The sequence below is a fragment of the Carettochelys insculpta genome, chromosome 16 (genome assembly GCF_033958435.1).
Source record: "Carettochelys insculpta isolate YL-2023 chromosome 16, ASM3395843v1, whole genome shotgun sequence".
NCBI lineage: Eukaryota > Metazoa > Chordata > Testudines > Carettochelyidae > Carettochelys > Carettochelys insculpta.
This window is the reverse complement of record NC_134152.1, coordinates 31,187,757-31,326,942: the sequence shown is the minus strand read 5'-3', so window position 1 is coordinate 31,326,942 and position 139,186 is coordinate 31,187,757. Positions and strand designations below refer to the sequence as shown.

The following is a 139,186-nucleotide window of genomic DNA, read 5'->3' as shown; positions in this document are numbered from 1 at the left end:
CATATTCTATTTCCTTGCACTTCACATGTGTGTTTGTACCACTGTCTGCCTGACTGTCACTCCCGAACCTTCTCTCTTTCTGGAGGACGTTAGGGGGATTTAGTCAACGTTTTGAGATCATGTATCGTTTGCTATTTAGACAGGAGTTGTTCATTTTTGGGCTTTCAGACATTCACCGTTTATGGAAAATAATCAGAAGGGTTTTTTTTTTTACTTAGCAGTTATAGAATCAGGAGCCACAAAGGAGCCCTTAGAGAGCTGCATGTAGTTCCGGCACCACAGGTTGCAGGCCCCTGCTCCAAACCCTTCTCCAGGTGTCCTATGATACCAACCCTGGGATGAAGCAGCCTCTGTGGGCTGCTCATCCCATGCAGCTGGAGAGGTGAGGCTTCGTAAGGAGGCTCCACAAACCCAGCCATCTCCGCAACTGCCAGCGTGCTCTGGGTGCGGTAACTACTCAGTCACAGTGCAGCAGTGGCACAAGGAAAGCCTTTAAGAGAAGGGAAGAAAGAGGTTAGGGAGCTGCTGTCCTCTCAGATGCTGGACATGTAAATTACATTTGCTTTTAAGGGCACAATTAAGAATCTTTACCAGGCCTGTGTGGACTTGGGGACAATAAACCACGGCCAGGGAACAACTGCCCCTGGCAGGCAGCTTGGCGTCTTACATCTGAATGGACCATGAGCCCAGACCAGTGGTTGCCAACCTGGGGTCTGTGGGCTCATGGGGGTCTGTGAAAAAAAAAAAGGATAACTGAAAAGGATCACAGAAAATAAGTTTTAAATAAATTGCAAAGTTGCAATCACTTATTATTTTTTAAATTAAATAACTTCCAATAAGCTTAGTAATCACGGTCCCAAAATCTCTGTTGTGGCACCTTTGTGTGACAAAACTATTATTTATCGTTCCTTTTTTATTTGAGGAAGTGTATATAGCCACTGGAGTTGATTTTGTTGGGGGTCTGTGAACAGTTTGGGGAGGTGATTGAGGATCCGCACTAGTGAAAACATTGGGACCCACTGGCTTGGACCGTTTAGCAGTTCTCATTAATAAATACATCGGCTCTGGGATTCTCTTGCAGCCCTTGGAGCTGTGATGAGTGGGAGGGGGTTTAAACTTTGCCCTGTAAGAGAAAAGAAAAATCCAAGGGGGATTCTTCTTTGCAGGTTAACGAACAATCTGTCTGGGGCCAGAGAGAGGCATCTTAAGGAAGTATTGATGGGAAGAAACAAGAAGAATCAGACAGGACTGGAATGAATGAATGAATGAATGAAAGCAAGTGAGCCTGGAGGGAGGCCTGGGTTTTCCCGCACCTCACCTCAGATGTTTTATCTTTGCCCCAGTGTGTTTTGCACGAGACGTCAGAATGAAAAGGGGAATTGGATGATGACGGATGACGTTGTTCAGTGTAGCCTGTTAAAAAAAATAATGGGAGCAAATGGAAATTGCAAAGTCTTAAAAAAAAATCCCTTGCCCACTGACCATGGCTCCGGGAAGGAGAGGGGTTGCTGTGCTGAGTGAAGATCTGGCTCTTTGGAATCTGGGGTGGGGAGGGAGAGAGAAGATCTCACTTCCTGAACAGACCCAGTTAAAGAAGTGCCTACTAGGGATAGATTCCACCCTGGGACTTAAGGCTCCATCTGCTTTTATCCCGAGCTACCTGCTGAGTCTCTGAAGCCCACTGGGGATAGATGGAGTCATAATTCTAGGAGAAGTAGTAGTAGTAGTAGGCATCCTTCAGTCTGCATAGACTATGGATCGCGCCCTTTAAAGTTTCAATTGAGGACTTCATTTACAGCGTCTACTGTGACTATGAAGACCCACACGAGAGTGACAGTCCTTGCTGCATCTCTTGCAGATGTGGAGGGTGTCTGGCAAGTCCTCAGTGTGCTTTCTGTGCGCTCGCTTAGATGGAGTCGTGATTCTGGCACTGCCAGATGGGGCCCTGTCAGGGTAATTATGGGATGGGTAACAGGCAAGGCCAAGCCTCCCACTCAGTCCTCATAGCTTTTGGCTGGGCCCCTTTGTGCAGACTCTTAAAATTGTCAGGCTGGAAACAGCGTACCCTCTAATCTTTTCCATCCACATGTGGAATAAATTTTTACGTGCACTGAGGCATGTGCGAACGTGCACTCCCAGCAAAACAAAATCCCGAGCTGTGGACACTCTGCTAATCAGCTGGGTGGCATTCGAGTCTCTTCTGCTTGTCCACACAGGCACTCTGCTCATAGGGAACAAGGGCAGGAAGGGACCTTTAGATGCCAGGAAGTCCAGCACCCTGTGCTGAGGCAGGCTCAAGAAAGCCTAAGTCACTCCTGAGAGGTCTTTGCCCATCCTGCTCTTAAAAACCGCCAGCGACTGATTCCAGACTGCTCAGGTGCTTCATTACCCTTCTAGTGACGTGAGCATGGCTCCTCCAGCAGTGCCGTGCTCCCAGCCCATCAGCCATGGTTATGAGACCAGATCTCAGGGCTTGGTTCCAATCTCACCCTGGTATAGAGCAGTAGTAATTCTATCCCAATTCCCCATTAAACTGGGTGCGAATGAGATCAGAGCTAAGCTCATAGGCATGTGATTGGACTCCAGGTCTGTCAGGTATAGAAGCAAGAGTGCCATTGGCTGAACGCTGATGTAGTTGCACCGGCTTTGGAAGTAGTTGGTTTGTTGTGACTGGTTCACCTTTTTTATCTATGCTACCAGAGCATGGCCAAGTGGGCTGCCTGGCTGGAGTGAATACAGGTCAGTGGGGTGCCCATACATTGATTTGTTTGCCCACAGGCATCTAGAAATAGTTTGCTACTTTCCTGCTCAGTGGAAAGATAATTAACTTTATCAGGTCTCACATGATGACGAGAGGAGGAAGAGATGAGAATGAAGAGAGAATTCCGGGGCCAAATTCACCATCCACCTACGCAGGCACCATACCAGTGGCTTCAACTGCATGCACCTTTCTTACACCATTGTGGAGTGTAGCCCAGCAGATCTAGAGGTGGAAAGCAGCTGATGGGGACATCAGCTCTATCTCCCGCCCTGGGCAGCACTATCCTCTCTACACTTCATTTGCCAGGGTATTGTCCCGTTAGATTTAAACAGGTGAAAGTAAGCAGGTACGTCCCCGTGCACAGCTCTGGCAAGAGCTGGCCGAGCTGCATCAAAAGCCAGCAGAGAACTATATAAAGAGCTGGGAGGGACCCAGGCTGCAATAGGACAGGACTTGCAAGAAATTTAAATCACTTAATTAAGTGTCTCAAATTATGAGACTTCTACCATTTCACTTGGGAGACTGTTCCACCACCGTGAGCGCTCATGCTCAGAAAGTTTGCCATAACATCGCCCTATATTGTCTCTTCACTAAATTATTTTGCATTATTCCTGGCTATTCACCACAGCAGGCTTTCCAATGGTTCCATCTGATACGGAGCTTTTCACTTTGCCGACTGAGCTTTGCACTTCTGTTTGGACAAGTGATAGGTACTCAGTTTGGTGCCCCCCAAAGGTACTTCGAGCCACATTTCCAAAGCAGCACCTACCTAGTCTCTAAATTTGCACTCCCAGGATGGTGGCTGCCAGGGTTTGTGCACCCAAACTACAGTTCCGTGCCCAAGTTGGAGACTCAGATACTGAACTTCCCAAATGGCAATTTTGAGTGCACAAGCAGAGTTGGGGGGTACCTGTAGTTGCCTGTCCATGTAAACCCAGGTAGTATCATTTTGGGATGAACGACTTGGAGGCTAACCTGTGAGGGGTTGCTGTGTTAGTCTGTAGCTTCACAAAAAAACAAGCAGTCCTGTAGCACCTTAAAGACTAACCTGTTTATTTATTAGCTATTGAGCTTTCCTGGGTGAGACCCACTTCTTCAGATCTGGAGCAGATAGTAAGAAACCAGGGTTTAAATAGCAGGGGAGTGAGGGGGAAAGAGGACAAGGAGAAGAAGGCAAAGAAGGATGGGGAGAATGGCCTGTCATTAATAGTGGAGAAAGTAAATTAAATTGAACATCAAAGGTGGGGAAATTGCCCTGGCAATGCGTAAAATAATTGAGATCTATGTAAAGCCTGAGGTTAAGAACATAAGAACGGCCATACTGGGTCAGACCAAAGGTCCACCCAGCCCAGCATCCTGTCTTCCAACAGAGGCCAGTGCCAGATGCCCCAGAAGGAGTGAACAGAACAGGTAACCATCAAAGCGATCCCTTTCCTGTCATCATTTTCCAGCCTCAGACAAACAGAGGTTAGGGACACCGTTCCTACTCACCTTGGCTAATAACCATTGATGGACTTAACCGCCATGAATTTATCTAGTTCTTCTTTGTATCCTGTTAAAGTCCTGGTCTTCAGAATATCCTCTGACAGGGAGCTCCACAGGCCAACTGTGGAACTTACACCACCACCACCACCACCATAAATGCATCAAACTCGCAAATGAATTCCAATTCAGATGTCTCCCTCTGTCATCTTGTGATAAAATCCTTCGGTAGAAAAGCAGCTACTTTCTAATACTTCATTGAATGTCCATGGAGGTGAAAGTGTTCCCCCAAAGGTTTATGTGTATTCCAGTGCTTGCTTTTCAGAACCACCCACAAACTGGCAGGTTGCCTCTGCCAAGGCCAGCCTCAGGCGAAGCTGCTAAGATCGGATCCAAAGTACTTTGGTCAAGCTACTGTTTTCAGGAGCCAGTGTGACACCCAGCAGCACCAGGGGACTTGGAAGCTAGTAGTCAATGACATTGGTCCCATTTCACAAGCACCACAAATGTAAAAGCAAACACAACCTTCTTGTTGGTTTACGTATGAAGCCAGTTAAAACTGGCTTCCTGCTGAGGAGAAAGCCCTGCTATTTTCAGGAAACCAGTATCACACCACCACCTCCCTCCCAGATTGCTTTAAAGACTGTAACACAGCGGGCGTCCTTGTTTTGTAACAGGTTCCAATGTATCAGAGAGGTAGCCGTGTTAGTCTGTAGCTTCGAGAACAACAAGAAGTCTTGTGGCACCTTATAGACTAACAGATATTTTGGGGCATAAGCTTTCATGGGCAAAGACCCGCTTCATCAGATGTATGAGTGGGGGGGTGGTTTCAGAGGGGTATTTAAAGAGTGGGGTCCCAGTAAGAGGGAGGGCTGACAAGGTCTATTCAGCAAGGTGGAAATGGCCCAGTATTAACAGTACTTATCAAAAGAGTCAAAAACAAGTCAGGTCAGACAGAGGGATGTGAGCCTTTGTCAGAGTCTAATGGGGTTCCAATGGAGAGTAAGGTGAAGTAGCTTAGAAACTGAACAAGCTACAGAATTTCCAGCTCTGAAGAAGTGGGTGTACCCCATGAAAGCGTCTCACCTAATCAATCATTTTTTTAGTCTTTAAAGTGCTACAGGATGGCTGTTTTGTTCTGCGAAGCAACTGTGGTTAATTAAGATGGTGAAACACTGCACCTGCGTCTGCCACAGCTAGTAGTTTCATCTTCTTTTCAAATGCAGGCAGCAGACAGAAAATGAGCCCGGTGAGGCAAGTTTCTTGACTTGCACTCAGTTTACACCGTTTGTCATGAATGTAAGAATTCATCGTGGGTAGTTAAGAGGATGAATCAGATCCTGGGGTTAATATAACTCACTGGGAAATAGGTTAAAAGGGTTGACTAGGACAGCCTTTGGGAGAGGGACCTTGATGAGCTGGGCATGTCGCTAACTGACCCAAATGCCTCCTGAGCTGACTTTGGACTGTTTTTCCTCTGTTGTGTTAGCAACACCAGAGCTTGTAACCAGCGAGTCCCTTTTCTGAGGAATCCTTAGTCAGAAATCTAAGCAGTCAGCTTCCCAACATAGGGACTGAGTCTGTTATTTTCTCTTGTGGTTGTGTAACTTGAGTCTAAAAAACCTAACTGTCTCCATCGACCAATTTCCTCATTTCTCAGCCAAATCGTAGTTCCCAGCTCTTTTTGTCTTCTATCCCGTAAAATCCGTGGCGGCTAAGGATATTTAATCAAACTCTATAAAATTAAAATTCAACTGTAAAGGCCTTTTCTTTTGTTGAGCAATTGAAGTTAAAAAAGGGTGAGGTGGAGGGTCAGATATGCAGTAGCTTGATTAAGGTTTGTGTGAGGAAAGATAGGGTCTTAAACCTCACTTACACAACTGCCATTCCACAGTCATGTACACAACGGACATTTGCTATGTCACTTCGTATTCAGCCACCGCAGGGGGGGACTGGTTCAGTGAAGGAAAGGTTGGCATTGCTGCGAGATCAGCGCTAGGCTCGTCTTTTGGCTCGGGGCTGTTTCTAGTAAATATATTTCTGTTCCAGCAAATACGTTTTCTCCTCTCAGCTTCCCTCTTCAAGGACTCAGAACAGCCTTTCTTCCGCTAGCTACGCCTTGGCTTCAGCCATCCTTTGAACATGTTCCTTTGATTAAATAACTTCCACCCACAACCCACAGAGCTCGTTATTCACACTCTAGCTCAGTCCCAGCACAGCAAACTGGCTGTTGGACGCCCTGGGTTGGTTTGATGATTTCCAATCACCCTCTCAGTCTTCCTTCAAAAAAGCAAAGGGAAACCAGAATCTGCCATCAGCAGCTGAATTGGTTGCTATTGTGATTTCCAGCTTCACCCAGCCTGGGGAGCTCCGGATGAGTTCATGTCCCCTGCCCGGTCACTAGATCTAGCAGCTGGGCCAGACAAACGCAGAACTGTTGCTTGCTACGCACATGAGGTGTCCAGGCTCTGCTTGTAGAGGGGACTGGTCCAGATTCTGGTTTCCCTTTCCTTTTTTAAAGGAAAACCAGTCCCCTCTACAAGCAGAGCCTGGATGTCTCATGTGCACAGCAAGGAACAGTTCTGTGTTTGTCTGGCCCAGCTGCTAGATCTAGTGACCGGGCAGGGGACATGAACTCATCCGGAGCTCCCCAGGCTGGGTGAAACTGGAAATCACAATAGCAACCAATTCAGCTGCTGACGCTTCACAAACAACAAACAGCCCTGTGGCACCTTGGAGACTAATAAATTTATTAGCTGAATGTGTCCCTTGAGCCAGCTGCAAAGTGCCACATTCTGCCCCTTCCCACCACAGCCTGGTTGCATCAAGAGCCGGTTCTCAAGGTAATTGTGCTGCAGAGCCAGGAACCAGTCTCAGCCAGGCTGACAGCTGGTAACCAGCACGCAGTTTCTGTTTCCCTGGCATGGCACCTAGGGTGGTAGCAGCAGGGAGGCTCAGGAAAGGAGCAGGGCAAAATGCATCTTCCGTGACAGGGGCCAGACCAGGCCTGCTCCAACCTATTGTCAGAGCAGCCGGGGCCATTCCATGAAAAAATGCAAACAGCATCTGCTGGTACAAACCCACCGTAGCTGCTCAGCAATTCCCCCTGTTTTTCAGCCGCACGAAGCCAAGTTCTATCTGGAGGCGGCAGGGGGCAAACTTCAGGGTAGCACATTGGGCTCTTCCCCTCTCCCGCACCTTCCGTAGTGCACTGGGGAGAGAGAGAATCATCTCACAGGTTGAAAAACTTTTGGGGAGGGGCCAGAAGGGGGATTTATCATTGGAAATTATTTTGCATGAACAAGGAAAAAATCCACAGGTTCAGTCGGCTTAGCTGGCGAGAGTGGCCGGCAGTGGTTGGGTTTGAGTCCTGGCCAGCGTTCTCTCTAATTTTTCCCAGCTATGGGTGGAATAAATTCTATTACATGCACTGAGGCACATATGGATGTGCACCACCAAGAGAAACATATGCTGCCCGCTGTGCTAATCAGCTGGACGGCACCTGCATCTCTCTCGGGAGGCCGCCCAAGTGCTTATTTTCCAGGGAACTCGGGTCCTGGCCTCTCCGAGAAGAGCAGTCCAAAGGGTCCTGGGCAGGTGTATAAAACTGTTGACCGACTGCTGTATAAAGCCAAGTGGCCTCCCTTATGCAGCTGCTGTTAACCCGATCCCAAAGACAGACTAAAAATATTTTGCATGTATGGAATGTCGTTCAGCTCAGAGGATCCCAAAGCATTTCACAAACTAGCCACAGAATGCACCGGGGACATGCGGCCACCTGTGGCGAGGAGCATGTCAGCCTAGCAGAGCATACGCTGGGGGAAAGTTGGGACCAGGACTCGAGGGTACATCTTTCTACTTGTGCACAGAGCTGCGGGATGGTTAATGTCCTGGCTGAGCAGACTTTGGCCTCCCAAGGCTGGTCAAAGCGATGACAGTGCAGCAGGCACAGAGCTCTGTTTATTTACCTCAAAACAAACGGCAAAAACCCACCCCACCAGCAGCAGCTCGGGGCTTATGTTCTGCTTCCCCCGGCTCAGCTTCAAATAAAACGCCTTCAAATCATCTCTCCTCCTCCCTCTGCCTTGTGTCGCCTTGTGGCTGAGGCTGAGGCTGCCAGTGGGCTCTAGCTCTGCCTCCGTGGAACCAGAATGTAGGTGCCACTTATGGTCTGCCAAGGACGAGGGGGTGGTGGCAGGTGCTCTCCCTGCTGGAGCCTCACACGCTGCCTTAACGATCCTGAAATCTCTGCCGAGAGCCACACAAAGACAAGACCAACCAAATTCCCATGGAGATGACGCAGGAGGGGAGAGGTGTTCTTTGGTTGTTTCATACCACCAAGATTGCTTAAAGGGCCACTGTCACACTCACGCCAGCTTAAAATATGGCATAGCCCGTTCACAGCAGGCACCACTGAGATGTCTGCATCTTACACCAATCAGTCAAAACAACAATGGGGATAATCACTAAGGTTCTGTCTACACTAGAAGCGTCTATCGACAGAAGTTACTGGCAACAGGGGCTGGGTCTACATGAGCCCCTTCCTTTCGGAAGGGGCATGTTAATGAGCGGGTTCGAAAGATGCTAATGAGGCGCTACCATCAATATGCAGTGCCTCATTAGCATAACGGAGGCCGTGGCGATTCGAAAGTGCAGCTTTTCGAATCGCGCGCCGCCCAGGGCAGATAGGAAAAGGGACTTTTGAAAACCGGGGGGGGTCCTTTCGGAAGGTCCCCATCTCCACAGGCGGCGTGCGATTCGAAAAGCCGCACTTTCGAATCACTGCAGCCGCTGTTATGCTAATGAGGCGCTGCATATTCATAGACGCGCCTTATTAGCATCTTTCAAACCCACTCATTAACATGCCCCTTCCGAAAGGGAGGGGCTTGTGTAGACACAGGGAGGGAAATCTCGACTGAACCTCTGTCGACAGAGTGCAGCTGCGCACAACTTGCTCTGTCAACAGAGAACTGCCAGGCTGCACTGCCCTCTGGTGCCAGAAAGCAGAATGGCAACTCTGCAAAGAGGGCTACCAGGCAATCGGAAGCCCTCTCTGTCGACAGAAGTGTCTATACTTCACTTTTGTAGACAAATATCGGAGGGATAGCCATGTTAGTCTGGATCTGTAACAGCAACGAAGGGACAGGACCTTATAGACTAACAGAAAGGTTTTGAGCATGAGCTTTCGTGAGCACAGACTCACTTCATCAGATGCTGGTCTTGGAAATCTGCAGGGCCAGGTATAAATAAGCCAGAACAAGGGTGGGGATAACAAAGTTAGTTCAGTCAGCAAGGGTGAGGCTTACTACCAGCAGTTGATCTGGAGGTGTGAACACCGTGTCTACATGAGCCCCAAACTTTGAAATGGCCACACAAATGGCCCTTTAGAAGCTTACTAATGAAGTGCTGAAATGCATATTCAGCGCTTCATTAGCATGCGGGTGGCTGCGGCACTTCGAAATTGACGCGCCTCGCCGCCGCGCGTCTCGTCCAGACCGGGCTCCTTTTTGAAAGGACCCCGCCTACTTCGAAGTCCCCTTAGTCCCATCAGCTCATGGGAATAAGGGGACTTCGAAGTAGGCAGGGTCCTTTCGAAAAGGAGCCCCATCTGGACGAGACGCGTGACGGCGAGGCGTATCAATTTCGAAGTGCCGCGGACGCCCGCATGCTAATGAAGCGCTGAATATGCATTTCAGCGCTTCATTAGTAAACTTCTAAAGGGCCATTTGCGTGGCCATTTCGAAGTTTGGGGCTCGTGTAGATGTAGCCCAAGGGAGGGGAAGCTGCTTCTGTATTTAGCCAGCCATTCGCAGTCTTTCTTTAAGCCTGAGCTGAGGGTGTTGAATTTGCAGATGAATTGTAGCTCAGAAATTTCTCTTTGGAGTCAGATCCTGAAATTTCCTTGCTGTAGGATAGCTACTTTTAAGTCTGCTACTGTGTGGCCCGGGAGATTGAAGTGCTCTCCTACGGGTTTTTGTATATTGCCATTTCGGATATCTGATTTGTGTGCGTTTATTCTTTTACGTAGAGACTGTCCAGTTTGTCCGATGTATATAGCAGAGGGGCATTGCTGGCACATGATGGCATAAATTATATTGGTAGATGTAGACAGTAATCTGTCCAGAGATAAGTACTGTTGATACTGGGCCATTTCCTCCTTGGTGAATAGACCTTGTCAGCTCTGACCCTCCCTCTTACTGGGACCCCACTCTTTAAATACCCCTCTAAAGCCCGCCCCCCCATGCATCTGATGAAGCAGGTCTTTGCCCACGAAAGCTTATGCTCCAAAATATCTGTTAATCCATAAGGTGCCACAAGACTTCTTGTTGTTCTTGAAGCTACAGACTAACATGGCCATCTCTCTGATACTTGTCCAGAGATTGTTGTACCTCATTTCTTTGAGGGATAATACTGTCGAGGGAAATGCAGGGTTCTGTCGAGGCTCTGTCGACAAAATGCTTTAAGTGTGTAGACGCTCCCTGAGCTATGTGGACAGAACGCCCCTTCTGTCGACAAAAATGTGATGCTTCTGCCGATAGCATTCTGCTGCTCCCCCATGAGGCAGAATGTCTCTCTCAACAGAAAACCAGTTTGGACATTCCGGCGGGGTCCCCTGTCGACAGACGGGGCTTCCAGGAGACCAGGCAACCCTATCTGCTGTGCTTCTGCTTGGCTGTTTTGTCGAGAGAGCAGATTACTCTTTCAATCTGCTTGGCAGTTTGGCTGTGATCTGTCGACGGAAGTTTTGTTGGAAATTATCGTCTGTCAGAAACATCTGTCAACAGATCGCTCTAGTGTAGACATAGCCTAATATTATAGGGGCTTTCACTTGAAAAGCCAAACATAGTCCCCACTGATTTTTTGTCATGCATGGGTGGAATAAATTTTGTTATATGATGCAAGGAATGTGTGGATGTGCACCACCAAAAGAAAAACATGCTGCCCACTATGGCTGTGTCTACATGTGCCGCTTCTTCCAGAAGCCGCACAGTAATGCGCTATCTGGAAGATGCTAATAAGGCACGTATGCAAATTTCCCATGCCTCATTAGCATATCGGCACGTTTCACAGTCTGGAAGAAGTTCTTCCGGATTCCAAAGTACACATGCAGATGTGTGGCCCGCAGGGATCTTCCGGAAGGAAACCCTCCTTCCGGAAGCCCCTTCTTCATCAAAATTTTGGGGAAGAGGGGGCTTCCAGAAGGGGGGTTTCCTTCTGGAAGATCCCCACAGGCCATGCATCTGCACATGTACTTTGGGGTCTGCGAGAGCTTCTTCCGGACTCCGAACCATGTGTCAATATGGTAATGAGGCACAGAAAATTTGCATCCATGCCTCATTAGCATCTTCCAGATAGCTCATTACTGTGCCGCTTCTTCCGGAAGAAGCGGCCCATGTAGACACAGCCTATGAGTGCCTGTTGGTGCTCTGCTAACCAGCTGGGCAGCACCTGACTCTTGCCTGGGTGGCTGCTTATGGAACACTGGAGCCAGAGCAGTGTAGTAAGATAGGTGAATGTGGCTGCCCCGGGAGGGGGGGACTGAGAAAGAGAGAGATTCTGTGTTGCCCAAAGTCACATGGCAAGTCAGTGGCAGAGTTCAGAAAAGAACTGCAGAGAGAGGAGCATTTAACTACCGCCCTGCTGGGCACCCGAGGAGTGTCACAGGCAGAAAGAGGAGGCTGTGTGCGCTGCATCTCATGTGCCTCCCCAAGCGTACTGCAGACCCTGTGTCCAGCCACAGGGCACACCCTTCGCACCACATCTCCCTGGCACTATGCACAAACATCACTGCCAAGGCGCTGTGGAAGGGTATTGAATTCCATGGTTCTAAAGCTCCATTGTTCAGAGACCACAAGGTCAAATAGGAAGCAAGTAAACTCCCCCATTTGACCTTTTCCACTCGGCAGCTGATCCTTAGCATTGAGAGACATCTTGTTTATATTTCTGAAACCGGGTCTGAAGTGACTGGCTGTGACAGGGGAGCTCTTATTTAGAGCATGATGCTCCTAAGGCCTCTCATTCAATGTCACGTTGGTAGAAAAGTCAACAAGGAAGTAAGCAAGCCGTGGGTTCCAACCTTACATAATGGGCAGTCCTGCCAAGTCCCTAGATGGAAAGGAACATGACGATTTAACCTCGTGCTTCACAGCCCATCTCCAGACAATCGCACAAAAGTTCGTGTTGTAGTTCAACTTCCTCCCTCAACCCTCGTCCTTCAGTCGCCTGGAAACGGCATGTGCTACTGATGCATTTCAAGTATGGAAGTTAAGGGTCACCAGACTAGAGGTGCGAGAGAGCCCTTCACCTTTTGGGCAGTGATTCGAAGGCCCAGTCTGTGTTAGGAACTCTTGCCGGGACAGCGATGTAGGTTAAGGGCCGAGGTGTAAAAAAGTACCCCCAAAGTTACTTGAGTAAAAGTGCCGCTGCTTGGGTGGGGGTGTACTTAAGTGCAAGTTACCTGAGAAAAAGTATGCACGAGCACACACATCACATTTAGATTGTACTCAAGTATCCCAAAGAGAAAGCGGCTGCACTTTTACTCAAGTAACTTTGGGGGTACTTTTCCCACCCCTGGTTAAGGGTCTGATCCACTGGGTGGCTGCTTATGGAACACTGGAGCCAAAGCAGTGTAGTAAGATAGATGAATGTAGCTGCCCCGGGGGGGGTGAACTGAGTAAGAGAGAGATTCTGTGTTGCCCAAAGTCACCTGGCAAGTCATCTTTATGCCCTTTGCTGGCACCACTAATGTCATTCAGAGACCAGCATCACCTACAGAAGCAAAAGAGCTCCGCATCCCCATGGGGGAGTGTTATTGGCGTAACTACGCTGGCATAGCTATCCCAGCCAACTTTGTCTAGGGTAGACGTGGCCTAACAAAGCCTCAGCACATTTCTGAGTGGGCATGGAAATGGAGACTGGGGTTTCATTTGGGGCCTTCATCAGAGAAGCTAAGACCAGCCTGTGGAGAATGGGCTGTTGGGAGCAAAAGATTCAAGGCTATAGCCACCATTCAGCTTGTTGCAGCTCGGAGCCCATGCACCCCCCAGCCACGTTAATGGCTAGGCTGCACAGTTGCCCCATAGAGCAAGATGCTCAGATAAAAATCCTTGAAGATAGCTCCAGTGGGAGTCCAACCTACCAGCTGCTGCCCTATAGTGCTGCTGGTAGCTCCAGCGGGGGACTGTCCCCTGGAGAGCTTTGCAGGTAGCAGTGCTCGTGATATTTTCTTCCATGACTGGTTTTCCCTCCTAAGCTTAGATCCAGGCAAACACTAGGACCACTGGCTGGGATTCCTGGAAGCTGCACCAGCACCTCCAGCTGTCAGCAGTCCATCCCCAAATGGCTGCACCTACTTGCCCCACAAGGCAGCAACTAGTGGAGCTCTAGCCTGGGTCTTTATTGTCTCAACCCATCTGGGAGACAGAACTCTGCATGGCATCTCCAGCGAAAGGAAGCAAGGATGAGTCAGCACCAGTTGCCCTTTTCCCAGTGGTGCAATTGTATCAGGCCCTGACAGCGTCAGCTGGCTTTTATCGACACGCCACATCAGAGCTGTCAGTTACAAAGACAATGGAAGGTGTGTGGAGGGGGAGGAATTGAGACTCTCTGATCCACCGGCTTCCCAGAGCGATGCCAAAGCGGCGAGCAAAGCGGTTTTGATTACCAGCCTGTTGCCACGGGAGGATTAGCCGGGATGTTGCTGCTGTGGCACCAACTACATTAAAAAGAACTACTTCTCCAGAGTTTTCTGCCCCTGCTTTATGGGTCTGATGGAGGTGAGAACCCATGCATGCATGTGTCCATACATTGACCTGCTGGTCACCTCTGGACAGGTGCTCAGTCCTGCAATGCCTGCAGAATCCAGTGAGATCTGCAGGCGGCTGGTACGTCTCAGGATGTGATTTACCACATAGGCTAACGCTCAGCAATTTGATCTTTCCCAGTTTGTAACCAGTGTTCCCTGTAAGCTGGCCACATGGATGGTCACCCGGCTGAGATTCAGGTGCCGCCCGGCTGGTTAGAGAAGCACCCGCAGCCATCCACAGTGTGCAGCATGGATTTCTAATGGTGGTGCATGTCTGCAGCAGTTTGGGGTGCATAACATTTATTCTGCACACAGATGGAAAACCTTAGAGAGACCATTGTTTGTAGCCCAGTGAAACATGGTGACTTACATCACAAAATACTGAGAGCCACCACAAGAGATGAAAAAGATCATCTGACGCACACGTGTTTTTTGTGTCCCACTCAGCAGTGACTGGGAAAAACAGGGTGGGGGCAAAATCCAGTACCATTAATAAGGGGGAAGATGAGGGTAGAGCGATATTTTACCAGGCCTCTGATAACCATATCTTTTGAACGGCTTCATTGTTTGCCAGTTAAGCTTTTTTCTGATGGGCTTGAGAGTTGTACTTTTCTCCGTATCACAGGGTCCCCTGTCCTATATATGTGCTGATAACCCTACCCCATTGCTGTAGTATCTGAGCAATTGACAAGCGTTTATCCTCCAAACAGTCCTGTGAGGTAGGGAGTATTTTATCAGACCCATTTTACAGATGTAGAACAGAGCAAGGTGAGGTCACATAAGACTCTGTGCCTGAGGCACAAATAGACCCCAGATTCTTTGAGTCGTAGACCAGTGCTCTTACCACAGATCAGTCCATCCTCCCAACTATGGCTGATTCCATAAGGGTGGCTGACGCATTATGTGAAATAAATTGGTTTGGTCTCAGCTAGTCCTGGCCCAGGAGGTGTCTAAATTAAACCACTCTTGGTGGAAATGGTGTGACAGTGGTGACAGCAGATAGCTATGGCGCAACAGCCAAAGTAGAAAACAAAGTCACTGGCTGGACTTGGAAGTCCGAATGGTTCATGGAACTCTAAGATATTGCTGATTCTTGGATCTGCACAGAGGAAAGCGGTTGTGTCCCTTGGTATCCCATCCACGTCATGTCTCAGAAGCCTCAAGGACTCAACACATAAAGGTTAAGAGGCTCCAAGGTCCCAGTGGGCAGGTGAAACTGGTTGGAGGTCCTCAAACCTCAGCAAGCTCTTGGCTTGTGAGGGGCCATCCAGCACCTCAGGCAGCTACCTTAGGAGAGCTGAGTGGCATTTCAGCCGCCCGACATGACACCTGGTGGAAGTCAGACGCATCGTGTCAGGACAAACACCGCCGGGTAAGCAAAAATAGAGGAAAGTTAAAATTTAATCAGAACAGTAGCTGAATGGGCTGTCAAGACTCCCTCCTCCATCAGCCTTGGCCGTCACGGTGGATTAAAACACATGGGCTGATTGGGTCAGAGCAGGTGGTGTGGGGGGATGATGAATAGGCTCTTTTCTGGGATCCAGCCCAGGCTGAGAAAAATCCTCCAGTAGGCTGGGAAAGCCCAAGCCCCCTTTGGACAGGTATGAGGTACCATCTGCTGAGGGGTGCACTTGATGGATAGAGGGGACATTGTCCATGCTGGAGAGTCAGAATTTGCCCCCAAATCCAAGCAATCCCTGAGGCACGATATGAGACCCAGGGCATGATCCAAAGCTGGAAGGTGTCCTTCAACGTTCCCTCTCATTTTATCCCACTTGTGTGGAACAAATATTGTTATGTGCACCAAGGTGTGCGCCAACGTGCACCACTTTTACAAACACCTGCTGCTAATCATCTGGGCAGCGTGTGAATCTCTCCTGGGTGGCCTCCCTCGCGCTCAGCTTAGAGGGAAGACCAGGGTCTTTCCATGGACTTCAAAGGCCTTTGAGTCAGACCCCTCTATTCCACTGCAGTGACGCATCTGGTTGTGCTCTTCCTCATTTTTACAGCTGCCTCTCCTTCTTCTATGGGCCTGGCTGCCGTGGCTATAGGAGTTGCAGAAGTTAACACCAGGGATAACAGCCAATAGCTTGACAGTCCCATCCGGCCCAAGGCAGGGAAATGAAAGCTGACTCCCGCTTCACTTTGTTTGCCACCACAGAGCAGGTGCAATGCTAGTTTGCTAGCCAGGCCACCAGTTATTTTATTAAATCCCCCTTCTGGCCGCTCTCAATTGGTCATGCTTCATCAGACGGCAGCAGCAACAGGCATGTGTAACCAGCCCTGGAGAGAATGCCAGGCCTGTGCCAAAGCTTGTGATAAGAACATAAGAACAGCCATACTGGGTCAGACCAAAGGTTCACCCAGCCCAGTAGCCTGTCTGCCAACAGTGGCCAGTGCCAGGTGCCACAGAGGGGGTGGACCAAAGACAATGATCAAGCCATTTGTCTCCTGCCATCCATCTCCAGCCTCTGACAAACAGAGACCAGGGACACGATTCATATCCTTGGCTAACAGCCTTTTATGGACTGAACCTCCATGACTTTATCTAGCTCTTTCTTAAATTCTGTTATAGTCCTAGCCTTCACAGTCTCCTCTGGCAAGGAGTTCCACAGGTTAACTATGTGCTGAGTGAAGAAGAACTTTCTTCTGTTAGTTTTAAACCTGCTACCCATTTGGTGTCCTTTAGTTCTTGTATTATGGGCACAAGTAAATAACTTCTCCTTATTCACCCTCTCCACATCTGTCATAATTTTATGTACCTCTATCATGAAAGCCACCCCCTAGGGAAGGATACAAAGCAGAATATTTCACTGGATACACACAAAATTAGCATGGTGGTGGTAATGGGGTGAGAGCCCTGACGTGGGAAGAGAATGGTGGACCCTGATCTGTAGGGAAGGTGGAAGCGGAATATAGAACCACTAGCATCAGAGGATGGGAAGATGCAGGGACCCCCTGGCACAAGGGAGGGAATGGAGGGAAACACATAGTCTCTGTCATATGGGAGAGGGTGGGAGTAGGAGGGAGTCCCTGAAAAGGACGGAGATTGAGGGGGACATGAAGGGAGCTCATGGGAGAGGATGAGGAATGCCAGGATGCTGTGGGTTCCTGCCATGTGCTGGGAAGTTCCATCCAAGTATTCCATCAAATGTACCAGGAGTGCGTGATAACAGGGAAATACGGCGGAAGACCTGGGCCAGCTCCATGGCTGTTGGCAACCAGCATCACTCCCCCGATGATAACGGAGCGAGGCTGATTCCCACCCGACAATGACCTGTCCCTAGTCCCGCACCGGTTTGCCTGGGACCTTGCAGGGCTATTTTCTGCATCTCTGTTTTGAGTGAGGAAATAGCAGCAGAGCGCCAAACCAGGAAAAGTTCCCTGGCGTTTGGAAGCTGGCAAGCCTGGGAACTAGATCGGGGTCTGGGTGTCAGGAGGCCTATTTTTGACTCTGGCATGTGCTGTGATGTTGGGTAAGTTGCATCTATTGCCTCACTTTACCCCTCTAAAACAGGGATAGTTATTCTCGGGTGTTGTGATGCTCAGTTCATATTTGTGAAGCTCTTGATGATCCTTGGATGGAAAGAATTATACAAGTGTCGAGCATTATTATTATATCCTCCAATTCCAGGGAGAACATCCCAGCAGCTCGCAGCCTCCTCTCGAATCTGGCGGCAGGTCACTGTGATTGGTGGGTCTCGTGTGCGTGTGACTGTGAGTCACCGGGTATTACTGATCTTCATATTAATCTATTGTTACAAATGACTTGGAGCTGCCTACAGATAATCCTTCAGAATAAAGAACAATGTGCAGCCTGCAGACCTGAAGAGAGCCTCCTCTGCATGGCAGATTCATTGCCATCGTAACCAGCATAAACAAGAGCAATTAAGTCAATTTCATAGCTTCATCTCCTCCCTCTGGGGTCTTAATGAGAGCACTCTCAACCTGGGGGAATGAGCAGGAGCCTGCGAGGGATGAGAGTTAAAGTGTGTGGGCTGGGAGGGCTGAGAGAGCTTTAGACTTAGTTGATATCTTCCCTGACATGATGGAACTGTAATGGTATGGTCAGGTGAGGAAGAGAGGAAGCAAACCCCATTCATATTTATAAAACTCTCTGTAGCCCAGTATCAGATTCTACCGGTTGAACCTCTTTACTCCAGCACCCTTGGGACCTGACAGGTGCCGGATGCGGGGATATGCCGACCCACAGGAGGTCAATATTGTTTAGCACATTATCAACATTTCCGTTGTTTACTGAGCTCTTGGAAGACATTTTGAGGTAAATTACAGCTAAATAACAGTGCCGAACACTGAGAGCCAGGGCTGGTGGCTGGAAACAAACTTTATGGGACCACGGGAAACTTGGCCACACCCACAATAAGTGGTTGGCTGACTGACTAAAATCATGCCGGATTATGGAGGTTGCCAGATGAGGCTGTTCTGAATTAGAGAGGGTCAAGCTGCAGTAATGGCACAGAGATTTGGCATTTTTCTGCTGAGTCATGCTGGTTGCTAGACCAAGGGATTCCTATCAGCTCCATTCGAGTTTTGTATAAGGGGTTTTATGCCTCTCTGAGACAGACAGCAAAAGAGTGGGGTCTGGGCTGTAGGGGGAAATCTCTAGAAATGGGTGATCCAGAAAGACTCTGAGGTGTTTACGTTTAGGTACAAGGTAAGCAAAAAGGAAACTGCAGAGATGTGGCGTGAATTTGGACACTGATCCTGTGTCTGTTCTGTGTCCCAGTGGGACAGGGACTCTGCCACTGTTACCTAAGCCCCTTTCCAAGGCAATAGATCAAAGCCCCATGATGGAGCTCCTCAAATCGACAACTGAGAAGTGGCTGTTGAGTGCCCTGCACACTGAGGAAGAATCAGCCTCAGGACTGTCTCTGCTTTCTCAATGGAGAACCAGCTGGAGAGGAGTGCCTATATATACTTGAGTGATTGGCACCGTCTAAATACCACAGATGGAGAGATGAGTGGCTCCTCCAACCAGACACCCCAGTGGAAAATCTGCCAGGTGACAAATCCTGTCCTCTTGGCAGCCTGCAGGTGGGTGGGAAATAAATGGGGTGGTCTCGTGGAAGGTCATTACCATGGTTTCAATAACATGATCGCAAACTGGAATCACTATTGGCTTTTCAGTTGACTCCCTTTGGTGTGAAGGGAGAAGTCACCAAGGCAGAGACTAAGCCTTTGTACAGTCACAGGGTATAAATAGCTCAGCTGGAAGGAAAACAGGTGCTTGGTTATGCAGGAGAGCAAATAAGGATGCCATCAGTCCATAGAGTTTAAGGCCAGAAAGGACCTTAGAATAATTGTTTGCCTAACCGGCTCTTAAATACCTCCAATGACAGAGTTTCCACACCTTCCCTAGGCAATTCATTCCAGTGCTTAACCACCCTGACAGGAAGTTTTTCCTAACATCCAACCTAAAATTCCAATGCTGTAATTTAAGCCCATTGCTTCTTGCCCTATCACCAGAAGTGAAGGAGAATAATTTTTCCCTGTCCTCCTTGTAACACCCTTTTATATACTCAAAAAGTGTAATCATGTCCCCCATCAGTCTGCTCTTGTCCAAACTAAAAAAACCCCCAGTTCTTTCAGTCTTCTCTTATAGATCAAGTTTTCTAGACCTTTAATTATTTTTGTTGCTCTTCTTTGGACCTTCTCCAATTTCTCCACATCTTTCTTGAAATGTGGCAGCCAGAACTAAACACAATACTCCAGCTGAGGCCTAAGAAGCTCAAAGCAGAGAAGAATTACTTCTTGTGTCTCGCTCGCTTATGGCGCTCCTGTTAATGCATCCCAGAATGGTGTGCTTTTTTGCAACAGTATCACATTATTGAGCTTATGGTCCACTATGACCCCTAGATCCCTTTCTGTAGTACTCTTTCTTTGACAGTCACTTCTCATTTTGTATATAAGAAACTGTTCTTTCCTAAGTGGAGTACTTTGCATTTGTCCTTATTGAACTTCATCCTATTTACCTTAGACCATGTTTCTAGTTTGTCCAGATCATTTTGAACTACAATCCTATCCTCCAAAGCACTTGCAACTGTCCCAGCTTGATATCATCCACAAACTTTGTAAGTTTGTGCCATTAGCTAAAAATCATTGCTGAACAGAATTGGTCCCAAAACCGATTTCTGTGGAATTCTACTTATTATGCCCTTCCAGCATGACTGTGTACTGTTTGTAACTACTCTCTAAGAATGGTTATCTAACCATTATGCACCCAAATCAACTGATACCAATCCATGGCAGTAAAATTAATCACTCACCATCTGACCAAAGAAATCCACTATACTATAAAATAAAATTGGTTGGATATTTTTACGTGAAATGTTTTTTAGCCGAAAAGGTAGGTTTGCTGACCCTAAAATGCTTTGCAGAAAATGGTCAACAAATGTCCTGTTTTGAAAAAAAAATGTTTTGAAATTGTCAAAATGCCTGGTTCTGGCATTTTTAGAGGGGGGAAATCTCCAGATTTTTACAAAGTGACTTTCAGTTTTGAAATTTCAGTTAATTTATAGCAAAATTTGTTTAAGAAGTCTAAATTTAAACAAAACATTTTCAAATGCCCAAAGTGAAACTTTTTGATTGACTGGATCCAATTTTTTTTAATTTTAATTTTTAACTATTTTCCAGATTTTGACTTTTCACCTCATGCCAGAATGAATTTTTTTTAAAAAGCTTGAACATGAGCTGGGAATAGTGTGTCCCGCCCAGTTCTCCTCTAAAACAGAATCACCTTCTGAGTCACCCAGGACATTTTGTGTCTGATAAATGTTGTCTTTTTGTTTAGAAAAGGGCAGCGACCATTGAACGACAGGGTGAATGTCACCCTGGGTGTTAAGTAACACCACTGTGCTTGAGTCATTGTCTTCTCCTTCCTCTGCTTCCAGGGTCTAACATTCACGTGCACACACTTACACACACACACAAAGCAACAAGCTAGGCAGATGCCAGCCTCCAGGAACCAAGCAATATTCATATTGTTTCTGTCCATCAATTTATGATGAAGCATTAAGCAAAGGATTGGAGTTGGGCTAAACAAAATTATTGTGTTTAAGGGGGCAACAGATAGTTTCTTCTTCCATCCATCCATCCATCATCCATCCATTCCTAACCACTATAGTATCTAAGTGCAGAGCTTTTGGTACCAGAATAGCAGCTCATTCTAAATGCTTTAAGATCTTCAGATTCATCCAGGAAAATTCACCTTCCAGTTCATCTGGGAAAACAAAAGGACCAAGCAAGGGGGAGGGATGAAATCCACTCATCTGATTGGCTGGAAGGGACTGTAAGATGCTTTCTTCATGTCCAGGTGAAATTTCTAAATATTATCAAAGGAGCTGAAAACAAATCATCCAGCAGAGTCCATCAAGCTGTCGCATGGAACCCGCAAGGAAAACGCAAAAGAGGAAGACCTTGGACAATGTGGAGAAGGTCTACTGAGATTGACGGACAACAACTGGGGTACTCCTGGAGCCAGCTAGAAGTTTTGTCCTAAGCCAGAGTGAAGTGGAGGGAACTTGGAGATGACCTATGCTCCACGCAGTGTACAAAGGTTAAGTAGTAGTACTAGCAGCTGAAAACAAGTGGGAGAGGGGATAGCACTGTGACACCCTCTCCTTGTCAGACTTTTAAAGGCATTCCCAATCCACCCTCCTGCTGTCCTCTATGAGGCAATGAGTTGTTAGCTGGAAACTGTACCTTACCTCCCAGTGTACTGTCCAATCACTTCCCTCTTGCCCTGGGAGTGGAACTGCACCCATGTTGATGTCACACCTGCTGGTAATGAATATCCCTGGGTGACCTTGGAAAGGACAGATAAAGCAGGGAATTTCTCCATGGATAGCTGTGCACAGGGGCATGCAGGGGTAGAGGGAAAGGGAACGGGTAAGGGCCTCACAATGCTGAAAGGCGATTAAAATAGCTCCTGCCCTGGCTGTTGTGGAACATTAGACTCCAGCAATGATGTAGTGGATGTTGAAAACAGATTGAAATGTCTCACTCACAGGGGAGGTGGAACACAATGTTATCAAATCCCTTCTGCCTTCCTAGTCAACCTGCTCCCTGCGCCCAATTCACTGAGTGATGTCAGTGATTGCAATAAAAGGCCAGAAGCAGAGACCAGTGTGTTAAAGGGGACCATTTCCAGGAGAGAATACCTCCCCGAGAGGCAGAAACTGGGGTAAGAAATACAGAAAACTATGACCGTTGAACCGGGGGGATCTTTGATCAGTTAATGTGTCTTGTGGCCTGAGCCTTCCCTCCTTTAGTCAGTGAAACTCATCATACTGCACTCGAGGGGAGGCACTCAGATGCCCCGGTGAAGGACACAGTCCAGAATACAATACAACCCCATTGACTTCAGTGGTGTCAATAGTGATTTACAACCGATGTGAGCCAAGCACAGATATTCAACTAGCAGAGTCTTGAGGCCAGCATGAAACACATGACTAGCTAGACCCAGTCCATGTTAGAATGACAGCATTGTGTGCACACTGATTATTAAAAGAGATTTATGGGGCTGGATTCTCTGCTGGCGTAATAACACTGAAGTTAATAAAGTCCACAGCCAGCAGCGTGTGGCTGTGTGTGTGTGACTCTCCCCTGTGGACAAAAGTCATACCACTGTGCTCTATGACCTTGGTGTCAATGGGAGAATGGTCCTGCTGCTGAGGGGAGTTCTCCTGGCTTCTCCACTACCCTGGTGGAATAGGCCAGCCAAAGGCTCCAAGTCCCTTCTCCCACTTCCTTTACCCAGAGGCCTTTCTGACTGTGAGGGCTCCCCTTCCACTCTCCTGTGTGGCAGAGTCCGGGTAACCCCAACATGGCTGGGCCCAGGACTCCTAGGAGCTCAACCTCCAACCTTGTTGTAGTCACCCAGGGCAGGGGCTGGGCTGTCCCCGTTCTGGGGTCCTCTCCTCATATTGAACGCTTCCCTGACCCACCGATGAGTACAGAGAGTTAAAAGCAAACACAATTTATTGAAAAATTACTTTAAAATGAGAACGGAGGGAAAATGGAAAAAGTTAAAGGGAAAACACATTACTCCACTCTTCGACACAGAGACCTCGCACTGTCTCTGGGATATAAGGTTGGGTCACAGCCTGTTCCTTCTCAGGCTCTGGCTGTGCTGCAGGGATGCTGCAGGTCAGACACTTGCTCTGGGTGACAGGACCTTTCTCCCCAGCGTCAGCCTCTCCCCAGTCTGGCCTACAAGGCCTCTTGGCTGTTGGAGTCCCCTGGGATGGGCCTCTACTCAGGGTCTCCCCTACTCTCCCTTGCTGCTCACAGCACCCAGCTGCAGCTCCAGTCTCTTGCTGGACTGCTTCCAGCTTGTGAGCTGTTTCTCTGGCCCCTCTGGCTCTGTGGATTCAGCAAAACTCCCACCATGGATCTGCTCTCTGCGCTGTACCTCAGGATCTCTGGCTGAGGCTCTCCCCACCCCCACCGCCAGCATGGCTCTGCTGCAAGGCTGCGTCTCAGGATCTCGCTGACTGGCTCCCAGGCTCTGCTCCCAGCTCAGTTCAAGCACATGTCTCCTTAACTCAGCTCCACGCAGGCTCACTCAGGTAGCTCCAACTCACATGGGCTACGTCTACACGTGAAGTCTACATTGAAATAGCTTATTTCAATGTAGCGACATCGAAATAGGCTATTTTGATGAATAACATCTACACGTCCTCCAGGGCTGGCAACGTCGATGTTCAACTTCGACGTTGCGCGGCACCACATCGAAATAGGCGCTGCGAGGGAACGTCTACACGCCAAAGTAGCACACATCGAAATCAGGGTGCCAGGCACAGCTGCAGACAGGGTCACAGGGCGGACTCAACAGCAAGCCGCTCCCTTAAAGGGCCCCTCCCAGACACAGTTGCACTAAACAACACAAAATACACAGAGCTGACAACTGGTTGCAGACCCTGTGCCTGCAGCATGCATCCCCAGCTGCCGCAGCAGCAGCCAGAAGCCCTGGGCTAAGGGCTGCTGCCCACGGTGACCATAGAGCCCCGCAGGGGCTCAAGAGAGAGCGTCTCTCAACCCCTCAGCTGATGGTCGCCATGGCGGACCCCGCTATTTCGAAGTTGCGGGACGCGCAACGACTACACGGTCCCTACTTCAACGTTGAACGTCGAAGTAGGGCGCTATTCCTATCCCCTCATGGGGTTAGCGACTTCGACGTCTCGCCACCTAATGTCAAAGTTAACTTCGAAATAGCGCCCGGTGCGTGTAGCCGTGATGGGCGCTATTTCGAAGTTAGTGCCGCTACTTCGAAGTAGCGTGCATGTGTAGACACGGCTATGAAGGGCAGGACTCACCTGGCCTCCTGACTCCCTCACTCACCTGCCCACCTGTCAATCAGGCTGACCTGGGGCATTTGCCTCATCCCATTGTTCCTGGGCACTGTCAGTCCCATGAGAAATCAGGACCCTTCCCTTCCTTTTGGTATTGGGGCTAGCCAGTCAAAAAAATGACTGAGTTCTAGTAAGGGACTAACAGTCACCTTGCATTGGCAGAACAGTCTGGCCAGCACTTGGATGGGGAAACCAAAATCTTCTGGACTCAAATCCTAGCTCAGACACTGATTCCTCTCTGGCCTTGGACCATTCTCCCAACCTTTCCATGCTCTAGTTTCCCCAGTTAGAGAATGAGGCTAATACCACATGCTCCCAGGGGCAATAAATGATTCAGCTGAGCCATTTCTCATCTGGCCCCTCCAGCGCAAAAGCAATCTCTGATGTTTCATGCAGCAGGAGTCATCAAGCAGGAAGCTGCTGTCTCTTGATGGTACTGAACTCATCGGGTGGGTAGCTGGGCTTCCCTGGGAGGTGCTGGGTCTCTGGAACTTGCTCTAGTAAGTCAGGCAAAGCGGGAGTTGGTTTATGGCAAAATCAGCTTACCTACTGGACACCAAAAGTATGTGATTAAAGTTTTTTTATGTAACAATGGAGGCTAGACACCGAGGCAACAAGCCTTCTTTGTGGTAAGTAGCATCAGCTGCTGTCCCGCCCCAGAGAAATGAATGACTGAAATTTGAATTTGGAAGCTGTCCAAAATATGCAAAGATCATTGTTATCTAACTCGCATAACCAAATGGATAATTTCTATATATGGCTCAGGTATCCCAGCTTTCCAGAGGATGCAGCCTTGCAAGCAAATACATTTTCTTTCAAACACTTCACTGCATTAAAAGACAACCACATACGCATGTAACTTTCTGCAGAACCAAACAGATCCGTTGCAAGGAACACAAGGTGAAGAGGCATTCAAAAGAAACTCCAGCTCTGGTTTGCTGGTATCTATTTTCTTATAACATTGTAAAGGGCAAGCCTGAGCCCTTGAGAATGTCACCCGTTCCAGAAAGTGAGGGTGGTGGGGATGCTTGGGCATCATGTCTATTTCCTGCAATAACAAGAAGCAAGAACTGGCTCACACCACAAAAGGGGATTTAACTTGGCCTCTGTATTGAGTTTCCCCTGATTTTGGTGCCCAGTGCATTAGTCGAAGGCATATTTACATTCCTGTAAACTTGTACTTACTCGGGAAAATTGGATCGCTTGAGAGCACAACACCAGTTTTATGCCACCAGTGTGCAAATGTAGCTACTGCTTATGAAAATGTGGCTTTAAATGCATTCAACTCAAGGAAGGGAAGTTTCAAGTCATTGTACATTTCCTCTTTGTTTTTTCTTTGTTTTCCTTCCTACTACCTCCTTTCCATTTGGAGAGTTTCCTTCACACTTCAGTCTGACTCTAATAGCTGTGATGGGACAGTTACTTCCAGCCCATACCAGGCTAACTGGCATGTTTCCAAAAGTGGAGAACTAATCTCTCTCTATAGATATATTTTAGCATGTCTGTCTGTCTCTGTTTCTGTAAGTCTGTTTGTTCAAGAACACCTCCTACACCACAAGAGCAAGGGCCTTCCTCTTACCCTAACTTAAAGCAAGTTAAAGTTCCGGTTGTGCCTGGAAAATTGGAAGTGCTGGAAATGAGGCTGTTTTCCAGAACATGACAAGGGAGGGGGCAGGTAAAAGGGAGGGACACAGAGAGAAGATACTGAGAGTGACCCTGGGGACAGCTACAGCACCAAGAGACAGGCCAGCAGGGCTGGGGCACCGCCATTTTTTATGACCTAATGGGATCCTGTGAGTAAGGGTCTAAAAAGCACCTCATTTCCTCTATTTAATTCACTTTCTTGTCTAAGGATTCACGTCATGCTGAGTGTCCTCACTGGAATACTTGCTTTGGAATTCAGTTAACATTGTACCTCACTAGCTGGTGAGAGAGTGACTCAGGATATATGCTCCCTTTCTCCCTCTGCCAGAAGGACATGGCTCCAAAGGCTGCGGGACTGTAGTCTGGGACTTGGGCATTATTTTCTCTCTTTCTTTGCAGCACAAATATGTGGCTATGTTCATAAAACTGGCTGTTTTCTCCTTCAGTCTCTAACTTTTTGTTGCTTTTGGCCCCGAATGAAGCCTCCTTTCGTGCGTAACATTCCTGGTGCAGGTCTCCAAGGGCACATTATCGGGCCTGTAATCACAACAAAAATGCAGCCCAACTGCAGTTCCCATCCAAAAATAGGAGTCAGCAATTTCTAGTGCTTTGCCCATGAAGGGCCTGTGAGCAGCCACATGTCATTGTCTGTGTTCGGGGACACACTTAAAATTTGTGTGGCCTTTATCTTTTGGCCACGACACTCCCAAAGACATTTGCCTTGTTTCATGCAACTGATTGCATGACATGGTATGTGCAAAACATCAATGACAAAAGCCCCCTGTTACAAATACCCTGGAAACGTCTGGCCATGCTGCCTTGGGCTCTACTGGGCACATGTCACACAAGCTAGGAAGAGCTTTGTTTGAATGTGGGTGAACGACCAACAGAGAAAACACTGGAGGCTACAGAAAGTGGTGTCAATCAGTCAATAAGAGGCACTGTTTGTCTGTATCCACTCAATGCAAGCTTTATATCCCACATAATACCAGTTTGATATCGCATCACAAAAAAGTCATGTGCCCACTAAGGTGGCCATTAAAGCACTGGTGGCCATTAAGCAGTCTATGGCTCTTGCCATAACAGCGTAGTCTCTCTTCTGGCCTAATTCCAGAAAAAAGTAATTATTAGATCCTGCCTATTTGAAATTCCTCCCGAGGTTTCACAGGGAGAAAATGTTGTTTGCATAGCTGTTGTGCACTGCTGAAATCTCCACCTCAGAGGTGGCTGCATCATGGCATTATTTCAATGGAGGAGGAAGATGTGTATCTATCTCTAATGAGGTCCAGCCCCTGCCAATGTCAAGTCCTTGCTCCAAAGCACTGGGGCACTAGAGCTTTTCAAGAAAAAGCCACCCAGATTTTTAATCGGGGCAAGACCAAAGACCCCTTCCTAGCCTCATTTATGGAAGTAGCAGAGTGATTTTGGCTGAGATGTGGCAGAAACATTGAGGTTGAGGCAGATCCCCCCCCCACGGCTACACAGAACAAATGGCTATAAACGGGCCATCCAGCAGTTTAGGCTTGCAATTAGGTGAAGGTTTCTAAACTTAAGACATATATATATATATATATATATTGCTTTTCCTCCTGAAGGAACCCAAAGTGATCATATATGTTTTGTACTATAGTTGGGGCTGGAAGCACCCCCTATTGCTGAGACTGCCTGACACTTCCTGTTACCAGACCCTTTTACAATTGCTTATAACTTTGCCAAACTTCAACCACTTGGGGTAAAATATTCCATAGATTCATAGACTTCAGAGAAGAGTGAAGCACTGCGGACTGGGGGAGGGGGCAGGGCAAAACAAAACAAAACAAAACAAAAAGAACCCTAACTGGCTTCAAGATGGAGCTTGAAAAGTTATGGAGGGGACAGCATGATTGGACTGCCTATGATGGCATGTAGCCCATTGGCCACTGCCAAAAGCCAAAATCCCCAATGACCAGAGATGGGACACTCCATGTGGAGGGTTCTGAGTTAGTAGAAAGGAAGCCCATCGATGGTGGGGGAGTCGGGGGACAAAGGGAGCAAGTGCACGAGGGCCTGGTGTTTCAAAGGGGCTCAGAGGTCCCAACTGCCGCAGTAACAGCACTGGTGGCCAGGAGCTCCAGACCTCTTGGAAACACTTCAGGAGTGTCACTTTGCCACTCTGCATGGTTCTGATGGCTGGTGAAGGGGACCAGTGCCCTGCTCCAGGTGGCGCTAAGGGCTGGCTGACCTTGGTCCAGCCCCTGTCGCATGAGGCTCCGCCCCCTCCAGGGGCATGATGCCAGGGCCCCCCTAACTCATTACGCCCTGGCCCATGGTGGCTGTTGGCCCTGCTGCTACAGAGAATTCTTTCCTCAGTTTCTGCCTGGTGCATCTTACCCGCATGCTCAAGGTTGAGCTGATTAGCATATTTGGTACTAGGGAGGAATTTTCCCCTTGGTCAGATTGACAGAAGCCCTGCAGGTTTTTCTCTTCCTCTGGAACAGGGGGCTTGGCAGGTTTAAACGAGCATAAATGGTGAATTCTCTGTAACTTGACATTTTTAAGCCATGATATGAGGACTTCAGTAACTCAGGTTTGGTTTACACTGGGAGGTAAAATCAACTTTAGATACGCAAATCCACCTGCAAGGATCGAGGGAGATGACTTATCTAAAATCGATTTTTGCCACCATCTACACAGCAGGAGGTCAACAGGAGAAGCTGTCCAGTCAACCTCCACTACTCCTCGCGACAACCCGGAGCACCATGCTTGATGACGGCACCATGACAGATTGGTTTAGCATGTCCCTACTAGGTGCACTAATTTGAACTCCATAAGCATAGACGTATCCTCATGCTGAGGTTAGGAATCTATTTCAGGAGTGGGTGACGTTCTGTGGCTTGCAACGTGCAGGAGGTCAAATTCGATGACCATGATGGTCCCTGCTGACCTTGATGTCTATGGATCTATGGAATATTTTACCCCATATGGTTAAAGTTTGGCAAAGTTATAAGCAATTGCAAATGGGTCTGGTAATAGGAAGTGCCAGGCAGTCTCAGCAATAGGGGGTGCTTCCAGCCCCAACTATAGTACAATACAAACATGATCACTTTGGGTTCCTTCAAGAGGAAAGGCAATATATACATTATGTCACATACGACACAATAACAGATATGCTGGTCAGGGAAAGCTGACTTCATCAAAGACACAGTTCCTATGCCTGAAGTCTCTACTCCACTCTACAATATTGCTGCTTTCCATTTGACCAGGAACACTCAGTGAAGGGACCTGGCATCAAAACGATGATGCAAAATGCTGCATGATGTTCAGACCTCTCTCCCCACTCTGGTTATTCCCATCCAGCATCAGTAAACCTACCCTTAAAATCACCTAGCACATCCTCACCCTTTGTGCACATGCCCAGGACAACACGCAAGCCTGCTGCAGAGGCTCACCACACACAGGTCACTGCTGTGCATAATGACACATCACTCAGCACAAACGCTACAGGAATACTGCCGTCAAATTATTTCCACTGATCAGAATAGGGGAAAAAAGGAATAGTAAAGCCCCAGATACCAAATTAATAAGAATAAAAGCACGTAGGTGAGAATTAAGAAGGCATTAAAATTCAGATGGCATCTGCTGACTAAATTAAACTAGAGAAAAAAAGATGAGTTCAGCTGAAGCTTGGGATCAGGACAAATAGTTCTCAGAAGGAAATCTCAGTATTTTTAAAAAATATGCTCAAAAAGGAACACATTTGCAGGCATTTCTGTGTGAAGCTCTTTTTCCAGGTAGGGTTCTTAGGCTAGGTGGTACAGGCTGACACGTGGTTTGGTAACACGAGAAATACGAGTTTGTCCCCGTCTGCACCAGAAAAACCAAGGTGGCTGATAGCAGGATCCAAAAGGACTATTGGACCATAATGTAATTTCACAATAGACTTCAAAGGGAGTCATAAGGAGGAAGGAGACAACTTGCTCTTCTTGGCCTCTGAGGATAGAGCAAGAGGCAATGGGCTTAAACTGCAGCAAGGGAGGTTTAGGTTGGATATTAGGAAAAAGGTCCTAACTGTCAGGGTGGTCAGACAGTGGAATAAATTGCCATGGGAGGTTGTGGGATCTCCATTGCTGGAGATATTTATGAACAGGTTAGATAGATGTCTATCAGGGATGGTTTAGACAGTACTTGGTCCTGCTATCGGGAGCAGGACTTGATGGCCTCTTGAGGTCTCTGCCAGTCCTAGTGGCCTATGATTCTATGATATGCCTTTATGGTGTCATATTTGAAAACTATTAGAGTCATGGTGACAACAAGGATGAGCCAAAGAAAAAAGGACAAGTATTAGGAATTGAATTAGGTCCAGATTTTCAAAGATGTTAGATGTGCAATCGTGAATAATTGCACACATAATTTACAAGCAGTTGCTGTGACCTGTACCAGTGGCTGTAAGTGGTCATCTAAGCATGTAATTTCCTGCTTTGAATACCTATTCGTGTCTAATTTGCTCAAAAATAGGTACACAATTGCATATATATTTTGCATCCCTCATTGGGCTCTTACCATCATGAAAAAGTCGATCCTTAATCTACCAGCAGATCTGACCTCAGAAGCAGAGCACAGGCAATGAATTTGTGATACAGAAAAGTTGGCATGTGCTCTGCAGCATAGTGCTGAGTGGACCCTTGGACAGCTAATTACTTTGATCTGTTCATTTATGAGCTGCAAATTATCCTTCACTTCCCAGAGTTCAGTCCCATCTCTTTCCTCCTTTCTGCAGCAAACCAGTAGGAGGAAGTGCAAAATAATGAGCTCCTGTTCTGATAGCAGCAGCAGGGAATCATTCATACTTCATACACTGTCCTTTGTCTGTGTCCAGAAAATAAGGGTGGTCAGTACTTAGAAAGACTGCCCAGTGAGTCCTGGCTTTTCCTGGGCTTAGGGAATTCTTACTTTGTAAAAACAAACAATCCACATTGCTCCGGTCACAGGTGAGAACTTCTTTATACAAAGCTTAAAACCATGACCAAAAAGTCTTTAGTACCATTCAGGTCTATCAATGCAGTAGACAGCAACTGGCCCAGGACTGATGTATGCAGTGGTTGGGAGGACCAGGCTACGAGTTTTCATACAGTCTTGGATTCCAGAACCGGCCACTGTGTTCACCTAGTCTGACCAAATGGACAACACAGGTCAAAGAACTTCCCTACATGTTAGCTGAGCTGATGAGACCTGACATGCTGAGACTGAGAGGGGACATGGTAGTGGTTTTCAATGACCTAAAAGGGTGTTACAAAGAGGAAGGAGAAAAATTGTTCTCCTTGACCTCTGATGATAGGACAAGAAGCAATGGGCTTAAATTGCAGCAAGAAAGGTTTAGGTTGGACATTAGGAAAACCTTCCTAACTGTCAGGGTGGTTAAATGCTGGAATAAATTGCTTAGGAAGGTTGTGGAATCTCCACCCTTGGAGATATTTGAGAACAGGCTAGATAGACATCTATCAGGGATGATCTAGATAGGCATCTATCAGGGATGATCTAGATGGCTCCTGGTCCTGTTTTGAGGGCAGGGGACCAGATTTGGTGAACTCTTGATGTCCCTTCCAGTTCTAGTATTCTGTGATTCTGTGTCTCATCCATTATAGTCAGGAAACATGCACCTTTCTCCACCTTTCCCCTTCAAGAAATCTCTTCTGTCCATCACATCTTGTGGTCAGTAGAGACAGCTCTGAGGAAACATTATGGCAGAACGGTGACATCTTTGCATCAAGTACAGCTGAGGCAAGAGTCGAAAGCTACCCGCTTCTCTTGCTGCATTTAAATTGTAAAATCCTGCAAAGGGAAATCTAGTGATGTCTGTGTCTTTATTTAGAAGGCTCCTCTGGAGGGGTTTCAAGGATCAAAGCTAAGAGATAAATGTGCTCTCCCTTTTATTGGCTTACAAGCCCATTGAGATCCAGGAAATTTGCATTGATCTCTTACACATCTCAAACATCACTTGCAGCAATTATGTCCTCCAATGTCTCCTTTGCCTCCCATTGCCGTGGTTTTCTGCACCACATACAATGAGTTTCCCTCTCCACCCTGTTTTCTCTTTAAACATCTAGACTGCCAGCCTGTCCTACTGCTGGCTTCCCTGGCTGCTGGAGGACACCCCCCTTGCAGGCCAATCTGCAGGGGATGCAGAGCTGCTAGAGAGGCTTTTACACCAAATCCATTCCTGTTGAGCACATGGATTCTCTGCCTATAAATAAATAAATAAATAAGACTGCTGATATCCAGCTGCCAGAACTGCTTGTGAATCAGACTAGCCTTTAATTTGTAACAAAGATCAGACAGCACCTGGATGACCAAAGAGTCATTACTGCAGCTCCTTGGGGTATTTTTGTATGTGGTGCTAGAGCCTTACCTGCTAAATAGCCTCTAGTATATATAACACAGTAGCCACACAGGAAAAAAATGTTCACATGGGTCAGGGGCAGGGTTCCCTGTAAGATGTGCACGTGATTAGCAGAACTCCCTCTGCTAGGTTTGCATTTCTACTGGTGGTGTCATCAGCACATGCCTCAGTAAAAATTATTCTGCACACAGATGGAAAAGTTTTGGTGGATCATGGGTCAGAGGAACTGTGCTGGCGATAAGCATGCTTAACCCCAGATGCGACATGCACAGCACCAACCATAATGCAGCATACGACTGCTAACCCGCAGAGTCACAACACAAAACATTTTTGTCAGAGGCTGGAGATGGATGGCAGGAGGCAAGGCGCTTGATCATCGCCTTCGGTCCACCCCCTCTGGGGCTCCTGGCACTGGCCACTGTTGGCAGACGGGATGCAGGGCTAGATGGACCTTTGGTCTGACCCCCGTAACGGCCATTCTTAGGGCCTGATGTTCTAACATGCTGCACTGAAGCCTGAAGGAGAATCGGGGCCTGATGGAGCCTAACTGAAGGTGAAGCCCCACTGGACAGAGCCAGGCTGTGTTTATATAAAGTCAGGAAGTTGAGAACAAGGGGGGCTAGCAAAGAGGAGCTTTATGAGTGGGGAAAGAAGCTGGCTAGGAATAAGGAGGAGTTTTAGGAGGTGTGTAAGCCCTGGAATCCTGCCCAGGACTACTGCATCTGGCAAGAAGTTAAGGAAATGAAGTAACCACTGGGAGTGGAGAGAACTTGAGCACGCTTTGGCTTTGGGGAAGTGGGCAGTGCTGAGCCCACTGCTAAGGCCCCTCCCCCAATCTAGTGGGAGGGGCTACTGGACCCAGGGGCCAACCAAGTGCTTGGGCCAACTATTGAGAAAACAGGGGCAGGGGTGCAGGTCACAGGTTTAATATGAGGGAAGCAGAGGGGGACACTGAGCAGAGAACCCCAGAGAGTGCCCACTGCTCCTCAGGAGGGAGCTTGAGCAAGGAAACCCACAAGCAGTGTAGGAGATAGAGAAGGGAGGTAGGAAGGAAGCCACAAAACAGCAACAAGGTTGGAGAATGAGTTGGCCATAGTTGCTAGATATAGAGTTACTGGGCTGGAGCAGTGGGTGGGGCCCAGGTTCCCCCACCAGCCACTGGGGAGGAGACACTAGACCCGCACTTGGGCCAGAAAACTGCCAGACACAGCGTACGGACAGCTTGTCTAGTAGGACTTCAATGCACTGGAAGGGAGGACCAAACAGTGACCTGCCTGGATGGCAAAGGTGCAAAGAAGGAGCATCCTGAGTCAAGCGGAACAGGGTGAGCAAACTTATGGTAAGGGTTCCAGTGGGGGCGAGACCTAATTCCCAGACCCAGCCATGAGGGGGCACCCAGCTGTGAGTGAGACCCATCATGCATGCCCAGCACATATGCATCACAGCTACGGACTAATTCAGAAAAAATCTGAAGCCGAGCATTAATCATTACTCTTGGGATGTTGAAACCAAACAGCAGATCGTACTTCCAAATTAGGCTTCCAAAAGTCCTACATTTGCCAGGAGGGGATTCTTGCATTTCCCTGGTAGTAGATATAGAATCAGAGGGTACATGTGCAAAGACCAACTCCCACAAGTCCTTTGTCTGCCTAGTTAGCCCTTGCTTGGATTGTTGCTTTGTGTAAGGGCTGGAAAGCCACTTTCCCTGAGCTACTGAGATGTAAAGAGAAAAGGTTCATTGCAAAATGTGAGACAGCCAGAGCCAGTGGGTCTGGGCCATGGTTTAGAGATAAGGAATGGCTTTTTATCCCCCTCAGAATAGAAGTCACTAAAAATAGCAGCTCCTCAGAAACAGGGTGGCCCGAAAATAGCCGTTTCACAGGAGCAAGGCTGGATGCTTCTGAAAGAAGTAGCTATTAATGTATAATTGTCCCTCAGGCTGGCATCTGAGAAAATGCTGTGTATACAGAAATCTGAAATGAGATGTATTCACAAGCAAGGAACGTGGGCACCATCTTAGTTGTCAACTGTCCTGTGAACTCCTGTAGATCACACAAGCTCAGTCAGTTCACTGGGAAGCGGTCTGCTGTCATACATATCTAGATCCAGCCCCGCAGTCATTTTTCTGCATGTTAGTTAAACACAGCCTTAAGAGTGGCCACACTAAGGCAGATCAATGGTCCAGCTAGTGTGATGTCCTGTTTTCCAACAGTGGCCAGAAAAGGCAAATTATCAAGTGATCCATCCACTGTTGTCCAGTCCCAGCATCTGTCAGTAAAAGGCCTGGGAATGCCCAGACAATGGGGTTGCATCCCTGACCATGGATCATCCCTAGGTCCATAGATAGACCTGTTTTCCATTAATTTATCTAATTTTTAACTTAGTTTTGGCCTTTACAACATCCCCTGGCAGTGAGTTCCGCAGGCTGACTGTATGTTGTGTGAAGAAGCATTTCCTTTCATTTGTTTTTAAACTTTCTGCCTATTAATTTGATTGGATGAACGCCAGTTCTTGTGTTATGCGAAGGGATAAAATAACACTTCCCTTTTCAATTGCTCCACACCAGTTTATAGATTTCTATCATATCCCCTCTTTGTAATCTTGCTTCCAAACAGAACAATCCAGTTTCTTCAGTCTCTCCTCATGGAAGCTCTTCTAGCCCCTTAAGCATTTTTCTTGCCCTTTTCTGTACTTTTACCATTTCTAATATCTTTGTGGAGATGGAGAAAGCAGAACTGCATGCAGCATTCATGGTAGGGGAATACCATGGCTTCATATCCTGGCATTATGAAATGTACTGTCTTATTATCAATCCCTTTCCTAGTTGGTCATGACGTTGTTCGACTTCTTTTCACCCACTACACGCTGAGCAGATGTTTTCAGAGATGTGCTCTGGTAGTGGATGTGAATGCGTGTGGTCACCTGATGCTAGGGTGGGAAGAAATGGGCCCGGGGAACCGATATCCTGCAGAATGGGTCCACTGGGAGGGAACAGGCAGAAGGGAATAGCAAAGCTCCTTATGAACAAAAGTAACACAATCAGCACAGTGATGGTGTATCTCCCCGCAACGCATAAGAATAACCCCAGATAAAAGAGCGTTCCCCAGAGTCACGGGCAAATCTGGAAACATATGCATTACTTTGCATTTATCAACATTGAATTTCCTCTAGCATTTGTTGCCTGGTCATCAGGGCTAGATACTGTAATAGTCTAGGCTGGTAAATAGCAAAGCTAAAATAATTATATTGCAATCTGTTCTAAGCTAGTCTACCTAGATTCTGATACCAAGACCAACATTGGCATCTGAGCACCTTGCAAATTCAAACCCATCTTGGAAACTTCAGAGCTCTGTTTGCATCAGCTTTAGATTCTGCATCTGCACGCCAGCTTGTGAAACCGAGTAGCACTTTTCAGCTGTGCTCAACCATTTACATTCTCATGACCCAAAAGCATCACCCACCAGCCCCAGGTCTTCAGATGAAAGGGCTTGCACTATGCACACCACTGACCATTGAGCCAATGAAGAAGCAGCAAGTGCTTACGAGATAGGAGACTGCTTGGAATCTTTCTTTAAACTGCCTGAACCTCCCTTCTTGCCTCATCTCTGTCTTACCAGGTCATGTCTCAGGCCTCCTCTTTCCCTTTCCACCCCAAAGAGACAATATATCTGCAGCTGCCATTTTCCTCCTCTTCCTTTTCATCTTAGGGAAAACCTAGGGTGACCATATCTCCCCGTCCCAAATATGGGACAACAAACTCTAAGGAAACAATGATGGTGACGTGCAGATTGTGCTGGGTGCTGCTATGTTTTGCATGCCTTGTGTGTTCCAGACTTAACACTACATCTACAGCCAAGCTATCATCTGCTGTCATTCCCCTGAAAGTGCAAAGTAAAATTGGGTTGCATAACAACTTGACTGGGAGACCTGCAGGTAACATCTTCCTATGTTAGGGAGTTACTCCAGCAATTCATGAAGCGGTACCCTACCTTCTAGTAATTGGCAAACCAGTACTCCATTAAGGTGTTAACGTGGGGCCAGTCTTCTGGATGTGATATAAAACTGAAGCTCACCACGGGCACTGAAGGTCCTAGAATCATATTTGTTGGCATAGTTCATTAATCCTTATGTCATGACCAAATTCCGATATAGATAATTGCAATAAGCCATCTTGAATTCTTACTGCAGTTTCAATTAGCCGTGGTGGCCTTCTTTACTTCCTGTCCATATTGCTGAGTAGTGCTGTTATCTGTTGCTTAACTGCTGTATTAGAGCAGTGGATGGAGGGATCCTCATATATGCGTTAATGTCTGTAAAGTGCTTTGAAGACCTCAGATGCAAGAAGCTAGAGGAATGCACAGTATCATTATTGCATGATAAAAGCTAAGTGTGGGCCTTTTGACATTTGGATTAACATGATACATGCAAACATTCTGCTACGCTGGTAATACTGTAATATTATCATGTAATAATTTGTGCTTCTGTAATGCCCTTCATTCAAGAATCTCAAAATGTTTTATGAGGCACAAGGCAGTCACTTTTATTATTTGTTAGTGTTATCACAGCATGTAGGACCAGGACTCTGGGGTGCTAGACACTGTACAAACAACTTCTCATTTGTCCAGCCATAAAACCTTTCTCCACCCTTCACTTTACAACTGGGTTTCCCAGTTAAACATACCATGCCTCCAGGATGCTACATCAAGCAAGAAAAAATGTTCATAGTGTTCATTGAATTCTTTTGCAAACCACTCTGTGCTCAAAAGATGAAACCTCGGGTGTTTGCATGTGCTTACTTGTCAAGTACCATCTCAACATTTTCTAGAGGACCCCAGAGAAATGAGTGAAAGCCTCCTGGCAGCACTTCACTGGGTTACTTTGTGTCACATATTTATATTGGCCAAATAGTGTGTTCTGCTCAGGGGTGAGGCTGTAAAAAGACTAAAACTCAGCTCCTGAAAGCCTATGGAGGCACCTACCTCCCAGTGAGTTCCATGTAAGATAGGAACCTGAGTACCTTTGAGGCTACCTCTAAGGGTGTTTGTAAAGGAGGAGAAAGAAAAGATATTCTCCCTAGCATCTGAAAATAGGACAAGAAGCAATGGGCTTAAATTGCAGCCAGGAAGGTTTAGATTGGATATTAAGAAAACTTTCCAAACAATCAGGGTGATTAATGACTGGAATAAATGGTGTAGGGTGGTTGTAGCATCTCCATCATTGGCGATATTTAAGAACAGGTTAGATAAATATCTAACAAGATTGGTGTACATGCTGTTTGGTCCTGCCACGAGGGCAGGGAACTGGCCTTATTGACCTCTTGAGTTCCTTCCCAGTTCTAGTCATCTACGATTCTGCCCTTACTCTAAAAGAGGGTAACACTGTTGGTGTGAGGAGCTAGGTCACTGCTGTCCAGTTGAACCTAGCTTGGCAGTTTAAGAAAGTCTGCTTTCAATTCCACCCCTAACTTTCACCAGCCTATCATTATCTTCTTTGCACAGCAGTGGGCGTTTCTCCACTGGGAAGGAGCAGCTTGAGAACAGGGACCTGATCCTAAACTTTTTCCCCCAAGCTAATTTTCCTTGCTCACGTGAACAATCCCATTTCAGACATCAGGGTGACATGCTTCAGGAAGGGAAGCAGGACTGAGCCTATAGAATCGAAGAACACAAGAAAAAGGCCAAATTTAGAATTAATCGGGGGGGCCACTTTTGCAATAAAAGAAGCATTACCGGTAAGTGCAATAATAAAATAAAAACTTAATTTAATAGAAGGATTTTTAATTCATTTACCAGAGAGTGGGTAGGAATAATTCCTTTAACTGACTGAGTACATTGCATTTTTCCTAATAGTGGTCCCTACTAATAACTAGAAACAAATAACTGACATTAATCTATTCCATCCTTTTTTTTTCACTGATGGAAGAGAGTGTTCTTAAGAAAATGATTAAGGCAAAATAGGAGTTGAACATCTAGCACACCTGAGGTTAAAGGCTATAAAACCATAGAAAAGTATTATCAGAAAAAGTGGTAGCAAAGCTTGGGCCTTCTCTGACAGTGCAGGATCACCACTGGCTGGCTAGTTTCTTGCTGTATCATTTCCAGAGCCGAGCCAGCACTTAGCTCATGAGTTTGAATTAGGACTTTGAAAAACCCCTAGAGGTCAGGCTAATGTAGAGATTTATTTCTAGATACACAGTTCTGCTAAGCAAGCCTGACATCTGCTGGGGTTTTCTACTTGTTAAAATGATCATTCGTTTAATCCTATCTAGAATCCTTCCCTCCCCTCTGCAAAAAGAGATTTTTTTGACTCCCAGCCCACATATGCCCAGAGACCCTAACAGTGACTCCTGGGCAAGGAAAATTAAACATGAAACAAATCAGGATGCTCTGTTAATATGTATGGAAATGAGGAAATGGGACTCATCAGAGAAAGGCGCAGTTCCTGCAGGTCACATGCTAACCAACCTTACATTCTTCTTCCTATGCAACAGCATAGCAGTTCTTCGTTACAGCTCGGACTGTACTAGTCCTTGGCCTCTTTTGAGCTGCCTACTGTACTCGAGGATGGGATAGGTATGACGTGAAAAATACCCAACAGGGACTAAGGTAGGACCACATGATTCATTTTTCATATGACGCATAATCCCTGATATATGAAAAGCTAGTGCCCTAACTCACTCCATTCATCCTTTAAGTAACCTAACAGCGGAACATACAATGCACTGGAGACAACACTGCAGGAAACAATCCTGAGACAGAAGAGGGATGTGTTGAGAGCACAGACGTGGGGAACAGAAACAAGAGGAACAGGGGGATAGATGCCAAAGCTAATTACCAAAGTTCTCAAACCAGAGTACATGAGTCCAAAGAGCCCAGAAAGAGTCTGGGGGCTCTGCTGTGACAGTCTTGTTCCATCAATGAAATTAACATGTTTTAGATAGACGGTGTTGGGTGAGGAGTGAGGTTGAGGGCCCTCAGCTTTCAGAAAAATTAAGAAACACAAAATAGAGCTCAATGTCTCTAATTCTCTACCCTCTTTCAGATGGTAAAATCGAAAGAACTTTCTGGGTGTTTCACTCTCCAGCCTGGCTGCCATCTGAGCTTACAGTGCCAGGGTCACCCTCTTTTTGTTGTACTGACATCACATCCTGGAAGTTATATTAGCGAACCCAACTAACTTTTGGGAGGGTTGTGAAACATTAAGAACATAAGAACGGCCATACTGGGTCAGACCAAAGGTCCATCCAGCCCAGTATCCTGTCTGCCGACAGTGGCCAGTGCCAGGTGCCCCAGAGGAGGTGAACTGAAGACAATGATCAAGCGATTTGTCTCCTGCCATCTGTCTCCAGTCTTTGACTAAAGGCTAGCGGCACCATACTTTACCCTTGGCTAATAGCCATTTATGGACCTAACCTCCAAAAATTTATCAAGCTCTATTTTAAACTCTGTTAGAATGCTGCCCTTCACAGCCTCCTCCAGCAAGGAGTTCCACAGGTTGACTGTGCGCTGTGTGAAGAAAAATTTTCTTTTATTAGTTTTGAACCTACTACCCATTAATTTCATTTGGTGTCCTCTAGTTCTTATATTATGGGAACAAGTAAATAACTTTTCTGTATTCACTTTCCCCACACCATTCATGATTTTATATACCTCTATTGTATCGCCCCTCAATCTCCTCTTTTCTAGACCGAAAAGTCCTAGTCTCTCTAGCCTCTCCTCATATGGGACCCTTTCCAAACCCTTAATCATTTTAGTTGCCCTTTTCTGAACTTTTTCTAATGCCAGTATATCTTTTTTGAGGTGAGGAGACCACATCTGCACGCAGTACTCAAGATGTGGGCATACCATAGTTTTATATCGGGAAAGTAAGATATTTTTTGTCGTATTGTCTGTCCCTTTTTTATTTATTCCTAACATCCTATTTGCTTTACTGACTGCCGCTGCACACTGCGTGGATGTTTTCAGAGAGCTATCCACTATAATTCCAAGATCCCTTTCCTGATCTGTTGTATCTAAATTTGCCCCCATCACATTGTATGTGTAATTGGGGTTATTTTTCCCAATGTGCATTACCTTACACTTACCCACATTAAATTTCATTTGCCATTTTTCTGCCCAATCACTCAGTTTGCTGAGATCTTTTTGAAGTTCTTCACAATCTACTTTGGTTTTGACTATCCTGAACGGCTTGGTATCATCTGCAAACTTTGCCACCTCACTGCTTACCCCTTTCTCTAGATCACTGATGAACAAGTTGAACAGGATTGGTCCCAGGACTGACCCTTGGGGAATACCACTAGTTACCCCCCTCCATTGTGAAAATTTACCATTTATTCCAACCCTTTGTTTCCTGTCTTTTAACCAGTTTCCAATGCATGAAAGGATCTTTCCTCCTATCTCATGACCACCTAATTTACATAAGAGCCTTTGGTGAGGGACCTTGTCAAAGCCTTTCTGGAAATCTAAGTATATTATGTCCACTGGATCCCCCCTGTCTGCATGTTTGTTAACCCTTTCAAAGAACTCTAACAGGTTAGTAAGACACGACTTCCCTCTACAGAAACCATGCTGACTTTGCCCAACAAATCATGTTCTTCTATGTGTCTGACAATTTTATTCTTTACTATTTTTTCTACTAATTTGCCTGGTACTGACGTTAGACTTACACATTATTACACTGCAATATGCTGATGCGATGTGGGGACAATATCATATGACATATGACACTGCCATGTGGACACCATGTAACATTCTCATGTGATGAGACAATGGTCTAACCCAATGGTTCTCAAACCATGTGCTGCTTGCAGCCCATTAGCACACAGCTGCAGCCCATGTAACATCCCCAGGGCCTTACATGTAGCATATATGTTGTATGGATGTGGCCCTCATAACACAGAGAGCTGCAAATGTGTCCCAAAATGGTAATTAGGTTGAGAACCACTGGTCTAACACACATGATTTTTCCACATGACATGTCATTCAGATTCAGTGCCCTCTTTGTGAAAACTCAAACATGACTTGGTGACTGGATGTGAAGTGATGACCGTGCATTGCAACATGATATTTTTATGAACAATGATGTTCCACTATACTGGAGTTCTGTAACTATGCAAGAACCAATTCTGGGTTCTGTGCACTTCCAAAATTCCTACTAAATTCAGAAGTACATTTTTTTGTAAACAAACTCCCTGAGAGTTTCAGCTCTCGAAAGCCAAGCAGATTTACATTTAGTAATTGGGTGGGAAGCTTCTCAGAAAAAGTGAAGTGCTGCAAGGTAATGTGAGACCCTCCCATTACAATAATAAACCAGTGCAGCATAAAATGCACTTTGCTCCTGGATCCTTTGGTTTTATGAAAAGACTTTCACTTCAGCAGGCTTGGGCAGAACTGGTTGTTTTGGGGGTAACTCCACTATCTTGATAGGGTGCAAGTCCCACAGCAGAAGGAGGCAGTGTGAACCTGTAGCAGAGCTGCTGCTCAGGGATGAAAACATCCTGGTGCCCCAGTCTCCAAATTTGGTTTGCACTCTCTGCATGACTGTGTGGTAGCAGAGGGGTGCATGGGAACTGGGGACCCCAGCTCCAGATGATGGTATCTCAGGTACTTAAAGTCATGGCCTACAGCAGGCGTGAGCATAGTGCTGGGGGGCGGGAAGTGGTGGTAACCAGGTACTAGGCTGGCATGTAGCTGGGCATACAAGAAAGGGAAGTGACTTCAGGTTCCCAGGCTATAAGTGCTCACTTTGGGGACATGGTGTGTGGAGGCGGCTTGCTGTGCTGCAAGGTCAGGAGCTGCAGGGGAGATTTGTCAGAACTGATCAGGTAACTGAACGATACTGACAAAACAAAGCAGCAGAAATGTAGCACTTTAAAGACCAAGGACATGATTAATTGGGTGATGAGCTTTCGTGGGACAGACCCACTTCATCAGATCAATTTCATTTCCAATACAGACTGTCATTGATGAGTACAGAGGACCAAAACCAGCACCCCACACAGTGCCTGGTGTGCTAGGGGGCCTGGCGATGGGGCTAGGGAATGGCCCCCCAGGCCCGCGCTCGGAAGGGCCCATGACAACTACATGGGGGCAGCACAGATAGGTTTGGTGCCACGCCCATAATATGTTAATCAGCCCTGTGGGCGTGTCCTCCCGTGTGTGTAACACGAGCAGCGCTCTGTTCACACGGGGGGTGTGGAGGAGGTGGGGGGAATTCTCCTGGCACGTGACACTCGGGGAGGCTCCGCCCTCGGGCTCAGCCAGGCAGCCTGCGCATGCTCCGCCCTCCCCATCATGGCGCCTCGCCCTCGCCGGCAACGGCTGCCCACTTCCGGCTTGGGGAGTCCTTCCTCCCGGGAGTCTCAGCGCCACGGCCCGCTAGTTCTTTCCCTTGCGCGCTGACGTCTAGCATCGCTGCAAGATGGCGGACCGGCCCGGTGAGTGCCGCCCTGCGGGCTCCAAGGTGACCGGAGGCTGGTGCCGCCCGGACCCCCAGCGACTGGGCGCCTCTGGCGGGGAGGAGGCCTGGGCCGGTTCCAGGCCTTAGAGACGGGGATCCCCCAGAGGAGTCCTGCTCGCCCAGCCCGCCCCCCTCCCCCAGTAGCCGGCCCTACCCCCATTGCCTTCTGTGCCAAGCCCCCCTGGGGGCCTTGATCGCCCCTCCCCCCAGGATCCCCCGCCCATCTTCCCGGGGGCCTTAATTACCCCTCCCCCCAGGACCCCCCCTCCCCGCTCTCGGTGCCTGTCCTCGGGGGAAAGGGGGGGGGGGCACTCCGGGTCACTGTCCTGCAGCGACTCCCAGGCAAACGGGCACTGACTGGGCTTTGTCTGTCTCTCAGTTCCCCTCAAAGACACCAGGTTCCTGGACGTGAAGCTGGGCCAGGTGCCCAGCTGGATTGCAATGCGGGATTTCACCCCCTCGGGGCTGATGGGGGCAGTGCGAAGAGGTGAGTCTGCCCTGTGGGCCAGCAAGTGTTATCACTCTTTGCCAAGGTGCCGAGCACTAGTGAGAGCAGAGACTGATGCAGAGCTGACCTGCTCTCTGTATCCCTGCTGCATGCTTTCAACTTGTGCACATTTGCCAGGTCAGCTGCAGGATCTGGGCCGAAAGCACTAGATCTGGTTTTCCTGTGGAGGGCTGGGTGATAGTATCTGCTTCCCCCATCTCCCACTGCTTTCATATTTACAGGCTATGTCTACACTAGCCAAAAACTTCGAAATTGCCATGCACATGGCCATTTCAAAGCTTACTAATGAAGCGCTGAAATACATATTCAGCGCCTCATTAGCATGTGGGCGGCCATGGCACTTCGAAATTGACACGGCTCGTCCGGATGGGGCTCCTTTTCAAAAGGACCCCAGCTACTTCGAAGTCCCTTTATTCCCATCTGCTCATAGGAATAAGGGGACTTCGAAGTAGCCGGAATGCTTTCGAAAAGGAGCCATCTGGACGAGCTGCACGGTGGCAAGCTGCGTCAATTTCGAAGTGCCACGGCTGCCTGCATGCTAATGAGGTGCTCAATATGTATTTCAGTGCTTCATTAGCAAGCTTCGAAATGGCCACTTGTGTGGCCATTTCAAAGTTTTTGGCTAGTGTAGACACGGCCACACTGTCTACCCATCTGTAAAAAGCAGGATGCATCCACACTCATTGCAATGAAACTGGCTTTCTCTCTGTTACTCATTGCAATGTGTAGTTACCTATGGCAGTGAAAGGTTCGGGCAAGGGGAAGGCAGATGAGGAAGGACTCTGGCAGCTCCTCCCTTTCCTTGGTGCTGGAGTCAAACTGCTAAAAGTAACCATAGAAACAGGGTGCACTGTTTGAACTTTTGGAGAGCTCTGGAGGACAGGTACCCTAGAGTTCTGGCATGTAGAACACTCGACCCTACTTGTGAAAGCTGTGCCTCATCTATGTTGCTGTTTGTACCTGTGCTAGCTGCGGGTGCAGTGTCTGTACCTGTGGTCGGCAGTGTGGGGCTCCACCTGTGACCTGCAAGGCCTCTTCCCTGCCCCACATACCTACATGCAGGGGGTCTATGGGCTGGGCCACAGGTAAAACTCCAGTGGGCTGTGTGCTACTGCAGTCCACTGGGATGGAGAGCCACTCATACAGCCTGCTCACTGTTCATGGCTGCCCATTGCTGGTCTGTACCCTCTAGGCCAGTGGTTCCCAAACTTTTTGGTATCGTGCCCCCCACATTTTGATTTTTGAGAAACCCTCATAACCCCCTCCTTTTTTTTTTTTTTTTTTTTTAAAACTGTGGGCCTGCCAACCCAGCCACCCATCTGAGCCCCTCCCCTCCCCCGAAGCCAGGCACCACCAGCCCCTCATTTAAACACATCCTCCTCACCCCCACAACCCACACTCACTCACCTTTGCAGGAGGCAGCTAGCTCCACATGGGCCTTCGCTGGCTGCCTGCTTTTTTAAAGTGTCTGTGCTGGGTCACCCACGTAAAACAGCAAGGGCTGGCTCTTTCTTAGGGTGGAGGGAGTGATGGGGGGACTGGGTTGGCTCCCCCCACCCCCAAGAATTTCTTCATGCCCCCACAGGGGGCATGCCTCCCAGTTTGGGAAACCGTGCTCTCGGCCAACACAAACATAGCCTTACCTTCTGTAGCAGCATTTCCTTCAGGAAGTGGAAGTCTGTCTTCTAGTGAGGCTGACTTGCGCCATACATATGTTTAAATATACTGTCACTAAACTTTGGAAACTTTGGGGGGTAAGACAGCCTCTGATTCGGTCAGCAACCTTTCCGAGATGGAATGCCATAATTTGACCTTTTGACGATGTACAGCCCGAGTGCTGGTGATGTTTTTTTTTTTTTAAAGGTACTAATAATCCTATTTACAACCGCTTCATTAATTAATAAATAAATAGATGCAGAGCTTTACCATTTAGTAGTGGTTGATAGCATTAGCTGGTCTTAACGTTAATCTGCAATCATCCAGCTGCATGTGGGGTTCAGGGCTGACCTCCCGGCTCATGTGCCACTCTGACACCTGTGTCAGGGGTTGCTGACCCCTCCTCTTAACTATTGCAGGGACAAGGTGGAAATTTTCTTTGGGGACAAGTTACCCCATAATTACTTGATGGTACTTCTGAACCAGCTGGAATTGGCCACTGATGCAGACAGGATACTAAACTAGATAGCCCACTGATCCAATTCAGTACAGCCATTTGTACATGCCTTAAACAGGCAAAAAAGGCTACCTTTTGTCATTTGTTCTTAAGAATCTATGTGTAAATGAGGGTTGCTTTGTAAGCCTGTTCAGAGGTTTAATATGCTTTCAGATAATCTATAGAGAAATAGATGTATTAGACATTTGAAGTCAGTCAGCTGGCCTGCTAATTCCTTGAGGTGATGTGCAGCTTGAATTTTTTGTTTAAAAGAAACAATCGGTACTTTTTCTTAGCACTGTTGCAAGAGGGAAGTAAAATGAGTAATTGTAAGTTGGTAAATTGAAGGACAAAACTTGTCTCGTGAAAGTCACAGTAGTATTCAGCTTGAGACAAGATACTATTTCACTTCTTGTGTTCATTTGCATGCGTGAGTCTAAAGCTAATACTGATTCTATTTTTCTTAACGTGAGTTGTTTTCTGGTAGACTTATTTATGCTCCAAAATATCTGTTAGTCTATAAGGTGCCACAAGACTTCTTGTTTCTTGAGTGTGTGCAAAAAATACAATCTCCAGAATTTTTTTCTCAGCTGGATTTCTGTAGAAAGGAGTGCAGTATGTGGCTGTACAAAATGACTTTTAAATACAACTGTATACAGAGCATCGTTGACCCTGAACCTAAGAAAATAACTCTCCCTCCTCTTTTAGGTTATGACAGCTACTACAATAAATACATCAATGTGAGGAAAGGGGGCATTGGTGGTATTTCTATGGTGCTTTTTGGTTATGTTGTTATCAGCTACATTTGGAACTATGAGCATTTGAGTAAGTAAAACCTTACTTTGTACACACTCATAATCTGTTTGTGAAATTTTATTTCAAAAGCTTACTGAAAGGAAGCAAAGTGAGTGTGCTTATGTATCTCTTTTTATGAGCAAGACAGACAATATACATACTAGCAGATTGCTCATGGAACTAGGAATTGGTAGTATCTGCTGGTTTTTGACCTTCACTTAACTTTATACCTATTTTGACACAGATTAGTGTTTACCAGTTAGAAACTGAAGATAAATTAGCTGTTAAATTGTTTAATTGCTGAATATTACTAGTTTGCTAGAAGTGAACAAAGATTACCTCATGGCTCTTACTGTCCAACGGTACACAAGAATTGCTTGCTGTGTAGTTCAGTCTTTGCTTTGAATGCCTACATGACTTCAGCAAACTGACCTTTTTTAATTTAAATGATGCAGAGCATGATCGTTGGAGGAAGTATCATTGAAGTACTAATCTCACCAATGCAAGTTGCAGCCTTGGACCTGGACTCTGCTGTTGGAACAACGTTCCCTGATAAAGGCATACGAGCCATTCATACTGAATCCTGTACTGTTTTAATTCCAGGCACATTCTGTGACCAATAAAGTATGTACATCGAAGGCTGGTTTGTGCAGCTAATCTTAATATTGGGAGACTTGCCCTTTCTGGGGCTGACACACTTGTGGGTGTCTTCCCCGTCCTGCCCCCATATGGTAGGTAGAATGAGGATGGTTAGAAAGCTTTTTGCCTTTTGTAATAAAATTGGTCTGATGTGCACTGCAAATGATTAAGGATAATCACTCTTGAACTGATCAGTGTTTATTTTTATGGAGATGTATTACTACTATCTAGGGTACCTTTAATGTCCCTTCACTTCAACCAAACTGGAGCAAATAATGTTGAAAAAAATTGTCAGAACTTGTTTTAACTGGATTCTCACTGTTGTCACTGGAACAAAGGAGAAATCAGTTGGTTAAGATGCCGGTAGGCATAGTAATTACAGATGCTTAACACTTGTAATCACAGTTGCCTCATACAGAACAAAGTTTCTATGCTAGAAACCAATACCATCCACTTTATTCTGCACTGACTTACTGAGATCTCTGCTAGTCTTTGTCTTGTAGTATATTGCCAGACAGCTCCTGTTACTGGTCCTAAAAGACTTTAATAAACCTGTTAAACTGTACTTGCCAAAGTGGTGGTAAAGGCAAAATGAAAGCAAGTAAGTAGCCTGTTCGAAAGATTATTCTAAGGGGAAAAGGAGGGCAAGCACCTATGTTAAAAGTAATGTTGCCTTTATAGCAACAAAGCCATGTTTGTGAACTGAATTCCAGCCACGGGTGGGTAGTAATTTTTAATATGTGGGGGACTCCATAATTGTGATAAATGGACAATGGCTGCAGTTTTCCAAGAGGTTGGGCAAGAAGGGAGCTTGGAGTGTGGGAGTTAGGGTGAAGGATGGGGTTGTGACCTGAGGCAGGGGATGGAGTACAGAACTGAGACAGATGTGTGCCCTGTCTGTTCAGAGTCCGGCTCTGGCCAGGAGGCAGTTACCTAGGTGGTTCCCTACTTGCTGTAGCCCCAGGCTGGCTGCTCCATGTACCTCTGTGCTGGGGAGAGAGGGTGGCAAGGGGAGCTCAGTGTTCTGAGGGTGGGAACAGCACATGAAGTCTCTCCCTCTTTTCCCTGTTGGCATGTGGCACAACCAGCTTGGGGTTGCAGTAGGGAGGGTCCTGGCAGGGCAGGCTGGATTGGGCTGGCATGCTGTATCTTGTCTGCCCCTGTCCAAACATCATGCTGAGACAGTCTAAATAATCAATGGAGGGTACACAGTTGTCACTTAAATACATCTTCAATATACTCAGGGCCAGTTACATGAACAAAACATCAGTAAGTAATGGCACTGTTTAGAAGGATGCATGTGCAAGTGCATCATGGTTTAATTATAGGAGGTTGTTGGCGTGATAATGGCTATTATGAACATGGTTAGAATAATGGTCTTACGGCAGGAGGGCAGTGGGAACACTTCTATGTTTAGTATTATAAAGATAATTACCATCTGGCTTGAAAAAATTTCCTTATGGTAGCTAACCCTACACCTAATTAGACAGGCTTTCGTTCATTAAGTGTAGACTGGGTACTACAGGACTGGTGTTGGAACTACAGTTTTGGTGGCTGTTTTAAAGACGGACATAAGTCTGTAGATATGGCTTCTGAAAATATGCAGAATGAGCAGCAGCCTAGCCAGCTAACTTATGCTTGTGGATATAATTTTAAATGCAGATATTATGTACTATTAGAGGAAGTTAATAACTACAGCTTCATTTACAAAATAACTTTTTTAAATTAATTCCACCAGTCCAGCATAGTTGTTGAAACCAGCCCAGAGACCCCTCTCTTCCTAGGCATACATTACTCTTTTTCCTGAAAAAAATCACAACCCACTTTAAAATGGTAAAGTAAAAAATACATAAAGGCAGAAAAGCAAATGTAGCTAGATGCTTTAGAATTGAAAGACTCGTGAACGCCAGCTACAGCAGCTGAACTTTTTTTTTATAGAAGTCTCAAAGGGTTTTTGGCTTGTAAAAATGCTTCTGAAAGGATACTCTTACACTCAGTCTGATTTTAAAAGCAACATCAGGAAAATAGTTCCACTTATGTTCTGATAGTTTGAGAATATTTGAGCAATTTGACTGCTTAGGGGAATTCCAAGCTACAATACAGAGTTAACCCTAGCTTCCTCTGTTGGTATCCATGCACTTAAACGTTTCAAAGTTACTTCAGAGTTGAGTTCAAGGTTGCTGAGGTGAGAACAGACCTGCCTCTCTTCTACAGCTGAAGCTTTTGTCATTTCAGCTAAAATCATAAATGTAATTTTTCACCTACAATTGGTTTTCACGCACAAGGATAAGCTTCTTAACCTGCAGAACAGCCAGTGGAATGTGCTACCAGCCAAAGCATACAAACTTTTATTGCAGGTGGACAAATACTGTACATCTTGGTACATATGACATGTTATGTGAGCCATCAGATTAGATAAGAGATTATGGGGCTTCCTGTCAAAAGTTGCATGACAAGCTCCCTCACTGAAGCTTTCAAGTACTGGTTCTTCTCATTTGTCTTCATCCTTGAACAAGGATTGCTGAAAGGTTGGAGGCTTCTCAAAGGCCATCCTTTATAAAAACACACTGGAGCGAGATGTGCATTATGCCGACTGTTGCATTGATGAAGGCTTGCACATTATTTGCCTTTAGATCTACCTCCCAGATAGGCTTGGTTGAAGGAGGCAGAGGCCAAGCTCTACTTTAAACAGTTACAACATAAAAAAATCAGACAGTTACAAAAATGTTTATCAGCCAGCCAGCCTCTGGCCACAGTTCCTTCACTAATGGCAAGTTAAAAAAAATCTGATCAATAGTTCAAAAAATAGTGCTAGGTGGAAACCTTTCCCCAGTGTAAAGAACCTCCTTGCACTCTCCTCCTCCTCGGCTGTCATCTCACTGTCCACTGAGAAAGGCCAGATGTCCTTTGGTGCACCTGTTGGCATAATGTCCTTTTTCACCACACTAGAAGGGAAAAAGTGGGAGAAGTTAATGGCTTTCCCCAAAACTGCCTTTAACACATCAGATCATTGAAGACACTAGCTATAAAGATCCTTTGCTACCTACAGTAACAAGTGGGGATTTTTTCCTGCAAAATGTTCATGGAAATTGATGTTGCAATTTCACTGAGGAGCTGCCTGCACCATTTAAGAAATATGGGTTTGATGTCTTGGTTCCTCAGCTGGGCAGGCACAATGGTGTGGCAAAACCATCTCCAACCTTTCGGGATTTGACTGCATTATGTAGTCACTTTCTCCTGGGCTTTTTGCATAGCAACAGGGGAGAAACCTTAAAAATAGACAATGCAAGGAGGAAAAGTAGGGGCAGCACCTGAAACTATTTTAATGGGGTTTTTGAAACTGCCTACTTAAGGTTGACTGTTTTTTTAACTCCTGTGAGTGGGCTTTTCTGTCATTAGGAAGTAGATCAAGTCTATATCCCACACTGAAAAGCCATCTGATGGTCACTACCAACCCACAGACTAAGTAACTCCCTGATCCCCACTGCACCCACTATCCAAAATACACATCTAATGACCACTGCACACATTGTAATATTTTTCTTTACAATCTCAATGCTTCTCCACAGGCTCTGCTGCCCCACCAACCAACTACAATCTGCACCAAAATTAAAAGTGATATGACAGGTGACTGACAGCACCAAGGCTGCACTAGTCAGAGTAGATGAATTTTGCCTTGCATTTTCCAAATGCAAACACCCTCAGAATTACCTTGTAACAAGTGACCTGCTCCAAGGGACGGGGACCTCTGTTCCCTACATTGTTGCTTTGAGACTGCATAACGCCGATCACTTGTGGGGTCCTCTGCTGGTTGGGAGAAGAGTTCTGACTCGTTAACTGGATCAAGGATGATGACCTTTGTAATGGCGGATTGTTATTTTGCTGGGAGGGAAGAGAACACCCCACATATTGAATGATAACCTTCTAAATAAATTCAGAGGTAACTTTATCTGCCAGCCCAAACACCGAGATTAAAGTTTGGGAACACTAGGGCATACAAGGCTTGGACTCTAGCAGCCAAGCCTTTTCTCAACAAACAGGTCTACAGACCTCGGCTAGGCTGCCAGGTCTCTCCATTATAGCTCCATGATGGGTGTCAAGCAGATTTTCTTTTAATCTGGCAGATGATTGCTTGGAATAAAAAAACCCAGATGTATCTTATGTCATACAGTACTGTTCTGTCACCAAGGGCTTACCCTGCAATATATGAGTGATCTTGGGGCTTGTGTTAGTGTAGCAGAGCTCAGAAGCACTGCTTAATGTTAATGCAGTGCCCACCTCCCAGACGGCCCCTGTAATACAACTGTCCCTACAGGCCGTGCAGTTGCGCTCTCAGCTGAAGGAAGGTTGAAGAAGCAGCATGGTGACTTTTGGGAGGTGAGGGAAATCCTGAGCTTAATTATGAGGAAAAAAAATACAACCCCAAATGAAGGAGGCAGCAATTGTGTTCAGATGCCAGGAGTTAGAGGAGAGAGGGGAACAATAATACTTAGCATTTTTACAGTGGATTTCCTCCACTGATTTCAAAGTTCTTTACAAACCTTTAGAAATGGGAAAGGATTATCCCCATTTTACAGATGTTTATCCACGGCTACACAATGAGCAGAATAAGAGTCCTGATGGCTTGTTCCTGTTCTAATCACTACCTCATGGGCCCCCTTCAAAAACAAAGTCAAGTTTCTTTGAAATCTAATCAAGCTGTGCTTCGAATGCGTTGTCTGTGGGAGAGGCACAGAAGCTGTGTACCTTTTGCTGGGGTTGTGTTGGCTGAGGCAGCGGTGGTTGCTCTGTGGTTCCCATAGGCAGTTCAAATCGAGGACTGGATTACACACACACACACACAAAGAGAAAGAGAAACAGAGAATTGATACTCAAACCAGAAATTGGGCTATACCACCAGCACAACACTTAACTAGCTCCTTAAGAGACCAATAACTGTCCAGGGAAGAAAGTAAACCTTTAGTTATTTAAACTGTGCTTCACAAAAAGTGGAGCTTCTTTGCAGTGTTCTGCTGCTTAGCCGTTATAAACTAAAGTGGTTGGGAAGATACTGAGATGCTAAAGAGTATTTCTATATGCAGCTGTGAAGCATTCTGGGATAGATACTTACCAAATCTGCCACTGTCCACAACCTTTGACTGATATCCTGGAGTCTTGTCTGTGAAAATCTAAATAGCCATGTGCCTCCTTATTCTAATATTCAGAAAATGCAGTGCAATATAATAAATATCGGTGCCAATTTTGGCCACCAAATGAATTGACTCCTACTCAAGGATTTAAAAAAACAAACAAACTATGAAACCAAACAGCTGTGTAGCTTAAAGCTTAAGAGTTGGAACAATATGTCTAGAATTACAAAGGACCACGTCAACGGTCATTAAACAAACTGCTTCGTACAAGTTATATTGACCATGTGAGCACTGACATTTTCAACAGCTTCTTAGGAACACTAGTGTGATTTGTCCAATCCCTTTTGGTCATTCTAACTGCAAACTGACTTCACTTTTAAGGGGCAAACTCAAATATGAACAAAACTTCAGCTGTGCAGTAGAGTACAATTATTACATCAGTGCTACAAATGTTCTATTATGATGGGAGCAATATAGGTAAGACAGACCTGATATGTAACTGATCAGGGAGGAAAGTAAAGATGACAGAACAGATGATAGAACATACTCACTGCATGAATTTACAAGCAGGCCCTTCCGGACAGAATCCCACCAGGTAATTCACACAAATGACTCTTCGAGTGTGTCTATGTCTGCAGAGGGGACCTACAACATAAAACTTCACAGATTACATATGTTACATGCATACCTCAATACTCACCACTTGCAAATAGGGGAGATGAATTACATTAAGAGATCATCATACAATCGTAAGAGCTTTGACTCACTGTTATAGACACACAAGCAGCAGCTATGTGCCATACGTACCGTGTTTACAGAAGCCTCTGTCATACCAGGGGCAATCTTTGATCTTAGACTCCGGGTCAATGTGCAAGAATGGACATTCTTTGTTACTGCACTCCCCTGTACCAAAGCCAAACACACTCTTCAGGAAACAGAGCATGCATGAGTTAGAATCCCCTCCCAAAACAATACCTATGTCCTCTAGTCCCAGCAAAGCTGTCGCAAATGTTTTTAAGTCCAAGAGCAAAACCTATTTGCCTTCTCTTTACAAAGAACAACAAATATTCACTGCATGTGAGCAAGGTTCTGCCAGACTGGGTTACATAGATGCACATTTCAAAACGAAGTGTACTGGAAAGGTAAGCCCTTGCAACAAAATCAAACACTGAATGTAGCAAAAGTGCGGTGAAACTGCAAAGTATATGCAAACCTTGATCCAAGGAAACCTAATGGGACTGTAATTTTTGAGCAAAAAGCTGCCTCAGTATGTTAATTTAATTTAGCCCACCTCCCCAGAACTGGAAGGCTACTGTATTACATTTTTGAACCTTTGAGCCCCATATCACTCATCATCTGCTGAAAATTTAATACCACCTATTCATCCAAATCAACTCTGATCCAAGTCAGCATAATAGGTAAAAAAAAAAAAAAATCTATTGAAGTCATGGGGTGAACAGTTCAAGATAGGTACAAGCTCTGAGAGACAAAACATTTTAAATGTGTGAAGAGTGAAGCGGGTAAAATATAATTTAGGACACAACAGATCTGATCAGAGCTCATAAATTACAATCTAATAAATATCAGTAGCCGACACAGAAGGTTTTAGATGGCAACTGAAGCAGGGGTGACAGGGGTATACTAGGGTCTTCCTTCCTGGTCATACTTCTATACTAGGAAGGGAAGTCGATGAAGAGGCACAATGGACCTTACCAAATTTGGAGTAGAAATAACACTCAGGCATCTTTGTCATGTCATACTCATGCAGGAACTCGCACTGGTCTCCTTTCTTGCACAGCCCTCGGAGCCAGTGTTTGCAAACAACCGTCTTTTCTCCACTGATGTGTCGAAAAGGACACATGCCTCCTGTGGGTGGACAGGGGAGAAGCAGGAATGAACAGTTGGAACTCTGAGTGCAAGATGCTTTCTGCAGGGCAGTGGTGGTCCTTTGTTTGAATCCTAGAGGAGGAGCTTCAGAAACCTTTACATTTTCATATAAATTTACCATTTAAAACTGGTGAAAGGTCCTGAACTGACAGCCCTAGAAGGAGAGGTCCTTTGTTTATCCACACAGATAGCTATGATTTCAACAGCCAGATTCTCCTACATGGCAATCTACTTCCCAGTGCCTACCACTACCATTGCCCAAAACTCTGAAAAGGGTTTGTACGTAATCAGATGAAGCCTCATCTTGCTGGATATTACAGTTCACACACCATTTATTTTATGGAGCTCCTACCTTTGCATCTTTGCGCCCTAGTGTGTGGAACATGGTCCCTGTTGAGCTCCATCACACTGTCTCTCTCCCCCGACCATGGCAATATAAATAGGGTACCATAAATTAGGATAATATAATTAATTGATTGCCAACATCCCCATTTTTATTTCTATTTTTCTTTCTGCAGAATAAGATATTAGGGAGGTCACTTGCCTTTTCCACAGGCAGCTCTTAAAAAAAATTCACAGACGGCAGCACCCGATTCTGCGGAGAAAAAAAAATCACAATTAAGGTTTCTGAAACACTGCAGCCATATTAAAAGTGTTCCCTTCCACCTAAAGATGAGCTAATTCTGGGCATCAAAAACAGTATTTTGAATCCCACTAGCAAAGTCTTATTAGAATATATGGTATCAGCCATTTGGCTCTTCAGAGTATTTTTTGTTACTTTTAAATCAGTTTCACATGTGGGACAGATCCTGTATTGATAGACCTGACGATTGAAACTTCATATAGTGTTTCTCAACAAAATCAAGAAAGAGTGGTCAGCAACACACTGACCCTTGCTGATGCATACGGACCCTGACGCACTTCCATCCATTGTTTGTGGGAGGGGGGTGTTAAAGGGCTGAAGAAAGCATTTTCTCATTGCCTTGAAAAGAGCTTTCCCCCTAGGAAGTTCTCACACACAAAGGTGGGGTGAGGAAATGAAGGAGGGAGTTTTCCCCAGGCGATATTTCTCTCCTACAGTGGGGGTGAGATCTGCCCAGAAAGTCTGCTGGGGGGGTGTTCCCTCTGTGAGGCGGTGAGGGGGAGGTCTGCCCAGGAGAGGCAGATTCCTCCCACGGAGACGGTGAGAGGAGAGTATTCCCAGGAAATGGAGACCTCCCTAGGAGAGGGGGGTCCCTACCAAGGATAATGGGGGAGGTCTGCGCAGGAGAAGGAGGTCCCCCCGTGGCTGGTGAGCAGGGACACCCCGTGGGGGGGGGGTTACCCACAGAGACAATGAAGGGGGTCTCCCCAAGAGAGGAGGGTCTTCCCGAGGGGGGTGGGGGAGATCTGCCCAGCAGGAGGTCCCCCAGGGGCCGGTGAGCTGGGGCTGCCCAGGAGTGGGATCCCCCCCAGGGGAGGTGGGAGAGACCTGCCCAGGAGGCGGGGTTCCCCACGGGGCCGGAGAGGGGGCCCCCCGCGGGTGGCGATGTGGGGCGGGCCCCCGGCCCCTCACGCACTGTCCATGCCGGGGAAGGGCAGGGGCTGCGCGCCCAGCTGCTGCTCCACCGCGACCTCCAGGTCGAACGTGATGTGATCCACGCTGGCGATGAGCTCCTGCATGGCGGCGGCGGGGAGGGGGGCCTGAGCCGGGCGGCACACGGGGCTGGGGGGAAGAGGAGGGCGGCGGGGCACCGGCTCAGCGCCTCCGGACCGCCCTCCCGGGGGATGCTGGGAGTTCCACTCTCACCCGCCTCCACCTCTGACCCCCCTCGGCTCCCAGCATGCACCGCGCGGGGCCGCGGCCACCAATGGGAAGCGGAGCCTGTCGTGACCCCGCCCCCGAGCGCGAGCTGAGGCGAGGTTTGCGGGTGAGTGGAGGGGGTTGGGCCGCGGCCCGCGCTGCTGGGGCGTCCCCCACTTTGCTGCGCGCGCGAGGGAGCACCCCCCGCCCCCCGTTCCCATGCTCAGGGCCGTCGCTGGGACTAGCTCTGGCACCAAGTGCGGGGCCTGGACTTTCTCCACCTGCAGCCGGGAAGCCTCAGCCTCTTCCCTGAGCCCGTGAGTGACCGGCCAGGCCCGGCCTGAGCGCAGGGCGAGCAAGGCAGTTGCCTTGGGCCCCGGGCTTGTCCCTTGTCGACTTGGGCCCACGAACGTCGGGCTGGGAGAGACCTCCGGGGGTGACCAGGCCGGGACTTACAAACCTCCAGGGATCGAGATTCCACCACCCTCCCGAGATGAATCATCCCAGGGCTTCACCGCCCTCCTCGGGAAATCAATAGAGTTTCCCAACATCCAGCCTAGACCCCTCTCCCCCCCATTGCAACTTTAGACCAGGGTTCCTTGTTCTGTCGTTATTGAGAAGAGACTCATTGGGACCTCCCTTCAGGAAGTTGGAGGGTGCTATCAAATTACCCCCCACTCTTCTCTTCTGCGGGTAACGAAGCCCAAATCCCTCAGTCTCTCGTCATAGGTCATGTGCTCCAGCCCCCTAATTTTATTGCCCTCTCATGGACTGTTTCCAGTGAGGCCACTTCGTTTCTTTGGTGGGGGGGGCCAGAATTGGAATGAATATTCCAGCTGTGGCCTGACCAGTCCTGGGTCTGGTGAGTGGGTTGCATGAGTGGCCCTTCTTCTCAGTTGGCCGCAAACTTGTCAAACAAGACGGACCCCTGGAACGGGGTAGTTTTGCTATCTGCACTTGTGTACCTAGAATTTGGAGTGTGTGCCCATTGAACTGTAGCTGTGTTTTGGTTGGATTCAGTGGACGCACACGGCTCTCAGTTAATGTTGTGTGCTATCAGTATGCATCTTGCTTCATATGCCCTGGCTTTACTTGGGTATCACTTTAGTAATGCCAGCAGGGGGGAAAAAAAACGTATGTGGACAGAAACCAGCAGAATCTGGCAACCCCATGCATGAGCAACAGTAAATAAAGTGTCTTGCAGGCCACATGTAGGACTACAATGGGCTGCAGGTTGCTCAGCATTGCTTTTAGTGATGTGTCTTCTATTGTCTGTGAAGACTCTTCTGTTTGATCCTGTTCAGGCTTCTCTAACTGGATGTCTTTCCTTGTTGACTTTAGGAGATGAACATTTAACCTTGTAGTGAAGGAGAGTATCACAAGAGGCATATCATGAGGTTTCTGTATTTGGTGTCCTGCAAGTTCCCTTTAGGATTGTTCTCCCTGAAATCTTCTTATCCTGTGGTGTGTCACACTCGAATTTTACGGGCAACTATAAAGAGCTGCTCAGGGTATCCCAAAAATACACACCTGCTGAGATTGCTGGGTCAGAGACGGCAGTGCATGACGTTGAGACCTTTCAGCTCATCACTGGTTCTTTGTAAGTTACACAACAGAGACTTGAAACAGATTGACCTTGCCAGTGGTCCTGAAGATATCAGGAAACATGAAGAAGAATCAGAAGATGGTGATGCAGATGTAGGCTTTGGAACGCTATCTAATAAATTTTCTTCTAGAAAATATTTTCACAAAACAACATCACTGTTGCAGAATTTAAGATTTCAAGAGGATGAGGAAGAGGAGGAAAAAGAGACAAAATGGAAACCCAGACGTGGTCCTAAGAACACACCATACTGGTACTTCCTGCAGTGCAAGGCACTGATAAAGGAAGACAAGGTTGGTTTCTTAGTTCTTCTCATCACAAGAGCAGTTAACAGCCTTTGATGGGTGAGGGGTAATATGATCTATTAGATTGGTTGTGGGACTCGGAGGCAAAAATTCAGAAGTAGAATTAAAGCCCAAGACAGGTATATGCCTCAGTGTCCCCAGGAATAATATCAACCTACCTAAATCACAGGGGTTTTGAGAGGATTAATTCATTAAGGAGTGCAATGTGCTATATGAATGCTAAGTGTTGGTTAGTGGGCTTATGTTCCAAGTTCAGCTGATACCAAGAAAAAGAGGCTATACAATGATATAGAAGATGTAGAAAAAAGGTTACTAATTCCTCTTATATGTAGTGATACTCAAGGAGGGGTACTGATTTGCTTAGCAGTTTGGTGGGAAGAAGTCACAAAGCTACCTTTTAGCAGAGGATAAATGTTGTAACAGTAGACCACTTTTCAATTTATTAGAGTATTCATGGCTCCCATTTCGTAGCTGGTAAAACCTTCATAAAAGTTCTGAACAAAGAATTCTTCTCTGTATTAGAACATTTACTTAAGAATACAAAAATGACTGCTAGGCTGTGGCCACTCTTGGCCAAAACTTCAAAATGGCCATTTCGAAGATTAGCTTTAGGACGCTTCTGGCCACGGCACTTTGAAAGCACCGCTTTTGAAAGCGCGTGGTGCGGCGTGGCTATGCAGGGGTCCCTTTTGAAAGGACCCTGCTCCTTTCGAAATCCCCTTATTCCCCTCTGCTGAAAGGAGGAGAGGAGCGGGGTCCTTTCGAAAAGGACCCCCGTGTAGCCACGCCGTGCCGTGCACTTTTGAAAGCGGCGCTTTCGAAGTGCCGCGGCTGGAAGTGTCCTAATGCTAATGAGGCGCTGAATATTCAATTCAGCGCCTCATTAGAAATCTTCAAAATGGCCATTTTGAAGTTTTGGCCAAGTGTGGCCACAGCCCTAGTGTCTTATTGGATCTTGAAGCATCTGAAGATCACAGGGAATACAGTTTTTTCATTTCCTTCACTTCTTGAACCAAGCCACCAGTGAAGGTCAAACACACAGTCCTGCTGTATTCTCTTTTTGTTCAGATGACATGTTTAGAAATTCTTGTTTGTTGGATTTGTTGCTCCAGATCTGAAGTAGTGATTTTGACATCTGGGTCAAGGAGACATAGTAGTTGTCCTGGACAGTGAGTAGGGAGAGGAAGAAGTTAATCCAGGTACCATCACAAATGTATATAGGTGCTGTAATAGTGACATTTAAAAACTGAAGAAGAGCTCTGTATAAGCTTAAAAGCTTGTCTTTTCACTAGCAGAAGTTGGTCCAACAAAAGATATTACCTCACCCAACTTGTTTCTCTAAAAAGGCTATTTGTGATACCATCTAAAGAAATACACTACTAGAATTCAAAGTATACTAATAAAAATGTAACAGTGTAGTTCTGGGGCATGCCCTTTCTGTGTGGTTATTGTTTCCATCATCTCTGGTACAGCATAAATTTGCCTTTTGATAAGAAATACACTCTGAGCTGATGTAGTAATTTCCTGTTAACGACTCTCTGCATCAGCTTTTGTAGTTCTCCAATCCCAGACCCTGCCCCTCTCTGTCCCATCCTTGCTGTGCAAAAAAAAAGTCAATGTGTTCACATGGCATTAAGTCCTTTCTTGAAGGTGAGAAATGAGATGAACAAATGTCAATCCATGTCACGTGAAAAAAACTCATTTATTTCTGTTGTTTTTGCTAGGAATAACTGTATAGCTATTTGTAGATTGTATGTCTTTTATTTTTTTGGGTGGAGGTGGTAGGATAGAAAGAGCCTGTTACTAAACCCTCTGGGCAGAGGAATTATGATTACCTTTCTGTGGCATCATAAGGAATGGAAGGGGTAGTGGTTTCCATCCCAAGGTAAAATATTAACATGTACCCTTTGTCCCATCATAGTGTGTCTCCATATGTGCATATGTATCTGTTTTCATAAATATTAGTTAAGGAACTGGTTCTCTTAGCTCTTCACACTTCTCTCTCCTGTCTGTAGCTGGCAGAGGCTCTGGAGCTGTTTGAGGTGCAGATGCTGAAGGAGGAACGTCTGCAGCCAGAGGAGCGCAACTACACTGTTCTGATTGGTGGCTGTGGTAGGGTCGGCTATGTGAAGAAGGCATTCAGACTTTACAATGATGTAAATATTATAGCTTCTCCTTAAGGAAGGGGCCAGAGTCACTGACAAGAAGTATGGGGGTGGGGGAGAGGCGGTCTTTTGTGAATTAAAATATGCCCATCTGCATTCTGTCCCACAGAGAGAGCTCATTCTGAAGCTCCTGCTTCCAAAATGCCTTTGTATAGGTGATTCCTCTTTCCTTGGGAACTCAGCAGACTGGAGCTCAAGAATTTCCTGTACCCTTGAGTCTTATGTGTTGTGCCTGGCTTTCTTAGGTTTTCCTAGTGAGCCTGTTAATGTGGTATTTGTGCAAGGTGGAACTATTTTTATCTTAATTCTGAGCTCTTTATTTCGTATAATTACTTCTTTCTCTTTTTTCCCCTGAGAGTAGATGAAAAAGCGGGGTTTAATCCCCACAGATGCCACATACACAGCCCTATTCAATGCCTGTGCTGAGTCGCCATGGAAAGATTCAGGCTTGCAGAATGCACTCAAACTACGGCAAGAACTAAAGAGCAAAAATCAGGACTTGAATCTAATAACATATCATGCTCTGCTGAAAGCATGTGCCGTCTGTTCAGATCTTAGGACATGCTTTGATGTACTGAAGGTAATGAGGAATCTTTTCTTGTATTGTACATATGTGTCTAATCAAAGCACATGAGCATGTGGCTTTCCTTGCAGTAAAGTTGTACTTACATGTTGTTATATTAGCCTTTAAACATGGGAGGATAGACTGATTTATTTTCTCAAGGGACACCCTTGTGTTTGCTTCAAGAGTTGAGCAAACAAACTGGGTGGTTCAGTAACAGACAAAAACAGGATTTTGCAGGCTTAAACTTAGTAGTTTTGAATTTCTGCTCTTAAGTCATTCATAATCAAAGCATTACAGGCTTCTGTTGGGAGACTAGAGTCTGCCCCTGTAGGAGCAGTCTGCAGACATCCCGAGTTTCCTCTTTCCATGAGGAAGAAGGAATGTCTTGGCAGAGCGGGTTGTCCCAATATTTGGTCCTATGTGAATGGGCCAAATGCCGGGAAAGCCTCTTCTGACAGCCGTCGGCAGGAGATAGGCAAATGCGTAGCACAGTTTGCATATCTTTTGCTGATGGTTCTTAGCAAATCTAGATACAGCCTTAGTGTTACGTAAAGGTCAGTTACAGTCTGTTTTTTTTTTTTAAACGTGTATGTAATGAAATGACTCACAGAGCAGCAACTGAGAAGTTTTTCCATATCTCACCCAAATTCTCTACGCTATTCTGTAGCACCTTCAGCTTGGACAAGCTAGGATTGGAATAGCTGTCTGATACTGCACTTCTCTTTTCTGCAGTCATCATTCTGCTTAAAGAACTTAGAGTTCTTAGACATCCTATGCAGTTTGCTGCAGATGTGTTTCAAACAAGTGATTTCATTGAGCAGCAAAAGATGCTGTAATTTCAATTCAGCAATCAGATGTGGAATAAGCTGCTTTGGTAACTAAGATTCATGCTTCCTTCCCTGTCTCTAGGAAATTGTGCATAAAGGCCTTGCTGTCACCCAGGAGACATTCAGCTTCCTTCTCATGGGCTGCGTAAAGGACAAGGAGAGTGGCCTCAGATATGCCCTGCAGGTCTGGCACTATACTTTATTTGGCCATTAAAGTGTTCCTTCATTTAACTATTGTAGCTGGAACTTGGAATTTGAACCTGTAGGGAGGCCTTTTACGCTGATGAGTGGAAAGTGCTTAAACTGCATGCTCTTTAGTTACTTCCTTATTTGATGCCCATAAAGTGCCATGTGCACTACAGGATTGTACTAATAATGATTTGGATGGGTGTCCAGTCTCTGATGTGGAGGTCTTTTCCGTAGAGGATGAGTATTCATTCTCATTTATCCAGCTAAAAACCATGGTCAGTACCCAATGTTACAATAATTGGGTCGAAATATGATAATTACTGCTGCCAAAAAAAACCCCATATTTTTATGCTGTGCATATTTCACATACAAACTTCCTTTTCTCTCCCCCCCACCCCCCTTTCAAACTAGGTTTGGCAACAAATGGCTAAATTGGGAATAAAACCCGATGGTTATCTTTACAATCTGATGCTCCATGCTGCAAGGGATTGTGGAATAGGTAACCCAGTTGTAGCTTCTGACTTGTTGCTAAAAAGTGCAGAGGAAAACCAAACTCACGTAAAGGCCATATCTATTAGGCAGGGTCAAAGGGTAAAAGATCAGAAAAAGAAGAGAGCAAACAGTGGAATCACTCCCCAGTTGGATGTGGAAACCCTAGAAAAACAAATATTTCACGAAAATTCCAGAAAAGCTGAGGAACGCGTAATCAACCATGAAGACAAAGATGTGTGTGATGTTCAGGCTGAGCCAGGAACTGGACTGGTTGGTCTGGCTAACAAGACAGTAGAATGTAGTAGGACTGGAGCCTTCAGTAGCAACCAGGCTGTTTCAGACTTACTGCAAGCAAACCAAGGTCAGTTTTTTGAGCCTGCTTGTAACCTGCCCAATTTGTTGGACTTGAAAATCTCCAATAGAAACTTGGTTTCCTTGGGGACAGTTTCAACCCCCTCCGATAGGCTGGCTTTGATGGGGAACATGGAAGGCTTTTTGAATAAAATGAAAGAGGACAATGTGGCACCCGACATTAAGACTTTTACACTGTTGGCTGAGCTGGTTGAACCTCTGAGCCAGTCAGAATCCTCTCTGTTGACAGTCCTGGATGAACATAAAGTGAAAGCAGATGTGACTTTTTTTAATACTTTGTTGAGAAAGAAGAGTAAACTGGGAGACTTAGAAGGTGCAAAGGTAAGAATAAAAGCCCCTAAATGATAACTATACTAAAAGCCTTTATACAAATGTTGTGTTAGTTGTCTTTTAACCTCTGATGAAGCAACCAGCTCTCCAATCACAGCAGAAGGTAGAGAATCCTATATTCCCTCATCCCCGTTAGTGACCTTTAAAGTATTTATTAGAGGCCTGAGGCTTCAACTGCATTCTCAGATCGTAGCCTTCTCTCTAAAGAGAGCTAGGTAGTTTTCATAAGTTCTATCAGTCGTGGCCCATGACTATTCAAGTATTTGTGTATTGCAGGGCATGCTGACAGCTCTAGTAAAGAGGGGAATATCACCCAACATGCAGACCTTTTGTAACTTGGCAATTGCCTGCCGCAAAGAGAAAGATGGCCTGCAGTTGCTTTTGGATATGAAGGTACGAAAACTAGAGTTCCAGCTACTGGAATGTTTTATTACCTTGTTATTGGGTCAGGAGTAACTGTGGGGTTCCTAGTAATTTAACTATGCCTTTTTCTACATAAGCTTTCATTGAGGCTAATATATCTTAACTCCCTCTAGTCAGAGCTTCTGATACATTATCCTAGATTCATGCATGGATCATGAGGAGGAGGACTGGATTGTAAACTTTCCTAGTATTATGCAGGTAACCAAAAAATGTAACAGGCAAGGTAGCTATACTCACTAAGCAATTCGCCCTTCCCCCTTATCTACAATGGAGTTGTGACATCTCCCAAAGTGCATGCTGGTAAGCCAAAAAATGCTCCAGCTCTTCCCTCTGTGTCCAAGTGGTGGTGTGACCTGCCAGCACTGAGGTCCAGTAGGTTAGTCAAAGATCCTCAATATGGATGTGCTCCTATTTCTCAGCAAGGAAGGTTTGCAGAGATGATCTCTGTTGTAGATAGCAGGTACTAGCAATTCTGACACTGATATGATGTTTTCAGACATCTGGAATTACTCCTAACACCCACATCTATAGTACCCTTATCAATGCAGCTGTGAAGCAGTTGGACTATACTTACCTCACAGAAATCTTACGAGACATGAGAAAGAACCAAGTCCCTCCAAATGAAGTTATCATACGCCAGCTGGAGTTTGCAGCTCAGTATCCACCTCAATTTGACAGGGTAAGTACCCTGGTCATTTATTAGGGCCACTGTAACTGATTAAGGCTGAAGTTAGTGTTGTAATGTGGAAAAAGCACAGGTGAGATTAAATTGCTTTGGGTAGGAACTGTCTGTGTTTATAATGCCTAGCAGTACTGGTGTAATTGAAAATAAGTCATTAAGATCTCTACTACTCCCTGCCCCACTAAATTGGTCTTCCTCATCTGTCATCTCCTTTAGCATCAGCTGATATGTAAGAGAACAAATGCAGCTGCCAAGTACTTTCTGTATTGGCTCAGTAGGAGTGTTCTTACCCTTCCTGGGTGGTGTCCTGAGGACACTTATTCACTGCCTCTTAAGAAAAAACACCCATCTCCACCCAGAGCAATGCAAGTTATGTATCTCGTTAAGTGTTAATTAATCCTATATTCCCCTGCAATCCAAATCTGACCTTGGATTCAAAATGCCTTTGTTTTTAACTATTACCTTGTATAACTATCTTTGAAATAGTATCAGAGAGGTAGCTGTGTTAGTCTGTAGCTCCAAGAACACCAAGAAGTCTTGTGGCACCTTATAGACTAACATATTTTGGAGCATAAGCTTTCGTGAGCAAAGACCCGCTTCATCAGATGCATGAGTGGGGGAGAGGTTTCAGAGGGGACCCCATTCTTTAAATACCCCTCTGAAACCATCCCCGCACTCATGCACATGTGATGAAGCAGGTCTTTGTCCATGAAAGCTTATGCTCCAAAATATGTTAGTCTGTAAGGTGCCACAAGACTTCTTGTTGTTATCTTTGAAATGTTTGCTTCAATCAAATCTTTCCAAGTTGCAGAACTAGAGCAACTTAGTTACTCTTTCATAGTATAACAGTTACTATTGTGTTTTCACTTGCAGTATAAGTCAAAGAACACATACCTGGAGAAGATTGATGGGTTCAGAGGCTACTATTTCCGCTGGCTAAAAGTAATGGCAGTAGAAGAGACTCCACACCCATGGGCAAAATACAGAACTAAGAATTCAGCAGCCAAGGACAGTACACAGGACATGCAGCCCCAAGGCACCATGGAACAGTAATTATTGAGAACTAATCAGTATTTTCCATGGGTGAAATGTGCACTCCTTCAGAGGGTAGAACTACCTACAGGAAAGTTGGAGGGTTGTTTTCTTCAGGTGCCTTTTAGCTGGCATCACTATTTATATTTTCTGACTATTTAATTAAAGTACTATCTCAAGTGAAGAGTCAAGTCATCAGCATACGGTAGCTTCTAACATTTTAACAGATGCTTTGATATAGTAAGTGGCAAGTTTCTGTTAATGTAACAACTCTGGCGATTCAGACGTCTCAAATAAACAACGATTCATCTGCAGAGGTAGATCATTTAGCATTCTTTTTTATTTTCACTTGTGTGGGTCCAGGCATTACTAAAGAAAAGGGTCTGTAGCCCTGAAACAGCAGCTAGTGTCGGCTGCTCTCTTGGAGAGGAAATAGCACTTTCCTAGGGAATTAATATCACCCCTAAAATATGAGCAACAAAGGAAATGAAGTAAAAAAATAAGAGGATTATCTTTCCTGCACCAAGGAGCCAAGCTACTTATTAGATTACAAATACTTCCCTCTTAGTTTGCCATAGAATCACTTCCTTCTGTTTTTAGCAGGGAATACAATGTGATCACATGTGCGGAAGGCGATGAAATCCAGTAGTTGGAGATCTTAAAATGCTCAGTACCAACTGTCACTTGTAGAATACAGCTGCTAAGTATATGCAACATGAATGACAAACCTGAGGCCAGTTCTTGGCTCAAATAGGAGACAATCACACAAAGATGATTCTATGTTACTTTCTCATTGTTTGCCAAAAGGTGGGATTATCCATGCAATTAAGTACTCAGTTTGTACCTCCATGCTATCAACTTACACTGCAATTTTAGTTAAGCTGTTTATTGAAATCTGGCTTCCACACCCCCTAGAGAAACTTGTATGGCTTGAAAGTGGGTAGTCTGGGATTTGACAAAAATTCAAAATCTCCAGGAAATTACTCCTAACCGAAAGCTGTAGCCCAGAGAGAATGAGGAAGCTTGACTTTCCAATAAGCACAAAAACAGAACCAGACCAGTTAGTCTCACTAGTACTGGAATTTAAAGTAACAGAAAACTTGTACAAACTTCAAAACAAGTTTCTGGATACCTGCATCACTGTTGCTTTAGGGAATCAGTTTGTAATTACCACAATACTACTAGAAACAAAAGGATAGTTGTACAATTGGGTATAGCGTAGAGTTGTCATTTAAGGATTATCCCATTCAAAGGTGCCTCTGATACTGACAGTTGTAGCTCAGCTGCCAAGAACCATATGCCATTGTACAAAAGAATATGCATAATCAGTCTTTGAACTATACTGTCACACAACTGTACCACTCCATTGTGGGGTAGGTAAGATTTTATTTTAAAATAAAACGGTTAAACAAGACTAATCAAAGTCACTCACTACTGCATTTTATGATCCAGATGGGAATATTGCTCTTCAGACTGCTAAAGGAGGAGCCACTCACTGCAGGGTTTGTACAAGACAATTACAGCAATAATAGTCTTTGATGTGGAATCAGCATTTTTTAGAACTTCAAAAGGAGTGTCCAGTTTTTAAAGACTTCACCCAGAGCAGCCTCTGCATCCACAGTGAGTGCACTCGATGATTCTCCCCTATAAAGCAAAAAACATGCATTAGTTGCTGTATTCCAGATAAGATATGTTATATAGAGAACAAATATTTTTAATAAAACGCTCGTTCAGGATGTTACATCTCAAAGTGGAGGAAGCCTAACTTTCCTGCTTCTCTCCAAAAAGTCTCCACCTACACTTTATGCGCCATTATACAGGGGCTAAGCAAGCCCCACCTTCCCTTGGGGGTAGAAGCGAGAAGCAGGCATTACTATAAAAACAAAAAACAAATGGAAGAGATTATTCCACCAGGAAAGATTTTGCAATCATAGAAATAGGTTTGGCCAAGAAGTGCCTCAGTGGGACTCTCCTTTCTGGAACTATGAATAGAAAATTCAAGGAACAGGCTTTAGGCCATCTACTGTCTAGGACTATCAGTTTTCCTTCCTGCTATTGCTGATTTTCATCTAAAGTAGTTGGAGCTTCAAGGTATAGCTATGTTACATGGCCAAATTAACAAGAGGAAGGGGAACACATCAGAACAGAATTGTATTTGACTCCTTTCACTGCACTTCACCACAGTCCATTACTTCTGAAAAAATACAGCTCAGTCTAACTTGTGGGGGGCAGGGGCCAAGAACCATTCTCTGTTCTGTGTTTGTATATATAGTTCATTGAGCTGAATTATGTGCATTACTGAAGTCCTTATCATGGACCAGGACCTGACTGTGCTGTGTTCTGGTCTGTGGTGTTGTTTTACCACCTTAAGTATTGCACCAGAATTTTGGTTGGTTCAGTGTGAAGGTAATAGGCAAGTCTATATTATCCACTTAATGTCATTTTCCTGGTCAAATGTTTCAGGAAACAGGAAAAACAGAAAAGTCACTTAACAGCAGAATCCAGTAGGAAGAGAAACTAGAAACTTATACTATTTATACTATTTTCAAAGTCATAAGTTCTGCCTCAAAATCCAAGCCAGGAAAACAATATTAGAATAAATAACATACCACTTCCAACTTGCTTTTTGGGACCCTGCAAATGCAGTTAGTTCCAAAGTTGGTATCCCGGGTCTGGATACAGCGCAGGCAGCAAAGGTTCTCGTAACCTTGTTTCTTCCACTTTGCAATCAGGTTTTTGTCAGCATATCCTTCTCTGATACAGTACTCGTACAATTCTGCATAAGAGAAGTGACTGGTGAGCAGCACAGAATTCTCAGAGTGAAGACAAATGAACAGTTTACTTTAAACATTTTAGTCTTTACAATAAAATCTACTACTTATTGTCTATAGTTGCTAGATATTGGAACTAGCAGCGGAAAAAGAAAAATCACTAATTTTTTTAGAACAATTATTTAATCCTTCCCCACCAATAGTCTAGTTCCAGTTTACAGCTGCTGACTAATGACTCAGATACTCCACACTGAAGATTTGATCCTTTCACTGTAAAAGCAAACATCTGTGCTTTTTACCTCTGCTGATGGCTTTTCTCTTATAGAAGAGATCAAAGATGTAGCGTGTTTTTTGGTGATGAATTCTGAAGATGGGCCAGAGGGATTCCACCTTCCTCTTCCCTTCATGAGGCTCAGTCTCCGCTGAGGAAAAAAAAGATACAGAAATCAGATTTCACTGCCCATAGAGCCTGCAAGTTATTACAACACTATATATCCTTTAAAAGCACCATTGTTCTGACAAGAAAAAAATGTAATTTTAAAGTGTGTGGGGAGATGGATATTTTATATATATATTTCAGTTAAAAAAAATCACTGAGATATTTGTGCAGGAGGGATGCTGTCAAGGAAAGTCAGCTTTGGAAGAATTTTGCAATTTTACTATGGCTCCAAATACAACCCCAAGACTAGAAAATGATGAGATAGGACAGGCCCTTGTGAGTGCCCGTAAAACAAAGAGTGACAGCACAGACTAGAATCAAACACAGCTAAAATTGCAATGCAAGCTTCCCCCTGCATATAGTTTTATACCAATGTGCTTCAATTCTGGCCTACAATACCCATTAGAGCTTGGGTGAAGTACTACTGACTCAGAACAACATTCATTTCATTTGCAATCAAAACATAGATCCACAAGCGACATTTGTAACTTACTCAGCCATCCCCCAACCCATTGTGTCTTAAATTAGAATTGGGAATTTGTCTTCTTGGGGTAACTTTCAATGTAGAAAATTAATACACCAAGTTATCAGCATCAAAATGTTTTGTCTTCATTATTAGCCCCTAAATAATGAAAGCAGATTAAAAAAAAAACATTTGCTGCCCTTTTATAAACATGTATTCTGAAACTCTTAAGGATTGTACAGTCATAAGGTCACACATGAACCAGCATCTGCCTCAATAACTTACCTTCTCTCATTTTTTGATCCAGCTCATCCAATGTTGGTTCAATCAGTTCCCAGCCATCTGGAGGAGCTTTCCTGCTTCTCTTTACTTTGGGCATCTTCTAAAATAAAGCTGTTGCAGAGACAAATGGGGGTCAAGTTGAAAGAGTACTTATGTTTTTCAGCACCATAAGGTCTCCAGGACCTCACCTCCCCTGCCAAAGAAAGGGCAGAAGAGAGTCCTTGAGATTCTTCAGCATTATGTTGATTCCCTTGCAGTTAATTCCCCTTTTTTCAGTGATAAAGATAGCAGAGAAGTAGGGATTTTTTGCCATTTAGAGATAAATGAAGATGAAGAACAAAACCAATGACACAATATGACACATTTTTCACACAGTGAATAAGAGTAACAGAGAGGAAGCCGTGCTAGTCTATACACTATCAAAACAAAACGCAGTCAAGTAGCACTTTAAAGGCTAGCAAAATGGTTTATTAGGTGAGCTTTCGTGGGACAGACCCACTTCTTCAGACCATAGCCAGACCAGAATGGCTGTCCCACGAAAGCTCACCTAATAAACCATTTTGCTAGCCTTTAAAGTGCTACTTGACTGCGTTTTGTTTTGATAGCGAATAAGAGTGTTTAATGTGTTACCAGTGTACAGGAGGGAGGGAGTCTTTTCTAGCACTCCCTATAATTCATAACATATTCTTTCACTTTTGAGGGCTATCCAGATCAGATTTCCAAATTAACAGTACTTTGTTCTTCTCTACTAATTTCAATCCAAGAACATATTTATTAGTCTTCATAAACTAGTGTTCAATGCATGTGCATCATAACTGCCATTGTAAAGAAAAGGCAGCTAAATATCACTATGCAAGTCAACACCAACACTGGAATTAAATTGTCGAAGTCTTAGCTCCCCTCACGTGAAGTTTTTACTACAGATTGTGGCCCTAACCTTCCATACAGATATTGTGATACTCCCTAAGGTAAAAACAACAAGGAGTCCGTGTGGCACTTTAAAGGCTAACAAATGCATGTGGGCATAAGCTTTTGCAAACAAAAACCCACTTCCTGGGATGCTTGGATTTTTGTTTACAAAATCTTGTGCTCAAATGAGTTAATCTGTAAGGCAGTACAGGACTCACTGTTTCTGCAGATAAAAATTCACACAGCTACACCTCTGATATTCGCCACCTGGGCAAGTCAAGGAAAAAAGCTGAAACACCCTGGGCTGAAAGCTGATGTTTTCCGATGGTTGCTGCGTGTACGTTGGGGACTATCGGTGCATGATATCCAATGCAGACGCTCGAAGCCGGGTAGCATGAGCGGCGGGCGCAGGCCTCTCGTTGCTCGGCTCTAGGGGGCAACTCAACACATCTACTTTAGCCTCCCTGTGTCCTGATAGCTCTTCTCTTCCAGTAGCGGGCTGCGCGGCCCCCGCGCCCCGGAATATCGCCCTCCCCGAAAGAAGGGAACTCACCTGCCAAACGGGGGGGAAGGAAGACGATCGCTATTTACTGTTTCCGGCCTTTCCAAAAGCGTCGGTTTTCTATGACGGTGTAGGGAGTTGGGGCCCTACTTCTGCCTAGTCGCTTTAGTGACTCTTAATTTACCCTCCGCTTTCTGATATTTCGTGTGCTCGTTTCGTCACAGTTCTCCTCGTGGGCTTTGTGGTGCCCATGGCAATGCCTGTCAGGAATCTCCCGCTTTTCCCCCGAGTGGTGGGCGCAGAAGGAAGGAGCAGGAACTGGCCTCCCCGCTGGAGCTTTAACTGAGGTGTTGTGTGATAGTAGCGCTCGGTTCGCACTCAGGCACCGTCAGGGTTAGCCCCTGTGTTAGGGGCCTCGTGCTTCAGGGCCAGGCTCGGTGAGTCGACTGAGGAAGCCGCGCGCTTGAGGTTGCGGTTCGGGCGGCTTCCGTTTCCGGGTCGAGGAGTGGAGGCTGGGGGGCCTTACTCGCTGCAGCTGGAGCCGCCATCACCGCTGCTATGCCTAAAGGAGGTGAATGAGGGGAGGAGCCCGGTCGGGAGGAGCCGCAGGACCGGCGGGATTAAGTGGGGGGGCGACCCCTAAGTCCCTGGAAGTGGGGTATAACCCCCCAGGTCAGGGGGGCAAGCCTTACTTCTCTTGGGAAGGGATGTAAGCCCCCCCCCCCCCCGGAGTGATGGGACCAAACCTTAGGCCCTTTGGGGAGGGGTGTAACTCCCGGTCTTGGGGAGGGGGGTAAGCCCGAGGGCTTTCGGAGAGGAATGTAAGATACCGCCCCCCACCCCCGCAGTGATGAGCCCTGGGGGGAGGGGTATAACTCGCATAACGCTGGGGTTGGGGGAACGAGCCCTAGGGCCCTGAGGGAGGGATGTAAGCCACCCAGGAGTGGTTGGCTTAAGAGGAGGCCAAGGTCTAGGTCCCTAGGGGAAGGGTATACACCCCCAGGGAAAAGTAGGTTAAGAGAGAGAGATGCGAGCCTCAGGTCCCCAGGGGAATGGAGTGATGGGGTATGAGACACCCTCCTCTTTCATGGATTGATGGAAGCTTGAGGGGAGCACAAGCTTGACATCCCTGTGAGTGATGGGAGAAGCATGACGGTGCTTCTGTGAGCCAAGGTGCGTGTGGAAGCTGTAGGGAGACTGTGTTGAGAAAAAAAGCAGTGTGACTGGTGTTCTAGAGCAGATTTAGTGCAGAGTGATGGATTTGTTCTGCACTGGAGAGGATGAGATTGTCACCCGTTGAGCATGGAGAGCATGCTTGGTGCTATACAGAATGCATGAGGCACTGAGCTCATATCTAGCACAGAGTGCAGTTCACATGTGCTCAGTGTCTTAAATGAGGGGGCCTCTTTCAAACCGATGGTCATGTCATGTGGTTAAGATTCTTCCTTCAGTGGATTAATATTTGACCAGCCTCTGGGGATATGTAGAAAGGATCTAAAGGAAAATAAGATAGTTACTTGCTGCATAAGAGACAGAAGAAGGCACAACGATGATTTTTACTGCATTGGATTTTTAGTGGCTCCAAACTCAGTACCATAATGTCACTCACAGCATCTTGCAGTTATGCAGCTGGTGCTAACCTGCCTTATGTAATACAGGCGAGCTAATGAGGGAATGATAGTCCATCAAGTCTGAGCTGGATCTATCCAGATCATTCTTTAGATGCTCTAAATCTGTTCATACAATTAGCTCTTGTGTAATTTTTATGGACTCAAATATTGCTACGTTATTGTAAATAATTATTCCCAATTTTACCCTTCCTGTAGTTTCTGCCAGTTTACTTTATTAATGTTTTGTCTATTAACTGAATTAGTGAATTCATGTCAAACTTTTAGTGAGTCCTTCAGGCATCAAATTCAGTATTTTTCCTCCATATTAAATATCGTGAGATTTCTGGTTTGTTTGTTTTTTTTAAATACGGTTTCTTTGGCATCTTGACCAGGGCCAGATATCTTTCATACCAATATGTACTGTATAAAACTATTGATAAATAAAGAAAAGGATCCAGATTTTTTTTGTATTGATGCACATAGTTACTTTTTGGAATGATAGCACAATAAATTCAATTTTCCCCATTCCAAACATATCCTTCTCAAGGTTTACCCTGACTCTATTAAAGTCTGTGGGTGTTTTGCCTTTGGCTGCAGGGTTGTGGGAGGGCAGGGTTTTGCCTGCTGTTTGGTGGTAGATTTGGAATTTAATGCTGTGCATAACTTTAAAAAAATAACTCTGTGTTACAAAGATATCTTGCCCCTAAGGATCCACTCAGTGAATGTTTTTCTCTTTCCTAAAATGTGTGCATGTAAATAGTTTTTTTTATAACCTATATTCAGTAAAGAAATAGAGTTATTGAAGCAGTAGTTCATAATGTTTTGGGAGAGAGATCCTAGGTGATGCACAAATAAGAATAGTTTCAAAGTACTTCTAGAGGTCAGTGTAGAGGCTGTCTAATGGCATTTTTCCAAGTTGCCCCCCCACCAAAAAAAAACAAACAAACTCATGGCTCCATAAAGTTCTTCTGAGCTTAAATTCACATTAATAATAATAATACTCACTCTTACCAATAAATATGTACTTACAAACATGCAATTTAGGTTCTGTGCGCTTTTGCCATAATTTAAAATACAATTATCTGTGGATTGCAAAGTGCTTTACAAAAGCAGATAAGGATCATTATCACTCTTTTACAGATGAGGAAACTAAGACACAGAGGTGAAATAACTTGCCCAACATAATGTAGCAGGTCAGTGGCAGAGTTAGGAATAGAACTCGAATTGCATGCCTCTCAGTCCAGAGCCCCGTATAGTTCCATCTCCTTGTAATGATCAAAAGCCTTCCCTATGACCTCCTTAATGAAATACCTGCAGACTAGTGTGACTCAAGTCTCATCTCATTCTAGTTAATGAGATGATAGTAAAAGTATCAAGCAGCACAGTACTTAATTCTTTGGTAGAGGCTTGACTATGGAATGGGTAAAGATTAGAACTAATCAGCTTTGCTCTTCATATCTATTGTTTTTGACAACACCTAATAGGAAGAGTAAATAGTTATAGGCTAGCTTTATTTTTTTTGAAAAAGTACATTGAAATCTGCATTTGTAAGATGACCTTACACTTAAAGAAAACAAATGCCTGGGAATGCCTGACCAGTGTTTCTCAAACTTTTTTGTAAAGTACCCCTTTAAAAAATGTATAAGTATTCTGAGACTTCTCTTGCCTACCCATAAAGATTGAGAAACATGATCCCTAAGGTAATCTGAGGTCTCAAAACAAGTGCCATTCAACTTTCCCAGATGACTGTACCCGTTGCAGGAGTCAGATTTGTTTTGCATACCACAAAGTTACACTTCACTTAAAAACTACTTACCTGCAAAAATATTACAGAAGACTATTGCTGATTTTTTCTACCATATTATCATCAAATAACTGAATTGGAACAGAAATATTGTACTTACACTTCAGCATAAGCCATAGGAAGCAGTAGCAACAAGTCATTGTCTGAATAAACTTTTAGATTGTACTGACTTAACTAGTATTTTTATGTAGCATATTGTAAAACTAGGCAAATATCTAGGTGAGTTGACGTACCTGCTGGAAGACCTTGGTGTACAACTACCCCTCGTTGAGAAACACTGCACCAGATGACAAAAAGCCCCATTACCTAGTAATATTAAAGCAGCTCATTGTTTTACATCTTGTATCCCTTCATGGTGTAGAATAATGCATAAAGTTTACATCATGGTAGTTACTTTATATATTCCTATCTTTTTTTTTTTTAAATAACCAAAACTCTGCTCTGGAAGCCTCTGGAAGCTGTGAGGGGGAAAAGGACCATTAAAGGAGTAGATAAAACTCCTTTTATATTTGGCACCATCTGTCAGTGGCAACAGTACCTGTAGTTGAGATCACAAGAGAAAATCCATCACACACATTTTCAACATGAAGTGAAAATGGCCATCGCATACGAGTTCTTTGAGTGACTATCATCATACACAAGACCCTTAGTGTGCAGAACCTCATCTCTCATGCTAGAAAAGTTATAAATTCAGAGGTTAAGGTAGCAAGGAGGCTTCCTAAGGTTTGTGGCGAGCTGGCTCAGTGAGCTCTCTAAGGTTGGATAAGAATTCTTCTTTCAAGCCATCTGGTTTTTTTTCATATCTGACACCCTGCAGATCTCCTAAGAGCTCTGTGTGCAAGGCTCCCTTCCTCGAGATGTCAGAAAACAGGGGAAAGAGAGGGGATGGGAGGAGGGAACATGCTGGAGCTACTGAGTTTCACTGAGAGCCCTCCTCATGAATAGTTGCGCCAGAACAGGCGTTGTCTGCCTCTGCTGAGCCAATGTACTAATGCTGGTTGACAAACTTATGGCCAAAAAAGGGACAATTATTTTCCATGAAACATTTTCCAATTATTCAACCAACCCAGCCATTTAGGTTGGCTGTGCACTGATGAACCTCTGCAGGGTAGCTGGGGTCTCTCCCCTCATGTAGATCTCAGGAAAGGTATTCCCTTGATCTTTCACACACACCCCCCCCCAGCCTTCCCCTCAGGCTACCTCAGAGAATAGATGGGGAGGAATAAAGAGATCAGAGGGGTGTCCCATGGCTCTTGCCAGGGGTCTTCCTGAGATCTGCAGGAGGCGAGAACCTCCTCATGGGCCGTTGGTACCCCCAGCAAAAAAAAATTGCAAAGGACTTTTTGTGGTCAGACTGTACTTGTCCGTAGGGAGAAGGGTAGACACTGCCTGAAAAGAAAGCTGGGGACTCTAACAGTCCTTTGGTGTCCTGTGCCAAGAGCACCGGAGCTGCCATTGTTCAGGAAGCATTCCTAGTTTCCATGATTTCACATCAGTTAAGGTTTGGTGGTAGATACTGGATCTCAGCTAGAGCAGTCCATCCCAGGCAATGGATTTCATCTCCCGGATTTGTGTCTTTGTGTAGGGGCAGGGGCCAGTCAGGACATTATCAGGGTAATGGTAAAAGCTTATTTGTGGTTGCTGTCACTCTCTAGTGTTTCCATGGCAACTTAGAGGGCAGCTCCTGTATGGGCAGGATATGCAGAATAAGGACATCTGTCAAATTAATACTTCATTGCCATCCCAGGAAGTGAATCAGAGGCAACTGTGGATGTGGATGGAAGGGGAAAGATGGTGTCATTACGAACTGTCCGAGCCCTTGGAAGCATAATTCTCTTCATCCCTAGATGGCCTGACAGAATTGTGCTTCAGTGAGTGTGTCTGTAGTAGCTGACAGATGAGGTTCATGAATTATTGGGCCCCCTGTGTTGTTTTAGCTTTTACTGGAAGAAGAACTGGTCTATTCTGTGCACAGCCACAGCCAGGAGAGAATGGGGAACAGGCTGCTGAACTCATGGAAACGTCTCACTAAATCAGCCACTGACTTTTTTTCTCACGCAGGTAGAAAGGGAGGCCACAAAGGCCGAGCAAGACAATACACAAGCCCCGAAGAGATTGATGCACAGCTCCAAGCAGAAAAACAAAAGGCCAGGGTATGCATTCTCTCGGGTCACCTGCTTAGTGAGATAAACTGCTGCTTTTATAGCTTAGTTATTCTGCAATTCAGGAGCAAAGGCAGCTTAGAGTCAAATGTCGTAGGTCACTCTGTCACCTGAATTACACTGTGTGGAAAAACCTTTTTGATGACTTTGACAATCTGCCTTTCTCCAGTTTTTCTGTTGCCATCTTGAGTTTTAGGGCTGAATGTAGCTCATGGTAATGTTTGACCAGTTTCTGTCAAAATCACTGGGGTATTTAGCACGTGAAACCAATGTCAGAATGTATCCCTTATTCTCCTCCTTTGTGAGAAGTAAAATATGAAATGCAGAAAGTAGCGATCAAGTTAGCTCGCAATGAATATCCTAGTGTACACAGAAATAAATGGAGTCACTTACAGAGACCCTGTTAGTGAAGCTGATGTGAATAATGGGAACCATTTTGTGCCTTAAGTGTATCTTGCTCTTGGATGCACGAAATGTACGCTTCATTGCAGGAAACCTGCTGGTTATAGCTGATATCCTCAGCCGTGTGGTATCCCTTACCTATTAATGTTTTCACTCTGCTACCTTCTTTTAAAGAGTCTCTGCTCCATGTTGCCATTTCATCGGTTTACATTTTTTCTTAATCTCCTGTAAACTCACAGGAAGAGGAGGAGCAAGAAGGGGGAGAAGGGGCAATAGGAGACCCCAAAAAAGAGAAGAAATCTTTAGATTCAGAGGAGAGTGATGAAGATGACGATGACTATCAGGTACAGTCACTCCTAGCATGGGATATTCTAAAGTAAACTTAGTGTATCTTTTCTCCCAGTTAATTTTCACTCCATTAATAATTTCTTCATTGCCATACACTGAGTTGAAAGGAACAAGTGATAACATTCATGATTAATGATGGGCTGAACACACAGTAAAGTAAAACATACTGTGGCAGCAGGTGTGTTCCCTGGTAACAAGGATTTTTCCTAAAAAATAGGATAAGAACTGTCTGGCTAGCTTTGGTTTCAACAGCAGTGAGCCCAGAAGGGAGTTTTCCTCACCAAGAGATAGCTCAGTGGTTGGTGCATTGGCCTGCTAAACCCAGGATTGTGAGCTCAATCCTTGAGGAAGCCATTTAGGGATTGGGGCAAATAGATGTCAGAGATAGTGCTTGGTCCTGCCAAGAGGGCAGGGGACTGGACTAGATGACCTCCTGAGGTCCCTTCCAGGTCTAGGAGATGTATATAAGATGCACGTGAAGATGACTCACTGGGCCTTGAAAGCTATGGAACTCACTGATAACATGTATCTCCTCTGTTTCTAAACTCCAGCAAAAGCGCAAAGGTGTGGAAGGTTTGATAGACATAGAGAATCCCAATCGAGTTGTTCAGACAGCCAAAAAGGTAACTCAGCTGGATCTGGATGGACCCAAGGAGCTGTCACGGAGAGAGCGGTAACAATTCTCTTCCTCTTTGGATAGCTTAGAGATGCGTGTGTGGGCTGTGTTTGTTCCTGGAATAATGCTCTCCCCTCTGTGATGGCCAAGTCATCTAGTGCCAGTAAAGCTGACCTGGCGAGGGGGGAGTTGAGGTTTCCGTGAGGTCCTTTATTTGAGCTTGCTGTCACGGTAGGTGTGAAGATAATTATCGGGATTCACTTTGGATTCCAGTTTCATTGGGTAGGAACTTAAATGGCTAAGTAGAGCCAGTCTATGTGGGTGGCTGCCATCCTTTGTATGTTACCTCCTCCTTCTGTAGCTAACTGTGACACTCAGACCCATTTTCCAGACCCAAAGAAGAGCTCTGTGTAAGCATGAAAGCTTGTCTCTTTGAATGGCAGATATTGGTCCAAAAAAGGTACTACCTCACCCACCTTGTCATCCCAATGTGAGGCAGCTTAACAGAATGCATTTAGATGGCATAAGTGTTTGTTTCTCTTATAATTATAATTACTAAAATTATTTGTAATTATTGTGTTAAGAACTTTGGAGCCGTAGTCCGGGACCATGGCTATCTAATTCTCCTTTCTAGAAGGCTGATGTCAGTAATCAAAAATACAGTAAACTCTTTCATATCCGGCATTGTATCATCGGGAGCTCTTAAATAACTGGCATTTTACCATAAGTTAATTTTAGTTACGTTTTCCATAAGTACAGTATAGTCAAAGTAAATGCAATAAATACAGTATAAGTTTACGGTTTACAGTACTACTGTCGTTGGTAAATAAAATACTCTGCATACATTTTTAACAAAAAAACAGCAGTCATGTAGCACTTTAACGACTAACAAAATGACTTATTAGGTGATGAGCTTTCATGGGACAGACCCACTTCTTCAGATTTAAGCTCACCACCCAATAAATCATTTTGTTAGTCTTTAAAATGCTACATGACTGCTGTTTTCTTTTATTAGAATACAGACTAACACAGCTACCTCTGTCAGATATGAAAGTGTTTACTGTAACTGTCCTTGTCCATTACTGTCCAGTGCCAGAAAAATACCATACCACGATACACTGTTAGTTCTTGGTATGGCAGTAGAGCTGGTATTGGTGGGATTGTGTTTGCCTGATTTAGTGAGTGAAGCTACTCACCCCAGGGGACACTTAGATTTAATTTTCTGTCTAGACCTCGGTTGTCATTTTGCACGAGTTTTTGGAGAGAAAAGCGCAAGTTTGATTCAATACCAGTTCCATCAGCCTGAGAAACAGGAGCTCTGTGCTCTTTTTTACACTGTCCAGCTGTGGAATATTAGGCTAATTTACTTAACTCTTTGTACCGGAGTGTTGCCTGGTGCAGTGGGAACAGAGAAAAGCCCTAATTCACAGGCCTGCTGTGAGGCATTTGGGTGTGGTGTTAATGAATGTTAAAAAGAAGCCTATATTTTGAAATTATAATATTAGTTCCTTTATTTAGGTGTTCATTATATTGAAAGCTTCTGGCTTAAAAAGCTCATCTTCAGCCTGGCTTTTGCCAAGCCCCATGATTGCTTTGAAAGGGATTTAAACGTTATTTTGATCTTTATCTGTCTTGAGTGGTTAGATCACTACCATGCTAATTGGAGATTGAAATGACTGCACTTCTGTGCTCCAAAGTCAGAGGTAGATGCTGCTCGAGATTGTGCCCTCTAACAATACCTGCGTGTTAATTTGAATATCACGCTGACTCTAGTGCGTTTCACTCAAACAGAGAAGAAATAGAGAAACAGAAAGCAAAAGAAAGGTACATGAAGATGCACCTAGCTGGTAAAACGGAACAGGCAAAGGCAGATCTCGCTCGACTAGCTATCATCCGGAAACAGAGGGAAGAAGCCGCCAGAAAGAAAGAGGAGGAGAGAAAGGGTAAGGCTGTTGCTATCCTCATTCAGTCCATCCTACATGTCCCCCCGAAAGCCTTACCACCAGGAGATCAAATGCGAACTAGCCATAGGGTTTCCTTCCTACCAGTGCTGTTACTGTGTGCCCTTGAAAGCGATTCTGTTCAACTCTAGAGTCAGCCATCTTTCAGCCTCTGCTTAGGAGCCAGTGCTCCTTCATAAAGTGGCAGATTAATTAGGCAGTGAGCGGGCACAGTAAGGAGGGAATCGCTCTCTACGTTTATAATGCTTCAACTGGACAGGCAAGGGCAGAGGATTTTTGTACATGTTCGCATCAGCAGCTTAGTGAATTCCATGCAAACAGCTTGGATGCTTTTATTAAAGTGCTACCCGACTGCTACCCTAACCCTTTTTGCTAGAGTACAGGCTAAGAGGGCCACCTCTCTGCTACTGTTCATCTTGGATATTTGTAAGAGTTACTGTAGGGCATGGGGACTCCGGCTTGGGGAATGACCAATGGGCTATAAAGATGTGTCTGATTCTTAATTCAGCTCAGTGACACAGAGCTGTGCTGGGGGCCTGGTCTCAATCCATTTCACACTGCACAGATCTCTCCACAGCTGGCACGAAAGGCCGAGGCCAGAACCAGAATGGTCCATCGATTTGGAATTCCCCTTGCACCCTGCATGTGGGCCCACCTGGAATTGTAGCTGCCGATGGTGCCCTGCTGCTATCTGTGAGATGTGGCTATGCGGAGCTCCGTCTCCAAGGCCACCCAGGCAGCGCTAATACCCCATGTGCAGCTAGAAATATTGACCCATCTCTTCCTTTTCTTCCCTCTCCCCCACCCTTCCGCAGCAAAAGATGAAGCATCTGTGGCAGGCAAAAGACTGCAGTCGCTATCCCTTAACAAATAAGCACAGGACATGCAAGAGGAAGAATTCCAGGGAACTGAACCTGGGGCCTGCCAGGAACTCTGCCATGTTGGGTACCCGGTTGGGTGTACTGCAACATCGAAGTCACCTTCACCTCCAAGAGACACTGACAGTGTGTTTGTCTTCATCTTGGCATGGAATTCCATTTTGGGTTGGGGGGGGCGGCGGCAGCTAACTCCGGGGCAGAACCGTGCTGAACCACAGTTCTCTGTGTAACCGTTTGGAAACCTGAATGTTTTTGCTGTTTTTAGGACTAAGAACACATAGCCAGGGGCTGGGTGGGGGAGCAAAGTGGGAGGGGAAAACGCTTCAAATATTAGACTGCAAAATATAGACTTCCTGTCAGTTTGGGGGGTGGGCCTGGGGATCTTAAGGAAAACCCACAGGAGGGGGGTTGGATCCTAAGGGCTCTGGTCTGGAAACAGTCCATGAAACTGAGCTGCCGAGTGTTGTGAGAACAGTCTGGGAGCCTAACTTCATGGCTGTGTGGGTCTTTTTTTTTTGGGGGGGGGGGGGGTTGGGGGGAGTGCTGTTCCCTTTTCCCTCCTCCTTTCTATCCTCTGACTCGGGACAGCATCAGTTTTTAACACCATCATCCTTTGTTTAAAGCAAAGTGTTCATTGATTGTACAAGTCCTAAAAGAAAAACTCAATAAATTAACAAAAAGCCCAAACTTGTATATTTGGCAGATTAAAATTTAAATTATCGAAAATATTTTGTTCTTGTGTTTTTGTCCACGTCAGCTTGAGAGCTCGTGGGCACGGGTGGCCTTCTGTGGGCTTTCCATTTACAACGGCTTGTGGGCAATGCCCAGTACCTTTGAGCTGTGATGGAAACCTGCTATTTCATGACTGCTTTGCTCTGCTTTCCTGGCACTTTCAAAATGGAACCAGTAGAACAAGGCTGGAGCCTCTGGCCTGTCCTTGCAGCCAGAGCCTGAAGATAACACGCTTCCCCTGCTTGGTTCTGTTGGATATCACACTCGCTTTGCTCCACATACACAGTTGGCTGGCATGGGGAGGAGGAGAATTGTTTTCTAGCGTCTATCGATCCAGGTCCTCTTCAACGAGGATGGAGTTAACCCTGGACTGTTGCATCTTGCAGAATTGGGTGGTGTGGGGGAGAGCAGTGGGTTTGTGTGGGGCATGGAAAGCCCTGACTTAAATGTTTGTGGCAGGGAGTGTGATGTATCTGTAAAGGTTTGATCAGTCTGATCATCTGGCCTGGGTTGAGTGGCCCTTATTACACGCCTCTGTTGTGAGTGTGTCTAGGAACCGCCTGTGACCACACATGCAATAGAGGTAAACTCCAGTACTAGTCTGATGAAACATCCTCTAGCCAGGCACCAGGCCCTGAACCTTGGCGGTCTGCGTAAATGAGCAGAAAGCAATGCAGTGACTCGGCATTGCCAGGAAAAGGACCCGTTTAGAAGTAGCTTCCCCTGGATCTTAGCCGGTGAAAACTATATTTTTCCTTCTCTCTTTATCCCCTTGGTTCTAAATGCTTTGGAAGACATCACAGCCCTGGCTTCTTACCCATGTCTGAAAAGCCCACACCTGTCTGAAGGCCGTGCTGCACCTAACCACAAGGCCGGCACGCTGAAAGCACAAGCTTCATCTTGTCTGCCAGCAGAGTTATGAAACCAGGGCAGCATCATCTCAGGTTAGGATACCTGCTTCTTGGTGAGCAGCATGGGTGGGGCTGTATGTGGCAGAGACAGGCACGGACAGAACCATCCCAGCCTTTCCCAGGCAATAAGCTCTTCTGGCAGTAAATCGTCCCATGCAGCAGTGCAGTGATTGTTTGAAACAGGAAGCGGTTACGAGGTGTGAGACGCAGAGACAGCACTGGGCAACTCCCCTATGGTGTCTTCTGTCAGGGAGAAGTTAAGTGACAGTGACCTCAATACATATTGGACAGCAAGCAGCCACTTGATTTATGTGAAAATGATCCTTTATTTTCTGGGGGAGGTTTTCCAGCAGTTTATGACCAGCATAGGTGCATGGTTTTAAACATTTAAAAAGTCTTTAAAAAAAAACTAGGGTTTTTTTTTTGTTTGTTTTTGTTTTTAAAACAATTTACCTCAGCTGACATGTCTCCCATGTGCCCTGGGGCCCAGGCGGTTGCACTGCTGTCGGGAGATGTGTATCTGCAAATAATCTTGATTTAAACTGAGCACCTTACAGGAGGGAAAAAAAGAAAGCAAGCAGGGCTGGAATAAGAGAGCCAGGCTGGTGGTGTGGCAGGTGCCATTTCTCCCATGGGCTCCCTCACTTGATCTTGAGATCCTTCAGTGCGGACTCCAGGCTCTAGGAGGGAAACAGGGAAAATTACCAACAAATGTTTTTCTTGGGGTGTGTGAGGGGTGTGCACATGAATAAATGGGCTGGGGAGCCTGGCCATAGCAAAGCAGAGGACTGGCTCAGTCAGCCAGCGGGCAGGGGCCAAGCATGGGCCGAGCACAGCCCATGGAAACATGGCCTGCAGCAGACCCCTTGCCTGTAAGTCAGTCACCTCTCCAATGCAGGGCCTTCCAGCACCACCTCTCTTAAGCCATAAAGAGACAGGCTGCTTGACCTGCACTGGTAGTGTTTGTGTTACACCATCCCTGGCTAATGTGGCCAGTCATGCTGGTGTAACTTTCTCCTTAGGGGAAGGGGACTAAGATATGTTTCTCTAGAACATAATTCTGCCACTAAGGCTACGTCTACACATGAAGCCAACATCGAAATAGGCTATTTCGATGAATAACGTCTACACGTCCTCCAGGGCTGGCAACGTCGATGTTCAACTTCGATGTTGCGCGGCACCACATCGAAATAGGCGCTGCGAGGGTACGTCTACACGCCAAAGTAGCACACATCGAAATAAGGGTGCCAGGCACAGCTGCAGACAGGGTCACAGGGCGGACTCAACAGCAAGCCGCTCCCTTAAAGGGCCCCTCCCAGACACACTTGCACTAAACAACACAAGATACACAGAGCTGACAACTGGTTGCAGACCCTGTGCCTGCAGCATGGATCCCCAGCTGCCGCAGCAGCAGCCAGAAGCCCTGGGCTAAGGGCTGCTGCCCACGGTGACCATAGAGCCCCGCAGGGGCTGGAGAGAGAGCATCTCTCAACCCCCCAGCTGATGGCCGCCATGGAGGACCCGGCAATTTCGACGTTGCAGGACGCGGATCGTCTACACGGTCCCTACTTCGACGTCGAAGTAGGGCGCTATTCCGATCCCCTCATGAGGCTAGCGACTTCGACGTCTCGCCGCCTAACGTCGAAGTTAACTTCGAAATAGCGCCCGACGCGTGTTGCCACGACGGGCGCTATTTCGAAGTTAGTGCCGCTACTTCGAAGTAGCGTGCACGTGTAGACACAGCTTAAGAGTGTTATTTTTCACGTGGACACAAACTGCAAAAGTTGGTAGACCAGGCGCAGGAAGAATACGGCCTGTAGGCTGGATGTGGCCCGCCAAGCCTCTGGATTTGGCCTGCAGCCAACAGGAGCCTCAGGCTCCCTGTACGCTGTGCAGATAAGCTGGCTTCAGGGACCATGTTCTCTGAAGGCTGCAAGGCTTGGGGAAAAGGCGAGGCTTTGCAGGCTATCTCCACTCCTAACACAATCTTGCAGCTCCCCTTGGCTTGCAGGACTGGCAGCATGCAAAGTACCCCTCCCTTTCGGGTTTGCAGTGTTCAGAGAACCACAGGGCCCCTGGAGCAGCATATAGGGCCAGGGCAGGCAGGGAGGCTGTCTGAGGGATCAGCTGGCTAGGAGTTGCTCAGGTAAGCACATCCCTTTCAGAGCCTGCCTGTGGCACCACCACGTAACCCATCTGTCTGCACCCAGACTCCCTCCCAGATCCTGCACCCTGGTCAGAATTATTGCCCACACATGCTATGAACCATGGCCTATTTGTTTTATGCTGGGAAGGCACAGCACACACACAAAACAGCAAGGGAGAGCTCATGACATGCTCTTCTGTGGTCGGTGGATTTACAGCTCTCCATTGTGGGAGAGGGCTGTACAAGTTAACGCTCTAACAGAGCCAGGTGGGTGTGTTCATTTCTTTTGCAAGATCCTCTGATCGTAGGGGCCAGCTTTATGCTCTGACTTTCCCTGCAGTAACATGGAATTTTAAAACTACCATCCCAGGGAATGTTCCCCACCAAACTGGAGAAATATATGGGTAGGTCAAATCATGGACAGCATGTCCCTGCCAAACGCTCCTAGCTGTGAAGAAACGGGTGGAGTCACACTGGGGGAACGCCATGAGTGAGGTGGCATTGCTTCGCTGCACGTCTGATCCCATTCCAAGCCTTGCTCGGGGCTGGAAGAAGGGCATGTTTATTACACAATGCCTCAATCATTGGCGCTTACGTGAGAGTGGCTGGCTCGGTGAATATACATCAAGAGAAGAAAAGGTGATCCATGTTTGGAGCTGTGAAGGTGATCAGATAGCCTCCTGGAGCTAGCCAATCACAGCAGAGAATGGCACATTAGATGGAGCAAGAACAATAAGGAGCTATGTGCCTGTACCAGCCAGCAATCAGTGACATGCGCTCTGGGGAACAGGGCAGTGGCTCTGTGGGGTCATAGAGTGTGGGGTTGCAGACCAGTGTGCTCTGAGTATCAGGACTGGCCTGCAAGCAGCATGCTGGTGCTGATCAGCATCTCCCAGGCCTGGCTGTGCTGCAGAGAGGCAACTCGCTGGGGTTCTGGGGACACAAGTGTGACGTGAGATGGAAGCTTTTGCTCCCACCCGTGTCCCCCGAGTGCCTTCAAACAGGGAGAACCCGGCTTCCTTTTTCCTGTCCAACCTTTCAAAAGGCATCTGAGCTGCCAAATCCTCCCCCATCACGTGAACTCTGATAACGGTAGCAAAATGCTGCCAAAAGGAGCAATAAAAGCAACTAGAAAGTGCAAGCTGGACAGAGAGGCAGGGCCGCTAGCTGCCTGTGAGCTTTGAATGCAGCCCAGTAATTGTAACAGCGGGCGGCCCAGAGGTGGAAAAAGGACCCAAAAAGTTACTTGAGTAAATGTGCAGCTGCTTTGGGGGGAGGGGGTTGTATACTTAAATACAAGTTATTGGTGTCCCTCTGTAAAACTACTTGTGAAAAAGTACACAGGTGTGCACACATCACACCTAGAGTGGACTCAAGTATTCAAAGATGAAAGCAGCTGCACTTTTACAGTAGACCCCCCCCTACTTACGGAGTAGGTTGCGTTCTTGCAACCCCTGTGTAAGTCAAATTTCCCGCATAATGTGGAGGAGCCAGGAAACTGATGGGGATACCAGCCCTGGTCAGTTTCCTGGGTCCAAGGAGTGGAGGGGAGCTGGTGCCCAGGCGGCAGCCTGGCTCCTGGATCCCTTCTGCTGGGGGGAGCTAGGCGTGGCTTCTCCCAAGCTTCCCCCAGCTGGGGGGGTCGGGAGCTGGACCGCTTTCAGTTTGCGCTTAACTCACATTAATGCAAGGGCAGGGGACTGGACCTCCAGAGGTCCCTTCCAGCTCTATGAGGTGTGTGTGCGTCAAGAGAACCCCGCTTGTGGGGTAAGGGCTCAGCCTTGGTGTGGGGCTTTGGAGCATGCCAAAAGGGCAGCAGAAGTGCCAATAGGCTTGTGCAGGGTTCTGGGGCCCCATGTTCTCTTTTACAGCTGTGGCAAGCCAGCTGGCTGCAACGCCGGCAATGGCACTACCAGAGCTGCAGGCAGGCCCTGGCACCCTGGCTGTGCACCGCTGACCCCCAGGGAAGCACCAAAGCCTGCAAACAACCTCTCCCCTCGCTTACCTTGATATCCCAGATGCTCATGCCCCCGTCCATTCCCGTAGTGCAGAACTGGGAGCACTTGGCTTTGCCACCGGCAATCACCGAGATCTGGCTGGAGAGGGAGAAAGACATTGGCATATGGCTGCCCTGACCTCAGCATCTGACGGAGCCTTTCTAGGCAGGTATGTTGGACTCCAGAGTTTACTGAGCTCTGGGGTTATCTGACTACCTGCCACTGTCCCAGGCCTGTCATGGAAGGTTGGAACTAATGGAAGAGTTCTTCTGTCGTGCAACACAACTCACCACCGTCAGGTGTGAGAGCCACCAGCAGGGGCTCTTCCTGCCTGGAGCAAGTAACTCCAGCCAGCAGAGGCAGGTACCCCCTGGAGATGGGCCTTCCGGCTCCTGCAGCACAAACTTCTGCTTCAGCCTGTCCCATGCTAACAGGGTCCGACTGGAAGACGAATGTCCTCAAGCAAGGAGGTGGCTCTGGAGTTGGGGTCTAGCCAGGCTTAGCTCTTCCTGGGATGTGTGTGTGGCGAGGCCCCTCCTGTTGCCCCACCCAGGACTTGCCTGATGCTGTTCTTGTGCAGCGTTTCCAGGGTGAAATTGTTGGTCTCGGAGGAGGCCTTCTTATCCAGGTTCTGGAAGCGCTCGCGAGCAGTCAGGCCCCGCTGGGAGCTCTGCTTGGGGACATCAAGCTTCCCGCCAAAGCTCAGCGAGCCCTGGCTCTCATCGTAGGTGAAGAGCATTGGGTAGCAGTCGTGGCCCTGGAGAAACATCAATAGCGGGGGTCTGAGTCAAGCTGCCGGGCACTGGAGAAGCCGCTCAGTTCCCTGGCATGAGCCACAGACTTACCGCTGCCACCAGGCTGTTCTCTGTAATGAAGCTGACCGCGAGGAGGGGCAGAGTTTCCACGGACAGTGCGGCCACCCTGGGTGGGGAGAAGATGCCAACAGCCATTAGTACCTCTGAGCAGCTTTCTAGCTTCACGTCACAGCCTCCTTGGGACCGCCACAGGTGCTGGACTGCATCCAAGTGTAGTCAGCCCTGCCAAGCACCCTGGGGTGAGCCAGGGCAAGGGGCCAAGATAGCTGGGAGATCGTGACACTGGGTCCCCTCTTCATCCTGGCACAGTAGGACCAGGCTGACCTGGCTTCCAGGTGTTGGAAGCACTCCTCACATGCTGCTCTCGAGTGGCTGCTGCTTTGCACCCCCAGAGGTGGCCTCCACCCCAGCAGAGACACAACAGAGGCTAGACCTGCATACGGCTCAGCAGTTGGCCCCAGAGCTCTCCGCCTTTCCTGCTCATTCCCAGACCACTCACTACAGAGTCCCTGCACCCCAGGAACAGATTGACCCACATGGGGCTGAGAAAGGTGCTCAGTGACACCTCTGAAACACCCACATCCCAGCTGCTCCAGCTTCCGGGCCCCTGCAGCCAGCTCAGCCCTCCAGCTGGCCCTGCATTGCAGGCTTAGCCAGCAAGGTTCTCCCTGCTCTGTGCAGCAGGAGAATCCCCCCGTTTGGTTCTCTTGAGAATGGGGTCTGCCCCATGGTGCGTCCAGCTACATCCCCCCAACCCTCGAGACACAAGGCTCCTGGCTGCAGCTGGCCCATCCTGCTCGCTTACAGAAAACCGTCCCACTTACGCCATTTTCTTGTTGGCATCCGAGAGGCAGACGGTGCTGTCGTGGCCAACCCATGCCACCCGGTTGCCGCTCTCCGAGAAGCAGATGCTGTGGACCCAGCCGCAGCTGCTGCTTGACTCAAACATCAGCTCTCCAAAGGGCATCTTAGAGCCCCAGGGCGTGGGGGATGGCCTCTCCTCCACTTCCTTAATGTAGGCTGAGAAAATCCTGGGGGGGAAGGGAGGCACAGATCCAGGCTGCTGCACACGCTGGGTGAACAGCAGCTTGAGAAGCAGCCAAGTCCAGCAGCCTGGGGACTGGCTGAGGAATTTGGGGACCAGGTTGCTAAGTATGGATGGTGGGACCTGGAGCAAGCCCTTTGGTTCTCACTGGGCTGCGGAGATACCTGCTGAGGGTTGTCCTAGTGACTGAGCCAGCTCATTAGGGTGTTAGCCCAGCTGGATTTGGTTGGTTCTGGTTTGTAGCATGAGAAGGAATCAATGGGGAAGCAGCTCGCTGGGTTCAAACACTTGCTTCCTAATCCCAGAGGCTCCAAAAATACAGCTCTGAGCTCCATGGAAGCAGCAATGGAAGTTTGAACCAGAACGGGGAGATACTCTTCTCTCCCTCACCCAGCCAGGTTAGGAAAGCCCATGGGCAATGGCTCTTTGGCCAGGGAGCTGGGTGGGGCCACGTCAACGATGAAACACCCGCGTGGTGGAGAAGGACAAACTGGAAGCTCCCTGATGGACACCTAAGGGAGGCACTAATGCTGAGGTCCCCTTCTTTGCTGTATCATCAGGCAGGGAAGCAGCCTGCCACATGGCGTCTGCCCTCACCCCTGGGCCCTGAGCAGCTGCGCATCCTGGAGGGCCGAGTTCTGCCTAGATCTGGCACATCCGAGCACTGGGCTGCAGCCTGCCTCTGTGTTAGCCCTGTGCTCATCTGGGGTTGTGCCCATACAAGAGGCTTTGCTCTCTGCCCAGCAGATGTCACTGATTAGGAAGAGTCAGTGAAGTGCCTGAGCTGGGAGTCACTCCAGGCTCAGCCCTTCCCCAAAGCCTGGGGCGCTCTGAGCTGGGGCCCCTGTCGAGTCAGCAATCAACAGGGCAGGAGACTGACCTCAGCTTTCCCTGAGGAAAGTGATGGGTCGCAGCCAAAGGTGAGGCCATTTTCTGCAAGCCCGGACCCAGTGGGGTTATCACTCAAGGCTCCATTTCTAAGCTTGGCGCGCCCCAGGGCATGTCAGGCTCCCTACGCCATCCCAGAACCCCTCACCCGCCGCCTGGGGGGCTTGGTGGTTTCCCCATGACTCTCGACTCACCTGCATTTGAAGTCGCAGGCGCCGGCGGCCAGCAGCACGTTGTTGGGGTGCCAGTCCAGGCTGAGGACCGTCGAGCGAATCGGCTTCTTGATGTGCTTGCAAACCCACCTAGGGGACAGCATCGGCAGGTAGCAGCGTGCCTGGCTCAGGGGCACAACTGGGGCGCCTGAGCCCTGGGGGTGTGTCTCTCCCCCCCCCCCCCCCGCCCCCAGAGCCCCCAAAGGGCCAGGCCTCACCAGTCGTTCTCCTGCTCAAAATAGCAGATGGAGATGACCCTGGAGCCGCTGCCGACGGCGAACTTGTTCTCCTTGGGGGACCACTTCACACACCGGGCAGCTCGGTTGATCCTCAGGATCACCAAGGTGGGTTTCCAGACGTTGCCCTTCAGGGTCCACACGTAGGCGTTCCGGTCCGTCCCACAGGTCACAATGCGGTTGCTCTCGGGGGCCCAGTCGATGCCTGAAAGGCAGCGAGCCGTGGACGTGGGGCAGGGTGGGGAAGCTGGTGGGGGCAGCTCTCCTGGCCTGTGCTTTGCTGGAGGGAAGCCTGAAGCGCATAACGGCTCCTTCTGGCCTGAAGCTCTAGGACGCTGTGCTCCTAAACCCCTTTGTCTTCCACTCGTCGAGCTGCTCCCCAGCCACCACGTTCACAGCGGAGCTGCAGGGGCCTCACCGCCTGGGGTCCGGCCTAGCTGCTCCCATTGGTTTACCGTCCCCCGGAAAGCTGCGGCGAGAAAACCAACACCATGGCCAGCAGGGGGCACCCCAGCCCTTTCCTTCCCCCTCTGCAGCCAGTGGCCACTCCCCCCACCCCCCGCCCCATGCTCTCCCTAGGGCTGTGGTTAAATAATTGGAGATACGCTTCTCCTCCAACTGGAAGGGACCTTGGGAGGTCATCTAGTCCAGTCCCCCGCCCTCTTGTCAGGACCAGGCACCATCCCTGACATCTATTTGCCCCAATCCCTAAATAGCCTTCTCAAGGATTGAGCTCACAACCCTGGGTTTAGGCAGCCAATGCTCAAACCACTGAGCTATCCCAACCTTTTCCCTAGCATGGACACCCCCCAAACCATTCGCTGACCCCCATCAAAGCCAATTCGAGCTGCTCCATATGCTGCCGTACACGAAAAAGGAAACCACAGCGTAGATTTTTGGACAGCCATTAATTAATGACGTTATGGGAAGAGATTGCCTCTAAAAATAGATATCGTTTGTAACTTTGCAGTGTATTTAAAACTTATCTCCTGGGCTCGTTTTTATTGCTTGTGTTTTTTTCACAGACCCCCTGTAATACCCTCACAGGCCCCCAGGGGTCCACCGACCCCAGGGTGGGAACCACCGCACCGGTGCCATTTCAAAGACAGTGCCCCAGGCTGCCACGCTGGTCTGGGTTTCCAGCTATGCAGCCACAACCTCCTGGAAAGAGCCTTTCAAACCACAGATCTCTGGGGGCGAGACACTGCCAGGCCTTGAGGAAATAGGGCTGCAGGCTCAGTCCCCCGCCCCCTCTAGCAGGCCGACAAGGGGCAGAACGGGGCTGGGTGCTGTTCCCATTGGAGAGTGTTGATACCACTCCAGACCACTGCCTCTCCCTGCCCTGGCAGTGACAGGGTGTGGAGGCCCTGAACGCCAGTGCACTGCCCTTAGACAGGCCCTGCCCCAGATCAGCTTCAATGGTTGCTTAAAGGCTTATCTCCAGTTAGCGGCAGCTCCTGCCTCAGGATGCCTTGGGCTGCCCTGTCACTGCGCCTCTCACCCTGCGCCTGCAACAGCCCTCGCCGCTTCACAAATGAGAGCGGCGTGAATTCCCTCACACACACGCACCCCTGCCCCCAAGAAATGCAGCCAGGTCTGGGTGGGATGAGGCAGCTGTCGGCTGGCCCTCCGCAGCACAAGAGGCGAGGAATGAGGCCAGCAGGCAATTCAGGCAGCGCAAGAACGGCTGTAGGAAGCGCCTTGGGCACCGAGTGCCCCCGGGTCAGGACCCCCTGGGCACGCTTCTTGTGAAAGAGAGTACGGCACCTCCTACTGCTGTGTTGGGCGTCTAGGCTCAGTACTGAGGGGAAGATCACCACCCATTGGCTCCTCCACCACCACCTCCTTCCATGGATGTCGCCCAGCGAAGGGCTGATCCAGCCCTGCTTAAGTAGCAAGATGACCGACCGGGTGTAGCCTGGCTGTAGCTGAGCCAAGATCTTCAGGACACCCCTTCCCTGACTCCAAGAAGAGCACGTCCTTAGAGCCCTGCCAAGCAGGGAGCCCTCCTGCTGGCCGTGGGTTTGTCTCCTTCGGTCCCCATCTCTCGCCAGCAGCTGTGCCTAGGGGCAGCGTTGTCGGGCTGAGCTCAGGCAAGAGGGACCCACGGCCCACGGGCACGTTGCCTCACCTGTCACCTGGCCGTTGTGTTCCTTCAGCTCATGGACCTTGTTCCACTTTGCCCCGGCTTTACTGTAGATGTGCACCTCGTGGTTGTTGGGGCAGATGGCCAGCTCTGCGGAACAAGGACAGCAGTTATGTGACCAGCCGCTCGGGGAGGAGGGAAACGTGTCGAGCCCTGAAGCTGGGTTCCAAGGAGGAGCCGGCTCTTTCAACGCCCATGCTGCGGCATGCGGCTCTTCAGGCTAAGCTCACGGTGAGAAAGGCCATTCTCAAGCGTCAGGGTGTTCACTTATGGCCAGCCAGGGTCAGGGAAGAAAGCCACTAACCTGGCTAGCGCCAGGGGGTAGGTGGTGGGTGAGGGAGGCACCAGCTGCAGCCAAAGGCCGAACACCAGAGCTGGTGGAACAGTCACGCACTTAAAAGAGGCTCTCTCTGCCGAACCCCTGTCCTTCCTCTTTCTACCTTCCACTGCTGGTGACCTCTCAGACGCGGCCGGCCCTGCGACCCCACCGCCGGAGCCAGCTCCCAGCTTGCAGTGCGCAGTTAGCTGACACTGCTTTCACTGTGGTGGGGGACATCCCTCTGCCCCAGTGATGTGGGGCTGCGGTGGTGCTAGGAGAGAAACTTCACACCTGCTGCCGCTGGCCTGTGGTGAGGAGAGGCCTCTATGCAGGAAGGTGGGGGGGTTATAAAAGGAACACGGAGGGGAGACTGAGGCCTTGAGTCAAGCGCAGCTCAGGCCTTGTGCTTCTCCCATTGCTCAGGGCCCCACAAGCTGAGGGCAGCTGCACAAGGGGGAGAACCAGCAGGGTGACATGAGCTGAAACCTCGCGCTGGAGGGGAGCACCTGGGTGCGAACTGTCCCAGCTGAGCTACTCTGGCCCAGACCAGCCGTGCTACATTCTGCTACCGCTGTGCTGCCCCAGCCATTGAGTTTCAGCTCGGCGGTAATCTGGCAAGAGGCTCCACCCACCTCTCATGGGGACGAGCCATTCTGCTGGGAGGGTCCTGACAGAACGCCAGCTGTCCGGGGTGGGCCCTTGGCAGGCACTCTGCCCGTGCCCACCCCATCCTGCCTACAGCCAGCTGCATGGCTCATTACCCCCTAAGGAAAGCGCTCCTTGCTCTGAGCCGCTCAGGGCTCATCAAAGTCCTTTCAGACCTCCGCCCCGGGCTCCCCACTAGCACGGCTGGAAGGAGACAGTATCACTCACCATGAGTCACCCAGGGGCTCTGCTGGCAGGCCACAAAGGCAGCTCAGACTGTCTTGGAATGTCTTGAAATTATCTGTGTTACAGACAGTCACAGTCTGTTCTGGTCAACCCTGAGTCTGCCGACTGCTGCACCATGGGGGCCAGGCCCCCTGGAACCCAGCTCATGTGGTGCTCCTGGCCTCAGGGACTTCTCAGTGAGCCTGCTGCACTGGGCTCAGCTACTTCCTGCATGCACCTAGTCTCCTGGCAGGGAGACATGGGGGAGGCGTGGGAGCCACCTCAGATGTGGTACCTACTCGCTCCTCGGGCTTACCCTGGTATCTGAACTGCTTCAGAGCCAAGACATAAACAAACTCCAGGCAGGCGCGCGCGCACGCACGCACGCACCAGCAGCCACCGCCTCGCTGGGTGGTCAAAACTGGGATCTGGCCCTTGCAAATGGCTCCAAATTTGTTATCTGTTCTGCAGTGACTGAGGCCCTCATGATCTGGACGGACCGTCATGCCTTGGGCCCAGCTCGCCGGTAGAGCTGTAGTGACGCACCAGAACAACATGACTAGGTCATAGCCCAGCCTCACCGGGCACTGCACTTGGCAAAGCCAGACGTGAGAGTCCCCACAGCCTGCTCCTGCGGGGGGATCTGATGCCTTGGGCACCCAGGGCAAGCAGTCTTGTGAGCCAGCCATGAAGGGAGGCCAGTGCGCTCTGCACTCTGAGGGATGGGCCCTTAACAGTGCAGCCTGTGGCTTGCGCCCATTCTGCTGTCAGTTATATCAGAGCAGCCTGGTTTCACCCCCAGGTGCTGGTGAGCATGGAGGAGACGGGCGCTGGGTACTTACGGGTTCTGTCCTTATTCCAGGCGTGGCAGCTGATTGGTTCCAGGAGGAAGCTGTGGTAGGCCATGGTGTTTCAGCTGGAAGGAGGGTGGAAAAGCCCAGATGTTAAAGCCAAGTTAAAAGCCGACCCTCGTCAGCCACACCTAAAGTTCCTCACCACCGAAGGGAGCCAGCCACTGCCACGGCGGCCAACAGGCTCATGGGGCTGGTCTCCCCGTCATGGACAGACTGGGCAGATTCCCACAGTTGTGCGTAATGCCAGCCTTACTGGAACCAAAGGCCAGCTCCGCAGCTGGTGAAAACCTGCCATAGCCCCATTGACTTCAACTGGCAGTCATAGAATCAGAGAGATGTAAGGCTGGCAGGGACCTCATGAGGTCATCTACTCCAGCCCATGCTACTGAGGTCGGCCTAGCCAGGCTCGCATGATGGGGGGTGGAAGGGGGGCCATTGCCCCAGGGCCTGTAGTGACACACCAATTATCTGACTGACTCCAATCCTGCCCCTTCCACCCGAGGCCCCACCCCTTCTGGGGCACAGAGGCAGGCCCCTCCCTCGCCTAACCTAGGGGCCCAGTGAGGCTGTTGGCCCTGCAGAGCCTAGTACTGTACGGGTGTTAGGCCAGCCTGCTCTTAACACCTCCCTTGACAGCGAGTCCGCAGTCTGACTTAGCTCTCTAGAGCTTAACTACCCTAACAGGAATGTCCTTCTTGTCAAACCGAAATCGCCTTTGCTGCAGATTCAGCTGATTACGCTGCACTCCACCTTCAGGGGCTATGGAGAAGCTCCTTCTGAACAACGCCTAATAGATTTGGAGACTGTTATTAGATTTACAAAATACCAATCGTAACACCTTTCTTCATAGGTCAGGTTTCCTAACCCTCAACGCTAGACGTTCTCCAGTTTATCCACATCTTTCCTAAAGCTCGGTGCTCAGAGCTGCTTGTCGTTCTCCAGCTGAGCCCTCAGCAGTACTGAGCAGAGAGGGGCATAAGAACATAACAGAAGAACACAAGAATGGCCATTACTGGGTCAGATCAAAGGTCCATCTAGCCCAGCATCCCGTCTGCCAACAGTGGCCAGTGCCAGATGCCCCAGAGGGGGTGGACCAAAGATAACGATCACGTGACTTGTCTCCTGCCATCCCATCTCCAGCCTCTGACAAACAGAGGCCAGGGACACCATTCCTACCCCCTGGCAAATAGCCTTTTATGGACCTAACCGCTATGAATTTATCTAGCTCTTCTTTGAACTTGTGTATAGTCCTAGCCTTCACAGCCTCCTCTGGTAATTACCTCCTGCATCTTACCTACAAAACACCTGTTACAGATTGAACCTCTCTAACCCAGAACTCTCACATCTGGCAGCATCTGTAATCTGGCATGATTTTAGTTAACTGGACGACCACTTATCATGGATGCGGCCAAGTTTCCCGTGGTCCCATAGAGTTTGTTTCCAGCCACCAGTCCTGGCTCTCAGTGTTCTGTGCTGTTATTTAACTGTAATTTACCCCTCAATGTCTTCTCAGAGCTCTATAAGCAGCAGAAGTGTTGGTCATGCTGCTGGACAATGTTGACCTCCCCAGGATGTCAATGAACATCGTGTTGACAATGAACCAGTGTTGGGTTTTGGAAAATTTTCTCCTCCAGCAGCAGTCAGGTCCTGAGGGTGCTGGATTAGAGAGGTTCAAACTGTATTACACTCCAGAGGGATATTAGCCAGTTTTTGTCACTGTATCACATTGCTGATTCCAATTCAGTTTGTGATTCACGATCACCCCCAGCACCTTTTCAGTAGTACGCCAGCCTAGCCTGTTCTTCCCCATTTTATAGCTGCATGTTTTATTTGTCCTTCCTCCCTGCAGTACTTTGCACTTATTTCTGTTGAACTTTCAGATTTGATTTCAGAGCAGTTCAACAAACCATGATCTCTGCAGTCTGGGTCACTAGCAGCTCAGATGGGGACCCACCAGTTCCTCAGGAACATAAGGCAGGATTTGAACTGACACCTCCAACCAGTGAAAAGCCAGTAAGCCCCACGCTCCTTTCTCTTTGGCCAGCACTTTCCAGTCAGACACCCCCAAAATTTCTGAAGACAGATTCTCACGTGCCAGCCCCGGGCCACATTACTAAGTTAGTCCAGTCAATTGCTCCCCTTCTGCATTTGGCCTTGGTGAAGGGAGATTTGTGCTGCAAAATTCAAAGAGACTCAGCTAGACCTGAGTGGCCCATCAGTATTTCCTGTAAGCTGGGAGCTTGTGCAGCTGCTCAAGAGAGATTCAGATGCCATTCCTCTGACTAGCAAAGCACCCCTGGCTAGGTTCTCCATTTCTACTAGTGATGCACACTGGCACATGCCTTAATGCGCATAAAAAATGATTCTGCGTATGGATGGTGAAAAAAAATCTGCACATGGATGGAAAAGATTAGAGGCAACACTGGTCCCATCCCAGGCGATGGACCCAATATTCCAGCCATGATCTTACCATCCAGTCCAGCCTTGTTGCTTGAAGGACGCCGCAAGGCCTCCACCCAGTTCCCTTTGCAAATCTCCCTGGGATGGCCTTTGGCAGCAACCAGTCACAGTCAGGGCATTTAAGGGAAACAAGAAGGTCCTGATAACCTTAAAAAACAGGAAGCTGGTTCAGAATATGAAGGGCCTTTTTAATCACTCATGAGCCTTCTTGGCGCCAGTTCCTGCTCCCAAGGCCAACAGACGCAGCACCCAGGCCTGTGCTGGGGTTTTACAGGAGGGGGTTGGTGCAGGCCAAACCCAAAGTCGCTTGCGATCTCAACCCGTTTCTGGGGCTAGTTGGATGCTCTCCTCGGGTGAGTCTACACTAGGGAATGAAATGGAATTGATTAAAGTCGACACTTTAACACTAAAGTCGACTTTGTGTGTCCTGAACTTCTCAGAAAGTGGATTTAGTGTCCCCTCCCCGCCCCCAAGGTTGCCCAAGTCTGCCTGTGGAAGCAATGCATTGTGGGCACCTATCCCACACTTCCTGCAGACCTGCTGCATTTTGGGATTTTTGTGCTGGTGTCTTGTGGGAAAAAAAGTCTCCACAAGTAGTTCTGCATTTCTGATGTCCTGATCCCAGAATGCATTTCCCTTGCTTCCCGCTGAAAACAAACGGAATTTTCACACGGTTCTACGTCGCCTGCCATCCTCCATTACAAACGCTAACACGGATCCCAGGATGCTTCAAAGTTTGTTGCAGAGTTTCCTTTTGAATCAGCCTTATTGTTACTTCTTTACATTGCTGTAGGCCCTGGAGGCTGTGCTTTGCTCAGAGCTGCACGGCCAGGTACATAAGACGGTCCCGGCCCCAGAGCTCGCAGTGCAGGCTGGATAAAGTCCTGGTGGAACAAGTGGAAGGAGACAGAGCGGGAAGGATGCTGTGACAGTCAAAGAGATGCGTTATGCAGGATTTCTGGGTTCTGCAAAGTCTATGAACATTAGGGGAGCACTCTTCGTCTGGGGCAAAGATGCTACGAATTCTGCAGCTAAGCCAGGAATTATCCCATCCAATGGACACCCACGCTCTTGGCTTATAGCTACACGTGGCTGATGGGAAAGTCTGCCGTGCTGGTGCAGGAAATCGCTCTCTGGCCACGGCTGCTGAATCCAGGGGACTGGCCCAAAACAGTCACATCAGCTGGGGCATTCAGTGCGCATGTGCCACTTCCATGGATGGTCTGGCCGGGCCCCTTCATGGAGGGGTGGGGACCTATCTAGTGCTGAGTCACATGAACTAGTTCCTTAATTGGGGCTGGTGGCAGGTGCGTGAAGATCCAACCCACAGGCTCTGTTGTGTGTGGGTGGGGGGACAAGAAGCAGATCCACACTCTGCCAATACTGCTTGCAGCTGTTCTCCCAGCTGGAAACTGGGGGGAGACGGACTGGCAGAGGCAGTGTAGCCAGGAGGCACTATTCCGGCCAGCCAGAGCAGTGCAGACTGGTGCCTGGGAGCTGTGTGGTGTGGATGCAGAACGATGTGCATCCCCAGGGTGCTGCAGAGGTAAGCTGCATCCCTGTCGCCCAGGCCTCACGCTCCTAGACTCTTCCCGCACCCCCTCCTGCACACTGCCTCCCTGACAGCAGTGTTGGCTATAAGCTGGGCACGTGGGCGGCCGCCCAGGAGAGCTTCACTTGCCACCCAGCTGACCAGCTCATCACCCACAGCCACTCAGCCAGCAGCGTGTGTTTCTAGTGCTGGTGCCCATAACAAAATTTATCGCACCGTGGATGGAAAAAAATGAGCAGGAACACTGCTTGCCACGCTCCCTTCTTCCCCACCAGGGCTGGCAGTGTGATCCCAGTGAGCCACTCCACCAGCAGGAGCTCAGAGTGCCTGGTCTTAGACCCACCCCCACTCCTTCACATGCCTACCAGGCCTCCGCTGCCCCGGCTGCAGCCAGACAGGGAGCTTTGGCAGTGCCTGAAAGAACCATGGCAAGTCTGGGAGCTGAGTGCACGAGGAACAGCCTGCCCCATACAGGAGCCGTCAGTGGCTCCACTTTCTTCCTCACCTCCTTGCTGAGGAAACTGCCTGTGGCTGGGAAGCTCTTTCCTTTGGCTCGGGCCTCTGCCTGACTTCAGAGATTGTCATATACCGGATGCCACTTCCCTGCCAAGTCCGCATGGGTCGGGGGGGAATCAGAGCTGGGCTGACCACCCTAGACAGGGTAGTTCTTTATAGAAGAGGGATGGTGCACGCAGCTGTAAATCTCCCCTGCATTGCCCAAGCCCAGAAGAGCTCAGACACCTGTAGGGAATGGTCCCAAAGACAGACAGCACCAAGCTGCTCGCACCCAGAGAACGGCTGCGCATCAGCGTGTGTTGTCAGTACCAGCCATGGCTGGATTCAAGCTGACATCCAAGTGGTGAAATGCTCCATCTCCCAGTCCCTGGAGCCATTCAGTCCCCCACTGATTGGCCTCCCAAACCACCCTGCAGTTTGCTGTTCCCCATCATGGGTACTGCAGTGTGAGCCCCCCAGCCCAGCCCTGCATGGAGCATCAGGCTGCCTTGTATGGCTGCATTTCATGGCTAGGTTGGAGGCTTTCCCGTATTAAAGCGGCTGACCTCAGACCAGAAGTTGGTCATGCTGAACCAGACCAGTGCTCCTTCTAGCTTGGCTTCCTGCCACTGGCTGTGTCCGCTGCAGGATGTTGCAAAAGAGGGACACGTTGGCACCGGTGGCGGTGTCTGTGTCCATTTCAGTGTCTCTCCATGCCCCAGCAACATGCTGCGTGTCTCAGTCTGTGGTCACTACGCTGCATGTTTTATTTCAGCTTCTAATTTTGTCAATGCAAATGTTACCTGTGTTATTCTGGCTAATGCTCAGCTGCAATGTTCCCACTATTTTTTTCCTTATTCATCTGTGGAATAAATTTTGTTATATGCACCAAAGCATAAGAGGATGTGCACCACCAAAAGACACACATGCTGTTGGCTGTGGGCATTCTCTAGTCAGCTGCACAGCACCTGAATCTCTGGGTGACTGCCCAAGCATGCAGCCTACAGGGAACACTGCTTAGCTGTTCTGTTAATCACCCCAAACAATGCAGAGACTGCAGCTTAGAGACAGAGGGACTGTACGCATTTGCCTTAAGGTGGCCAATATCAACCAAGATCAAAATTCTCTTAGCGAAGTCAACCCAGCTCATCTTAGCAAGCTGCTGCAGCCTCAGCGAGTCTGTTAAATGCAAACTCACCCTCTTCCTTTGGAAACTATCTTGCAAGCACTATATAACTGCATGCAAGCTCTTGGCCAGCGTGATTGCTTCAGCTTTAGTTTCCGAAGATGGTTTTTCTGTGAGTTCCTTCCTCTTTAGGAACACACCCCTCACTGCTGCGGTCCCCTCTTTACCTTCACACATCAGCCCCAGAGCCAAGGGTGAGCAGGAGCTAGTTCACTGTGGGGGCTTCTCTAGGCTTGGGCCCCAAATGAGTGGTTCAGTGTTGGAGGGGGCTGCAAGGAAGTGGGCTTTGGGTGGGGGGGGGTGGTAGGGGGTACAGAAGCAGGCTGGGAATTGGAGGAGTCTGGGTGGGAGAGGAGTGCCAGGGCTGATGGGGTGGGCAATCGGGGCAGGAGTGGGGTGCATGAGTGGGTTGCAGATGGGGGGTCTGGGAAGGAGGGTTGGAGGTGTAGGTAGGTCAGGGTGAAGGTGAGGGGCCTGGGAGGGCAGAGGCAGGATTAGGGTGGGGTTGGGAAGGAGATGGGTGTGGGGCTCTAGGCACAGTCTAGGATTGTGGGGCTGGCCATGAAGGGTGCAGCTTACCTATGCAGCACCCCGGGGATGCACATGGCCCTGTGTGTCCCTCACCACAGCCGCTCCCAGGCAGCTCATTCCACTGCTCTGATTGGTCAGAATAAAGCCCCCAGGCAGTGCTGTCTCTGCCACACCCCCCTCCCCAGCTGGGGGAACAGCAGTGAGCGGTAGCTGCACCATGCCGAGCTGCTTCCTGCACCCCGCAGGGCCTGTGGGCGGATCTGGCCCTGGCTTATCTGCCTCTGGCCCACGAGGCTCAGGGCTCCAAATCTCCCAGCCTGCCACGGGCCAGATACTGGGGAGGGGAGCCTCAGGGGCTGGATCCAAGCAAGCCACAGTCGGGATCTGAACTGTGGGCCGGGGTCCCCCCCCAATCTCAGGGTTCAAACGCTTCTCTCTCTGCCCTCCCCACAGCAAGCAAGCTCCACTTCTGCCCTCCCCACAGCAAGCAAGCTCCACTTCTGTTAAGAACAAACTGGCTGTTCAACCCCAGCGTCGATCATGACTAAAATCTTCCACTAGCTTAGCTCACCGCTGGCTTTTGCCAGCGTACGGAATTCATAATGAAAGAACCATTGTGGTGCTGCTTGAAATACTCTACGCCAGAGCAGGAGGTGTTATTTTTACAGCCTTTTTTTTTTTTTCTTTTTTTTTTGTTTAAATCAACCCGACTTCGTCTTTTCCACAGGCCGCAGCCCCCTCTGTGGAAGGAACCGGAACCATCCAACAGGCTGGAGTTTGCTGCTCTAGGCTGCCTCAGAAGAAATTTCGAATGTCGGAGCCAATTTTCTGAGGAGGGCTCAGAAATTGCCAAGGTTCTCGGCCCCGCCCTGGGGCAGGACAGACAGGAGGTTAGTTGCAGCATTGGCCGCTTGTTATTATTGGAGATGAAACAGCCTGGTCTGCTTTTTGGCAGCTGGGAGTGCGATGGAGAGGGAAAAAGCCTCTTGTAACCAACTGCAGCTTGCCAGGCCTGTGATGAGCGAAAGAAACAGGGTCCACGGACAGGAATTAGCAAAAGCCAATGCTTAGGGGTTTGGGTCCCAGCCAAATGCAGATCCACAGCACAAAATGTGCAGTCTAACCATGCCCCACACAAGTGGGCAGCCAGCCCTGTCCCGCAAGGAACCACTCGCAAAAATCCTTGCAAGGGTAGAGGTTGTAGAATTTACCTGGCAGATCAAACCAATGATCCTGCGAGCCCGGGCTCAAGCAGTGCTGTCACACACAGCTGCAAACCCCGTACTCAACTTAACTGCACAACGCTGTCTGTGACAGATCTGGCCATTTCCTGCATAATCAGTAGTGAATTAAGGCTACCGAGCTTTGGACGCCATTGTATTAAAAAAGCGCAGAATCATACACTCCTAGGACTGGAAGGGACCTCAGGAGGTCATCGAGTCCAGCCTCCTGCCCCAGGCAGGACCAGCCCCAACTAAATCACCCAGTAATCCAATAATTCAAAGGGTCTGTGCTATTGTGGGCTCGTACGTAACATTTGCAAGGTGGAAGCATGACCAACATCCACCCTGGGAAGTGTTAGGAACATCAAAGGACCGCATGACACCATGCGCCAGACAAGAATGAACTCATGGGATAAACAGGTGGGTTGCCCAGGAAATCTCTTGAGGGGGTGGAGGGTGGATGAAACATGTCTCCCGCCTCAGGTTTTGTGAGTATTCAGCCTTTTGCCTCTTCACCCTGCAGAGGGGACCTTTATCTGCTGATTACCTGTTCCCAGGGGCCAAGCTCAAAAATCCAAACTGCTCACAGGTTGGCTCAGAGATTGGGGAGTGGGTGGTTCTTGTTGTGATAAGAGTTGTTATGAATTTGTGGCCATAAAAAATACCCCAGGTGGGGTTTTGAAATTCTTTTCGCCCACCAGCCCCGTTGCTGGAGTTAGGGTGATGTTGAATAAGCTTATTAGCATACACACAGGCTTGTCTTTGGGTTTCATGTCTTCTCTGGGATGCTTTCACCTGAGGAATACATGTGCTTGCTCAGAGAACACTGAACAGTTGCACTGTTTGTAGCCTCTGGGGTGAAAGCAAAGCAGGCCTGCTGGGGCAGTCGGACTTGCTGGGGAACACTGGTGCAGTTGCCCTGAAGCATGGCACTGTCCTCAGAGGGAAAACATTTCCCTGACCTCAGCGGCTGATCAAGTTGTTGCATGAAGCACGAGACTAATAGCCCTGGTGATTTACATAAGCCGGTAAATGCAGGTGACATTCTGATTTATACGTCTCTAATCGCTGCCGTTTGGGCCTGATCGAGACGTGAATCAGTCTAGTTTACTCCCTTCTGGACTCTATCAAAGTTTTGTATCTTTAGCAGAGGCTGCTACAATAAGAGGATGATTTTCCAATGGGACCGACTCTCCTTTATACTCCCATCCTTGCCATGTGTCAGCTTCACGGCACAGACCCCCTTTGTTAAAGCTCAGGGTTTTCTGATTGTAGGGTTCATGTTATCCAGTCCAGCCTAAAATCAATGAGGTTACATTGGGGAGTCGTTTGATCCCATGAACCGGACCGTGCGTTTTTGGTGATCACTGCGCAGTGCTGCTGAGGTCTTACCACCTGCTACAGCACATCCAGTTTACGCTGCTGCGGTGAGATGCACCAGGAGCAATCAGGCCAATGCATTGGCTGCAGACAGGAGCTCGGGCTCAGATCCTTAAAGCTAGATAGGCGCCTAGCTGCCCTTGACAGCAGGGAATTTTTGAGGAGCTGGTTCTGACGTTAGGGAAAACCTGAAGCGGAAAACGAGTGAAGTCTCTCGTTAGAATTAAGCAGCTGACTTTGCTCCAGGAAAAGCTGTGTGATGAGGAGAGGTGCAAAGGAGACAAGGGGAGTCGTGCTTCTGTTCCCTTCTTTTTTGATGTATCAAAGCAGCCAGGAAGGTTTAAACCCCTGGAGAAGGGAGAAAGTTTTGCTTCATTTTGCCTTGGGATGATGAGGTTTTGCCTTCTCTATTCTCTGGGCAGACTCCATGGCTGCCTTGGAGGGCTTTCCTCACCCTCCCACGAAGGTGCGGGGCACTGAACGGTTACAAGGAAGAGCTCTGCTGCCAACTGCTTGTGACAACGCTTTTAAACAGACAGAATAACAACCACTTCCTCTCTCAGGCTGGTATCACTTGCCTGGCCTCTCTGACTTTACAGGCCCACTAGTCATTTGCAGGACAGACCAGAGACAAGCTGCGGTTTTAATCATAATACAAAGACGGAGCAGGGCATGCTAATATAACAGGCTTCCCCATCACCTTTACGCACAATAAAGCCCTAAAAAAACTTTGCTCGTCACCTTTCATTCTACACCAACTTCCACTCCAACAGCTGACCTCAAAAATCCTTTGGCTCCATCACATCCCCTCCTGCCCCAGGAACAAGCAGGTATTTGCTTTCTCAAGTAAAACAAAGGGAAGCTGGAGCATCTTTGCCTGCTTGCGACAGATGAGCAGCTACCCCGCGCTGAGTTGGACGAGATACCTCCCTTCTTCTGGTTTTACTCTTTACTATCCAGGCTCAAGGCCTCACTAATGAAGACACAGCCTGGGGGTGGGGGTGGAGGGAATGGATCCGGAGGCCAGACCTGGACAATTTCTCCTCCTACCCACCCTGCCTGCCCCCCAGCTAAGGCAGTTGCTCAGGAAAAAGAGCTTTGGTTGTAACTTTGGTGGGGCACGTTGAATGAGGCCAGAAACAGGCGAAATGCGAGATGAGTGTCTCTGCTGTCACCGCCCTCCCTTGAGCGGGGAACTGGCCCAGCAGGAAGTTGTATTTCGCACATGCAGCTGAAGACAGTCCTTTCTCCCCCTCCCCCCCCCCCAACCCCCCAGCCCCGCCACAGCTCTGAGCAGGGAGGATCAACTGTGTTAACCCCTGCCCCTCTGAACGGTCAATCAGGCAATATGAGAGGGGGTCTGGGGAGGGGCCTATTGCTAAATTAGGTGGACTCAGTCTTCCCTTTGGAGTCCAGCAATGCCCTGGGGGAGATGCTGCTAAATGAGTTACAGGGTTAGGTGTGCAGCTCCATGGCCCTGCTTCAGCCTGGGTGGAGCGAGGGAGACCCAGGCCAGGAATCAGAGCAGCTCTGTCCTAAAGCTGTCTACCATCAGGCCACAGCCCTGTTGGTGCTCTCAGGCCTCCGCGGTCAAGCCCGTTAACTCCAATAACGCAGGCGGCAGGAGGAGGGGGCAGAGCTGTGCATGCCTCTGGCCAGGCTTTCTCCCCTCGCTCCCTAAAGGGGCAGTTCTGCTCTTTCCTGTCCACCTCCAGCCAACACCGTGGGGCAGCACTCTCCAAAGCTCCTGCCTGAGCCCCACTGACTTCCCCTGGGATGCAGGCTAGGTGCTTTTCCAGTGACAGAGCGCACTATCACCACTCTTCCCTACAAGTATTTTCCAGCCATGTGCGGAATAAATTTTGTTCTGTGCACCAAGTCAGGTGTGGATGCGCCCCACCAGCAGCAACTCATGCTGCCAGCTGTGGGCTCTCTGCTAAGCAGCTGGGCGGATTTGAATCTCTCCTGAATGGCTGCCCGAGTGTGCAGCTCACAGGGAGCGCTGCCTGTAACCCACCTGAGGAAAGAGAGCCAGCTGAAGCCCACGACAGAAGCTGCCGGCGAGGGTTTTCTCTTCCTTATTCCCACCCAGCTAGTTTAACTGAAGACACCCTCACCCCAACCCCAGGCTGTCAGAGCCAACACAGCTCCCCTAGAGCTGATTACAGACCCAGAGAAGCCCAGCAATAAATCCTGGATCAAACAGCAGAGCTATCTGTCCCCAGCCTGCCTACTAACCCCACCCACTCATGAGCTGCCCCAGGGGAAACAAGATCTTAGATCCAAGGGCACACTGGCATCTCAGCCTGTCCACACGGCAGAAATCCAGGCTGAAGGTGTCCCTCTGGACAGGAGAGCAACCCGGATGAGGGGTTCAAGGCACAGGCGCCGGGCCCGAGAGCCTTCTTTGTGTTGTCTTTGCATCCAGTGCCCGGGTCAGGATCAGAGGGGGAAAAAAATCCAGGCGGGAAAGAGCGACGGCGGAGCCAGAGGCCCCGATCCTCCTCTCGCTGGTGTAAATGAGAAGTAACGCCACCGAACGGCGCAGCGGGAACAAGGGGAGCGTCAAGCCCAGCGTGCTCGGGGCGGGGAGCCCTGCGGGGAGAGCGGGGCACCGGAGCAGGGCTCAGGGCTCTGTGCTACAGCCCGCCGCCTCCAGTAATTTCTGGGGGAGCCCTGCTCGGGGAGCTGCTCCGAAGCCGCGGCGCTTTCAGGCCGCCTGGGGGGGCGCGGGGGGACATGCTGGCGCGGAGAAGGACCATTTAAAAGGGGAGGCGAAGCCGACGGCTGGGAGGAATTATTGATTCGGGGGAGGGGGGAGCCCGGTTCGCCCCAGCCCCGGCTCGGCTCCGCTCAAGCGCCAGGAGCCCAAGTTTCCCCTTCGGTGCAGGCAGCCCTGCGGGGCTCCACATGCGGCTGGGAACTCTGCTCGGCGAAGCCCACGAGCCCCCCCAGTCCCCGGAGGGGGAAGGGGAGGGAACCCCCAGCCGCTTACCTGGAAGCGAAGGCGGGGCAGGCCGGGTGCAAAGCTCTCTGCCCCCCCTCCCCCGAGGCGGGCCCGCTGGTTCCTGGACTCTGGGCAGTCGACACGAACGGCGGCCGACCCAGCCCCGAGTGGAAGGCAGAAGTTGAGTCCTCGCTCCGAAGTCGCCTGACTTCCCTTTTCCTCCCGGAGACATGTAACCACTTCCTTGCGTGGGCGGCTGGGGGCTGCAGGGCGCTGCAGCCGCCGCCGCTGCAGGCTTGGGCTGTCTGCGCCGGCCCTGGCTCAGTTCTCCAGCCTCGGCAAGGCTCGGGGGGGCCGACCCGGGGTGGGGGGGGAGCGCCCCCGGTCGCCGCTTGGCCGATGCCCTTGGAGCTCAGGGGGCCCGCGTGCGCATCCGGCCCAGGAGCCTGGCAGATTGCAGGCGCTGGGCTCCTGAGGACACTGGGCTGTGAAAAGCCACAGGGAAGGGGCAGAGTCAGGCGGCTGCAGCAGGAAAAGATCCTGGTCTGCCCCCCTCCCCACCCCCCAGCTCCTCCCGCCCCCGTTGGACAGTTCCAGTGGCCCACAAGGCCCAGTCCTGCACCCCTCCACAGCCGGGAGCAGGAGTGTTCCCATGAGATTAGCAGGGCAGCTCAGCGCTGGAGCACGTGCAGGCTCAGCCCCAAAGCGGCCTCCTCATGCCAGAGAATAGCCAACCTCCTCTTCTTCAGAGCAGGCCCTTGGCTGCTCCGTCCGCCCCGGCACACCAGCCCAGCGCTCCCCAGAGGGGCCTGACGCGGTGGTCCTGGTCCAGTCTCCGCAGGCAGGAGAGAGGAAGGGTCAAAACCGTCCCTAACGCTTGGCTTCCCGGCATGGCCCCACGATCCTGGGCTCAGATGTGTTCTCAGGGCCTGACTCCCCCTCACGCAAAGTGGCCCCAGGGAGATCAAGGGGTGACGCCACAGAACTGGCGCACGAGAGCGGACCCCGGCGCTTGGCAACAGGCGGGCAATGCCGCGCCAGCCGGCCGCAGTTAAAGGGGAGCTTTGCTAAGCCAACTCCATGTTCTGCTGGGGGATTGCAGGTCAGATGGCTCCCTGGGACAGAGGGGAGGTGGTGTGCACCTCTGCAAGACTGAGGCTGCCGGGGTTCGATTCAGGGCCCTCTCCTCCCAGAGCCTGGCACGAGGATGGAGCAGAGGTGGCTTGCATGTCCGCAAGACTTAGGCTGCTGGGGCCCACTTCAGCACCCTCCACACCCTCTCCTGGCCCTGTCAAGGCAGTATTGAGCTTCACCCTGACCTCCAGTCCAGCTGCCACAATCCTATGGAGCTGCTGACACCTACAGAAGGAGAAGGGCATAAGGCCAGCCTGCCTGTGGCCTACTGTGGAACAGCTCCATGCTGCCATGGAGCAGGGCCTAGTTCCTTGCACTCTTGTTAGCTCCTGTGAGCCATTGTTGTTGGTGTAAAGCAGCCACAGAGCAGAAGGGGATTCCCCCTCGCTATATAAATTACACCTGCAAAGCAAAGTAATTAAGAACTATGTCCGCTGGCCCTCACTTGCCAAGGTCCAGGCACAGGCCTCCACTTTTCCATGGGGACGGTCACTGCTGAGCAGTGTTCCCCATAAACCAGGCTCTTGTGCAGTCAGTCAGGAAAGTCCAATGCCACCCCGATGATTGGCGGAGTGCCCAGCACTAGGTTTTTTGTTGTTCCTAGTGGTGCACATTCTTGCACAGCTTGGTGCACACAACAAAATTTATTCCACACACAGACAGAACAGAATCTGCATGTGGATGGAAACTATTAGCGGGCATGTTGCTGCTGAGTGTGCCAGAAGTGCAGCCCCTTGGACAGCATTAACCACAGGCAGCACCAGCCCAGGGACTCACAAACGCCACTGTGAGAGACAGGCACCTTTCAGTGCTCCTCTGGATTTGGAGTGTGGATTATTCAATGCTATTTCGGCCTCCTTCAAGGGACACTATGAACTGGTTTGAAACTGTCCTGGCTGTCCTGAGGCTGGCTGTCCCGTTAGAGACATACATGGTCTGAGCTTGGCCAGCCAGCCCTGTTCCCACCCCCTCCAGTGGATGCATTTTAAGATGCTGAGAACGACTGAGGAAGTGGGTTTCTGTGATCAGTCCCTCCCCTTTTCTTTCGCAGTGTCACTTTAGTGAGGAAGACAGAAACTGAGACAGTGACTGTACACAACTGGGATCAAAAGCCCGGAGTGAACAAGCTAACAGATATTTTTCTCATATGACCATGCAGTGGCCGTAACCTTCACTGTCACCTGCAGGTACGGAATGTTTAAGGCTTCTAGACAAAAACTACCGGAAGTTGGCCCAGAAAACGTTGTTACCTGAACCACCTTGTCCAGCTCTCTGCACCACCCAACACCAGGAGTGTCATATTGTCACTTTTCAGTAGGTACCTAACAGTCTACTTAATCTACCTTCCTCACACAACGAATGGGCTGACTTCATTTAATAAAACAAAACAGCAGAAACGCAGCACTTCAAGGACTAACAAAACGATTTATTTGGTGATGAGCTTTCCACGAAAGCTCTTTCCACGAAAGCTCATCACCGAATAAATCGTTTTGTTACTCCTTGAAGTGCTGCGTGTCTGCTGCTTTGTTTTGTTGGCGTGCAGACTACCTCGGCGACCTCTCTGTTACTGGTTCATTGAATGGTATTTCTAAGCCGGGCCATCCCAAGGCAGGGGCAGGGGCAGGGGCAGAGGTGGGGTATGAGGCAACTCCACACCAGTGCCCTAGGCAACTCCCCGCTCTTTTGGTACCCCAGGCCTTGCCCCTCTCTTTCTCACCCCCTTGCTTCCTCCTCCAGCACCAGGGCTAGGGGATTGCCTGGGGCTGGCATGGCATGTAGTAGTGGCGGCAGCAGGAGGTCATCTCCCCTGCCCTGCTCACCATGTGGACAGCAGCAGCCTGCTCGGCCCGCTGCTGAGAAGACACTGCTCCCACCACCCACATGGTAATGTGGGGGCAGGAGGCAGATGACCCTCCACCCCGCTGCTGCTGTAGCCACTAGGCCCTGCCCTGGTTCCAGCCTCAGGTAATCCACCCCCCCCCCACCCCCCACCCCCACTCATCGGGCAGCTAGGGCAGCCAACAAGAGGCCCTCAAAAGCACGGGGCCTGGGGGGGCCACCCCGGTTCATATAAGGACAGGACAGCTTTGTTTCTAAGGCAACCATCACCACAGCAGCCAGAGGGTCCAGCCTTTGTAAACCTCTGGAGAAGCAGCAAATATTAATACCCCCGGGGCATTGTGGGCGGGGGGGGGAAATAAGCAGCTGAAATAGCTACACAAATGCCCAACCCAGAAATGCTTCAACAGCTTTACCTTTCCTGGCCCACTCTGCAGTTTTTTTGCTTAACTGGATTGTCTGGATTCTGGCAGCAGGCATGGAATAGTGCTGGTCTCACGACACCCCTAGAAACCTGCATGAGTCTGAGCTAGAGTCTTTGGGAGCTGAGAGGGCTGAAGGCAGCAGGTGGTTTTGGCAGGAATGATTCTATACCTCTTAAAATCAGGCAAGCTTTGAGAGGCGAGAGGCAAAGCCGTCCAAGGCAAGCTGGTGGGTCTAACCACTCTGTCTTGTCCCTCTATAGGTGACTTGGCTAACAACCACTCTTCCCTGTAAATGTGCAGCCACACAGGAGAGATTCAGGGGCCGTCCAGCTGATTATTAGAGAGACCGCAGCTTGCAGTATGTGCTTCTACTGGTGGTGCACATTTCCGCATGCCTTGGAGCATGCAATAAAATTTATTCTGCACACAGATGGAAAAAGAGGGAATGTTACTCACAATGCACCTGCTCCAGGCTTCTCAGAGTCAAAAACTGGAACTTAGCAGCTGTTTGACTTCCTACCCTGCGCATCTCATGTCCTTGTACTGGTGGCTAGAAGCTGCTGTTATCTCAGCAGTGGCCCCCTAAGCTGCTCAGCCAGGGATCCTTTCCTGGATCCATCAGTAGATTGACTTTTCCTTTGTAAGCAGTAGGCTGGACCACACAAAAATACTGCCGGTGATCACTGGCCTGGAAGAGACCTGACAGAGTGAGCATAGGCTTACTTCACTGCAGAACAAAGATTCTCCCTTCCTGTTAAGACATTCAGCTACCAGAAGCTCTAACTAGAAGCCACAGCTACCTCATGTCCAGGCTGTGCATTAATTATAGATCAGCTTCATTTCTGTGGTAAGGAACACTTCTCTTACTAAACACAGAATGAAAACCCAGCAGTGTCCCCTGCCACACAGTTCCCTATTACTTGTGGGACTTCCTCTTTGCTTTGGGCGGAGATATGTCTGCTGCTACACAGTCTCCCATTCAGAAGTGTTGTAATTAACGAGGGCAGAAAGCAGTGGCTGCTGAGCATGTGCAGCTGTTGCAGAGATCTGAGTTGTGTGTTTTTCTAGTCTAGTGTATAATAGTAACATATCCCTTGCAAATGAGTGGGTGGGCACCACTGCCAAGGACTGGTCTCAGGCAGAGGTGGAAGCAAGCGGAGGCACTCTGGTGCACAGCTCTGGCAAGTGCTGGCTGAGCTGCAGCAAAAGCCGGCAGGGAGCTATTTAAAGCGCTGGCAGGGACCTGGGTTGTAATAGGATAGTATGTGTAAGAAATTCTAAGTTACTCTGAGCCCTGTGCTCAGGACTCCTTGGTTCTACGTCCAGCTCTGCCACAATGCTGGCTACCTGGTGACCTTCCCAGAGGAGGTTAAGGCATTGGTTACACCCAATTGTGGTCCTGAATGCATTAGGAGCTGGGCTCTTCTCTCTTGCCAGCAGCTGATGAGCCAGGTCCCACTTGATGCTGCAAGGGATGAAGTCTATGAGCTAGCATGGAGTTTCACATAGCACTTCTCACAAGTGTATTGAAGGGACCAGGGCCCCAGCATGCTAGGCACTATGCAGATGCGACTGCCCACAGGGGGACTTAAACCTGAGACTTCTGGAGCTTAGTGAAGGCACCTGTACAGCTTGAGCTAAAGGCCAGCCAGCTCTCAGCTTAGGCTGCAGAGGACACATTTTTTCTCTGTGACGTGGTCTAGGTACCACTACACGGGAGAGTTAACCACACAGTCCAAAGCCAGTCCCTGCCCAAACAGCTTGTAATCTAAGCTACCCATTCGTTGAGCACTAGCACAGGTCTTTCAAAATAAGGGTTCTAATTTTGGCCTGCTCCAAAAATATATATTTTAGAATGCATTTCCACTCAAACCCTCATCATCTGCCGCACTGAATGCAGCCAACAGCTCCTTTCGAGCTCATTAACTTCCTCATGTAGTTACTCCTGTTAGCAAAAATCAAGCCAAAGCATATCCCACAAGTGTTTATCTACACCAGTGCCGCTGTAGGGTTTATCTACACCTGCTCAAACAAATGTCTTTGCAAGCTGGATGATGTGACAGAATGCAAGCTGCTCCTTAGCCTTAGGATAATGTATTAACACCCTAGTTTTTGAATCGAAAGTGAATTGAATTGAAAACAGAATTGACAATGGTGCTAATTCTTCACTGTAAGGCAGGGTGTGCAAAATGGGGAGGGGGGAATCTCATAAGCAGGGCACAGCAGGATCGGCTGCTGGGTCTCAGGCTCATCCAGATCATTAAAAATGTTGAAATATGGTTACTGTTTTTATGTGTATTCACATTTATGCACACTGATTAATAAAGTTTTCATATTCTACTTATTTTCTTACACGTGCCGAAAGGGGTTTATTTTTGTATGACTGAAAACGAAATTTCCACAGGTTTGGATTCCATTAGACGGGTTGGGCGGGTGGGTGCAGGGGGAGACCCTGCTAATTGCAGGGACAAAAAGCGTGGCCTGACATGAAAAGTTTGCTCATGCCTGTTGTAAGGCACCTTGGGAGACAAGACCACAGCCTTACACATAGCTGGATTTAGGACTGATCTGACGCCCAATGGTCAGCTTGTGCAGATTTCCATTGCCAAGTCTCAGGAAGGCACACACACAGTAATTACTTGACATGTTACAAGCTGTGTGTATGCTCATGACACCCCAGAAGCCTGTTGAGGGCCTAAATCCAGTGCAGCTGAAGGGCAGTCACCCAAGCAGCCTGTAGATCCAGGCAGCTGACTGTGCTGCTGCTGTCAACTGTCCAACTGAACGCTGCTAGAAAACCCAGTAAGATTGGACATTCCCATAGAATTACAATGGTTGATGTGTTTCATTAGTTAGGCATACAGCTGTCTGAGCCCTTGTCTACACTACAAACTCATGTCAGTGTAATGATGGCTCAGGGTGAAGAAAACTGCACCCAAAGGACATGGTTATACTAAGCTGGTGTAGGCAACACTCTGCCTCCCACAGACATAGCTACTGCCTCTGTGGAAGCAGCTCTCCTGCTTACTATCACTAAACACTACAGCTGCACTGCTGCACATAAACCCTAACACAGGGTGTGCAAAGCAGGGGGGACAGGCCCCTTGCAGGGGAGTGAAATTTCATAAGGGTTACACAGTCCGACAGGCTGCTATGTCTCAGGCCCAGCCATCTTATTAAAATGTTGAAATCTGTCGCTTTCTTGTGTCCTCCCGTTTATATACCGATTCATAAAGTTCTACATTACAGGTGCCAAAAGATTTTTTTCACATGAACATAACCAACATTTCTGCCAGTTTGTATTACATTAGGGAGTGTGTGTGGAGGGTGTGAGAGAGAGAGAGAGAGAGACTGGTAATTGCAAGGATGTAAAAAGTTTGCTCACCCTGCCACTGACCCCCTGGACTAAGCTGGGCAAAACAAATTAAGTTGGCAGTTCGGCTCTATAACTAACTCAGATGATCTGATTCTTACCAAAGCAAAACACAAAGAAACAGACAGCAGGCGTTAGCCCCGCAGTGTTCAACATGCTCTTTGTTCACCACATTCGGACTGGACAGCGTGATGTGGCAAATGCGGCTCCTTAGAGCTGCACATGGAGTGCCCTCTGGCCACGCATCCCACCACTTGCTGGGACAAGGCAGCACGGGGCAGCTCTCCAGGGCTTGGCATGGCTCCAGGGAGAGAGTGTGTGTGTGGTTGGGGCGGGGGGGGGAGGGAAATTGGTGCAATCGGTTTTGGACACCCCTGCGATAGCCAGTTGCAGCACCAAACTACCAAATTAGTTTGTAGCACCCAGTGAGAGCCAGGGCAAGGGGCCTGCTTGACTCAGTCAGGCACTGTACCAGCCTTCAGTTTCATTTAATGGAGAGGAAAGATGGTCATGTCAGGCATGAAAGGGGTATAGGAAAAGCTATTCTGGATCAGACCAATGGTCCTCATCTCTGAGGTGCCTCAACCAGATGCTGTAATGGACCAGCATGGAATAACAGGCCTAGCTGGATAGTTTGTTCTTTATCCCAAGCAGCTATTAGCTTGATTACGTTTGTTTTATAGTCCTTGATGTAGCCTCTCACTCTAATTGTGGATGTTTTCATTGCCCATATGTGTTTAATTCATTTTATCCCACTAGGCTTCTGCTATATACATTTTTGTGGTGATAAGTCAAACAGCTTGTGTTACAGCAAGGAGTTTGGAAATTGCTGATTTTTGCAGTTTTGTATTATGCCTTCTCAGTTAGGAATTTGCTGATTTTTACTTTTGTGTACCAAGAACAAAGAGTACTTTCTGAAGACCCGTTATTTCATATGCCTCCCTTCTGTCCTCTCATAAGAGAGCACATCCACTTTTCACTCTTCCAGCCAGTGTGTGTCTTTTTCCACTCTTACATATTCTTGCCCCCTATTCATGAACCTCCTTTGTGCTGGTCTATCTGAGATCAGAATAAACATTTCAAAGGCACCCACACAACGTGGGAGACTATCAGTGACTTCAAATTAGACGCAAACTTTTGAAAATTTTACCTTGCTGCGACCAAATGGCAACAATAGCTGAAGCATCTGATTATGGTGTGAAATAGTTCTAATATTTTCTATTGTATTGCTACATTGTTATTTTTCACAGCCACTGGTCTAAACATGAGCAGTATGTTGTATATGTAGTAATAGCTTCATGTATTCCTCTGTAGGTTATATACTACAGCAGTAACAAATTCTCTCAGTGCTGCCCCCATGCACCAGGCTGAGTTAGGTTCCAATGAAATGTGTCTTTTCTCGCACTGTATCAGAGGTAGCCGAGTTATTCTGTATGTTCGAAAACAACAAGTCGTCCTATGGCACCTTATACACTAACAGATATTTTGGAGCATCAGCTTCTGTGGACAAAGACCTGCTTCATCCGCTGCATGAGTGGGAGGGAGGGGTTTCAGAGGAGGAAAACCCTATGAACTCCCCCTCCCCCCAACTCATGCATCTGACAAATGGGTCTTTGCCCACGAAAGCTTATGCTCCAAAATATCTGTTAGTCTATAAGATGCCACAGGACTTCTTGTTTTCTAGCACTGATAAGTCAAAATAATTGTTATTGGACTGCTCTCCCCCTTGTCCAGATTAACAAACACTTGTCTAAATACAGACCCTTAGGGTGCCTAACCAGTTAGGGACTAAGAGCCTCTGATACAGCGCAAAGAGACAGGCATCATTTACCTATCGATTATATATATATGATATAGATATAGATATATATAGATAGATATGTAAAAAATTTAATATATGGCTCAATACCTTCCCCTCCCACAGAGCCAGACATCCCTCCTCCCCCCGTCCCTCCTCTAACTCAATGCTGGCACCGCCATACGCTTCTCCCAGCAAGCGCTGATGCGTGTGCACAGAGTGGCAGACAGCATTCCCAGCACGCAGCTTCTAGGAGTCACATTTAATGGCTCAAAGAGACACAGGCTGGCCACCCCTGGCTTAGGGCATTCCACTGAGACAGTTTTGCTATGTTTGAAACAAACCATTTAACTCATCCTAAAGTTTCAAAACCAGTTTCTTATTAATGACAGTACATTCCCCAACTCAAATCACTCAGTGTCTGTGACAGCTTCTTGTAATAGGTTTTAGCCAAGAGGATATTCCTCTAGTGCTGAAGAATTTGTCTGTAAGCGGGAGAGAATACCTACACAATAGCCGAGTAAGAAGTTTAATTCACTACTGTTTCAAGCACAGAGGATAGTAACAGAGAGATAGCCATGCTAGTCTATATACTATGGGAACAAAAAAGCAGTCCAGTAGCACTTTAAAGACTAACAAAATAATTTATAAAGTGATGGGCTTTCGTGGGACAGACTGGATCTGAAGAAGTGTCTGTGCCCACAAAAGGTCATCACCTAATAAGTTATTTTGTTAGTCTTTGAAGTGCTACTGAACTTTTTTGTTTTCAAGCACAGACAGCATCAGATGGAACATACGAGGAAACGACGTGAAAAACCAGCCACGGTATTTTGCAGATTGTGGCACTAGATGTTGAACGAGAAGTTCCTTTCAGCCCCAAAAAATCTAAGCCCTTCAGCTGAAGGATAAACTGCGAAACAATGACTTCCTTCCCCCACTTTGTTTCATGGATACCTCACCTGAAAAGAGATTTGTCGGGGAGCTGTGCCTAGCTCGGTTTTGAGACATGTAAGACACACACTGCCTTGTGGGCTCCCTGTCACCTTTTCCAAACCATTGAAAGGGGAGCAGTGAGCAACATATCTAATTGTATGCTGGCTTCAGAGTAAATGGTAACTATACCCATTGGGTTGTTGGGTTTTTCTTCTTTCTCCACTTCATTTTTTGTGTTTAAAAATGCAAACAAACATGGGAGGCAATACAACTGCACATAGCCAGATAACCCTCTCTAATGCACTGCCAAGCTCAAGGCATGCAGTAATAGTCGACAATCGCCTTATGTGACCATGTGGACAAAATTATTCATAACTGCTTCTATGAATTATCAGGGACTCAGAAATGAACTCCAGCAATTATGACCAATCCAGCATTACTTTTGAAGTCTTTGGAGAAGCTGGTCTGTACTCTTTTTGCTACGAAGCAAGCTGTATGACTCCAGGGACTATAATAAAATAGAATTTTATATACTGTGTTCAGGCCATTGTCTTACTTGTCCTATTAGGCTCCAGCTCAGCATTAATTATGCTTCAATTCCAGGAGGTTGGTCTCCATCCCATATCACAGATACTTTAAGCTACTTGAAGTGATGCTCCATGCAAGCCTCAAAGCATTACAGATAATCCCAGTCATTTAATTTGCAGTTAGCAAACCAAGTCTGAGCTGACAATGAGAGGACTTTCCATTTTAATTTGCTACTATTAGTCTTCGTTAACCTTTAAGGCAGACAGGTCTAATCACACTGGAAATAATCATTGAGCCAGGTCTCCCTCATCTAAAAGTACAGCTTTCCATGACAAGGCTCTGCCTTCAGAAGTCTGGCTGGAAAGAGCTTTTAGCGGAGAAGATGAACTTCCTCCCCTTAATACAGGAGGACAACTTTTTTTTCCCTTTCCCATGGACTAGATCATTACCAAGGAACCAAACTACAAACACATTCTGTATCTTTTATTTCTAGCAGACCATTTACATAAAATTCCCCTTTTAAGTTAGTGATCCATAACCTCCTGCAAGATGCTACTAACGGAGCAGCTTTGGTAAAGAATGGAATGAAACAACCAAATCAAAATGAAGACGACAATCACAGCTGATTTTGAAACCAACACATTTTACCAAATACGTATTTAAAAGAAAATCTGCCAAGCCATATCTTCTCAGTGCTTCCAAAGGACCCAGCTTACGCATCCCTTTTCAGGTCTGTGCAGATGCTGGAGCTGCGTGCTGTCAAGCAGCCTGTCATGCTCGATAACGGAGATCCATCTTTACATGATTCGTAGACCTTGGATAGAGGACTCTAGGGTCTTGGGAGAAAACGTGTTTATCAGTAACTGCCACGGTACTGATTGTTAGCACAGTGAACCCCTACAGCAAAACTAAGTGATAGAACAAAACAGATGAAACACAAGCCAGGTCCATTTCCCTAACATGGTCCCCATACTGCCTGGGGCTAGCATATGCTAACAGATTATAACTCAACACACAGCTCTCTGACAAGCATTTTGTACAGTGGAAGCTCAGGAGTCATGCCCACCACCATAACGAACCGACCAGTCAACCATACTACCCATTTGGAACCCAGCAGTAGCAATCAAGCAGCTACAGAGACCAAAAAAAGCAAACATGGTGCAGTCATGTGTTACACATAAATGACTAAAAAAAAAAGTAAGGGCACACTTCTGCATTGTGAATTTTCAATGCTGCATTAAGTCCATGTTCCTGGTCATTCTTTCAAAAACTAACAACTGTTTTGTTCAGTTGTGAACAACCTCCATTCCTGACGTTTTGTTGTATTCCAGGGCTCCACAGGAGAGCCAGTGGCTCGGGAGAGACACCTGCTGGCCAATCTGGAGCAACACATGCTATCTGGCATGTAGGACACCGTGAGAGATACTTTGCACAGAGAATACAGGGCACCCATAGGCTTGCAAATGGAAAAAAAAAGGCTCTCACAAAGATGGAGGTCTAGATTCTAGATATATCCCAATGATGGCTATTACTTTAGCACCAAGTAGGGTGCTCTGCCATAAGAGTGCCAAGCAGCAGTCTGTGAGGTCTTGTGCTGGAAATTTAAATCCTAAATCCTAGTTTCCAGGGTGAGTGACCTCCTATATGTTAAATGACATCAAGCTGAATCAAATAAAAGTCAGCCTAGAGTCATTTAAACCATTTAGGCTTTTAGCTTGAGCTCCTGTGCGTTTTGGGCCTCAGGTCAGATGCTTTTTTGCTATTTTTGGTGGGGAGGAATCAAGGAAGTCTCTGGAGTGTGTGGGTGCTGCCCAGACTGTAAGGCTCAGCTTGAAGGGGCTGGAGAAAGAGGAAAACAGTGTCCTAGATATGCAAAGTATTTAGGCTCCTAACTTCCACTGTTTTCAATGGAAATTAGATGCCTAAGTACCTTTGTAGACCTGGGCCAGAATACCTTTTCTTGCTCCACTTAGCATTCTGGTCTCCTTAGCTAGCACAGTTGTGGCTATATAAAAGGTAGGAAGAAGAGGATTAACAGGATACCAACAAGGACCCGAGTGAGCCCATTAAAAATTAGTCTGGATTAGTACCATCTGCTAAGCAAATACATCTGTGATTATGCTGAGTCAAATTTGTCCTCTCTCAAGAAATCATCAACAGTCCTAAAGATCCAGAGCCTAGATTCTCTAGTGCTAATATGATTTACTTTAGAGCTGAATCCCAGTTCGGATGTCCAGAGATTAACAAATCATGACAGCTCACAACAAGATTTTATCATGGCTATTTTTATTTTGGCAGCTGGGAGTTGCAGGCTAGGAGCTGTGGGATCCTTAGCTGCTACTCGGAACCCTGGGTTCCCCACTACCTGCAGTGGCTGGGAGCTTTAGGGGCTACCATCTGTGGCTGGGACCTCCCTGCAGGATGACTGGGTGCTGTGGGTGGGAGGGGGAAGCATATAGCAGAGTGTTCTAATGCCCCCTGGTTGACAGCTCCAGCCTCGTAGCCCAGGGGCTGAAGCAAAAAAATGTCCATGAGGTCCCTGGAACTACCTGATTCCAAAACTTCCATGACATAATCATAGCCTTACTCGTTAGCAAAGTACACTTGAACCTCCTTAATCCAGATGTCTGTGGTCTGGGAACACTCATGGTTCAGACCCCTGCATGGTTGGAACACCAGCACAGGCTCCCTGCTGCACCGGGGTAGGGAGGAGACGGGGAAGGGTTTGCCCATCATCACAAGCCTCGCAGGCTGGATCCAGGCAAACCACAGGCAAAATCTAGCCTGGCGGCTCTACCTGACCGGAGGAAGAAGTGGCTCTGCATGCTGCTCCTTCCCTCACCTTCCACTAGCTGGGGGAATGGGAGCACAGCAAAGCATTTGTTTGGAGGCTTTTCCCTTGCTGCTCCCATTGGTTGTGAATTGCAGCACCCAGGACTCTGGGAGCAGCAGGGCATGGTGAGCCACACGTAATCCCAGGAGAGGGGCACCAGGTATGTGCCCAATCCCCATGCTTTACAGACCCTGTATACTCCCAATGTTCTCCTGTATCCTTCTTCCTCCACAGAGCTTGTCTCCCCACCCCAATAACAGTTTCTTATGACACTATAAAAATGCACTACTCTATAATGGCTTGTACACACAAAAGCTTTAGCAATAGACTTTGCATACCCTTCTCATTAAGGAGAACTCATGGCCTGGAAAATTCCAAAATCCAGTATGATTTATTTCCCAAGATTGCTGGATTAAAGAGGTTCAAACGTAGTAAATTCATACCTTGAAATCCCAGATGGTCATTGCTCCGTCAATGCCAGTGGTGCAGAACTTGCGACAATCTCGCTTGTCTATTTCATAAATAGACACTTGGCTGAAAACAGAGCGACAGCTTGAGAGACTATCAGAGAGCCACAAGTCATAGAGACATGATTAAGTAGACTTTAAAGCACTAGCTATTACTGGCTGTGTAAGAACTACAGAACTTTCAATCCCTGCGCTCCCAAAAGGGAGAGAGTGATGTGATTGTAACATGTAACTTCTGCCCGATTCTCAACATGCTTTGTTTTATCTCAAGTGGCAAGTATCACATGTGAAGGACTTGCTTGAAACACCTTCATCTTTCCTTAGCTGCACTACCCAGGGAAGATTTCAAAGCACAACCCCAGCTCATGCATCTGCAAGGCATAAGAATGAGCCAAGGTAAGAACCTGGGAGGCAGTCTCCAAAGCAGACAGGGAAGATCATCTACCAAGCACTATTATAAAAAGCTTAGAATTTAAACCAACACAAACTTTTCTTTAGAAGTTTGTGTATTTTGTGCAGGTAGAGTTCTGCCTGTGTGTTTTCCCTGGTACATCTCATATGATGAACATTTATTCACCTGTTCCAGGAGAGCAACAAGTACTGAAATAAAATTTTAAACGTGAGGGTGGGAGGAGAATTAGGAGTTTTTTGTTTTTTTTAAAAACCATGAATTCTGCTCATTGGATTTAGTGGCTTTGATAAGTGTCCCTAGTCCTACTTATAGTATCAAGTCCTAGTTACACAGTGTCTGCTCAGGTCTGAGCTACGGAACATATTCAAGGTGACTTTACTATCCATATTAATGAGGCTCTTATCAGGTTTCAGAGCAAGCTGGAGCAATTAAATCTCCTTGTTCTGGGCATCAGACAACTGCCAAAGGGGTCAACTGGAATTCCATGTCTCCCTTTTCAAAAGCCAACACCAATGCACAGAATTGCTAAGTTAGCCAGGTGCCTGGGGCAGAGCCATACCATCCATAAGATGGTTCAGGGCAGTTGCCCCAGGCCCTGCAGTGGACACTCCAACTGTCGTATGGCTGGGATGGTCTCCCATACTGATGTTAGCCTGCAGGGCCTGAGGGATTTCCTGGGGAACCCCCTACGCACTCACCATGGCATCAGGAGCTGCAGGAAGCAAAGCGACCCAGCAGCCTGCTCTGCTTCTTGCAGCTTCTGCCACTGCAATGAATGCGCAAACCCTCCTGCTGCCCCATGCCAGGCCTCCCAGTAATCCCTTGGGTCACATCTCTTGGAGAAGAGGGCTTCAGGGAAAAAGTGCAATGGGTGTGGAAGGGGGTGGAACAGCAGCAGGCCTGGGACAGAGGGATGGCCCTGGCCTAGGGTGGGGCATTCCTACTTTTCTATGAAACAACAGGAATAAGCAACTGTCAGTGGAAGGAGAAGTTTTCTGGGAAGCCAACTCCAAGACTGAAGGGTCTCAGATATGCCCTGCACAACAACATTAGGTGACAAGGAGAGCTCTCTTCCACATGCCCTGAACACCAAGGCACTCACGTGATGCTGTTTTGATGCAGCGTCTCCAAAGTAGTGTTACGATCCTCTGTAGTGGCTCTCTTGTCCATGTTGCGGAAGCGTTCCATGGCAGAAATATTGCGCTGGATGCTCTGCTTTGGAATGTCTAGTTTGGAAACGAAGGTCAGCGAGCCACGGTCATCACAGTTAAAGAGCATGGGGCAGCAATCATGGCCCTGCAATGACATCATTAAGCACCTTTGGTTTTTATACCTCACTCTGCTGAAGAACAGTTCATGCTGGTGCTTCTGAAGAGGTATTTTACTATTGACTAGCTTCATAATCCACATGTTAGCCTCTTACTGAAGCATAACATTCTACAAGGAGAAAGAAGGGACACTTACAGCTGCCACCACGCTGTTCTCAGAGACAAACGACACACTCAGGAACGGGAGGAACTCTGTTTTCAGCTGTGAAACCCTAAAACACAAGAACAATTGTTAAAAGAAGGGCCTCACTGAAACCTCTCAGCTTTTGTTTCAACAGAATATGACAAAAGGACCCATTCTCAGACAGAGCTGCTAGTACAAAAGCTTATATAGCCCCATCACTATAATATGCTACTTTCAAGTGACCCAAGTAGATTGTGTCTTGGAAAGTAACTGTAGCTTAGTGCAAATGCAATGTGAAATCTACTTTTTATTTTAATTCCCATGCCACGCCTCCAAGAAATTAAGGAGACGATAGCCAATGTTCATAAAAATCCTACAATATTTTATACTATGCTGCTGTTCAGGCAGCAGAGGGAGCCAATATTAACCAGAAAACCAATCCTGGCTTTATGTTGACCTTATAAAGCAATTTGTACACAAGCAATAACACACATTTAAGAAGAGATTACACATTCCAGCAATGCTGATATTTACCAGCCTGGGCCTTTTCTGCTTGGTAACACAAGTTAGGTCTCTTTAAAGTTAAAAAAAGAACATAAAACTCTAGTACTTAAAGCACTTGTCAGCAGCATCCTTTTACGAGACAACAGTTGAGTGTTTATATCAATACTAATTGATCTCAACAGTCAAGTTACTATTACAATACCAAGAAAAGGTAACAGGATAGGATTTCAAAGATGGCCGTAGATCTGTATTATTTAACCCCTTCTCTAGCTAGTTATACACACTGCAATTATCACATCTGTCTGTCTCACAGACAAACACAGCTGTCCTCAAATGGCCCTCTCCTTTATCCACATACCTCGAGCAATGTCACCTCTCCCCCGTTCTTAAGAGAACAGAGGCTGTACACGTATATGATGTTTAAGTCAGGGGAAGGGGATGGGGCATAATATAGGAGTGGGTAGTGAAATATTTCCACCATGGTTGGAGGACAGAATTAAAAACCTTGCAAAAAGTAATATAGTAAAGAGGACAATATGGAATTGAGATTTTTGTGGACTAAACTGCTTATTCTTTGATCCTTAGTTAACACTATCAAATCAAGGACCAGATGTGTAAAAACCTGGACATGCTCTCAAAAGTCTCCTGCCTCCACAGGAGAATATAGTTTCCTAATAGCAGAACAACAGTTACAAAAAAAAAAAATTCTTTCCAAAACCATTAATTTACACCAGATCTGTCCTTATTTATCCAAAATTCCTGAATAGCCCTCAGAGACTCAAGTCTTTGAAACTTCAGATAGACTACTTGTATCCACAGCAGAAACGAGAGCTGGGAACACTACTTCTGAAAATACCAGCTTTGCTCTTCCTTGTTGCAAACACAACATCCCATGTGCCACACTTGCCCTTCCCCTACAAACATCACAAAATCAATAAATACAAAGACAACAGAAAAAAAAAAATACTTACATCATATTTTTTGATGCATCAGCAACTGACACAGTACTGTCATGGCTGACCCAGGCTAGGCGGTTACCACTGGCAGAAAAACTGACACTATGCACCCATCCTCCACTTCCAGCGCCACCAAACTCTGACATCAGCTGCCCAAAAGGCATCTTTGAGCCCCATGGTGTGCTGGCTGGCTTTTCATCCACTTCCTTAATGTAAGCAGAAAACACTCTGCAAATAAAAAGACACCAAAATCATAATGGACAGAAAGCTAGACACCAACTTTGTAAAAAACTCACATTAGAATCACCAGGAGAGAAACTACATTAATGATGCTGTGCTAAGGCACCATTCTTTTGAGATTCTGTTGACAGCCGACTTCTGTGCACTGTAGGAAAACATCAACAGCATTATTCATAAAATGTACACAGGATTCTTCTTGCAAATTCAACCCCCTATCTTTTGGCTTTTTGCCAGAAGCTGGATGTGGAAATGAATGTTGCACTTACATTCTCTACTGCATTAAGGATTTTGTTTTTCCTGTCATAGCACTAACAACCCTTAAAAACAACCACAAAGCTAGGAGAGAAACTGAGACATGCGATATGTAACAGTCAGCTAACACAATCCTCACAAAGATACTCATTCTCTATACCGAGTGTTGGAAAAAGAGATGGACACATTCTGGCTAACTGTGGGAAGAGTGCATCAGAACATACTATACTGTCACTATTTCTCTGCATTTCGTTCCCCAACACTGCTATTTATCAAAATCTGTTAAATAAATAAGTCTCCCCCTATAATTGGATTCCTTTTGTGTGATTCAGGGGTGGCGCAATATGGCATAATGGCTATGACAGAAGTTATCATGATGTCAAAAACTTAAGATTAATAGCAGCAGTTAATTCACTGAGCAAGAGGGACAAACCACTTAAACTGTTCTTGCATTTGAATCATACCAGATTACAAATAATGAAATATTTGAACAACAGAATAGCAGCGTTAAATGGTCATGCCCAAGGTCAAAAATAAAGAGGAATTTTAAAAGTGATCTTATAGTAACATTTTTAAAACACTGCATGTGTGTGGCATGTTATTTAAACTACATTCGAAGAAAACACAAGCTGACAAATGCAGAAGAGAAGAAAAAAGACCTTATTTTCAGCTATGTTAATATGGTTACAAGAGAATGCCAAATTGTAAACATGAGTCCAATCAGCCTTGCCAGCTTAAAATAGAAGCTAGTGGAAGGACTGTGTGCTGTTGGTAGGTTTAAATTAAAGAGCCCTTTACGAGAATTTAGAAGGAGAGCTTCGTTAATATATGGAAATAGGACATCATATGTTAGAAGCATAGGAGCAGCAGTCTTTGACACAAGGCAAGAATAAAATCAGTCCCAAGCAGCAAGAGGACTGGAAGGTGACCGGTGATTGAAGAAAGCCTTTCATTTGCTGGGTTTTTTTCCTTCCCTGAAACCATTAAATTTTAGAAATAAAACCATCTCTTGTTTGAAAGGCCCCACAGTCAAAGAGCACTGGTATATGGCCTTTATTTCCAGTGACACTGCCCCAGCTACAATATAAAAACTCCTCTACATGGTGCTCATAGCTAACTTTCTCTCTCTCAGAATATAAAGGAAGCGACCCTATAAGCTTATCAAGGCCAGTCATTTTAAATACTATTTGAGAACTATCAAGCAGCAGCTCCTCTCACCCGAGGTGTTTATCAGTGTGTCTCCTGCTTGGTTGAAATGATGTATACTGCTAGCTACTACTGATTTTGCCCATTACATAAAGTTCTTTGAGAACCACCTATGGTGCAGACATGCTACAAGACCAGTTGTCTTTATTACTTTTAGCATATAACAGAACACTTGCTTAGAAATAGAATTCCAGAGAGCTGTATGCACCCTTCAGCAGAGAAAGGCAGTCCTCTTAACATTCAGCAAAAGGTTATTGGTGGGGGGCGCAATACAACTAAGAGACCAGTGTGAATTGATGTGCATGCATCTTCTGATGCACCTACACAAAGACCTCTTCCTCTCTCTGATCAGAGTATTAAATGGTCCATCCTTCACTGCAAACTTTAATAAATGCCTCCTAAATATGGTAATAAAAAGACCCATATATCAGCACGGACCATTTCTGGAGGAACAAAATACAGGACAGAGCAAGTTTGTCAGCAGGAAGTGCATGAGGCAAGAATATTAATATTCCTTTAATCTTTGTTCTGTTCTAAGGAAATTCTGGGCAATTGATTCAACCTATGTTGTATAAATCTTTTCGTACCCATATTCTGAGATCCTTCAACAAGGGATCATTGGACATAAAAAAAGTATTATAAGGTAATCAATTCCAGCTTCTCACGAAGGGTAAAAAGAAAAATGTCATGAGATCCTCTCTACATAAACAGATGTTAGAAAAAACACCAGGACAAAAAGTTATTAAAAAAAAAAAAACAAACCCTTACATTTAAATAGAACACTTCATCTCACACAGCCCTTCAGGGCTTGTCTACACTTGACCCCAACTTCAAAGGGGGCATGTTAATCAGGGTGATGGGAGATTACTAACGAAGTGCTACGGTGAATATGCAGCACTTCATTAGGCTAATTCTCCCCCCGCCCCCCCCCCCCCCCACAGCAACTTCAAAGTGCCCACGGCTACATGCATGAAGACGCTTCGAAGTTCGACACCCTGAAGTTGCCATGGGGGAGAATTAGCTTAATGAAGTGCTGCCTATTCACCACAGTACTTCACTAGTAATCTCCTGTCACCCTGATTAACATGCCCCCTTCAAAACTGGGGGCAAGTGTAGACCCAGCCTAAGTATATGCAGAACTTTCTACATACACAATTCAAATGCTCTCCGTTCTGGAGGGGTGAAAAAACACTCTACAACTGTTTAGGTCAGGGAAATGAAGATGTATAACCTGCCCAATTTAAACAAGCTAGAATGTAGTCAGAACACCTCTTCTTATGTGAAAAGTACCATGAGGATCTCAAACAACCAAATTCCAGACTTCAGATTTACACTTCATTTAGGGTAGGGAACATAGTATTTGACCCTAGCATTTATTCTAGTGGCTGTCTTAAGTATGCAAACATTCTTTTTAAGCTGAATAACATCCCTGTAGCATAAAGCAAAATTCTATGTTTATTTTAAGCAGAAGGCAAATTCTTACTATTATGCAAAGTAAAAAGGTTAAAAATTTTAAAAAGAGGAACACACTGAAATCACCATGCACAAAATTACTCATCTGGGCCCAAATCTCGCAAGCTGATCTACATGGATGAACCTGTGCATTGCACCCCACGGCTTTAATTGGATGCTATGCAGGTGTAGATCTATCCGCACCGAGCAACTGCCAAGACTTCCAACCCCATGCTAACTATGGCCAAAGGTCTATTTCAGATAAAAGCTGGTGCTGGGCAAACTTTGATTTCAGACAAGGAGCGGCATGGAGCCAACGCTCAGGTACCTGCACAGCTGAAGCAGTATTAGTAAGTAAACACTACTTTATGAAAGTAACACTGGGTTCTTGGGGGATATGTGCTAAAAATCCAAAGCTCTGTGTACATATGTAGTCGCACAGATTACACAGTCTTTCAAGGCTCTATTTCTATTGTCCTACATAGATTAGTATGTGGTGGGCTGCTAGTTTGACAAGGTACATAAGATTTACACATACTTACTGCTGACTGATTTAAATCAGTAACCCAAATTGATCTGCAAATGCTTTATTTACCTCACCTGCATTTGAAGTCACAGGATCCTGCAGCCAGCAAGACATTATTGGGGTGCCAGTCCAGACTTAGAACAGTGGAGCGAATAGGCTTTTTAATGTGTTTACTCACCCACCTAAAGCAACAGGAAAAGTTATTTATTGGGAACCATTTGCTGAACATTAAAGTGCCAAATATCATACAGTATACAACTCCAAAGCATCGGGGGTAGCCGTGTTAGTCTGTATCTGCAAAAACAATGAGAAATCTTGCGGCACCTTATAGACTAACAGATATATTGGAGCATCGGATTTCATGAACAAAGACCCACTTCGTCAGGTATGCCAAAACACCAAAGCTCAGTGCAAGTGACTAGGAACATTCCAAATTGGCTACAAAACTGACATGTGTAAAGGTAGAGTAGATTGAAGCACACATGGTATGCCCCTAAATACTAGCCAGAAGTGATTCTGGACATCATGGAACTCCAGCCCTCTATCACCCCACAGTAATAGTACATATATTATAAATATTGCATGTTGGGGTATGTGCAATATTAGTTACAAGTATTGTCTTTACTTTTTAAATTAGCCCCACATGGGATTCTGAGGCACTGAATAGTCAAACTTTTTTGAGAAGAGTTTCACTCATTATTCCCCTTTTGAGTCAGTCTGCTCCTTTCCTCTAACTTACTTCATCTAGTCAAGATTTTGTAAATTCATTTCAGAAACTACCAATGATTGCAACACCTCAAATATAATTCATGAATCTCAAGCGGCTTTGAGCTCTTATCAGCCAGGCATCAACAATTACACCAAAAACTACTATTTTGAGCAGGCACATATTTGCACCCTGTACCCTTTTAAAATCAATTTTCAAAAACAATATAATATACCAATTTGGCCACTACTCTCATCTTGAGCTCACTGACTTGATTCTGATGTAGTAGTTTCCCCCTTTTGAATATCCCAAGAAAAAAAGAACATTGAGGAATCATAATATAAACAGTGTTATTTTCTGTGTCAACCATTCTGAATGCCTTTTACCCCTCGGCCCCAGGTTACTTAGAAGGTTACAAATTACAGGTCATTTAAATGCAGCATTTAATCTGCACCTAACAGCCACAGCAAAACAAAGCTTTTTCCAGCTAGATATTGTAATTTGGGTGTAAATTCTTAGTCTGTAACTGAGAAAAAAAGATTCTCTAAACATGTAGGATTATGTAAATAAGGACGAGGTACCATTCACTTAACGTTTGTAAATCTCTCAAATGCAACATCTTCTAGTCTGCTAAAAAAAAAGCTGTGTTTTTTGACACAGTATAAATGCTAATAAAGTATCATGTGTCTCATAGATCATGTAAAAGATACAGAAATGCTAAAGGTTATATACTGCTAAATGCTGTCTGGCTCAAGTATGGCCAATACCTCCATTTCCAAGCATCTGGTAGACCACTTGTTTCTTTACACACTAACGAGAACGGATTTTTTTTGGAATGGTTGTTTCAGGATTGTATCTGAGCAGAAACCAGTGAAATTCTTAATTTTTAGTTTGTCTTTTCCCCAAATATCATGTTATTTTATCTATGCAAGGGGATTGGGCCCAGCCATGCATGCGCGCATGCATACAGAGCCTGCCCTTCACTCACCCTTCATAGAGGCTCATCACACGGGCCACATGGAATGAGCACTCACTCCAGTTAGCCACTACACCTTCCCTACACTCCATGATGATGAAGCGATGGTGGGACCAAACCTGAGCAGTACTATCATAATTTTGTGTTACTTGCATATGATACGGGGTTCTATTTCTGAAGCTCTATACAACAATTTACCCAAACAACTTCAGAATCTTGGTAAATTAGTATTGAGATGGTTTGTAGGTCAAGGACAGGTAACCCATTACATCCAAAAACCTATTCAGTAAGGTTATGTCTACATCCTGAAATAGGTGCCTGGGTCTAAGAAATGTACTCATTTCCAAATGATTTTCAAGGTAACAGGCCCATTATTCCAGCATCCCAGTACACATCATTGCAGGAGGAGTACAGGGATGCCTTAAAATAGTGCTTTAACCACATGCCAAAATAGCCTACTTACAAATCTACTCGAAATAAGCTACACAATTGAAAACTAACTAGTTCTTTCGGAATCAGAAGTAAGAAGTCAGCTGCAGAGACAAAAAACAAATCCAGTACAACAATGTATTAATGTAAACTACTAAAAGAGAGAAAGAGAAAAGTTAAGGTAAGTAACTGTTTGTGCTCGTTTCAAAGCTGTATTATTACAAAACTCCACTGTAAACTTTTGAAAGAACCACCATAACGTTTTGTTCAGTTATAAGCATTTCAAAATTACAATCCTCCGTTCCAGAGGTGTTTGTAACTCTGAGGTTCTAATTTAATTGTTGCAAATACATTTCCAGGTCACCATCCAAGGATTTAGCTATCAAATTATGAATATTAATGAGACCTGCATGACTAAATCACATGCATGACATGTACCTTTACAGCTCAAGACACTCAAAACCACAAGAAACTCAGCAATTATAGAACACTTATGGTGCATTAACTCCATTTTAAAATACACTATGGAATACAGAAACAAGACAATGTATTCCCACTTGGAATTGCCTTAATGGAAATTATTAAGCTGCTCACCAGTCATTTTCAGACTCAAAGTAGCACACTGATATGAGTCGAGCTCCACTTCCTACGGCAAATTTATTCTCCAAAGGAGACCATTTCACAAAGGTGGCTGCACGATTAATTCTCAGAATCACTAGAGTTGGCTTCCATACTCCATCTTTCTGACTCCAGACGTAGGCATTACGGTCCGCACCACAAGTTACAATGCGGTCACTCTTGGGAGCCCAATCAATACCTGCAATTTAGACCTTCTGTTAATGTGTAATTTTTCCCCCCTTGTGAGTCCCTGTTTACTGTACAGCAACCCAGAATGGACATCACTTACTACGCTCTGTCACAAAGACAGATACCAAGGAGGTCCAGCCACTATTCGTTGTTCCGTCACCACTGTAAACCTTTACAGCTCCTGACTTTCCCTCTCCAATTCCCTCTTACTGATAGATTTTATTGGAAGATAGTGTGTGAAGGAAGACTGCTTTAAAAAGCATGACCACTTGTAGTAGAATGGCAATGGCCCTCTTCTGGATCTCAGCTCTGACTACAACTTCGATATCTACGAAGCAGTACTTCCAAAACTTTATCAAAACCTCTGGTACAGCTGTCTTCTTTGCTGTTTCCAAGTCCCATGGCCATGGTCTAATTTTTTTTTTTTTTTTTTTTTAAACAGAAAAGTCAGAAAGAACAAAGCTATCAGTTTTTATGTAAGAACACAACGCTTATGTCTGTGTCATGCCTACTTAAGTTGTGCCATCAGCTAAAAATAAGCCAATATCAATGCAAAGAAGCAAATAAATGTCAAGAAAAAAATGGTATAAAACATCCTTTTGACAAGCTTGACACAGCTTTCCTTTCTTCCTATGCAATGATGGATGTTTTCAACTGGAAATATTCAGAGAAAAGTCATTTCTGATCTTTTTCCTCAGCATCTTTCCTTTTGAGGCAGTCTGCAATCATTAGTTTCCCCCTGCCACAAAAATATATTTAGACTTTTCTTAATAGCACTGTTCCAGAACTTTAAAAATATCCTTGAGCAGGCTGATTGAAAAAAACAGCATGATAGGTACAAAAATAGAACGCAAGTAGAAAAGTGCCTAATATTTTTAGATCCAAGGTTTACTCTCAAATTCTGGTCTAATATAAAAAACAGATTTCTTAATGGTCAAAAACTCCAGGTTTCTAGGAGTTTGTAAACTTTAAAGGCTGCACAGCACCTGGCATTCTCAAGTGGCAGTGATATACAACACTGACTTATGTTATATCACCTAATTGGGTGACATTTGGGTGTTCATATGACCTCTTGTTAGTGGCAAGAGGTACAACTAAAATGCTGAGCAACACCTTTAAGGATGATGAGCCTTTTGTACATTTAATCATGTTAAAGGGTAAGATCAGCAGGAAGAGTGCAAGCTGCCGTACCCCTGCCAACAAGGAACATGGAAATTTGGCAAAGTTCCCACAAACCCTGTCAAACCAGCAGACGCTTCTGTCTATTAATGGGCTAATAACACAATATACTGGTGGACAGGGCAAATATTCATTTTAACTAGCTTCTCATTTTGGCAATTAGCATTTCTATATTTTAATTTTGTATCCTGCAAATTAACTACGTTCCTGTGCTAAAACCAGGGACCTGTGAATTCCAAGAATCTGCACAACTACAATTTACCTCAGAATGCTGCAGCAGTGTCTAAGCTTTCTAACCATTATGGCTGCAAAGAAGTGTTAATGTAAAAAATGAATAAAACCAATAAAGTCGTATATTTTCCTGAATGTGCAGATCGCCTAGAACAATTACTGAGATGAACGGTATCATTTATATCCAATGAGTGTTAACTCTGAAACCTAAAGATGTAGAGGTTTATAATGCTCACTTTTAAATCTTCATCTCCCAGGATGCCAAAATGCTCAATTTCCTGGCATACAGCCACCAAAACCCACATCATCTAATTTTCCTCACTGGAAACTTCAGTTCAGCACTGAAGTATGAGACAATACTAAGTGTAAATGCAAAGACAGCATAAAATAAAAATGTATTTAATATTTTTAAAATATTGTATTGTTATATTAATTTTATAATCATCCTGAATTTTTAACTAAACTCAGATATTGCAGAATTTCTATTATGGAACAAAAACCAAGATCTTGCTGTTAAAATGAGCACTAGATTTCCCAGAATATAATACAAAACAGTTCACTAAAGGCCCTTTGTTTTACAAGGTAAATGTGAAAAGGAAGATAAAAGTCCCTAGGACCTACTCCATCACCACAGTTTATGCAGGCAACCCACAGCTCTTTCCACAAAGACACACTTTGTATTATAAGCATATCCAAGAGGATGAAAGGAAGAGATCAGCCAGTTTCAATTTTCTTAAATATATAGTGGTTGCTTCATCCCCAGAAAATACATCATTGACATGAAAAGACAGATCCCAATATATCAGAGAGTCATATATACTTGCTGAAGCTTGCTTACAAAAACTAGCAGCTAAAAAACTGGCTTATTTGAAAAGATATACTTGCTAACTCTTAAATTTATTTTTAAGACACAGGAATAGGTTACTACTACTGTTTATAGCTTGAATTTTAGTGTGGTAACTACTAAATGAGTGTTTGCTTTATGTGGTCCAGAAAAGTGCTGCAAAGCTCTCCACAGAGAGAGACAGACAACCCATAAAAAGACTGGATCATCTACTCATTGTATACAGATTTCTTATTCTGTTTCTCAGATTATTTCTCAAAAGCAGGTTGAATCACTCTCTCTTACTAAATTATCACACACTGTATAGTCACTTGCCTGTAATATGTCCATTGTGTTCCTTTAGCTCATGAGCTTTTACCCACTGGTTCCCACTCTTCTTATAGATGTGAACTTCATGGTTATTAGGGCTAATAGCAATTTCTGGCAAAGGGAATTAATATATGACATTCTGTTAATAACAAAAGCTTTAGAACGGCATCTCTTTCCAAACCAAGACAATTTTTCAGTTTCAAAATGTGTAACAGGTAGAGACAATTTCATTAGGAATGCAGAATTTGGGTTAAAGAGAATTAGTCCTGAAATCCAGAATGTACTCTAGGGCATTTCTTATCTGGAAAAGCTCTAAAGAACTTTCAGTATTCAGCACTCTCTAAAGAAAGCAGACTCTGAAGGCTATAATTCAAAATGGATGGGGAGAAGCTAGAGAATGAAAAAGGCAGGATCTGGGGCACTGAAAAAAGGGCCAAGAGCAAGGATAACAATTAAGCCGTGTTGCAAATTATAAAGTCTGCATAAATCAAGTTTTTGTTTGCAAGCATCTCAGTTAAATAGTTCTCGTACATCCAGAGGTGAAAGTAAGTGGGTGCTGCACAAGTCTGGCAAAAGGTGGCTGAGCTGTAGCAAGAGCTTGTAAGGAGCTATTTAAAGAGCTGGCAAAGGCCCTGGCAGTGTTTCCTGTAAGATAAGCACTTGGGTGACCGCCCTGGAGAAATTCAGGTGCCGCCTAGCTGATTAGCAGAGCATCCATAGGCACCCACAGTGGGTAACATGTGTTTCTACTGGCAGTGCACATCTGCATGTCTCAGTGCCCATAACAAAATTTAAACCACATATGGATGGAAAAAAACTTCAGGAAAACTGGACCTGGGTTGCAATAGGTCAGTACTTGTAAGAAATATTAAGTTACTGTCAGCCCTGTACACATCAACATTCCTTACCAGGAGAGTGGATGACAATTGGTATTACAACATGTTTTGTACATTTTAAGGGAGTGCTCAGGAAGGAGCACTAAGGTATTGATATTGTCTTGTAATGGTTGTTTTGCTGTACTAAATTGTTTTCTCCTTTACAAAGTTCAAGATCTCTTTTCTATAAAGTATGTGGCTATGTAGCATGTACAAAATACCAATCAAACGGGAAGATTATTTATACAGGACTTACGAGTACGATCTCTGTTCCAGGCATGGCAGGTGATTGGTTCTAGTAAAAACTGATGTAGGGACATTCTGAATAAAGGATACTCTTAGTGTTCTAAGCAAAGAAAAAGCTGAAAGAAATAGTTGAAAATCAATACTTTAAATAATTATACAAAACTATAGTCTTAAACAAGGGGCAGTTTATTTGCACAATATCATAACTATTTCAACAAGAGTGTAGGTGCTTCCAAGGGTTACTTTTGCTGATTCATTAGTTTTATAAAGCACTGATGCACCCTGGTGTACAGACTGATTTTGACTTCTGATTCTTAATAAGGCCAACTGCAAATTATCTTTTCTTAGTTCATCCTCACAGATAAGAGCAAGATGGGCTTTCCCTTACTTATTAAAAGTCCAACAAACGTAAATAATTCTACTAGATCTAGAATTTTTTTAAAAAGGATTTCTGTATTTATGTGGATATTTCTGTGGCTAACCCAAGTCCCCTGCAATATTAAGACTCAATGGCAGTATTAAGACAAAATGATTGAACTCAAAAAATTCCTGGAATGTGTCATTTTAACATTAATGCTCACATGCACTCCACTTCAAACTTAATTACAGCCTACTAACATTTGCTATGTGCTAGAATTATTCACTTTATGAATTCCAAAAAGAAATTTTAATTAATTAGTCCTAAAATTTTGGATTACAGATTTTTTTCAAGAAAACTGAACACTAAATCAACAGCATAAAATAGTCTGTCTGTAAATATATGATTTATTAGAAAAAGCTTAATATTCCATAATTTGCAACTGCATTAAAACAAATGTCATTGACTTCTCCACATGAAGTTGTATTAGTGAGTAACCACACAGTTGCATAACACAATACAATTGAGATTTGACATTCCATGTGTGCAACTGTCAAAAGTGTAAAGATGCTGCATCATGAACTTGTGGAAGATAATGCTTCAGAAGATGAACAGCACCCATAGTCACCAAAACACATACACCTCAGTACATATAATTTGTATTTGTCAATCCCCACTTACATTCTCAGTAAATTTCACATCCAAGAATTCTTTATGATAGTTCTGGAAAAAGCTTTTTTCTTATATGCATGTAAAAGAAAAAAAATACACAATGATGTCATTCTAAAACACTCACACCCATTATAGTCTGAAATTACAACATATCCAAGTATGGCCATGTTAGCAGAGGGTGGAGACTGCAAGGCAAGGTAGGAATTCAGATGTAAACAGGATATGAATAGAACACAACAGAAACTGAAAAAATGAATGGAAGATGAGCAACACCTTACTCAGTGTAGCAAATGGAATTATAGGAGTTTAGAAACAGTATAGCATTACAACAGCACAAATATTTTTGAAGACTGTCTCTAAACTTAAGCCCTGTACCCATGTTTATGTGTCTATATTTATATACAGTGTACTTTAAGAAAAAGTGCATTATGAGAAAAACAACGTTTAAACTTTTAACTAATGACAAAGTCATAATTTTACTGGCAACTGATCTGCATAGCTGGTTCTTTTAACTCCCATAGTCTAGTAAATCAAAGTAAACTATTATTGGAGAGACCTAATGCAATTCTACCACAAGGCTAAGTCATCACCTTCTCCTTAATCAAAAGGAATCTGAGTTACCTCCCAATTTGAACAGCCATGACATGAGATTCCATTTGTTAACCTAAGCAAAATGGCTGCAAATTTTATCATCTTCTTGTTTTAGAGCATGCCAACACAGAGAAGCAGTAAATTTCCATGTACAGAAAAAACTGAAAAGCTGTTCCACCACCAACTGCTCAGCCCTTTCTACTTTTCAGACATAAAATGTAGGGAAGTTTCCAAAAACAAGGAGTACAGCTACTTCAAAACACTGATTCTAATACAGTCTTAGTGCTTTTCCACACAAGACCCACATGCTGGGGGACATGTCTGTCTTTATAACATCTAGTCCCTAGATTTTACTGCTAAACTTCAGACTAAACAGCAGGTTGGTATCAAAAATAGATGCTCATACATGAAAACAGCTCTAGTTTATCTGAGAAAGATTATCCCAAATCCAGTATAGTACAAAAAAATTACATTCATAAGACAGACAACGGATCTCCCATCACCTGTATTAAATGACAGTATCTGTTTCGCAGGACCAACTTACCACTGGAGAGCAATGGAGGGGACAGATACTCTTTAAAAAAAAGACTACTTCTCACCTATACATTTGATAATTGCAATATCCTCTTCCTAACGTTCATTTTTAAGAGAGTAAAAAATGTAATACAATCTTTAGTTACACTCTTCCCAATCACCACACTGCACATTAGAGGACAAAGACGCTACTGATCCATCGTTAGTGAAGTTTGCACTTTGACATTACTGATCGATATTTAGTGCCGTTCTCAACCACCAGTACCTTCAACAATGCCTGTCAGACTAACCTGAGCACCACCCACAGGAAATATGTTATCACAGTTAACCTTGTTATCTGGGCACTTGGCCTAAAATCTAATTAATTTACAACTGCAGAGTACTAATCCTTGGTTTTCTGGTATCAAGATAGGAATTTTACCTTTTTGATACAGCACCAGCTTCCTTGGGGTCATGGGGGGAGGGGGGCAGCACAGAGGAATGGATGAGAGCAGGGTTTTAGGCTGCTGTAATTCCCTACCAACACAAATGGAAGGGCTAACCCCAACAAATACAGGAATAGAACTACTACCTCAGAATAGTGCTAAATAGATTTTTTTTTTCTTTAACCCCCACCAATCTCCCTTCAGATGACAAATCTGGAAGAAACCTGCCCACTGTTCACTGTCATCCCCTCCAAGCTGATCATTCACGGGGCTAACTCCCCACTAACCCAGGGTACAAGTTACAACCAGAGCAGCTGTTCTGGGCAGGCGGCACCGGGGGCCCATGCTTTCACTACAACAGGCACACAGGGCTTGCCCTTTTAGACACTGGGGAGGGCTGACAATAGAGCACTAGGGGCCGATGTTTCCTGTAAGCTGGGCGCTTGGGGAGGCCGCCCAGGAAAGATTCAGCTGCCACCCAGCTGGCAGTGTGTGTTTCCACGGGTGGCGCTCACCTGCACACACCTCAGCACACGAGAAAGTTTATTCCACAGATGGATGGAGAGACGAGAGGGACCAGCGCTAGGAGCTCACAGCCCTGGGCACAGGTGCACAGACATCCCCACCCCCTCGCCCCAATGTGTGGGGAGGAGGCAACAGGGCTCGCCCCACACGCCCAGGGGAGGGAGAAGGAGCGGCCCTAGGTAGGGAAGTGGGAATAGGTCAGTGCCCTGCCCTGCCCCCAGCGGGCTGCTCTCATTCCCCTCCCTGCCCCGCCTCACCCGCTGTTCGGAACAGACGAACCCGCACTAACCCCCCCACGCCGCATGTAGAATGGGGGAGGGGCTCCCACCCACTGAGGGAAGGAGGCGGGCTCCAGGTGCCCGCTGAGGGCCGCGCCCCCGCCCCCCCGGAAGCGGGGGATGAAGCGCCCGGGGTTCATAAGCCGCCCCAGCACTTACCTTAGGGGGTGGGGGAGGAGGCAGCAGAGCGGGACTCGCGGACTCTGGTCAGTCAACGCGACTCCGCTCCGGGCGGCAGGAGAGAGAGGGGCCGGCGGGGCCCGGCACTGACAAGCGATCCAGGAAATGGCCTTGGAGTCTGCGCACTGGCCGAGAGCCGCTCCTCCAACTGCGCCTGCGCACAGAAACGGGGCGGGGCGAGTGCCAATCGCTAAGCCCGCGTGCCGGTCGGGGGTGGCCTGCGCGTGAACCTGGAGGCTGGTGAGGCGAGCGCGGCTCTTCACAAAGGCGGGGAGGGAGGAAGAGGGGAGATAAGAGCATGCGCAGTGTCTTCCGCCCGGATGGGAGATCTGTACATGCGCAGTGGTCAGCCCGGGTGGGTGAAATTTACACATGCGTGTTGCAGCCTGGGTACTGCGCCGTGCAGTCCTGAGCTGGTGGTGCAGGCGGTGCATGGTTCGGTGCTGTGATTTGTCCCAGCGCTTGTCAGTGAAGGAGGATACGGCAGATCCAGCAGCTGTGGCAGTTCGGTTGACATGCATCAGACGAAGCGGGTCTTTGCCCAGGAAAGCTGATGCTCCAAAATATGTTAGCCTATGAGGTGCCACAGGACTTCTTGTTGTTCTCGAAGATACAGACTAACTCGGCTCCCTCTCTGATACTTGACAGTTAACATGCCAGTTATCCCTACTGCACAGGTGGGGAAACTGAGGCACAGAGCGGCAACGTGATGTGCCCCATTTCAACCTCGCAGGCCAGTAGCAAAGACGTCCCAGTACAGTGCTCTGTTCCATAGGTGACACTACCACCAATTTATAAAAAGCAGCACTTGTAAAGCCAGTAAATTACAGTGCAGAAAGACCAACTGGGAGTGGTGTGATGGGAAGATTAGAGTGACTCTTTGCGATACGTGATCACTGGAGTTCTTATTGGTCTGACTGGAAAACGAGTCCAGATTTAAGATGTGTAACTAGGTCAACTAATTAGTACATAACAGGATTGAAAGTGCATTTAAATACAATATTGCATTTACAAAATTATTTTCACAGATGGATGAAAGCAACTGAGCCAGATATGTTACAGAGTAATTGTGTTTGCAAGAGCTCAGAGATTGTAAATGCAAAATATTAAGGCCATGTCTACACAGAAGATTTTCAGGAAATCTCCCATCTCAACTGCAGGTGTATGCAGGTGCATCTGTGAAAGTTCTAGTTTAGAGAGGCTGACAGAAGTTTCACCAAAACATCATTTCAAGGAGCTCTGAGTTGGAGTCAAAGACTTAGTACAGGTTGCACCTCTCTAATCCGGAACTTTCTCATCTGGCAAACTGTCATCTGGCTTGATTTCAGTTAGCTAGATGACCGCTTATCATGGGTGTGGCCATTCCATAAAGTTTGTTTCCAGCCACCAGTCCTGACTCTCAGTGAATTATGCGGCTATTTAGCTATAATTTACCCCTACATGTCTTCTAAGAGCCTAGTGAGCAGTGAAAGTGTTGATAATGCTATTAGACAATATGATTTCCTGTGGTCCAGCAAATTCTCTCATCTGGCACTGGTTGGGTCCTGAGGGTGCTGGATTAGAGAGGTTCAACCTGTAGTGAAACAGTCAGTGACCAATTCCCACTTCACCAACAGTGAACTGCACTAATACAACAGCAACAGTGGGAAATTTTCAGTCAAAAAAAAGAAAACACACTGTTTAGATTAAGTTTGCCTTCAAGTATAAAGAAATAAATGACATGACATAGTTACAAAATACAGACAGCTGCAAAATATGTATAAGGACGTGCAAAGAGGTATCTGCACGTGCGCAATGTGGGTCACACAAAATGGGTAATTACACACAAATGCGTTCATGGGTGAAAGTATCTATTTTAGAAGTGGAATGTAGGCTTCAATGTTTGAAATGTGTCATTTTCAGGCAGAGGGAAAGAACCGCACCATGTTTGGGAAGGGGAAAAAAAGAAAAGAAAAATAACTGGATTTTTTCCAAAATGCACTTGCTTAAGAGTTCAGTACAGCATCCACCCAGGTTATAATAATTTTTCAAAATCAATTTTCATAATCCATATTAGAGCTATCAGACTTCTTTGGTTCACATTTTTCCTCGGTGGATAGTTGTCAGTGCAGCAGATTTGTAGCAAGCTTCATTTGCTTCTGCCAGCCATCAAGGGCAAAGGCTTAAGGCAGGTGGGTGGACTCTCTTGTCTTCCCTCTCAGCTCCTGCCTGCTGACTGACACCTGGCCATCATGGAGTTCATGGGTCCATGTGGCTGGTAGGCAGTTGGAGGGCTCAGATGATCGCTGAGGAGGCAGGGGGCAAAATCAAGGAAAATGAGGGCTCAGGCTTCCCTTTCTGTCCACCTCACATGGCTTTGGACTTGCATTTCCTCCCACCTTTTGAAGCAGGAAAGAGGAAGTCAGATTGGTGGGGAAGAAGGTGGGGAAGGAAGGAGTTGGCAGATGGTAGGGCTCGCCTCAGGCACTGCTGAGGGAGCCCAGCTGTGAAGCAATACACCAGATAACACCACCATTTCGTTTTGGGGCAATAAAAGTGCTGCTTGGTATTTCTGGCACCAGCTTCTTTAGGCGCTGCAACATTGTTCTCCCTGACATCACCTTCTCTGGTTGCAATCAACCTCCCTGCTGAAAGGCAATGTTGACAAGCCCGGAGTCATAGAAATGTAGGGCTGTGAAGGACCTGAAGAGGTCATTTAGTTCATTCCTCCAGACAAGGCAGGATTAAGAATACCTAGGGCATCCCTGATAGGTGTTTGTCTAACTGGTTCTTATCAAGCATTAGTGACATACACTTCGCAACCTCCTTGGAAGCCTATTCCAGTGCTTAACTGTCTTTATAGGTAAAAGGTTTTCCTCAGACCTAACTTAAATCTCCCTTGATGCAGATTAAGCCCATGACTTCTAGTCCTACCATCAGTGGATATGGAGAACAATCAATCACCATCCTCTTTACAACAGCCCTTAGCCTGTTTGAAGACTTATGAGGGCCCCCTGTAAACTAACTATGCCCAGGTGGGTTTTATTAATGTTTCCTCCAACATCAGTTTTTCTAAACCTTCTATCACTTTTTTGCTCCCCTCTGGATTCTCTGCAATTTGTCCACAATTTTCCTAAAGTGTGCCTCCCAGAACTGGACACAGTATTCCAGATGAGGCCTCATGTTACTCCAGTGCAAACCACATCTCTCCAGCTATTTCCTGACATACAGATTCACTCCTCATACTCCACCCAAGAATATTATTTTTCCATTTTCCTAGATCATTGCACTGTAGACTCAAATTCAATTTGTGACCCCCCCTCAATTAGTCCTCATCCGTCACAGCAGTACTACTGCCAAGTCCGTAACTTACAGTGTTTGTAGTTGGGCTTGTGATTTTTCCTAGGGAAGAATTTTGCACCTATTTTTATTGAATACAGACCGGTTCTCCAATATGTCACGCTTGGTTTGAATTGTAATCCTGTCCTTCAAAGTGCTTGCAATCCCTCCTGTCTTGGAGACATCTACAGATTTTATAAACATAGTCTCCAGTTCATTGTCTAGGCCATTAACAAAAAATATTGACTAATACCAGACCCAGGGCAGACTCCTATGGACCCCTACTAAATGTACTCTCCCTGTTATCAGTAACACACTGACTGATGCTCTATGAATAGGATTTTTAAAAGCAGTTGTGCATTCACCTTATTGTAATTTAATCTAAACTACATTTTCCTTGTTTGCTTATGAGAATGTCATATGGTATTGGCAGAAGGAAGCCCTACTGAAGGTGCAGAAAGAAACTGTCCCGATGCGCAGCAAGAGAAGTAAATATGGTAGGAG

At 46.9% G+C, this 139,186-nt stretch overlaps 7 protein-coding genes across 14 annotated transcripts; 3 read left to right on the top strand and 4 right to left on the bottom strand.

The window, feature by feature from the left end:
• The first annotated feature begins 42,816 nt into the window (after window positions 1-42,816).
• Window positions 42,817-46,992, top strand: ATP5MF (ATP synthase membrane subunit f). Its single transcript, XM_075010218.1, has 4 exons — window positions 42,817-42,876; window positions 43,279-43,386; window positions 46,268-46,384; window positions 46,810-46,992. The coding sequence occupies exons 1-4, from the start codon at window positions 42,861-42,863 to the stop codon at window positions 46,836-46,838; spliced, it is 270 nt and encodes an 89-aa protein (XP_074866319.1). The 5' UTR covers window positions 42,817-42,860; the 3' UTR covers window positions 46,839-46,992.
• A 2,332-nt stretch (window positions 46,993-49,324) lies between these two features.
• CPSF4 (cleavage and polyadenylation specific factor 4) lies at window positions 49,325-55,757 on the bottom strand. 3 transcript variants are annotated; one of them, XM_075010213.1, is made up of 8 exons: window positions 55,569-55,757; window positions 54,554-54,604; window positions 53,836-53,988; window positions 52,930-53,025; window positions 52,674-52,767; window positions 51,740-51,812; window positions 50,705-50,875; window positions 49,325-49,938 (listed from the first exon to the last, which is right to left on the bottom strand). In XM_075010213.1, the coding sequence occupies exons 1-8, from the start codon at window positions 55,669-55,671 to the stop codon at window positions 49,870-49,872; spliced, it is 810 nt and encodes a 269-aa protein (XP_074866314.1). In that variant the 5' UTR covers window positions 55,672-55,757; the 3' UTR covers window positions 49,325-49,869. The 3 variants fall into 3 exon arrangements, with proteins under 3 accessions (XP_074866314.1, XP_074866315.1, XP_074866316.1); XM_075010214.1 differs by having other exon boundaries at window positions 50,705-50,800; XM_075010215.1 differs by having other exon boundaries at window positions 50,705-50,797.
• A 110-nt stretch (window positions 55,758-55,867) lies between these two features.
• PTCD1 (pentatricopeptide repeat domain 1) lies at window positions 55,868-65,997 on the top strand. Of its 2 annotated transcripts, none has more exons than XM_075010212.1 (9): window positions 55,868-55,919; window positions 57,134-57,688; window positions 59,716-59,856; window positions 60,227-60,445; window positions 61,340-61,441; window positions 61,858-62,631; window positions 62,917-63,033; window positions 63,560-63,742; window positions 64,619-65,997. In XM_075010212.1, exons 2-9 carry the CDS (start codon window positions 57,185-57,187, stop codon window positions 64,796-64,798), a joined length of 2,220 nt encoding a protein of 739 aa, XP_074866313.1. In that variant the 5' UTR covers window positions 55,868-55,919; window positions 57,134-57,184; the 3' UTR covers window positions 64,799-65,997. The 2 variants fall into 2 exon arrangements, with proteins under 2 accessions (XP_074866313.1, XP_074866312.1); XM_075010211.1 differs by lacking the exon at window positions 55,868-55,919 and adding an exon at window positions 55,946-56,109.
• A 146-nt stretch (window positions 65,998-66,143) lies between these two features.
• On the bottom strand, window positions 66,144-70,322 carry BUD31 (BUD31 spliceosome associated protein). 2 transcript variants are annotated; one of them, XM_075010216.1, is made up of 5 exons: window positions 70,195-70,322; window positions 68,736-68,843; window positions 67,848-67,970; window positions 67,387-67,553; window positions 66,144-66,421 (listed from the first exon to the last, which is right to left on the bottom strand). In XM_075010216.1, the coding sequence occupies exons 2-5, from the start codon at window positions 68,827-68,829 to the stop codon at window positions 66,371-66,373; spliced, it is 435 nt and encodes a 144-aa protein (XP_074866317.1). In that variant the 5' UTR covers window positions 68,830-68,843; window positions 70,195-70,322; the 3' UTR covers window positions 66,144-66,370. The 2 variants fall into 2 exon arrangements, with proteins under 2 accessions (XP_074866317.1, XP_074866318.1); XM_075010217.1 differs by lacking the exon at window positions 70,195-70,322 and adding an exon at window positions 69,860-70,138.
• A 277-nt stretch (window positions 70,323-70,599) lies between these two features.
• On the top strand, window positions 70,600-80,234 carry PDAP1 (PDGFA associated protein 1). Its single transcript, XM_075010597.1, has 6 exons — window positions 70,600-70,714; window positions 75,619-75,710; window positions 76,361-76,465; window positions 77,021-77,142; window positions 78,877-79,028; window positions 79,862-80,234. The coding sequence occupies exons 1-6, from the start codon at window positions 70,702-70,704 to the stop codon at window positions 79,918-79,920; spliced, it is 543 nt and encodes a 180-aa protein (XP_074866698.1). The 5' UTR covers window positions 70,600-70,701; the 3' UTR covers window positions 79,921-80,234.
• Window positions 80,235-81,873: 1,639 nt separating this feature from the next.
• ARPC1B (actin related protein 2/3 complex subunit 1B) lies at window positions 81,874-105,346 on the bottom strand. 2 transcript variants are annotated; one of them, XM_075010305.1, is made up of 11 exons: window positions 104,918-105,346; window positions 95,566-95,702; window positions 93,084-93,157; window positions 91,038-91,142; window positions 88,889-89,111; window positions 88,653-88,760; window positions 87,350-87,556; window positions 86,556-86,631; window positions 86,267-86,467; window positions 85,719-85,805; window positions 81,874-82,247 (listed from the first exon to the last, which is right to left on the bottom strand). In XM_075010305.1, exons 3-11 carry the CDS (start codon window positions 93,145-93,147, stop codon window positions 82,209-82,211), a joined length of 1,110 nt encoding a protein of 369 aa, XP_074866406.1. In that variant the 5' UTR covers window positions 93,148-93,157; window positions 95,566-95,702; window positions 104,918-105,346; the 3' UTR covers window positions 81,874-82,208. The 2 variants fall into 2 exon arrangements, with proteins under 2 accessions (XP_074866406.1, XP_074866405.1); XM_075010304.1 differs by lacking the exon at window positions 95,566-95,702 and having other exon boundaries at window positions 104,918-105,345.
• Window positions 105,347-115,367: 10,021 nt separating this feature from the next.
• ARPC1A (actin related protein 2/3 complex subunit 1A) lies at window positions 115,368-135,606 on the bottom strand. Of its 3 annotated transcripts, XM_075010618.1 has the most exons (11): window positions 135,344-135,605; window positions 132,841-132,899; window positions 131,812-131,917; window positions 130,687-130,791; window positions 127,905-128,127; window positions 125,274-125,381; window positions 121,539-121,751; window positions 120,076-120,151; window positions 119,714-119,907; window positions 118,176-118,266; window positions 115,368-115,735 (listed from the first exon to the last, which is right to left on the bottom strand). In XM_075010618.1, exons 3-11 carry the CDS (start codon window positions 131,873-131,875, stop codon window positions 115,697-115,699), a joined length of 1,113 nt encoding a protein of 370 aa, XP_074866719.1. In that variant the 5' UTR covers window positions 131,876-131,917; window positions 132,841-132,899; window positions 135,344-135,605; the 3' UTR covers window positions 115,368-115,696. The 3 variants fall into 3 exon arrangements, with proteins under 3 accessions (XP_074866719.1, XP_074866721.1, XP_074866720.1); XM_075010620.1 differs by lacking the exon at window positions 132,841-132,899 and having other exon boundaries at window positions 131,812-131,901; window positions 135,344-135,606; XM_075010619.1 differs by lacking the exon at window positions 132,841-132,899.
• Between the last annotated feature and the right edge of the window lie 3,580 nt (window positions 135,607-139,186).

Excerpts from the sequence above, each read along its gene's own strand:
- ATP5MF (XM_075010218.1), top strand. Across the intron at positions 43,387-46,267 it reads GATGGGGGCAGTGCGAAGAG|GTTATGACAGCTACTACAAT; the intron begins GTGAGTCTGCCC and ends CTCCTCTTTTAG. Across the intron at positions 46,385-46,809 it reads TTGGAACTATGAGCATTTGA|AGCATGATCGTTGGAGGAAG; the intron begins GTAAGTAAAACC and ends TAAATGATGCAG.
- CPSF4 (XM_075010213.1), bottom strand. The coding sequence starts at position 55,671 with ATGCAGGAGCTCATCGCCAGCGTGGATCACATCACGTTCGACCTGGAG. Across the intron at positions 52,768-52,929 it reads CAGAGGCTTCTGTAAACACG|GTCCCCTCTGCAGACATAGA; the intron begins GTACGTATGGCA and ends TTTATGTTGTAG. Across the intron at positions 49,939-50,704 it reads AGCAGGTCACTTGTTACAAG|TGTGGTGAAAAAGGACATTA; the intron begins GTAATTCTGAGG and ends TTTCCCTTCTAG.
- PTCD1 (XM_075010212.1), top strand. The coding sequence starts at position 57,185 with ATGAGGTTTCTGTATTTGGTGTCCTGCAAGTTCCCTTTAGGATTGTTC. Across the intron at positions 63,034-63,559 it reads AGTTGCTTTTGGATATGAAG|ACATCTGGAATTACTCCTAA; the intron begins GTACGAAAACTA and ends TGATGTTTTCAG. Across the intron at positions 63,743-64,618 it reads ATCCACCTCAATTTGACAGG|TATAAGTCAAAGAACACATA; the intron begins GTAAGTACCCTG and ends TTTCACTTGCAG.
- BUD31 (XM_075010216.1), bottom strand. The coding sequence starts at position 68,829 with ATGCCCAAAGTAAAGAGAAGCAGGAAAGCTCCTCCAGATGGCTGGGAA. Across the intron at positions 67,971-68,735 it reads GGATCAAAAAATGAGAGAAG|CGGAGACTGAGCCTCATGAA; the intron begins GTAAGTTATTGA and ends TTTTTTCCTCAG. Across the intron at positions 66,422-67,386 it reads CAAAAAGCAAGTTGGAAGTG|GGGAGAATCATCGAGTGCAC; the intron begins GTATGTTATTTA and ends TTTGCTTTATAG.
- PDAP1 (XM_075010597.1), top strand. Across the intron at positions 76,466-77,020 it reads AAGATGACGATGACTATCAG|CAAAAGCGCAAAGGTGTGGA; the intron begins GTACAGTCACTC and ends TCTAAACTCCAG. Across the intron at positions 79,029-79,861 it reads GAAAGAGGAGGAGAGAAAGG|CAAAAGATGAAGCATCTGTG; the intron begins GTAAGGCTGTTG and ends ACCCTTCCGCAG.
- ARPC1B (XM_075010305.1), bottom strand. The coding sequence starts at position 93,147 with ATGGCCTACCACAGCTTCCTCCTGGAACCAATCAGCTGCCACGCCTGG. Across the intron at positions 91,143-93,083 it reads CTGGAATAAGGACAGAACCC|AGCTGGCCATCTGCCCCAAC; the intron begins GTAAGTACCCAG and ends CTTGTTCCGCAG. Across the intron at positions 86,468-86,555 it reads AGAACAGCCTGGTGGCAGCG|GGCCACGACTGCTACCCAAT; the intron begins GTAAGTCTGTGG and ends ATGTTTCTCCAG.
- ARPC1A (XM_075010620.1), bottom strand. The coding sequence starts at position 131,875 with ATGTCCCTACATCAGTTTTTACTAGAACCAATCACCTGCCATGCCTGG. Across the intron at positions 119,908-120,075 it reads AGAACAGCGTGGTGGCAGCT|GGCCATGATTGCTGCCCCAT; the intron begins GTAAGTGTCCCT and ends ATGTCATTGCAG. Across the intron at positions 115,736-118,175 it reads TGACCATCTGGGATTTCAAG|ACCCTAGAGTCCTCTATCCA; the intron begins GTATGAATTTAC and ends TTTTCTCCCAAG.